Below are 144,179 nucleotides of genomic sequence, written 5' to 3' on the forward strand. Positions count from 1 at the left end.
ACCCACCCCAGCGCCGCAGGAGGGGCCAGAGCTCTCCGCGGCGCCGCGCTCGCCGGTCTCGCCTTCCCCGCCCGAATCCGGGTACCGCGAGCGCATCGGCTCGGCCCCTTCCGGCTCGTTCCGGCGCCCGGCGAGGCATGCGCGGGCCACTGCTGCTGCGGCTCGGGGGGCTGCGGCTCGGGGGCCTCCGCGCCTCCGCAGGCCTGGCCGGCCCGGCCGGGGCCCCAGCCGCCCGCGGCCGGCTCCGCCCCGGCCTCGCCCCCAGCCCGGGGCTGCCGCGCCCGGTGGTAGCCGCCGCCTCCGCCGCCCGCCCGGACGCGCTGCCCGCTAGCGCCGCCGCCATGGAGCGCCCCGGAGCGGGTGAGACCCGGCTGCCGAGCGGGCCGGAGGGGGGCGACGGGAGCCGTGGGGGCTTGGGCCCCGCTCTGCTGCTCGGCCTCGGGAGGGCCGGGCCTCGGGGAGAGCTCGGCCCCGCTCCGAGTCTCCTCTCCCTCCCTCCACAAGCACTCGGGGTAGCGCCGGGCGGCCCGCTTTGCAGCCCCGGCGTGCGCGGAGCTGCGGCGACCGGGCGTCGCACCGCACGCTTTGCGGGCACCGCGGAAGGCGAGGGGTGTGAGCCCGTCCCTAAGTTTCACTTTTGTTTCCCCCTTTCTCATCCTGTGACCCTTAGGGCAGAGTTCATGTCAACACGCCTCCTCTGACGGCGTTGGTGTGGTAAACAAGACCCAGAACAAAAGCGATTTTATCTTATATAACAAATAATAAATATCTGAACCACCGTGCTGTTTCGTTTAGGATTTTACGCTAGGTTGGGAAATGACCGCTTTTAAAAGTGGCGCCAAATCTATACTAGCGCCCGGAATGAATTTCCAGCTTGGGCCAGCATTTGCTGCGTGCTGAACTTTATGGGTAGAGCGAGTTATGGGTTGGACTTTCCATGAAAGGGGCTAAAACCCAATTAGAGAAGAGGTGCTCTGCTGCAAGATTTTGACGGCATAAACATATATGAAGGTCTAAAAAGCATAAAACGTTAAAATGTGTTATATAAATAGCCATTAACTAGTACGGATATGTTTACAATTGTTATGCGAATGGAGTGATTAAAACCTGTGGGCGGATGCCTGTGGCGTGAGTTTTTGAGAGGCGTTTATAAAATGCAAGGGAATGGAGATTGTTTGGGAGAAGAGTCACAGCCCAGTTCCTTGTTTAAGTGTTAGGACCTTGCAGTTCAGGATGCTGTTAGCATCTGTATCTTTTCCTTACTCACATTGACAAAGTTTAATGGAGGTTACAGCTTCCTTTCATTACTTTTCAGATATGGCTCACCTGTTTTGCCTATCTCCCCCTAATAATTTGGATTGTACTTTTGTTCCCTTTTTATGATGAGGAAACCAAAGCTTGAAGGTCCAGTGAGTTGTTGATTATCGCACTGCTCTCAACATTTATCCAGATGTAAGATGCTACTGTTTTTAGCAGCAAAGGCAGGAGGAGAATGGATGGCATTGGCTCTGTCTCTTGGTTCTTGGAGAACAAACTTAACTATTTACCTACTAGAGAGATTAGAGGACAGTCTTGCTTTTTTTGCTGCGTTAATAATTCCTATCTATTAATACAATTTTTTTCAATTATTCTATAACTTAATAGGAGATAGTTTGTATTTCAAGTTCCAGATTCCTGTTGATTTTGACATAACATTGCAGTCAAGTTTAATATGCTTTATGTAACAAGATGGAGAAGGATGTTGAGCAAGTGATATTATGCCTCAGTTTTTATTTTTATGTCAAATCAAAATACCTCAGTACCTTTCCTTCATTCATCTTGTGAAAATGAGAGAATCTATGATGTGCTGAGGTTGCCATTAAATATTGAGAATTATTTTTCGTGGGCACTCAGTTTTTTGTAATGTCACCTGATTGATTGATTGATTGAGATAGGGTCTTGCTTTGTTGCCCAGACTGGAGTGCAGTGGTATAATCACAGCTCACTGTAACCTTCTGCTCCCAGGTTCAAGTGATCCTTCTGCCTCAGCCTCCTGAGTAGCTGGGAGTAGTAGAGGTGTGTGCTGCCACACCCAGCTAATTTTTCTATTTTTTTGTGGAGACGGGATCGTGCTGCATTGCTCAGGCTGGTCTTGAACTCTTGAGCTCAAGTGATCCTCCTGCCTCAGCATCCTAAAGTGCTGGGATTACAAGCATGAGCCACTGTGCCTGGCCCATTTGCTTCTTAATAATTGAATTTCCAGAAAAACATGTTTGCAGCCATGTATTTTTAACTGAATTTCCAATGTTAAATGTAATGTTGGAGAGCAACTACTTAAAAGTCTTTATGGAAGAAAAAAATAAAGTCAGAATTTATGGAAATAATAACACATAAGCGGTACTGTTAAAAATAAACATGAAAAAGACTGACAAAACCTTGTTGGTTTGTTCAGGTAGTACATTTCTTAAGAAAGATTAATTTATATTGAATCAGCTGAGTTGTTTTCATTTAGGGTATGAGTTTAAAAAAATAACAAGTTAAATAGTCCTTTTTTCTTGTGATATATTAAAGGAGAAATTCATTCCAATGCGTGTGAAAATGTGTCAAAGAAAGAGAAAACGTCAGAGGAATTTGAAGCCGATACTATGGATCGTCCGGTAGACCTGCCATTTGCTACTATAGATATTAAAGATGATTGTCGAAGTAAGTACTTTATTAAGTAAAGATGTATTTAGTAGCAATGGATAATAAATTTAGTCATATATATATTTTTCTTAATAAATTATTTCACTTTAAATACTCATCATGTTTTTGAGTTTTCGTTATTAATTAATAGTTGTCTATATCTATCAATATTATCAGAACTATCACAGATGCCATTAAGACATGTCTCACAAAATTTTGAGCCAGATGATTCTATGATATGTAAGCTACTTGCTACTTCGAAAATAATGGGCCAGATCATTCCATGGTTTATAACTTCCTTCAGTTATTCTGGAGCCACTGATAATTTCAGCTGTGTGTATTTATGTAACAAATGTTTACTAGTTGTTTGCTGTGCACCAGGCTATTGGCTAGGCCTTGGAAAGATCCATCAGTGGACAAGATAGGCGTTATCACTGCTTTCATGGAGCTCAGCAGGTAGTGTTTAAAACAGTTAAACTTTTAATTCCTTTTTATTTTTTATTTTTTTAGAGATAGAGTCTTACTCTGTTGCCCAGGCTGGAGTGCAGTGGCACCATCATAGCTCACTGCAGTCTTGAACTCCTGGCCTCAAGTGATCCTCCCACCTGGACCTCCCAAATCCCTGGGATTATAGGCATGAACCATCAGGCTGAGCCTGTTAAACTTTTAATTAAATATACATTTATTGGATTGATTCAGTCCTTGAGAATTCTGTTCACAAACTAGGGAACCAATGCTTACTTGGTTGAAATACTGCTGGAACTACATAGATATCTAAATCTGCATTTCATGTCATTGTAAAAACAATACTGTATTTGATATTTGGGGCTACCTTCACTGAAAATGTTACAGATTTGCCTATTATCCAGGTTGTTTGTGGGTAGGAAAATAAGGAAAAGCATCAGTGTATTCAACAAATATTTATTGACTACATGCTCTTGCCATTCATTGTTCGCAGCTTTCCATGAAGCCTGGCTATGATTTGATGTAGTTTTTTCATGACTGTGGTTCTAAGCTGGGAGGCTTAAAAAGAAATTATCTACTTTAGTCTCTTCATTCTGAGAAGAGAAAAATGAGACTTAGAGAAGTTACGTAAATTAGCTAAATTCACACAGTTGAAAAGATCCAGTTATAGAATCTGATTTCTGGTTTGTTAGTCATTTCTTTGATGAACATTTATAGCCAGGCATTGGGCTAGACATTTGAAATATTGAAACACAAGACAAGCTTTACCCTCAAGAAGCTCACAGCTTCACTGGGGTGCCAGTATGTTAACAATTACAATCTCATGAGATAAATATCATACAGGATGCTCTGGGAGCACATGGGGTGGGGATGTGTGTGGGGAGGCATCTAACCTGGGTGTGGGAGTGGAGGGTGTCCAGGAAGCCTTCCTAGAGGTTTGGCAAAAGTAGAGGCTTGGAGGATGATTATGAACTATATCCAGGACTCTTGAACTTACTTGATCATCAGAATTTTCTGTAGAGCATTGTAAAAGTACAGATTCCTTTCTTCCGCTGTTGCATCAGGCCGGTGAATTTTTTTTATTTTTTAAACATCTCAGATGATGCTGAGGCTCAGCTCAAAAACCGTACTACTCTCTATCACACTTTCTTCTGGATACAGTGAACCTGGTTTATATTTTGGGGAGATTGTAAGGAGAGAGAGAGATACTTAAAATGTATTAAATCCTGGTATTTTATTAATCAGTCTTTCCCATTCCATAAGCCAAGGGGAAAAGAAAGCAGGAAGAGGTGTTTGCTCAGCCAGAGTGTGTGTTTCCCATCTTTTCCTTCACAGCTGGTCTGGAGAGAAGAACAGCACAGCCGTTTAGGGAGACCTTCATTTGAAGAATTTGCATACCTGTTAAGTAGAAGAAGATACCCTTTGGAACAGAGAGGCAAGAATAGCAAGGATTTAATGTTTTCTTCTTAACACATCAACTGCCATGTGCGTTGTATTTAACTCACTCAGGTTTTGAGCCTGGGACCTCATGAAGCATGTGTAACTCACGTCTCTTCACCTTGGGAGCCGAGAGAACTGTTTTTCAGATTGCATATAACTCACAGAAAACAATGAAAAATAACAATTTTTTCAGTAAATTAGAAAGGATTGTTTTGTTTTTGAAGTTTTTATTCTATTTTCCTAATACAACACTGTGGCCCCAAGGAAAATTTTTTTTTCCTAGTGTGGCAGTCAATGTATTAATTCCCTACTTGTTGAGCAAATAAAGTGAGTATGTCTGAAAAATTCTATCACTTCCTTCTGATTTTATTACTCTCTTCAATTTGGATATAAAATGAAGAATTCGCATGAATAATCGTGCCCTGTGTGCCCATGGTAGGTGCCTCCCATCCCCCACTTCTTCCCTCTGAACCCTTTTCTAGTCTCTGAATCTTTCCTGTTGGAGCACTCATAAGTTAGACTGGAGCAAGAAATGACAGTGTTTGCTATTCTGCCTACAGGTACTTCTGACTCATTCATATCTTACACGTACCTAATATATATGAACAAACAGCTTCTACTAGAGATGGACAGCAAGATACATCCAGAATCCCAGAGAACAAATAGTATTTCCGTAGCCACTGTTTTCTTGTATCTCTACTGGTGAGGAGACCAGTGGCCACGAGGGCCAAAAGAGGGAAGGGGATAGATGTGTTTGTGGCCTGCATTCCCTTGCTGCTCTGAAAGGGACGGCTGCTTCTTCAGAGGATAGGCATTGGGAAGGGTAGCCAGTCCTTCATCAAAGAAATAATGTTATCCATGTATATTATGGGCTCAGGCCAGTCCACAAAAGTCTATTTTTAACTATTAATATATAGTATTACACTGCTTTTTGGTAGTTCAGGCTTTATGAGTTAAAATTCTTTGTGGGTGAGTCTAGTCTCCAAACCACCATGTACAATATTACTTTTGCGGGAATTGGATTTCAAATACCAGGCTCCAACTTATACATGGTAGTGTGATATAATGGGAGAAACAGAAAACTTGTAAGTTTTGGTTATTTCGTTTTCTACTTGTGTGACCTTGGACACTTAAAATGTGGATAATAATTATCTCCTGCTTACTTCATAGTGTTGCTATGCAGATAAGAGAGAATAATATAAGTAAGAAAGCAGTTAACATTATATACAAATGTTATTTATAAAACCTTTGAAACATACCCCTTAGTTATTTGGGGACAACTTATTTTTTAAATTTTTTTAATAGCATTTACTAAATCATTAAGGCAAAAATAATAAAATTCTTTACAAACTAGAAACTACTAACTAGTTTTTGTGGTGACATTTTTATAGAAATGTACAAAAACTGGGAGTTTTGTTGCCAGCCCTTAAACTGTAAGATAGGTATAATAATAGAGTTTGTGCCCCAAAGGATAATTAGTTTGTGGCTTGAATGGACTTAATTTGGCTTTCTCTTATTTTTCAGTTGCATGGAAATTTAATCAGTCTACTCGTTCTGTAGTAGATAGCGACCTTAAAATTCCCAGGTTGCTGGTCGTTGCCTGTGGTTCCTTCAGTTTTTTTTTTTTTTTTTTTTTTTTGCATGTGGAAATTGTGAGTTAACTGTCAAGAAATTCTTGCTGATAGAACCCTGGTAGGGCAATGAGGAAAGTAGTGCTGGCAAGAACATCATGGGAAGGGGAGTCCTTTCTAGTAAGAAAACTCCTAAATTGGTTAGTTTAGTGTCTCTCAGTAGTCAACTGTTTGACCTTCATTCAGTGTGGGTGCAGTATCATGATTAGGCAGCATGTGGTGTGGTTGGGTGAAATGGGTCTTTACAATTTTTTGGCTAGTTTTACTTTTAAGGAGACTTTTTACTAGAATTATATGTTAGAATATTAAATGCATTAAAATATTATATTATTAAATCTTAGAATATAACATTAGAATATAAAAATATATTAGAAAAAATTCAAATGTATGTACAAAAGAAAATCTTTTAGAAATGGTGAGGAAACAGTGCAACCTATGCCACATCTTCAGCTCCATAGGTTGGACACGTTCCAGGAGAAAATCCAGCATTGGTCAGTGGTTGACCTTGACCTAGATGGGTCTCTTCTCTTTACAACTGTGGTACCCAACCCCTGGTACCGGTCTGTGGCCTGTTAGGAACTGGGGCACCCACAGCAGTGGGTGAGTAGCATTGCTAGCCATCCCTCCCCACCCCCGCTAAGGTCCGTGGAAAAATTGTCTTCCATGAAACTGGTCCCTGGTGCCAAAAAGGTTGGGGACTGCTGCCTTACAAGGGAAGTGTTGTGAGTGAATGGGTTGGAAACACAGTAACCCATCCCAAAAATGCTTGGGGTTGCTGTTATGATGATCTGAGTCTGAAAGTTGAATGGGTGTCTGCAGTAGAGTCATCCTGCTGCTAATGTGAGTAGCTTAGTATGCTTCCCACAGTGTGAATTTGTGGACAGCTTTAGTTTAATTGATTCTGGTCTCTTAAGAGAATCACAATTCTTAACTGCCAAACCACATTTAAATCAAGATTCAAAAGAAAATATTTGAGAAGTTTTTTTTTTTTTTAATTACATGTCTTTACTAAGTGTGGAATTCAGTTCTCCTTATATTGTTTTTTTTTTTTTTTTTTTTTTTTTGAGATAGAGTCTCATTCTGTTGCCCAGGCTAGAGTGCCGTGGTGTCAGCCTAGCTCACAGCAACCTCAAACTCCTGGGCTCAAGCAATCCTCCTGCCTCAGCCTCCTGAGTAGCTGGGACTACAGGCATGCACCACCATGCCCGGCTAATTTTTTCTATATATATTTTTAGCTGTCCATATGATTTCTTTCTATTTTTAGTAGAGATGGGTCTCGCTCTTGCTCAGGCTGGTCTCGAACTCCTGAGCTCAAAGGATCCACCCACCTCTGCCTCCCAGAGTGCTAGGATTACAGACGTGAGCCACTGCGCCCGGCCCCAGTTCTCCTTATATTGAAATAATTATAATCCTTATTTTACCTCACATCAAATTCTAATCGTGTAATTATTGGAGATTTGAGCAATATGGGAAATTATTTTGTTCCTCATTTATTAACCAATACTATTGTTATATTTTAAAAAATACTTAGACTCTTAAATATTTAAAAATATATTTTTTCATAGAAAAATGCTGTACCTAATTAAGATTAAATCTCAGTACCAGATATGGTGATTATCCTGAGTCAATTAAAAAAAAGATTAATTATGTTCTGTGTCCTGTCTATAATCAATTGGGGAGGCATATATTGAATAGTCCAGATTTTATTATGAAAGGGCTTAAGGCAAATATTTGTCTCAAATAATACAAAAGGTGGATATTTTTTCTTTTTTTGTTAAAAATAAGACCATGACTAAAAATCAGAACAAGTTCAATAGATATATTAAGTCAACACATTTATTGAGTGTGTTACATACCAGGTACTATTACTGGGGCTGAGTAAAAGATGTAGAAAATAAAATTCAACTAGTACACAAATATATGGGAAGTTATTCAGCTACATAGATAGGAATGAATGCAAATTAAAATATGATTTTAACTTATCAGGAAATTTTTTTAAATGGCAATACTCAGTGCTTTTAATGTATCTACATTGCTTCTGACAATACAGTTTATTGTTATAGTTTTTTTTTTAGGATGTAATTGGTTGGGATCACCAGCAATGTTTATATATGGGACGGATCCACTCATGAGACTCCAATATAAGGACATAATCTTACTAGTGAAAAAAAGTTTGATTCACAAATACATGTTATAGTATCTTTTTAATAGTAAAAATATTGGGAAAAGAATGCAAATGTACAAGATTAGGGAATGGTTGAGTATGCTATATTAGTGCCTCTAGGTTACACATTATGCAATTATTTAGTATTAAATAATATTTCTGAAAATGATGTTATAGCATTGAGTACATTCCTATATGTGTGTGTGTTTGTACACACATATATATAATGCAAGGTGAAAAAAGTAGGGCAAAAATTGTATGTGCTGTTTACAATTGTGTAAATACTATATATAATCTGTCACCAAAATTCATAGTTACTGTGTTAAGGAAGTAGGTTTATGAGTATTTTTTTTGTTCTTTTTTCTAGTCCTCAAATTTTATGAATGTTCTTTATTCTATATAAAAATACAATTAAAAATTTCATTTTATTTATTTTCTTTTAGAGGTGGGTTCTCGCTCTGTTGCCCAAGTTGGAGTGCAGTGGTACAGTCATAGCTCACTATGGGCTCAAACTCCTGGCCTCAAGCGATCCTCCCACCTTGGCCTCCCAAAGTCCTGGGATTAGAGGTGTGAGCCACTGCGCCTTGCCCTAAAAGTTTTAAATGTGGTTAAAAAACTTGTACGTTTTCATTAATTTAATTTCACCAACATTTTTCCTAAATATATTTGATAAGTTAAATATTTATAGAAATTTTCCCTTTAAGAGCATAATAATAGTATTGAGTAATAATAGTATTGAGTCCTTCCAACACATTGTTACATGCTTTATATTTTCTTAATTCTCATAAAAACTTGGAGATAAAATTATTTTTTTAGAAAGTTTTAGTAACTTGCCAAAGTTTATTGAGATAGCAAGGGGGAATGATTCTATGAAATATAGAAGGCAATATTCTAAGTCAGATAACTGAGGAGTTTTAGGAATGTTTACTTCAAGTTTATTTTAACTGCTTAAATAAAAAGAAAAAAAGAATATCAAAACAAAATCTAATTCATTATTAGCTGTTTAGCTAAGAGCAAGTGTGAAAACAATCAACCCACAATAAGAGATGGACATATTAATTAAATTAATTTCTCCCATAATTCATTTCTTTGTAATTTTTGAGGGAATGAATAAAACTTGAGGAAAAATTAGATAATTTACATAAAATGACATGTGGTGCTTTAGTTAAAAAAAAATGCATGGATCAGAGAGTTATAGCCTTTGTCAACAAGACCAGATACATTAGAGCACATTAAAATGGCTACTGAAATCATGAAAATTAACAAGTAGAATAAATTAAATTTATAAGACAGATTTACAGCTGATGACTTTTTTGTTAACCAGTCAAGTTACTCTAAATAATCCAGGGAAAGATCCAGGACACATGGCCAGAATTTTCTACATTTTGTTTCTGTGGTCACTAATCTTTAAAACTTTTATCAATAAACTAGATGATTACATGAATATTTTGCTCTTTATATTTTCAAATGAAGCTAAATAAAAGGAATAACAAAATTGTAACACCTACATTATGAGTTCAGTGTTGGAAATAAAATGGAGTTCAGTAAGGAAAAACAGGGATTTTATACTGTGGCCACACTAATAAACTTTACAAATAAAAGACAGAGATGATATGCAAACGGGAGAAGAGATACTGGGCTTGATATGTAATAAATTGACAGAAAATCAGCGGACTCACTGAATTAAAAAAATAAAAAATGCACGTATAAGGGTTAGTAAAACTGTACTATGGCAATAAATACTTCCAGGAACTTTTCCTTTTTTACCCAGCTCTCATCAGATAATTTTAAACTTTGTACTGTCTGTGATACCTAACAAAAGAAAATTTTATATTATCCAATTCAAAGGAAAGTTAAATAGTTATTGATAAGATTATAGAAAGCTAAAGAAATTTAAATAAATCCTGTAGTATATTATTTTTACCTAAATGTATTCTGAGTTGGGTTTTACATGATGTCATTCTCATGATATCAGAATTGTTGGAATCGTTTTGTTTTATAACCACTACCTTGAGAGACTATAGGTTTTTTTTCCTGGATTATGGGATGTTTGAAATGGCAAAAATAAGTTGCTCCAGATAGGCAGACATTTAGTGTTAAATGGATAATGTATAAAACATTAAAATGCTAAAAGTGTCAGTGGTCTTTTAAACGCCATGTTAATTTGGTTCCTGTCATTAGTATTGGAGTATGAGTAAAGTACAACAAAAATGATTATACATCTTACATTCACAGTAAGGAATATATTTTACATTGTCACTCAATACACACGTGTATGCAAAAAACTGAAATAAATGTTTTGTAAAGCAATAACTTATACTTACTGTCTACATGACTGCCATTCCATTCCATTCTATTGCATTCCATTCCAGGTTTTGAAAAGTACTCTTATTATCTTCTAAGCTGATTTCATAACCTACTAGTGGGTTGATGCTTGCAGTTTGAGCAAAAAAACAACCAGACTCTAGGTTCAGGTTTCTCTTGAAACCATTCTTTATTTAACTTCACCATGAAATGTCCTCATTGGTACTGATGTTAACAGTACCTTTACCACAGATTACTAGAAAACTAGAACTGGAAGAGACTCCAGAGAGATTTTCTAGCTGTCCCTCCCTGTCCCTGTTTTTCTTTTCTTTTCTTTTTCTTTTTTAATGGTACATTATAGAAACTTTCCAGTGTATGTGTAGTAGAGAGAATAGGACAATGAGCCTCATGTATTAATGAATTCTTCCTGAGTGGATTATTTGAAGTAAATCCCAGACATGTCACTGTACCTGTAAGTACTTTAGTATGTATCTTTAAAAGACAAGGGATCTTTTTTAAAAAAGCATATTCAAAATATCCATACCATATCAAAAATGTTGGTAATTCCTGATGTCATCAAATATCCAGTCAATCTCTGATTGTGTCATAGTTTTAAAAAAATCTAGATTATTTGAATAAGAAACCAAAGTCTGTGCACTATATTTCATAGATACATCTCTTCAGTCTCTTTTCCTCTATAGATATCCTCCTCTTGTTCTTGTGTGTGTGCGTGTGTGTTTATTGTTGTTGAAGAAATCAGATATTTTGATATTCTTGTCATTTAACATATTTCTCTGTCCCTTATATTCCCAGTAAACTGGTAGTTAGGTCAGAAGGCTTCAGTTTCTCAATGTTGACAAGAATGCTCCAAAGATAGTATTTGAATTTCCTATTGTGTGGCATCAGTAAGCATATTATGTTTGCTTGTCTTGCCTTTCTGTGATGTTAAGATTATCAGTGGCCACAGGTCTTATGACCCTAAATGTATCCATTATTAAAATTCACCATTAGCCACTGTCTAATGGATCATCCATTGATGATCTTTGAGTTGATCCATTACTTTGTTAAACATTTCAAAATGGTGATATCCTAACTCTATCATTTGGCATTTATTAGCTGGAAATTTCTATAAAGAACTTTACCTTAGTTAACTATTTGATTTCCTATATGACTATTTGGTTGTAAGGAAAAGTGGAATATGCTTAATTTTTTTCCCTTTATCATCAGATTTTTTAGGATGTTTCTCTAGACTTGTCCAAAGGTGATCTGTCAGTTTTTGGTTTTAATTTTTCTTTTTAGTATCATTATGAACCAATGGATTTAAACATGTGATTTACTTCACACCACTGAAGTTATTATTCTATTTGTGGCCCAAATCGTCCCATCTTTGGCCAGTGGGAGGACTTTCAAATAGACTCTAGAGACCTTCTGACATGATCCCAGGAGTCATTGAATTTCCAGGCCTACAAGAGTATATTGTATTTCCAGACCTAGAGTCAGCTCTTTCTCCAAGCATTGGTCAGACTTTCAAGTTCTCAGATAAACAAGTTAAATAACTTGATTAAAAGATGCTTGTTGGAAAACCAATCTTTAGGCCAATGCCCTTTTAACCATCTGCTGCCTCTACAGATTGAAACACACAGTGCTAGTTACCTTCCCCATAGTTGTAGCCCCTCCCTCTTCTTGTTGGAGAGTATTTTTTCCACAGCATAGGTTGATAACTGCCGGATTCTCACTATCCCAGCTTCCTGTTGCTTGAGGTTAGTCCTGTGTCCTGATTTGGACATTGAGATGTAAGGGGACAGATGCTGGAAACATTAGAATTGATTTGTAATGTTACCTTAAAAAATGCGTGTCTTGCTTTTGAAATTTATTTTTCAATATTTAATTTTTTAAACACTATTCAAAACAGCTTTTCATGTTCTATACCCATAGAAGGTACAACTGATCTGGGTGATAAAAAACAATGGATAGTTTATAAATCATCTGTTTTTCTTTGGGAGTTGCTTAAATGACCTTTAGCAGATGCAGATTTATCTCCCTAATTATGTTTAGTTTGGGGTAATATGTCATAATAGATAATAATAGTACTTTGCTTTGCACCAGGAAGTGGTTTAAACGCTTTCATGTATTAACAGACTGAATCCTCAAGAAGATCCTATGAAGTAGCTATTATTATTCTAAAATTACAGTGGGGAAACTGAGGTAAGGAGAGTTTATAGGACTTGTCTAAGATCACACAGCCAGTAAGTGGGAGAGCCAGGATTCTAAGCCAGGCACTCTGGTTCCAGACTATATTAAAATTGGTTACTGTTTCCAGAGTACCAGTTATACTAACAGTAGGTGGAGGTGGGCTAGAAAGGTATTTATTAACTGAAATGGATTAAAATATATTTGTTCTTCATTTTGTGGCTTCTGTTAAAAGTTAGTACATTTAGTAATGAACTAAATTACTACAGTCAAATCTAAGACCTTTTCTTAGGTATCTAAAATTGCAGGCAGCCCTATAACATATTGATTTGATTTTTTCGTATTAAAAAAAACTTGCATAAACCAGGCACGGTGGCTCATGCCTGTAATCCCAGCAATTTGGGAGGCTGAGACAGGAGGATTGCTTGAGACCAGGAGTTCAAGACTAGCCTGAGCAACATAGTGAGACCTCATCTCTAAAATAGAAATTAGTAGTCCCAGCTACTGGGAAGGCTAAGGCAGAAGGATTGCTTGAGCCCAGGAGTTCGAGGCTGCAGTGAGCTATGATTACACCACTTCACTACAGCCTGGGCAGTAGAGTGAGCCTCTGTCTCAAATAGCAAAACAAACAAAAATAGGAATAAAAATTTAACAGACAAAATTATTCTGCCCAATTGTTATGAAAGTTTCTAAAGCATTCTCTTAATTTTTTCAACAAATAGTTTGTAGTGTGGCAAGGGTCACAAACCAAAGTTTGCATGTCAGTGCTGCATCTGGTTATGACCTAAAAATCACAAATAAATATACATACACAGGATAGATGGGAAAATGATCTTTCCTAATGTTATGAAAATTGTGGCATTGAGGAGAGAAGAGTTGTTAGCTATGCTGTAGATCAGGGATTAGCACAATACGGCCTGTGGGCCAAATCTGGCTAACCACCTGCTTTGTAAATAAAGTTTTATCAGAACACAGGTATACCCATTCATTTATATTTTGTCTACAGCAGAGTTGAGTGGTTGCACGAGAGAGCATATGATCTGCAAAGTATAAAATATTTACTATGAGGTCCTTTACAGAAGTGTTTGCCAATTTCTGCTTTAGATTTGAAAAGGATAATTATGAATGATTGCTACTTATATATCGCTTGTTTCTTTTTTTTCTCACTATATTACCTTTGTTTAAATGTATTAGACATACTGTTGTTTGACTTTTTTCCTCCAGTCACTGATGAACCTCAAATAAATTTGAAGAGAAGTAAAGAAAATGAACAGAGCAAGAGTGATCAAATAAAGAAGAACAAAAAGCAAAAAGATTATCAACCCAACTATTTCCTTTCCATTCCGATCACCAAGAAAGAGGTGCTATTTTTTAAAAACTATTTTTACTGTGAGGTTTTATTCTAAGTTATATTTAAAGTACACTAAATGCTTATAAATCCACTTGCTCTCAGCTTCTAAGACTCTTCGGTGGCATTTTAGCAAGACCATACAGGGAATATTCCTGTGTAAATAATAGGAATGTATTTAAACAATAATTTTGAAAAATATTATTTAAACAATTATTTCTAAACAATAATTTTGTGAAGGTCACTTGTGTCATCAGATGGCACATCAAGGTCCTTTGCAAGCATTTGTTCACTACATCGGAGAAATCCTTTAGAAGCAGAGAGCAGTGACCCGCTGAGAAAAGAGGATTCCGAAATCCTGGGAAAGTAAACTCAGGTTTCTTGCTGCTTTTTCTTGTTTATGGTAGTGATTATTGCAACATACTTTCTGTAAAAATTACTCCTTGTACTAGCTTAATATTTTACCATGAACTTGGTAGAAATCTATTAAAAATCTGAAAAATTAATGTGGTATGAATAATAGGAAATGGTACCAGCCAATTAGCCCATACTGAGAAACCCTTGAGAGAGAAAACTACTGTATCTAATTACAACTGCTAAAGCAGTGTGGTAGGAATTAAAATGCCTCAGGAAAGAACACCTCACTTGGAAGACTGACTGTTTTTACATCTTGGTCCAATTTAGGAGCCAGATCTGAATTTCTGTTTGATTGTGGATTAGTATCTCTTTGACCAGGCACATTTTCAGGTTGCTTCTCCCCTTATTTAACCAGAATGTCTCTAGGGAATGCTAATGAATTTTAAAAAATCAAACCAAATTGAGATCAAAGAAATAAATATCAAAAGAAAATTCTGTTGGGGGCATTCTAGGAAATATCTAGTCTGTGAGACACAGTTTATCTGGGAAGAAAAGATACATGAAAAGAGAAAAATTGCCTAGCCATAGAAGATTTTAGATTTGATACAGTGAAGAATCATATTCTGATTTTACCTATACATATTTGATTCCTTTGCCTGGTTAACAGTAAAATAGTCCTTAAAAGTGTTTAGGTGGTATACAGTTTAGTGTAATCTGCAATTATATATTATATTAAAATACTTGCAAGTTGTTTGGATAGGTTTTCTTTGAAATTTAGGATCATGTATACATGTGGGGATTAGCAGAGCTCAGGGAGTGAGAGTTGGTGCTGCTTTAATGAGCAGTCAGACAGAAGCCAGGTCCTAAGGAGACTGACTGTCAGACAGTTAAAGTGACTTCCCTAAGGACACATGATTTGTGATTGGAAGAGAATCCAGGTTCTTTGTTTTGGTTTGTTTCTTAGAGATTGTTCCAGCACGGAGTCTCTCAATGTAAATGTTCCAGAAGCACTTCTAGGAGTTGCTCTCATTAGGCCACTCATTTTATACTTCTCCCCTCACACCTCTGTACACCTCTGTTCTTTGCTCCCACGGTGGGCTGAACAACACCTCTGCATCACCCTCACGCCTGCCCCCACTCTCCTCGTGGCCTGGTTCTGGCTTCTTACCTCTTCCAGTGAAGATGGGAAGATTGCCGGGATGTGCTGGTGGGGTAGCGAAGGTAGGGAAGGGGATGGAGAGGAAAGAGAAATTCTTTCGTTCTAGAGTTTAGGCCACAAGGTTGTTGGGAGGAAGAAGATGAGGGAGTCCTGTCTAGAGCGCTTAGTTTTCACCCTACAAACTGCTGTAGCCTTTGTGTCTGCTTCCCCTCCCCTGTGAGGCTGTGCAGACAGTGGCCAGAGTGCGGGCCTTGCAGTTCCACAGACCTTGCTGGAGTAGCCGCTGGGTCACAGACTCTGCTCTGGGTATCAGTCAGGTTATCTAATTTCTTTTCGTTTCAGTTTCTTCAGGTGTGCAATGAGGTAGGTGTTAATACCTACTTCAAACGATTATTTTCTAAACCCAAATCTGGACATATTGCTGACTTGCTTATACAATTCAGGATTTTCCCGTTGTTGGCAGAATAAAGACAAACCCTTTAGCATGCTCTGTCAGGCTTTGTCTGTTCTGCCTTTGCCACTTGAGCCCCTACTCTTTCTGCTTGAGCTCCTCGGGCCTGCCTGGGACTTGCCAGGTTCCCTCTGCCCGAGGGTAAGCCTCCTCTGGCTGGGAGTCTTCTCTTCCCTCCTCTTGGTTGTCTTAATGCCCAAATCTCAGTTCAAACCTCTTCACCCGTGACCACCCTGACTAGGTCAACTGCGCCTGTTTCCTCACCCCATCCCCCCAGCTAACGGCTTTCATAGCTTTCTGTTTGTCCTTTGCCATCCTAGCAACTTGACGCTTCCTTCTTCCCAAGGTTTTTAGAGTATTCCCAGTACATAGACCAGTGCTTGTCCAAGAGTAGGTGCACACACACATACACACACACAGCTGTCATTTCAAGGGGGAAAGTGTGTTTCTGCTATAACAAGTTATAATCAGCACACTTGAAATAATAAATACAGTGTTACAAATGCTGGTTTCATAATATAGGTTCAGTAGCAGTTATTTGTTTTCAAAGAGGTAGGGTGATGTACAATAGTGGGAAATGCAAGTTTCAAGTGACCTTGAAACCATATAATTTGATGTTTCCCTCCAAGAGACTTATTTGTAGTTAATAGTTTAGAAAGCTTACATATAAATATGGGGAGAAGATGTAGGGATTGGGCAAGATTAGGAGATATATTTTATATCTTCTGCATGAGTACCTTTTCTGTTTGTTTTAAAGTATCTAATGTTAATTTTCATTTTAAACTACTTATGAGCTTTTGTGGGAAGGCTTGGGAAAAGAAGCACCATTTATAACATTGTTTCAATGGAAGACTGTATTCCAAGTTCCAATTAAGTGACCTGCAAACAAGCTTTTGGAAGCTAGCACATTCACAATGAGTTGCTCTACTTTTGGCCTCTACTTGTTGGCATCTAGTTTTAAAGAAAAAAGTGTTCGGAATTACACAGGTCTTTGATTTTAAACACATTCTTAGAAATTTGCAATTCATTATTAATGGAAAATCTTGATTTCATATTTTTAAGCAATAGAATTTGAAAAGGAATTAAAATAGTTGCATAAAAATATCCTAATTGGAAGTATATGAAAGTATGTGTTTCTTTGTTAACCTGCAATTACATGTTAATTTGAAAATAAAAGAAGAAAAAATTTTGATGGGATTATAATAAATCCTTAATGTTTCTTAAATGGCTAGAATTGTTTGGTTATTAATTCTAGCTGGATTTACCCACATGTTGGTTTTGTATAATTTCTTAGAGATAATAATGTAAAGTAAATCAACATGGAAAAAATACAAGGCATAGTCAGAAGCTGGTTGAAATTAGGAATATATTAACTTTTTTTGGTATCTTTTAAAAATATGCTAGTGGAAAAAGATGATTTTCTTCGGGGGTTTTAAAAGGCATTTTTTACATTTAATTCTGTATTTCATCATTTTGTAATGTGAAAATTGCTGGTCTTATGAAAATGTGAAAGTAGATTAGTGCATTTAGTTTTTTTCTGGAAAACGTAATAGTAAAAGTATTTGATACCATCATGTATATGTTAAGCACTTGGTAGATATAGAACATTCTTTTATTTGAGGAGGATGTTTTTACTTTTACTCCAGTTATTGCTATATGATCAGTTTTTCAAGTTCTTTTCATGGTTGTAGGCAAACAATACAAATGAGAATATTCAGCTTTAAAGACAAGTTAATTAGCAAATTGATGTGATAATTCCAGTAAATGTGAATAAGGCAAGAAATTTAGGAAAAATGTATGTAACAGCTTGGAGAAATTCCAAAAACGATATCAACTGATAAGGTCAAAGACATTCTCCTACAATGTGCTAGAATGCAACTCTTCTCTTATGCAGAAGCATCCTAACTTTGAGGCATTTTCTTTGAACTGACATATGATTTGAGTCAATTAGAAAGCTTAAAAGATATAGGAACAAATTGCATTATTTTTAGGCATGTGGAATATGGCTTAGTGGTGATATTTAGCAGATGGGTGTCTGCTTTTATTCTTTTAACACAAAGAAATTAATGAATGAAATATTGAAGATTTCAATAAAGTTTTTATTTTTAGAAGTTTCTTTCACTGTCATTTAAATTTGACTTTATAGTATTAGGTTTTAAAAATGTACTTTGTACAGTACTGCCAATGGCTGGGGATTATGGTGACAGATAAGCTTTAATGACTTTATAGAATTTTAAACAGTGGCTGTTAAAATTAGTTTCCTTTGGCCTTTGATGACATTGGTACTTTAAAAAAATGACATATAAAGAAGACTCTGAAGTGTGTTTCTTTTTCTTTTCTTTTTAAAAATGTAATTGGGAACAGAAAGCATTAACAATTTTAAGATGATATCAAGGAACATATAAATTAACTTGGAACATCAAAGCATACTTAGAATATATTGGTTGATTATATTAACTTTGAAATTTTCATACATTTGAGGCTAATCCTGCATTGTGAGTACTGTGTGACTTCAGAGAAATAATAGTCTTAAAAGTGTTTTAGTTTTTAATTTACAATTTTATAAGCTACTGGGTAATTCAAAGATATTAATACTAATGGTCTAAAACTGTGATACCATGTTGGCATTATACTAAAATGGAGAATATACAAATGGATGGAATTGTGAACATTGTCCTGAATTTACATGTATTGTAATTAGTACTTGAGCTTAGAATAAAGACTAAGTTATTATGAAAATGCAAACATTCTACCCACCAGGTACAAATAGCAATTCCTCTTCCTCCCCAGATTGAGACAACCAAAAATGTCTCCAGGTATTGCCAAATGTCCCTGGGAGGCAAAATTGCCCTGGTAGAGAACAACTGATTTAATAATATTGTTAGTGTTGTAACTTTATATTAGGCAATGGTATAGAACTTACAAAGTACTTTCGTGTACTAAAGTGATCTTTAATGTAACCATGTTAGTTTGGCAATGCAGATTTTTATTATTCCTATTTTGCAATTGAAGAAACCAAGGCTTAGTGAGACTAGGTGACTTGTGTGGCATCACACCTCTGGCAGACCTTGGGTTAAAATCCAGGATTTGTGACCTGAGTCTAGCACTCTTAATTTACATCACTCTCTATTATATAACTAAGTTCTTATCTTAAGCTACTTTCTCATCATAAATTAAACCAGAATAACTGTTCTACCAGCTGAGATTTGAAGATGTAATTGCATTGTTTTGAGGTACATTTTGAGTACCTATGATGTACTTGACATTGGGCTAGGCCCTTTCCATATGTACCTGGATTCACTTGAGCTACTCCGTTATTCCTGTAAGCCAATCTCAGCACTGCATTGCATCTGGAAAAAACTCTGAAAATTCCAGTTTAAAACATTTCAGAGTAATGCACACTTAGGCTAAAGGCTTTTTAAAAGAGAGCCAGTGTGTTCCATTGTCTTAGTCCATTTTGTGCTGGTGTCACAGAATACCTGGGACTGGGTAATTTATAAAGAACAGAATTTTATTTCTCACAGTTCTAGAGGCTGGGAAATTCAAGATCGAGGGCCCAGCATCTGGTAAGGGGCTTCTTGGCTGTGTCATCTTATGGCCACAGAGAAAGTGAGATAGAGAGAGCAAGAGGGGCTGAACTTGTCCTTTCATAAGGACCCACACCGGAGATAATGAGCCCACTCCTGTGATAACAACATTAACCCCTTCGTGAGAGCGCTGCCCCGTAACCCAAACACCTCCCATTAGGCCCCACCTCCCAACACCCCCTCATTGGGGATCAAGTTTCCACCACATGATCTTTGGGGGGCACAATCAAACCATAGCACATAGTATCCAAAAAGGCTTGCTGAAAATCCCCTTTAAATGTCTCTTCCCTTGGTATTTCATTTCTTAAGTCAGTTCCCACATTTCTGCCCCTCTTTTTGCCGCCTCTCAAAAACAGACTCCTTGTAACTCTGCTGACATTTTTTCTTACTCCATTGCTTTCTAGCTACTTCTCAACTCTCCCGAATCTTTTCCTCCAGGTGCTCCCCTCATCTTCTCTCATATGCACTTTATTCTTTTCTCAAGCTCCTTTGCTTTGTGTGGTATATGGTCTTTAAGGGATTTTTAAAAATCTGTGTTTCAATTTATTTTAATAGAGATAATACCAATATCTACCTCATAGGATTGTTGAGAAGCTTCATTGAGCTAATATATGTAAATGCTTACTGTGGGACATAGAACCTAGTGAGCACACAACAAAGGTCAGTTGCTTTGCTGCTGCTGTTGTTTAATATTGTTTTTATTATTATCACCTGGCATTGTGGTGGGACAGCAGTGTAGAAGAAAGAGACATTGTCCTCAAGGAATTATAATTTCTTTTTTTTTTTTTTGTTGAGATAGGATCTCACTCTGTCACCTTGGCTACAGTACAGTGATGTGATCATAGCTCACTGTAACCTCAAGTTCTTGGGCTCAAGTGATCCTCCTGCCTTGGCCTCCTGAGTAGCTGGGACTACAGGCATGTGCTACCACACCTGGCTAATGTTTTATAGTTTTTGTAGAGACAGGGTCTCGCTGTGTTACTCAGGCTGGCCTTGAACTCGTGACCCCAGGTGATCCTCCTGCCTCAGCCTCCTTAGGAATACAGGTGTGAGCCACTATGCTTGGCTTTGTAATTTCATTTTATTTACATAAAGTAGAGAAAATGGTGACTCTATAAAATCTTTGCATACTATTATGTTTGGAGCATTTTATTTATCAGGCTATCAATATTCTTTAATTGGGTATCATAGAGGTGACATCTTATATTGGTAAATGTTATGTTAGGTGTCATTGTGTAACTTCCTGCTGGAAAAACCATTTCTTCTGTTAATCTCTTTTACTTACAAGACATAGAGAAAGGCTGAGATTATTTTGGGTGATGTGGATTTATTGTAAAAGTACATGATGTTTAAAGAAAAAATACTCATGACATGTGTTAAAGATGGTAAGGCAGGCTTCATTCAGGAAGGGGCCATGGTGATAGGTACAGACCACCGCACTGCGGTCTTCCAGTGGGGCAGAGAGGTTGAACTCAATTCTGACTCAAGCAAGGCCAAGTGGGGATTCATGCCAAGGAGCAGGGTGGAGGTCAGTGGATGGAAAATTACTTAAAGGAAACATCAAGAATAAGGGGTTTCTGGCTAAATTGACTTGATAGGATTATCAGTGAAGGCAGGCCAGGGTGGTAAGGTCTCTAAGATGGGTGGTCAGATACAAAGGTGGTATCTGACTTAGTAGGATTCTTGCTCCAACTAGCTTCTATAATACAAGGAAGAGAGAGAAAGCCAAGGTCTGGCCTAGTCAAACAGAGGACTCAGAGGAGCCTGAATAAAGTTTTAGTCAAAGGAGAGAGTCTTTGTCAATGAGAAGTCAGATTCCAGGACAGCATCTCATGATTTCCCCAATCACATTCCACAGATAATGGGAACATTGTTCAGGGTAAAACAGCCACTTTAGTATCAGAACAGTCTGCTATGCTGATGATTCAGTGTTTTCTTATCTCTGCTTTTTTATGGGTCCTGCTTCTGCTGCCGCCACCCCCACCCCTTCCCTCTCACTAATTCTGCTGCATAGGGGCCTTCTGTTCCCTTAGGGCTTCTATGTGCTCTCTCCTCTCTCTTTCTCTCTCTTTTCCTCTCTCTCTTTTTCTGGATTTGCCATTTCATGTTCAAACTGCTTTCCATTACTCTCAAATTTAGAAGTTGACTAGAGTTGGATCTAACTGGAAGTGGAGAAGGGAGGATGCATCATTCCTCCTCCTGTTTCAGAGGAGTAGGTACTGAGAGGGAAGGCAGGTGGGTGACAAGGTCAGTGGGGTGTCACCTGGAGGCAGGCTGTGACTGTTTTCCTAAAGTGTGCATTTGAACTTCTTTGCAACTCCATCTTCATGGTAATGACCCTCCTCACATTTCTGGACAAGTGACTGTTGTCTATCCTGTTGAAATTATTGCTGTCCTAAAAAAATCTTAAAGGTTATGAGGAATGGGTTCTCAGACACATTCATTTGGTGACAAGTAAATATTGCTTCTAACAGAAATGGAATGTTCTTTGCTGGTTTGACCTTTCTGTGGCAAGAATAAAGCCTTTTTCTTAGGAAAGATCATAATTATTGAGTCATATTGTGTATTCCAAGGACAAATTTCTGAAAAGATGCATGGTCATTGAGAGTTTTTCCACTCAACCACTGATCTGATCTACAAAATAAGCGTGTGGGGCTCAATGTTCTTAAGATGGACAAGCATTGTGTGATTTTCAAAAAAACGTATACATCCTATTAGGCTGTCCAAGTCTAATAGGATGTATATTAGGCTGTCTCAAATATTAGCCTATTAGGCTGTCTCAAATATCTAGGATATTTGAGAACAAGTAGACAAACATTTGTTTGGTAGAAGAGTCTTGACATTGTTCTAATTTTGGTCGTTGCTTATTTTTCTTCTTGATTTCCATTTACCATTAAGAAATTTTCTTACCTAACCTCCTCTGTGTCTTTTGTGTGTGTGTGTGTGTGTGTGTGTGTGTGTGTGTGTGTGTGTGTGTGTGTGATTAGATTACAGGAGGAATCAAGATCTTGCAAAATGCAATAATACAACAAGATCAGCGACTGGCCAAAGCAATGGTTGGTGATGGTTCCTTTCATATTACCCTGCTAGTGATGCAATTATTTAATGAAGATGAAGTAAACCTGTGAGTAATATAACTTTCTTGAATATTATTTTCCAAATTATTACTTTAATACAAGTAAACATAGCAGAACCCCAAGAGGCACTGAAATTCCAAAGAAGTATTCTTTATTATAATTTATTCCAATTAATAGTTAATGCACATAATTAACTATATAAATATTCTTCTATTTAATCTAGACTTTTGTTAGGGTTGTCAAATGGTAGCCCTTGGTTATGTAATTGTTTTGCCTGCACTTATTATATAAACACTCTGGAGTTTGACCATTTAGGTTAGGATTCTAGGTAAGGAGTCTGAAACTATGGCATAACGACCTCTTACTAGCTTCCCAACTTTGGGCAAATCATTTATTTTGTAAGTAAATGGAGAAAATAATAATACCAATACATGCAAGAGCTGCTTATATAGGGCCTGGCATGTAGTAGGTACTCTATTATTAGATATTAGAGCTCCCATTTTTCTATGCCACTGGACAATTTCAGTTTCACCTTGGTCATTCTTAGAGTCCCTGTACTCCATCCCACCCCACCCCCATGCCAGGATAGTGCCATAAAGGTTGAATATGAGTCATTGGTTACTGCCTTCTAATCTGGAGTGGAGAAACCTTGCTCTTCCCCCAATTCTGTGGGACACTCCATCTGTACTTAATATTCTCCCTTTCCCTGTTATCTCCTATATAGTCCACTGTCTTAAGCTCAAGCTTAAGCTCTTTGGAAAACCAAAGCCAGGGTGAGTTGCAGGTTACTTCTGATTTCCACCTTGACGTATAGGACTCCTGAGGGAATGAAGAACAAAAACTTGAACTTGGAAGGGGATGAAAAAAAGGAAAAATAAATGGGAGAAAATAAAACAATTAATAATTCAAAATGTCAAGCCCCATTATGATTATTTTAGTTATTTCTTTTAAACAGTAGAATCTCATCTCTTTAGAGATTAATCTTTTGATCTGTCCCAAGCTAATATACCACAGAGCAGCCTTGAGCACCCTGCAAGAGGCAGAGAGGAGCAGAGATTTCACTTTACTTGCTTTGGCTGGTGACTTTGCCAAGCAATAGAAAAAATAAATACTCTCATGCTCTTGAAAAAAGAGAAGCCAAAGAAGATGTGGTACAAGAAGACGACAGGCTGAGAGAAAGGAGTAGTACTCTGAGTTAGAATGGTCTATTAGTCAAGGTTCTCCAGAGAACTAGTAGGAAGTATATCTATATAGATATCTATGTCTATCTTTGTAGACATGTGTATCTTTATGTAGAGAGATTTGGCTTAAGGAATTGTCCCACATGGTTGAGGGAGTTGGCAAGCCTGAAATCTGCAGGGCAGTCTAGCAGGGAAGAGTCAATGTTGGAGTCTCAAATCCAAAGGCAGTCTGGAGGCAGAATTCCTTTTTTCTCAGGGGACCTCAGTTATTTCTCTTAAGGCCTTCAACTGATTGGATGAGGCCACCTCACATGCTGGAGGGGCAGAGGTATCAGTTTTCAAATGATGGTGAGATTCTTCTAGGTGTGGCCTCACTTTGGGCAGCTGTATAGTGACAGTGAAATCGAGTTTCTGGGAAGACATTGTTTATATGTAGGATTTTTGAAAAGTCTCCAATTTTTAATTTTTATCTTTTATCCTATACTGTAAAATATGCTAGACACCTAGATTGTTTGTCTTATATTTATTCTTACTTTTCCAAATCTAATATCAAATTTTAGATGTTTAATAAAGTATTGATCAATAGATTGGATATGGAATATGCAGAGACATTTTTTTTTTAAATCATGAATTTCTTCAGGTAGATGTTGCCTAAGGTCCTCTGTGTCCTCACAGTGTAGAAGAAAGGAATAGAAATAAATATATTTGGCTAAACCCAACTACTGATTTGAAAAGATGGCTGTCTTGTCTTAATTTGAAATAGCCTTTGGGTTTGAACTCCAGTTTCAGAATTTTATTTTTTACATAACATATACTTTTTACTTATTTTACCATAAAGAAGTCTTTCCACATACCACTTTTGAAAACATATTCTATTTAGAAGAATTGAAAGTTAGTGATACAACCCAGTTGATACTGTGATTCCTTCTCAGTCTGTGAATCAATGGCTTCTTATTGGGGCAAATTTATTTATTTATACTACTAAGAGAACTGAGTTGGACTGAGTTTACATCATTTATATTTCTTTAAAGAAAAACAGTATATAGAATTCACTATCTCTGAAAAGTCATAACTTTTCTCATGGTCTGCTTTAGCATTTAGTTTCATTTAAAATAAGTATCTTGAATTCTCCCAGTTTATGATGTATGAGCCAGAGGTGGCTGTTTTGTTATCACATGCTTTAATTCACAGCATACAGTGAAGGACAGTGTTGAATTAGACGTGTTCATTGTGTCATTTTGAATTAACATAAATACTTTTAGGTAAGATTGGATTTAGAATGTGGATTTGGAGGTACAGTGAGAAATGTTGACATCTACAAAGCTATTCTAAAGTATTATACATTATGTTATGACAGAGAAGTAAGACTGAGTATGGGAGTCATCAGAAAATCAGTTAAAAACTTTACATGATGACTAACTTAGAAATATGAAATATTTAGAAAAATACCTAATTTTTTTCAGATATTTGACTGGTGAACGAATCACAGATCAAAATAATTTACATCAGTGATACTTCACTAGAAGGGCATTTTAGAGCCCTCTCCATACTGTAAGAACGTGCTTATTTCTTTTGTAAGTAATTGCTGCCCTCTAGTGAAATTTTATTTTTTTCTTAGAGTACCTATACCAAAATTCTCTTCAAGATGAAAGTAATTGATCCTAATTGTCAAAATACTCAAAATCTGATAATGTCTAATTCAATAATATAGTAAACATTTGTTTTTATAAAGAAAAATAAAGCATTTGAAACACAGGGTAGTCCTATAATCACATAGGCTAAACAGCTATAGCAACAAACCCAGTTGCAGTTGGGGAATGTAATTAAACTTATATTTTGTTAATATTTGAATCTGAGTACAGTAAATTATTATAGAGACTATTATATTTTAAAAGATTATATATATTAAGTTTTAGTAGAGTGCCTCATAAATAGTAAGTTCCATATAAGTATTAGTAGTTTTAGCAAGAACCTAGAACTTTTAACATAGTCTAAGATATAAGGTCTTTTGGTACTGTGTTTTTGGGGATATGTTATCAGTAATTTTTTTTTAGTTGCCCATGTAGTATTTCCTTGGTTAAAAATTTTTTGGTGAGCTATAAAATGGTATCACTTTCATTTCTTTATAGCAATTTATTTATAATTAGGTAAAGACTTAATTCACTTCTCTTATAGTTTTTGATAATTTTTTCTTTTTTTGAGACAGTCTTGCCATGGCATCAGCTTAGCTCATAGCAACTTCAAACTACTGGGCTCAAGTGATCTTCCTACCTCAGCCTCCCAAGTGGCTGGGACTACAGGTGTGCGCCGCTACGCCTAGCTAATTTTTGTTCTTCCTATTTTTAGTTGCTTGGTAATTTCTTTCTACTTTTAGTAGAGACGGGGTCTCGCTGTTACTGAGGCTGGTCTTGAACTACTGACCTCAAGTGATCCTCCCGCCTCAGCCTCCCAGAGTGCTAGGATTACAGGTGTGAGCCACCATGCCCAGCCTTTTGTTAAAAATTAATATTAGTTTTATTCATATAGGGTAGATTTAGAAGACATTTTAAGCTTTAAAATAATTAATGCAAATATCAAAATTAATTCATCTTTCTAAAATTGAGTACTTTGTTTCTTATTTGGTTTTGTATATTTTATTACTTAATGTGTTACTGAAAAGTATATTGTCTCTTACCAGGGGTATTGATGCTCTTTTGGAATTAAAACCATTCATAGAAGAAATCCTCCAAGGAAAACATTTGATTTTGCCCTTTCAAGGTATTGGCAATTTTGGAAATCAAGTTGGATTTGTGAAGCTGGCAGAAGGAGATCACATAAACCCACTTTTGGAGATAGCAGGTAAAACAGACAGCAATACACTCATGAAATCTCATCTGTTGAAGAAGCAATTTTTCCCCCCAATTTTTGTAATAGAGGCTTGACATCTTTTAATTTTGGGGAGTCAGTATAACCTCACTTTATAAGTGAGCTGCTTTGGTGTTTGCTTGTGTAAGTAAATGGTAAAATAAAGGGCCTGAAATGTTATCTTGATTCTTGTACTTGAGGAATATGTTGATTCTGGGGCTTTCTGGAAGGTGGTGGACTAGACTTAAGTATTTGTTAGGACTGTCGCAATAATAAGTCTGAAGAATCTCAGTGCTTCTCATGACATTGACATATAGTTGTCACTTAATAAGTTTTGAATGAATTAATAAGGATCGCCAGTTGCTTATTCAAAGGCTTGTGGGAAGAGTTAAGTGTTTGATGTGAGGCTTTATTGGGTGTACACAACAGAAGGTGGTGGAGTCTGGATGGGGTAATGCTTGGAAGAAGAATGGAATAATAGGACTGAAGATTAGGGTTAATACAAGTATGAGTGAGAAAGTTAGTTGTGATCAGAGAGTTATATGTTGGATTTTAAGAATTTAGGAGATTTCTGGTTAATAAAGAGTATGAAGAAACCTTTCTTTTTGACTTCACAAAGAAAAATAAATGGTAGGTAGAAGTTTCAAAACAAGACAAAGCACTAAAACTAATTATAGGATTCAGCAAGGTTGCTAGGTATAAAATCGATACACAAAAAACAGTAAATAGTTAAATTATTTTTCTATGAGATATAATTTATAATAGCAACAAAATAGTAGGAATGTGTAGGAATAAATCTACCAAAGGATATGCAGAACCTCTATGGAGAAAATATTTTGGATATTGCATGTTTACAAGGTTTGTTTATCACAACACTTTTCTACTTTTCTCGTTTCTTTTTCTATTTGTTGTAATAGCATCTATTTCTCTCACTGAGAAATACATTCTTAGACTAAGCCAGTCCATGAAAAAATTGCATATGTACTTAGAAAAAAATCATGTAAATCTCTGTGGAATTGATATTACAAAATTGCTTTTACCATAATTCTTTTGGCATATATTGTTGATTTTTATAAGAAATGGGTTTATAGAAATACTTTCTTGTTAAGTATTTTTTACAAAAATAAATGTTGATTATATTTTATTAAGTAACAGAACTGATTAGAAAAATTTCATTTTTAATCTCAATGTCAGGATTTTATCCCTTGAACAAATTAGTGTTTTTACCTCGTGAATGTTGAATATTTAACTTGTGTTTTTGGGTTAGAATTGGTTGCTTGAAAACTTAGAACCTAAGTTTATGGCTTATTTCAATTTAGAATATAGGATATAATGCCATCATTTCTGAGCACTTACCCCACACCTAGCTTCATCTTATCTTTCCAGTTTTAGTTTTCCTTTGTTTCATTTTCCTTATTTTAAATTAATTTATCCTATTATAGTATATACTTCTTTGGAGTCATCTTAAATCCAATTTTGGGGGCTAGAGTGGAACAAAATATGTGTAAACAAATATGCAAACAAATAAACAATATTTAAAAGTCAAGCAGGACTTCAAATCACTATTTGGCCAAGGAGAAGGCAATTCTAATAGTTTCGATGGCAAATCATTCAGAAACTGATGCTTACAGTTAAACTTCATCTGTCCTTCCTGACTGCTCTGGAGAAAATGCTAGACATATCTTCTTTTGGAATACAAATATGTCTGCACTCAATAAACGTTTCTAATCAGTCATTCATTCATTGTCCTTTTAAATAATTCAATGGGTACTTGCAACATTGAGAATTCCATCCATTCTTTGCAAATATTCTCACAAAGGCGTTTTCCAATATTGATGAAAGATCCATTGTGTGCTGAGGAATGTGGAATCTCACCAGCTTTAATATGAATATGACTGCAAGGATGTTGGTTTGTCATTTTAGCAAAGGCCACTGCCCCTGTAATTCCTTTCTTGAATACAGAGGTATTAGGTACTATCATTTAAAAATATGTATGGTTTTCCAAAAATTTCAACAAAACATTACAAAAATGAAAAATGGAGGGAGAACAGTATTCTTTTCTCCTCATTCCATCACTGTTATACTTTTAATCTTTTATGTGTATATTGCACTGATGCTTTTGATTATAATTTTATGTACTTTTATAAGAAACCTAAGTATTTCAAAATATATGGAAAATGTTTATTTATTTATCCACTCACTGAAGCAACATGTATTTATTAGTTATTGAGGATTTACTATGCCAGGCATTGAAGTTTAGTTGGATCCTCTATTTACATAGTGTGCAGAGAGTGAGATTGTTCAATACATAAAATTTTTGTCAATATTTTACTTCTTTAGATTTATTTTTTAAATAATGCCTCAGGATTAGTGCTACTAAAATAGTGTCAGTAAAATAATGTTTGTTTTTGTGTTATATTTTAGAAACTACTTGTTCAAATGATATATTTTACCTTTCAGAAGAATATATTCCATTGACCAGGGCACTACATTTCTTAAAATTTTGTAATAAACTATGTATATGACTTGACTACACGGGAGTGGCAAAATCTTGTTTGTTCAAAATACTGGAGGCAGAGCTAGTCTGACTTAATGGAAGACAGGAGAATTTGTGAAGAATGTAAGTATAGTTGACCATGAACAACATGGGGGTTGGGGTGTCAACCTCCCTACCCTTAGTCAAATATCAGTTTGTAACTTTTGACTCCCCCAAAACTTAAGTACTAATAGCCTTTCTTGTTGACCTGAAGCCTTACTGATAACATAAACAGTGGATTAACACATATATTTTGTATGTTATATGTATTATATACTGTAGTCTTACAATAAAGTAAACTAGAGAAAAGAAAATGTTCTTAAGAAATTTATAAGGAAGAGAAAACCTTTAATGTTCATTAAGTAGAAGTGGATCATCATAAAGGTCTTCATCCTCATCGTCTTCATGTTGACTTGGCGGGGGAAGAGGAGGGGTTGGTTTTGTTGTCTCAGGGGTGGCCGAGGCGGAAGAGGTGGAGGAGGGGGAAGGGGAGGCAGGAGAGGCAGGCACGGTGGCTGTAACTTTTATTGAAAAAAATCCACGTATAGGTAGACCTGTGCAGCTCAAACCCGTGTTGTTCAAGGGTCATCTGTGGTCTGCTACCTAATTTTCATTGAGAGTTTTTGGATTTACAAGTTAAAAAAATAAATTCATAAAGTATTGCATAATTGTTATGAAAAAAAAGAATGAATTTTAGACACCATTGTTTGTACTCCTTACTGAAAATTTTCAGGATAAAGAGTAATTTAGAATTTTTAATGGGTAAAATTGAAGGAAATTATTGTACATTTTGAACCAGTAGAGTCTGAATTGATGAGTTTTTACCGTTGATGGGAGTCAAGACAGCTACCCCAAAATATTTTAAGCTGAAGGAATTTGAGAAAAAGGAACAGGAAGTTCACTCTCTGACCTCCCACCCTTTTCCCCTGAAGCTGGTCACAAGACCCACATTTGGGAGGTGCCCTCTGTATACTGATAGGCACATCCTTATCTCTAGGACACAGGGAGGAAGAGAAGAATCTGAAAGAACAGGCCTTGCTATATTTCCCCCAGTTTACTACAATTAGGTCATAATTTTTTACTCAGTTGTACTTGCTTCTAGCTATCCACTTCTTCATCAAACCTAGCATTAAAAATATACAGGTTTACATGTTTCTTTGGATCTTCATTTCCTGTTGAAGGCTCCCGTGTCACAAGAAGCTTATATTAAATGTATTTATATTCTTTTCTCTTGTTAATTTGTCTTCTGTTAAAGGGTTCTCAGCCATGAACATAGGATGGGTGAAAAAAAGATATTTCTCTTTTCCTATTCCACCAATACTTGAATTATGCTGCTACCAATGGTTGTTTTTGGTATGTGCTGTGGGCTGAAAAGACCAGCCCATCCTTGCACCCCTGGTACATGTGGATTTGTGGTGGTAGCCACTTGGGGGTGGGTAAGGTGTGTGACATCAGAGACTGTGTCCACTTTGACCTAGAGTGATCTTGTTTTTCCAGAATAAAACAGGACCTTTTCCTTTCCTAGTATTACCCAGTAGTTCATAGAAGTAAAAAAATATTGAAAATTATGCATTTATAGAACATGTCCACACATTTTGCAATGATGAAATTGCACTGAAAAGCTTTTCTCATAGAAATGGTATGTGATTTGATTCATTTTTTTCAGCTAAATGTAATTTTGTTAAGGTTATTTGATTGAGAGATTGCTGAAAATTTAGCCTACTAAAATTATAATAGTTCTTGCAAATCTTTTTTTTTAAATGGGAAGAGTGCCTTTGGTTAGCATGATAAAAAATTTTAAGTACATTTATTTCATAAAAGAAAAAATGAAGTGTTTTTAGGATGTTCATTTGAACATTATGCTTTCTCTTATTTTGACTGTCATTGCCCCCCAAAGGTGGGGAGAATACACCCTGTGTTTTCTGCTCCTTGTGGGGAATCTGTTCAGTTTCTGGTATCTTTGGGCCCTTCTAGGTTGCTCTGTTACTACATGAAGTCTTGGACTTCTAACCATCAAAGGCTGGTGGGTGTCCCAATGACTTGCTGATCTTTCTCCTAATGGCTTGGGCTAGGCTCACTTCAGAAACATCAAAGCAACTTAGCCACATTTCATTTAGAACTAAGGAAAGACTAGCTTGTCTCCCAACCAGGATGTCTGTGTTCACAGTCCTGCACCACTGAGGAACATCAGAGCCTCAGTTTCATCCCCTGCCTCTTCAAGCACACTGCCTCCATTCTTCCTTCCTTTTTCATCTCTCTTAACCCTTTCCTTCATCCCTTTCTTATTTACTTGATTTTCAATCAAACACCTTCTAAGTGGACTTACTTTGTACCATCATCTAATCATCTTACAAATATTCATTTAGTTTTAACAAGTGTATGAGCTAATGGCCTGTCTTAGTCTGTTTTGTGTTGCTATAACAGAATACCTTGAGACTGGATAATTCGTAAAGAAAAGACATTGTTGACCTCATGAATCTGCAGGCTGGGAAGTTCAAGACCATTGCACCATGTCTGGCCCCTCTGGCCAGCTTCTGGTGAGGGCTGGGTTAAAACATGGCAGAGAAGTGGAAAAGTGAGCGGGTTTGTGCAGAGATCTTGTCATGAGAGCAAGCAGGAGAGAGTCTAGGAAGCTGAATTCAGTTTTATAACAACCCACTGTCCAGTAACTTAGCCAGTCCCCTGAGAACAAGAACTCACTCCTAAGAGAAAGCATTAATCTATTTATGAAGGATCCACCCCTGTGACCCAAACACCTCCCACTAGGCCCTACCTCCAGTACCACCACACTGGTGATCAAATTTCAGCATGAGTTTTGGTGGGGACAACCAACATCCAAACCACAGGAGGAGCATTATCATCACCCCCATTTAACAGTGAAACTGAGGCACAAAGAAGTTAAGTGATTTGTTAGTAAGTGGTAGAGCCAGGGCTCAAATCCAGACAGTCTGACCCAAGATTCTGTGCTCTTAATCACTATGCTGGTCTATTACGTTGTAAATTAGTAACTGGACTCCCTAAACATTTTCCTAGAACACCCCTTTTACCTTCTTGCCTTAGCTGAAATTTGGCTTTTATCTGAGCTCACAGCTTCTTCTAGGTGAAGGCTGCTTCTTTCACCCAATCCCTCATCCCATGGAGTCCGGAGGTGTTGTCCTCATTTTCTTAGTTCTCTGTTCCTTTGTCCTTGTTCTACTCCCAGATGAAGCCCTTTCCTTATTGGTGGTTCATGCTGTCTGGTTTTCTTACTCCCTACCCCGCCCTTTTGCTATCATCTGAATTCTTGCTGTCACTTTTTGAGGATGTTGCTTCTTAGCTCGCATTGCGATACTGGCTTGCTTGAGCAGCAAGTGCCCAATCTGCCCATCCTGACTGCAAGTGAGATTTTCAGTCACCCAGAATTGACTGAGCAGCCTGGTACCAGCTGAGTGGCTTTAAGCAGTTTACTTCACCTCTCAATACTGCAGTTTCTTTATTTTTACAATGAGTATCATAGTATTAATAACTATTTTGAAAATAAAGTGAGGTAATGGATATGAAGTACTTAGAGTATTTGGCACATATATAATGTTAAACAGATGATAGCTATTATCATTATTAATAATAAATACCTCATTCCCACTACTACCATCACAGCTATTACTTTTCTTAAAATTCCTCAACTTCTTTAACTTAAGCATACTATACCCATACGCCCCTCCTACAGTTCATAAGCGTAAGTGAAGCCTTTGACTTTTCATATGCCAGAACTAGCCAATTTCTGAGACTTTAAACTTGGATGTAGCTGTCTAGCTCCACAACTTTCAGTTAATAATAAAATTGTTATATCAAATAAGATAATACGTAAACATTAATGTAGATAGCAAAAAGAATAGTAACCAGTGCCCACTATTTTAATTTCTGTAAAGAAAAGTCCTTTTATTATATCCATTGAGTTTTTTGGTAACTCTGAACATTGGGGAGTCTTTCACCTTATTGGACTGAAATCTGTTCCATGAGACTAAAAGCTCCATAACAGCAGGGAGATGTTTGCTGCCCTCAGCAGATACTGTGCTTGGCACGTACGGGAATTGCTTAATAAGTAACCGAATAAACGACTTTGTGCTTCCACACCTTTATGTTATTTGCTTTCTCAGGTGATACAAACATGTTGCTAACATATAACATTTTACGTGATAATTCTTCAAATATTTGAAGACTTAAGAATAATGCCCTCTCATCTCTTCATTCAAATCTTAGGAACTTAGTAAGTTAGTCCACTATGGTATATATTACACCATAAGATGTTGCCAATATTTGATTGTTTTTGAGGCATAAAAATGACTGTATGATTCAGACTAAAATTTCAACATGAGTTTTTTTTTTCTGAAGGACAGCATTTATTTAAATCATTACTCAGAATTCAATATACCCAGTGATGTCAATTTTCTACTGTAAATGTATAGTTGCAGTTGTGCCATCTTTTTGGATCTTGTCTCATGAATGTATTGATGGACTTGAGGTCAAGTCTATGAATATGTGCATTGAATAATGAAGGCTTGTAAGTCTTACAAACAAGAATGAGATTAGTTCATACATACAACTTGTTAAGAATAAGATAATGACTGAATTTTCTACAACTATTTCCATGATCAGTGCATGTTTTAATATAAATTAGTTGCAGATGGCATATTAAAATGTGGACTTAAAAATAATTCCACTGTAAGTTTAGCCATTGTATATTTAAATTTACTCAGTTAATTTTTATTGCCTGATTTGGTCTCAAACTAGAATCACTTCTGTCAGCAGCTATGGAACAATAGATAAAATTTATTGCATGGTGTACTTTTTTGTCTGCTTTGTCAAAGATCAGTTGGTTGTAGGTATATGGTTTTATTTCTGTGTTTTCTCTTCTGTTCCATTGGTCAATGTGTCTATTATTATATTATACCAGCATTATGCTATTTAGATTACTATAGCCTTGTAGTATAATTTGAAGTCCAGTAATGTGGTGTCTCCTGCTTTTTTTTTTTTTTTTTTTTTTGCTTAGGATTGCTTTTGACTATATGGGCTCTTTTTGGTTCCAAATGAATTTTAGGATTGTTTTTTCTAATTCTGTGAAAAATCACATTGGTATTAATATTTTTTTTTTTTTTTTTTGAGACAGAGTCACTTTGTTGCCCGGGCTAGAGTGAGTGCTGTGGCGTCAGCCTAGCTCACAGCAACCTCAAACTCCTGGGCTTAAGCAATCCTACTGCCTCAGCCTCCCGAGTAGCTGGGACTACCGGCATGTGCCACCATGCCCAGCTAATTTCTTTTTCTATATATTTTTTTTTAGTTGGCCAGATAATTTCTTTTCTATTTTTAGTAGAGATGGGATCTCACTCAGGCTGGTCTCGAACTCCTGACCTCGAGTGATCCACCCGCCTCGGCCTCCCAGAGGGCTAGGATTACAGGCGTGAGCCACCACGCCTGGCCAGTATTAATATTTTGATAGGAATTGCATTGAATCTGTAGATGTAGATTGCTTTGGGAAGTATGATCATTTTAACAATATTGATTCCTCTAGTCCATGAGCATGGGATGATTTTCCATTTGCTTGTGTCGTTTCTGATTTCTTTCATCAGTGTTGTATAGTTTTCCATCTTTCACCTCCTTCGTTAAATATATTCCTAGGTATTTTATTTTATTTTTCACAGCTTTGGTAATTGGGATTGAGTTCCTGATTTGGTTCTCAGCTTGGTTGTTATTGGTATATAGAAATTTTTTGTACGTTGTACTGATTTTTGTACATTGATTTGTATCCTAGACTTTACTAGATTCATTTATCAAATCTAAGAGTCTTTTGGAGAGGTCATTAGCATTTTCTAGGTATAAGATCATATCATCAGCAGAGATAATTTGACTTCCTCTTTTCCAATTTGGTTGCTCTTTCTTTCTTTCTCTTGCCTGATTGCTCTGGCTAGGACTTCTAGTACTGTGCTGAATAGAAGTGGTGACAGTGGGCACCTTTGTCTTGTTCTGGTTTTTAAGGGTGAATGCTTTTAATTTTTTCTTGTTCAGTATGATGTTGGCTGTGGGTTTGTTATATGTAGCTTTTACTATTTTGAGGTATGTTCCTTCTGTGCCTAGTTTGTTGAGAGTTTTTACCATGAAGGGGTGCAGAATTTTATCGAATGCTTTTTCTGCACATATTGAGATGATCACATGGTTTTTGTTTTTAACTCTATTTATGTGGTGAATCACATTTGTTGACTTGCATATGTTGAACCATGCTTGCATCCCTGGAATAAAACCTACTTGGTTATGGTGTATTATCTTTTTGGTGTGCTGTTGGATTTGGTTTGCTAGTATTTTGTTGAGGATTTTTGCATCTATGTTCATCAGGGATATTAGTCTGTAGTTTTTGTTGTCGTAGTTGCATCCTTTCCTGGCTTTGGTATTAGGGTGATGCTGCTTCATAGAACAAGTTAGGGAAGATTCCTTCCCCTTCAATCTTTTGGACAGTTTCAGGAGTATTGGTACCAATTCTTTGGACATCTGGTAGAATTCAGCTGTGAATCTGACTGGTCCCAGGCTTTTTTCTTGTTGTTGTTGGGAGATTTTTTATTATTGATTCAATTGCACTAGTCATTATTGATCTATTTAGGATTTCTGTTTCTTCCTGATTCAGTCATGGGAAGTTGTATGTTTCCAGAAATTTATACATTTCCTCTAGGTTTTCTCTTTTGTGGGCATAGAAATGTTCATAGTAGTCTCAGATGATCTTTTGTATTTCTGTGGAATCACTTGTAATGTCTCCATGTCTCCTTTTTCATTTCTGATTGTGCTTATTTGAATCTTCTCTCTTCTTGGTAGCTAGTGATCTATCAATTTTGTTTATCTTTTCAAAGAACCAACTTTTCATTTCGTTGATCCTTTGATATGTTTTTTTTTTGGCCTCAGTTTTGTTCTGCTCTGATCTTTGTTATTTCTTTTCTTCTTCTAGCTTTGGGTTTAGTTTGATCTTGTTTTTCTTCCTCAAGGTGTGATATTAGGTTGTTAATTTGTGATCTATCTATTTAATGTAGGTATTTAATGCTATAAAATTCCCTCAGTATTGCTTTTATTATATCCCAGGGTTTTTGATATGTTTTGTTTCCATTTTCATTCGTTTCCAGAATTTTTAATTTATGTTTTGATTTTGTTGTCCTAAAGAACATTCAGGAGCAAATTGTCTAATTTCCATGTGTTTGTGTAGTTTTGAGAGTTCTTGGAATTGATTTCTTCTTGTATTACATTGTAGTCTGAGAAGATAACTGATATGATTTTTATTTTTAAAAATTTATTGAGGCCAGTTTTGTGGCCTAACATACTTTCTATCTTGGAAAATGTTCCATGCACTGATGAGAAGACTGTATATTGTGCAGTTGTTGGGTAGAGCATTCTGTAAATGTCTGTTAGTTCCATTTGTCCTAGAGTCCAGTTTAAGTCTGCTATTTCTTTCTTGATTTTCTGGCTCAGTGATCTGTCTAGTGCTTTCAGTGGGGTGTTGAAGTCCTCCATTGTTATTGTATACTAGACTTCTTTTCTTAGTTCTAGTAGTATTTGTTTTATGAATCTGGGTGCTTTGGTGTTGGGTGAATATACATTTAGGATTGTTATATCTTCTTGTTGAATTGATCCCTTTATCATATAATGACCTTTGTCTTTTTGTACTGTTGCTGTTTAAAGTCTGTTTTATCTGATATAAGTATAGCTACTCCTGCTTGCTTCTGATTTCCATTTGCATGGAATATCTCTTTCTACCCCTTTGCTTTGAGTCTATAAAAGTCTTTACCAGTTAAGTGAATTTCTTTCAGGCTGCATACATATGGTTGGATTCTATTTTTTAATCCATCCCATCAATCTGTATCTTTTACATGGGTCATTTAGTCCATTTATGTTAAATATTAACGAGGTTCTGTTCCTGTCATAATGTTAATTGTTACCTAGTTGTTTTGTAGTCTCAAGTGTATAATTGCTTTATAAGACCTATGAGTTTTATGGTTTCCTGTGCTTTTATGTGAGTGTTGAGCTTTCATTTTCATGTTTAGAACTCCCTTGAGCATTTCTTGTAGGGCTGGTCTAGTGGTGACAAATTCCCTTTGCATTTGCTTGTCTAAGAAATACTTTATTCCTTCTTTATTTGTGAAGCTTAGTTTAGCAAGATACAAAATTTATGGCTGTCAGTTTTTTTCTTTAAGAATATTGAAAATAGGACTCCAGTCTCTCTTGGCTTGTAAGGTTTCTGCTGAGAAATCCACTTTTAGTCTATGTTTTATTATTTTCATACAGACTTCATATGGACCAGTCATTACAGCAAAACCCTTCATTTTCTTAGAAAGGATAATATGGTATCTTTGTTTATTCATGTATCTGTTTCATTTTAAGTTCCCATGTAGGAAAACAGAAATCTTACACTATGTAAGAAATATTCAGGCAGGATGGAGATATACTGGGTTTTATTTTCATCCAATTATTCTGGTTATAATTATGTACATCATTAGTAACTTCCACACTACAACAGAGTTGGTGGTTAAAACTAAAGCTTACTATGACTCCAGTATTACATTAAAAACATCTTTTATTTTTAAGGGTTTCAGCCCCAGGATTGTACAGTGAAAACATGACCAGCATAGGCCACCTCACCTCTAGTTCCTTCTCTACCATAATGAGTTGTAACCTTAAATATTGACTTCCTGTGTTTCAGTTGTCTTATCTTTAAATTGACTTATTACTAATAGCTCTACCTGTTTTTGGATAAAAAGACCAAATGAAAAAAGTTGTTTACTAATGGTCTTTGAAAGGTATGGATTTTTCACATATATGGCAAATAATTCTATCTTCCTATTTGTGAATTCTAGTATGATGCTTGTGCAATCATAGGCATGTTGTGTTATTAATGTATAGTGTATTTGTTGTGTTTATTTATTTATTTATTTTTTGGGACAGAGTCTCGCTCTGTTGCCTGGGCTAGAGTGCCGTGGCGTCAGCCTAGCTCACAGCAACCTCAAACTCCTGGGCTCAAGCAATCCTCCTGCCTCCGAGTAGCTGGGACTACAGGCATGTGCCACCATGCCTGGCTAATTTTTTCTCTATATTTTTAGTTGTCTGATCAATTTCTTTCTATTTTTAGTAGAGACAGGGTCTCACTCTTGCTCAGGCTGGTCTCAAACTCCTGACCTCGAGCAGTCCTCTCGCCTTGGCCTCCCAGAGTGCTAGGATTACAGGCGTGAGCCACCGTGCCCGGCCTTGTTATGTTTATTTTTAATTCAAAATAATACATGGTCATTGTAACATTCAAATAATATACAGATATATAACAAAAACATTACTAGTCTCCTCTGCCTTTATTGAATCTCAACTGTGATTTTTCCATGTTAGTAAAAACATATAGGGAATTTATTTTCTTTATCTTTCTTTAAAAATATTCCATGGAATCATGTTATAGGTATAATAACTATGCTACTTGCCTTTTTTTTTTTTTTCCCTTAATTGATCATGGAAATCTCAGGTCCATATGTGTAGTTCTATTTAACTCTTTGTATTAGCTGCATGGCAGTCCTTAGTATGGCCATATGACAATTGATCAACCATTTCTTTATCAATGAAGGTTATTTCAAGTTTGTGCTAATTCAGATAATACTTTAATAAATACATTTTTGTAGAATTTTATGTACTGGTACTTTTATGTCTTTGTATTTTCCTAGAATTGGAATTCCTGGTTCAAAATGTTTGTGTAGTTTAAATTTTAATCATTACTGCCCAGATTGATTTACATTGTGGTTGTGGGAACTCATTCCCCAACAGCCATTATTTCTTCAAATATTTTCTCTGACTCCTCTTTCTCACCGCTTTTTCAGGGACTTCAGTTACACGTATATTAGGCAACTTAAAGTTGCCCCACAGCTCACTGATGTTTTCTTTTTTTTTTCCTATTTCCATTTTCTTTCTGTGTTTTATTTTGGTTGGTTTCTATTGCTGTGTCTTCAGATTTACTATTTTTTTGTTATTATTTCCTAAGTTTATTTTTCTCAGACATAGCAGTTTTTATCGGTATAAGTTTGATTTGGTTTTTTAAAAAAAAGTTTTCATGTCTCTCCTTGACTTTTTGAACACAGGAATTACAGTTACAATAAGTATTTTGATGCCCTATCTGCTAATTCTAACATCTATGTCAGCTTTGGGTAACTTTTGATTAATTGATTTATTTCCTCATTATGGGTCATATATCATCCTGTTTGTTTGCATGCCTGGTAATTTTTGATTAGATGCTAGGCATTGTAGAGTTTACCTTGTTGGGTGCTGGATAGTTTTGCATACCTTTAAATGTTCTTAGGGTTTGTTCTGGAACACCATTAAGTTGGTTGGAAGCAGTTTTTTTCTTTTTGGGTCTTGTTTGTAAGAGTTGTTAAGTGGTATAGAGCAGTACCAGTCCAGAGCTTATTATTTCCCACTGCTTAGGTAAGGCTCTTCCGTGTACCCAGTGTCTCATGGATCTTGAGGTTTTCCAGTCTGGCTAATGGAACAGTTTTCCTAACGCTGTGTAAGAACTGGGCACTGGTCCCTCTAACCCTTTTGAATGTGTTTTCCCCAGCCTCCTTGCACACATGCACCAATCAGTATTCAGCTGACCATTCTTGGGAGACCCTGTATAGATCTCTGGAGTTTTCTCTCTGTGTAGGTCTCACTTCTTAAATACTCTGTTCTATAAACTCTAGCTGCCTTGGCCTCTCCTCTCAGCTCTTTTTCCTCAACCCAGGAGATGGCTGGGCTCCATCTGGGTTTCTCTTCCTTGCACAGGGGCCTGGACACTCAAGGATGTAAGCTGGGGCAATTGAAGGGCTCACTTTGTTTCTTATTTCTCAGGGAGGGTTCCTGTTACTTCATCCTGGAAGCAGAAGTTTTAGATATGAAGGATTACAGATAAAGTAGCTCTTTTTTATATTAATACACATGGAAACCACTGGGATGTTCAGTGCAAATCAGCATCATATCAGCCAAACAGTTATTTTTTAGATGTTCCCTTTTCAAATTATTCCTTTTGTGTTCTTTGCTCCATTTGAAATCATTAGAGATTTAACTGTCATAGTATTTATTATACACATGTGGATATTTTCTCTCTTTAAAAAAATTAGTGATATCTCAAACAGATATATAATATAATCATTATACAATAGTTATTTTTGAATTGACATTTTTACAATTAAAGGCAACTATGTGTTATGGTAGCATTTTTATGTTTCTCTTTATTTTCTTCAGAGATTGCAAAAAGGACATTTCAAGAAAAAGGCATCCTGGCAGGAGAAAGCAGAGGTTTTAAACCTCATTTGACCTTCATGAAATTGTCAAAAGCACCATGGCTCCGGAAGAATGTGAGTGGATTTTTATTGTAAGCCTGTTTGCCGAGCCTCCTCAGCCTTAAGCATGGTCGGGGCATGAGTGATATTTGCAGTAGCCTTGGGCGCCCTACCACTGTTGCTCCTGGGATTCCAAGTCAGGTTGGTTCCAACTCCCAAGGGTGCTGAAGATGCTAATAGTCCTCCATGGAGGCTGTTCCAGCTGTGCCTTCCTTTGCCACCATGCCTTTTAGTTGCATACTCTGACCATCATCATTTTCTCCTTCTTCTATTGCCACATCTGCCCTATTCCTTCAAGAGCCTAGAGGCGGTACCAGAGTTCACTTTTGCTGCTTTCTTTGCTTACGGTTATTTGCATCCTCTTGCTCTCAGAGCTCCCTCCGCTGGCCTGCGTACGCTGGTGCTACTCACTGCAGCTGGCTTCTTCAAGGTGGGCGGAGCTTTTTTACCCCTCGTTATGTAGCTCTTTCAAAGTTTCCAAAAGACCACCTTGATCTGTCAGCAGTTGCCTCCCTTGAGGGCTTGAAGCAAGTGTGCTGGGGACTGGGGACTTCTTCCCAGAGGTACTTAAAAGTACTTCTCCCTAAGCATGGTCAGCAGTGACCTACGACAAGGGACTGGGCTTTTGACTTCACCTGTCTCAGGGTGCTTTGCTGTGTTGCCAGACCACCCCCTCCTCCTTCAGAGGTTGGAACAACTTTTGACTTTATTCTGGATTCATGAACATTTCTCCTAAAATCCTAAGGGCACCCTTCATTGGTTTTCCCATTTCAGCCTAAGGGATTCCTCATGCAAATTAAGACATCTGATGGCCTGATCTGATATAGTTTTGGAGAGGGGCATGCAGGTTAATATCCTCTCCCTGCTCTCCATGGCCCTTTGCTGCAGTTAAGACTAATTTGCAGCTCAATAAGTGAAGGTCGTGTTTATTAGTAAGTGGAACTTTTTTCTAAATTTGGCATGTTTTGAATTTAATGTTTGTATCCTTACAAAGTCTTTTTGGTCCTTTAAAACATAGATTTGGGTGATTCACCATCCTGTGGTTATAGGTTTTCTACAAAGTATTATTAAAGATCTCCTCAAAAGGATATCTTGCATGGTTTTTTGGATAACAATGCCACAAATTTAGTAACATCTATGTTAGGTACCATTCCAGAATATGTTAGGTAAAAATAATTGGTATAAATGATAGATTTTTAAAATCTGCAATGGTAACAACTTATAAAACTTGTAGACTGACAGTTTCCTTCTTTACTGGTTATCTTTCTTGTTTTGCTTTCAAATGGATTGTCCTCTTCCAAGTGGTTTCAAACTTAATCAAAGAATGACAAATCAGTGGTGAAGGTAATATCCCCATTTCAAAATGTTTCTTTGTCTTTACACTATTAACTTTGAAATGAGAGTACCCAAGGACATTTATTAAAAGAATGTCTGCACTACACTAGAATCTGTATTTCAGCATTTCAGGCTATATTTAAATCATCTTTCAGCAGTTAATTTTACAGAATCAACTCTATCACCCTATATAGCAAAGGGATATGAGACTTAGAAAGTTTAAGTGGTATCAAAGAGCTCACAGCCTCGTCAGTTACAGAGCCTTGTCTTTGTACCTGGGAGCCATCTCATCTAATTCTCAGTCTTCCCTCCCACTGGCCAGCTCCAGTTCACCCAGAGTCATTTCTGTGTGTGAGGAGCTCTCTGGTCTAAATCGTGTTAATTTAAAAAATATATATCGAGTACCTACTGTGTGCTGGGCATAGAGTGGTGATCAAAATAGAAACAGTCATTGAATGGTGTATAAAATCTAAATCAGATTGTATTTTGTTTAAATTAGAATGCTTAATTGTTAGAAAATAAAATAGATCTTACCATCTTCCAGAAAGCCAAATAAAATTTTCTTCTTTTAATTTATGGAATGACTCTATTCCGGTCACTATTATGATTATCAGTGTTCCTCAAAGCTTAAGGGAATAGATATTACATTTTGGGATTCACAAGTCAGCTGGGGTGCTTGTTGAGGCTGCAGATGTCCACCCCCTACTCTTAGATCTGGAGGTGGCCCCAGGACCTAGGCTTCTGACGTTCACTGAGTGCTGTTTATGACTGTGATGCAGATGGTCTGCAGCGTAGTATCCTTTGAGACTTGTAGGCTTAAATAAATATCCAGCAGTTTCTTTATGTAGCAAATCCACTGTAAAAGTTAAAACAGGTATGAAAAGGTGGCACATATACAAGTGGTTTTCATTTTACTTTATTATAACTTGTGGTTTGGAATGTAGATTGTTTGAAAATATATGACTCCTCAGTCTCTTTCTTCTTAACTTTTTTATATTTCTGGCTACCTATTTTCCTTTCTCAGCACTAATTCCCTTCCTGGTTTTAATTGTGGGTATATTCATTTACAAGAGAGTGGCTGTTAAGACAGTAATGGAATGCATTGCTAACTTTCCATGTTATTTAGATTGATAATGAAATAAAAGGGAGGAGAAGGGGGAGGAGGACAGAAAGGGAGGGGTGAGGGGAAATGAGGGAGGGGGGAGAGGGGAGGGGGAGAGGTGTGAAGTAACAGTTTTTTCCCCTATTCATATATTAGGTGATTTGACTGATTTCAAGTACTTTATTTTTTATTTTAAAAAGTTGATTATAAAAGTATGTTCACTGTAACAATTCAAATATATATAAACTGATAGAGTAAAAGATACAATTTCTCCCTCATCATGACCTTGCCACACTCTCCCTCCCTATATAATTTTTCTCTGTGTAGGGAACCACTAGTAGTAAATATATCCTTCCAGATCTTTTCTTATGCATTGCAAATATAGAGACACACATACACACATATAATTTTTTTGAAACAGAAAGAAAACTGTATATATTATTTTGATTTACCATAATTTAAACATCTCCCCTTGATGAATAATGAGTTTGATTTCTGTTTCTTTGCTATCACAACTATGCTGCAGTGAACATCCTTGTTCATGTTTCTTTGGGTAGATATACTGGTATTTCAAAGAACCAATTCCTTGAAATAGAATTCTAAGGTCAAAAGGTATTATATATTATCAATTTCCAAAAAACACCTCAAATTGCATTTTAAAGCAATGGTGCCAATTTATACTCCCAACCCCAGTGTATGAGAAGAATGTTTGTTAGGGTAAATTTGTGGCAGAAGGATTATAAAAACTTATGAATGGTGACTTATAAAATTGATATGGCCCTTTGAGCTGTGACTTATGCACCTGACATCAAAAAACATTAGAAAATTCACATTCTTTAAGATGCCTTTGCTGCTGATATTATCCTAAAGAAATAATTTTAAAAAGAAATTTATGTGTAAAGATGTTTACTTAAACATTATCAATAATAGGGAAAAATTAGAAATAACTTCCACAACAATAGGAGAATGTTTAGGTCAATTATAATGAATCATATCTATGATTTAAGCAGCTATTAAAGTAGATACTATAAGGACTATGTAACAGCATTAAAAGTAAACAAAATATAGGATGATACTGTAATTAAAGTTGTGTAGAAATAATTTGCTTGGGTTTGCCTTGTATAATATCTTGCCGTGTTTCAATGCATTTCAAAGGTAAAAAGTGTGTTCCCCAATTGCTCTTTTAGCTCATGATTTTTCTGGCAGATCAGTGAATAGAGCTGACCTTAATGTCACCCAGAATACAGTAAACCCCCCTAGACATGATAAGGATTCCCATCTTGGTTGATTGGAGGTTTACTGGGATTCCTAGGAAAGATGGGGCCTTGCTGAGCTGAGCATAGTAAGAGGGGCGATGAACACGTTAGGTGCCCCATGGCACTTCAGGAGTGAGAAGAAGCCACTGGATTTAGAAAACCTGAAGGGTTTCCATTGTCTTCTATTGGGCTGTGTTCCTTTAGTTTCTGGTGTGGAGGGGTGGTACATAGTGAGAGTGTCTGAAAGGAGTTAAATGATGTCTCCTGTTAGTATGTTCTGTTTTGAAGGTTGGTGCCAATTAACATACTCCTCGTTTTGATTTGATCTGGTAGAAGGTAGTCTGGAAATAATTTTGTGTATGATATTGGTACACTCTTAAGATACTAGTGGTACTATTGTTGGAGTAGACATGATGATTTTTGGTAAAAAGGGGTGTGCTGGGTAGATGAGTGCTCTGGATTATTATAGGAAAATTCTGAGATAGTTAAGATAGATGGTCCCTTTATTATTGTCTGTAGGAGGTATAATGAAATATTCTGTAGTAGGACCTCCGTTGAGGTTTTTTCTTCTAGTAATTGTTATTTTTTAATGAACTGAAAGGCTGTTATCCATATCAACTTGAAAAAAAAAGTTTCAAAGTCAGAGCTATAACTGGTCTGTTTATGAAGGTAAAACATCTCACTGACATCAAAGATGTAGAAACGTGGCTGGTGCAGGGGATGAGTGTTCACCCCCTGGGGTGGTGCAGATCTAGTCTGAAGAGTTCCCAGTGGGGTGCAGAAGTCCCTGGACTTGCGGGGTCCTGTCCTCTGGTAGGCACCCGGTTGTAGGTAGTAGCATGCAGTGGAAATAACCAAAATCCCAATGGGATAACCAAAAGTTCTATGTTTTGTGTTTAGAATTTTGAAAATATAACAGCTTTTCCTCAAATTTCCTGATGTGGAACTTCCTCTACCACAGCATGGAATTCTGGTTCCCAAGTTAAAGAGCTGACTTGAGGCTAAGGACTAATTGTAGGAAAAGTAAGGCTTTTCTTGGCAATTATATACATTTTTCTAACATCAGGAGATGTTAGTCAATGTATCAGCTTTGTATATTCTTCATTTCATGAAATTCTTATGGGTGTATTGTATAAGAGAATATCAAGAGGAGTTACTATAAATTTTAGAGCTGTTCTGATTATCACTGTGCTTTGTAATTTTTTCTCCATATGAATGAAGCCTCAGAAAATCTTATTACTATGTCTGAAATAGTAACTAAAATTCAAGTTATTTGTACAATTTCCTTAAAATATAGTTGTTTGACACGGTCAGTCTGCCACTTGTTTAGCTCCATGCTTTTTATAGTATATCCTTTTGGATTTATTTTTCTCATTGAATGACTTTGTGTTTCTGTGATTTAAACATTGCAAAACCTGGTTGGTTAGAAGTATGTGCTAACACTTGGTGGCAGAAGACGACCAGTTTCAAGTCAAACAAGCATCTTAATGCAGATCTAGATTCCTCAAGAAATAAATGTGATCTCCTAATAGATAAGTTGTTTTTAAGTGTAAGTTATTTTTCTGGGCTTCTTAGATACATTCCCTGATTTATGACCATTTCAAATTATTAATGCTACCATAGCACTTGAACTAACAAAGCTATGGTTTATTAATTGGCACCTCTTGCAGCAGCTTTTCAGAGTCAGACAATGAGAGTACTTTAGAATGAAAAAAATGATCTTTGAAAATTGTCTCCTTTCCCTGAGACTGGTTAGTTTTGAGTGCAGAGGTTGATGTGCACATCACAAGGGCCGAGGGGCAGTGTGGGACCACATCATGATGAGGATGTTGAGGGGAAGTGGGAAGAGGGTACAGGGCAGTCATTGGTAGGAGTGGCAATGGGAAGCAAAGAGGAGAGCATGTGGGTGAAAATTCTGTTCTAACAGTACAATTAAGGGGGAACCCAGTTCCTGAATTGTTTAGTGCCTAAATACACAGAACCAAGACTGTAATTAAAAATTTCTCTATTAGGTTGGCTGAATCCTTTCTCTGCACCCTTCTCCAGCTACAACCCCTGATTTCATCTTTCCTTGCCCATTAGTATTATTACTGCTTTCTATCTATCTGTCATCTATCAGGTAGTGTATTTTTTCAGGATTTGGTTAACTGGGCCTGGTATAATTTGGCTGCCACTCACTTTTGGGGGGTCTGCATGACATTGGGCCTTTATAAGCCATTTATTAACTTAAGAACACTAAGACTATTCCTTCTCAGAGGAGTCTCTGTAATAAATTTGAAGGAGCATGAGTTTTCTTGTTTTAGGTTTGTTCTTTATCCCTGGACAAGCCACATAACCTCTCTTGACCTCTGTTTACTCATAGTGAAAGGAGGAGCTTGGACTTAATCGGTGGTACCCAACCTTTTTGGTATCAGGGACCGGATTCATGGAAGACAAGTTTTCCATGGACTGGGTCAGGGGGCATGGTTTCAGGATGATTCAAGTGCATTACATTTATTACACTTGCAGCCACTCCCCAGCTGTAGCATCACCACCTACTCTCCACCTCAGATCATCAGGCATTAGATTCTCATAAGGAGCACAACCTAGATCCCTCCCTTGTGCAGTTTACAGCAGGGCTCGCGCTCCTGTGAGAAGCAGATTCACATTCCTATGAGAATCTAATGCCTCACTGATCTTATCGGAGGTAGAGCTCAGGTGGTGATGTGAGTGATGGGGAGTGGCTGTAAATTCACCTGAAGCTTCAGTTACTCACAGGCCACTCATCTCCTGCTGTGCAGCCTGGTTCCTAACACCGGTACTGGCCTGGGGGTTGGGGACCACAGGTCTTAATGACTCTTGACTCCTGTGCTGTTCTGAAATGTCTATATGATAAGCATTTTGACCAAATAGGCTAATTTGGCTTCACATAGTTTTTTGTTTTTGTTTTTTTTTTTTTATAAACCTCAGATTGGCTTTCTTGTCTTTTTTGAAGTAGAATGACAGAAAGGAGAAAGGTCTTCAAGAGGATGACCTGATAGGAAAATGGTGGCCATTTAGATCTGAATCTTTCCACCTGTCTTCTTGGAAACCACGCAGAGCAAAAAGGATGATGGGAAAACTATCACACGCTGCATCTTTAGTGAAACTAGGAGAGAGAGAAATCCTGTAAATACCAAATTATACAGAAGGGCTGATGGTAGAGGCCTTCCTGACCTGGGAGGCAAAACAGGCGAGCCTTCACAGGGGTGTGTATTTTATTTTATTTATTTCATTTTTATTTTATTTTTATTTCAGCATATTTTGGGTGCACAAAAGTTTAGGTTACATATGTTGCCCATGTCTCCCACCCCTTGCCCCGAGTCAGAGCTTCAAGTGTGTCCATCCCCCAGACAGTGTGCATCGCACTCATTGTGTATGTATATACCCATCCCCTCCTCACCCCTCCCATCTGCCCAACACCCAATTAATGTTATTCCTATATGTGTACTTAGGTGTTGATCAGTGAAACCAATTTGATGGTGAGTACATGTGGTGCTTATTTTTCCATTCTTGGGATACTTCACTTAGTAGAATGGTTTCCAGCTCTATCTAGGAAAATGCAAGAGGTGCTATTTCACCATTGTTTCTTATAGCTGAGTAGTACTCCATGGTATACATATACCACATTTTATTAATCCACTCATGTACTGATGGGCCCTTGGGGTGTTTCCACATCTTTGCAATTGTGAATTGTGCTGCTATAAACATTCGAGTGCAGATGTCTTTTTTATAGAATGCCTTTTGTTCTTTTGGGTAGATGCCCAGTAATGGGATTGCTGGATCAAATGGTAGGTCTACTTGTATCTCTTTAAGGTATCTCCATATTGCTTTCTACAGAGGTTGCACTAGTTTGCAGTCCCACCAGCAGTGTATGAGTGTTCCTATCTCTCTGCATCCACACCAATATTTATTGTTTTGGGACTTTTTGATAAAGGCCATTCTCACTGTAGATAAGTGATATCTCATTGTGGTTTTGATGTGCATTTCCCTGATGATTAGAGATGTTGAGCATTTTTTCATATGTTTGTTGACCATTATTCTATCTTCTTTTGAAAAGTTTCTGTTCATGTCCTTTGCCCATGTTTTGATAGGGTTGTTTGATTTTTTTCTTGCTGATTTTCCCAACTTCTAAATAGATTCTAGTTATCAGCCCTTCATTGGATGTGTAGCATGCAAAAATTTTCTCCCATTCTGTAGGTTGTCTGTTTGCTCTTGTGACAGTTTCCTTGGCTGTACAGAAGCTTTTTAATTTGATCATGTCCCATTTATTTATTTTTGTTGTTGTTGTGATTGCCTTTGGGGTCTTCTTCATAAATTGTTTGCCTAGGCCAATGTCTGTAAGAATTTTTCCAACATTTTCTTCTAGAATTCTAATAGTTTCACACCTCAGGTTTAAGTCTGCTACCCACTGTGAGTTGATTTTTGTGAGAGGTGAAAGGTGTGGGTCCTGTTTCAGTTTTCTACATGTGGCTATCCAGTTTTCCCAGCACCATTTATTGAATAAGGATTCTTTTCCCCAGTGTATGTTTTTGTCTACTTTGTCAAAGATTAGATGGCTGTATGAGGATGGTTTTATATCTGAGTTCTCAGTTTTGTTCCACTGGTCAATATGTCTGTTCTTGTGCCAATACCAAGCTGCTTTAGTTACTATATCCTTGTAGTATAGTTTGAAGTCTGATAAATTAATACCTCCCATTTTGTTTTTATTCCCTACAATTGCTTTTGCTAAACAGGGTCTTCTCTGGTTCCATACGAAGTGTAAAATTATTTTTTCTATATCTGTGAAAAATGATGTTGGTAATTTAATAGGGATTGCATTGAATCTGTAGATCACTTTGGGTAACATAGACATTTTAACAATGTTGATTCCGCCAACCCACGAGCATGGTATGGTTTTCCACCTGTTTACGTCCTCTGCTATTTCCTTCCTCAGTGTTCCATAGTTCTCCCTGTAGAGATCTTTTACATCCTTAGTTAAATATATTCCTAGGTACCTTATTTTCTTTGTTGCTATTGTGAAGGGTATTGAGTCTTTGATTTGGTTCTCAGTTTGACTGTTATTGGCATATATGAATGCCTCTGACTTGTGTGTTTTGATTTTGTATCCTGAGACTTTACTGAATTCATTTATCAATTCCAGGAGTCTCTTGTTTGAATCCTTGGGGTTTTCTAGATATAATATCATATCATCAGCAAAGAGTGAGAGTTTAATCTCTTCTGCCCCCATTTGGATCCCCTTAATTCCGCTCTCTTGCCTAATTGCTCTCGCAAGGACTTCCAGCATTATGTTGAATAGAAGTGGAGATAGTGGGCAACCTTGTCGGGTTCCAGTTCTAAGTGGCAGTGCTTTCAATTTTTCCCCATTCAGTATGATGTTGGCTGTGGGTTTGTCACATATCGCTTGTATCATTTTTAGGTAGGCCCCTTCTATGCGTATTTTGTTAAGCGTTCTTATCATAAAAGGGTGTTGAATTTTGTCGAATGCTTTTTCATCTATTGAGACGATCATATGGTCTTTGTTTTTGCTTCTATTTATGTGGTGAATTACATTTATAGATTTGAGTATGTTGAACCATCCCTCCATCTCTGGGATGAAGCCCACTTGGTCATGATGGATTATTTTTTTGATAAGCACCTAGATTCTGTTTGCTAGGATTTTGTTGAGAATTTTTGCATCTATATTCATAAGGAATATTGGTCTGTAGTTTTCTTTTTTTGTTGCGTCCTTTCCTGGTTTTGGTATCAGGGTTATGTTGGCTTCATAAATTGTGTTGGGGAGGATTCCATCCTTCTCAATGTTGTGAAATAATTTCTGCAGGATAGGCATTAGTTCTTCTTTGTAGGTGTGGTAAAATTCGGGTGTGAAACAATGTGGTCCAGGACGTTTCTTTTTCGGAAGGTTCTTTATTACTCTTTCAATTTCAGTTCTTGATATTGGTCTGTTCAGGAATTCTATTTCTTCCTGGTTGAGCCTAGGGAGGCTGTGTGTTTCTAAAAACACACAGATTCATAGATGATATCTTGTATCTCTGTGGCATCAGTTGTAGCTTCTCCTTTCGTGTTTCTGATGGAGCTTATTAGAGATTTTTCTTTTCTGCTTTTTGTTAGTCTAGCCAAAGGCATGTCAATTTTGTTTATCTTTTCAAAGAACCAACTTTTTGTTTTATTAATCTTCTGTATAGTTTTCTTGTCAGTTTCATTTAGTTCTGATTTGATCTTATTAATTTTACTTCTTCTGGTGGGTTTGGGGTCAGTCTGTCCTTTCTCCAGCTCTTTGAGTTGATTCATGAGGTTGTCTATTTGTGGTCTTTTCTGTCTTTTGGATATAGGCATTTATGGAAAGAAACTTTCCTCTCTGGACTACATTAGCTGTGTCCCACAAATTTTGATAACTTGTGTCTCCTTTGTCATTTAGTTCAAAGAATCTTTTGATTTCCATCTTGATTCCCTCATTTATGAAATAATCGTTCAGGAGAAGGTTGTTTAGCTTCCATGACTTTGTATAGAAATGAGAGTTTCTGTGAGGTTTGATTTCTACTTGTATTCCACTGTGATCTGAGAAGATGCATGGTATAATTTCTATTTTTTTAAATTTTTTAAGACATGCTTTGTGTCCTAGGATATGGTCAATCTTAGAGAATGTCCCATGAGCTGATGAGAAGAACGTATATTCAGTGGATTTTGGGTAGAATGTCCTGTAAGTGTCAGTCAGGCCCATTTTTTCTAGAGTTCTGTTTAAGTCCATTATTTCTTTATTTATTTTCTGTTTGGAGGATCTGTCCTGTGCTGTCAGTGGGGTGAAGTCTCTGGCTATCATGGTGTTGCTGTTTATCACTTTGTTTAGATCAAGTAGGGTTTGCTTTATGAATCTGGATGTACCTAAGTTGGGAGCATACATATTTAGAATTATTATGCCTTCTTGTTGAACTGTACCTTTCACCATTATATAACGACCATCTTTGTCTTTCATTACTTTTGTTGATTTAAAAACTAAGTTATCTGAAATCAAAACTGCCATGCCAGCCTTCTTTTGGTTTCCGTTTGCTTGAAATATTGATTTCCACCCCTTTACCTTCAGTTTAAATGCATTCTTGCAGGTTAGATGTGTTTCCTGAAGACAGCAGATACTTGGCTTGTATTTTTTTATCCATTTGGCCAGCCTATGTCTCTTGAGTGGGGAGTTCAAGCCATTCACAGTTATTGAGAGAACTGATAGGTGCGGCAAATTTCTGTTCATCCTATTGGGTAGAACTTCATTGCTTTGTTTTCTCTCTTGAGCCCTTGTAGTATGTGGCCTTTGATCTTTAGCTTTTGAGTGGTTTTACATTTGTGAGTGTTTATTGTGCTGATCCATGTGCAACTCTGTTTTGAGTACTTCTTGGAGGGGTGGTCTTGTCTTAGTGAATTCCCTCAGTCTTTGCTTATCTGAGAATGTCTTAATTTCTCCTCCATATACAAAACTTAGTTTTTCTGGGTACAAGATACTAGAATGGGCATTATTCTATTTCAGAAGAGTGAGAATGGGGCCCCAGTCTCTTCTTGCTTGTGAGGTTTCAGTTGAGAAGTCTGGTGTTATTCGGATGGGCTTTCCTTTGTATGTTACTTGTTTCTTTCGCCTTACAGCTCATAGAAGGGCTTTTGTAGTAGATATTTGGTCAGTCTGATGACTGCATGACATGGTGTCTTCCTATTTGCAATGAATCTCCCAGAGGTCCTTTGAGCTTCTTGTACTTGTATATCTAGATTTTTAGCAAGGCCTGGGACATTTTTTTCTATTATGTCTTCAAATAGCTTATCCAACCCTTGCGTATTATCTTCTTTGCCCTTAGGAATTCCCAGAATTTTCCTGTTAGGCTTCTTCACATAATCACACATTTCTTGCAGGCTTTGCTCTTTTCTCTTATTTCTCTGCTCTATCTCTGTGACTGACTTATTTATTGGAAGGTGTTATCTTCAATCTCTGAGATTCTTTCTTCTGTTTGATCTACCCTGTTCTTGAGTCTTTCCACTGTTTTGTAGTTCCCTGAATAAATTCTTCATTTCCAGGAGTTTGGTTTGATTTTTCTTTAATATTTCGATTTGTTTAGTGAAGTTTTCTTCCAAATCCTGGATTTCTTTTGCAGTTTCTTTGTGTTGGTTATCCATTTTTTCTTGCATAGCATTGAGTTTTCTTACAATCCATATTTGAAATTCGTCTTCTGTCATTTTAGTGTTCTGAATTTGGTTAACGTACTTTGCTAGAGAGCCGGTGTTCCTCTTTGGGGCTGTGCTTTCCATTTGATTCTTCATACTTCCAGAGTTCTTTAGCTGAGTCCTTCCCATCTGGATCAGCCATTGCTTCCCACCTTTCAGTTTTTGTTTGGAAAGTAACATGCCCTGTGTAGGCTCTGTTCCAGTAGAAGCTGTAGGAGTAAGGCAGATCACAGCTGCTGCCTACCAGCGTGGATGTGTACACTTCTATGCTTGCTTGATCTGCCGCTAGGGGGAGCTGCTGATATGTTGTTCAGGGTTCTGCTGTCACAGTTGGGAGGCTGCTCCTGGTGGGAGGGGTTACTTGGGGAGCCTGTTTTGGCCTCTTGCCAGGGTTTTTATTCCCTGACTGCAGACCCCACTGTTGGCAGCCAACCAAATCCTGCCTCAGAGTTATGATCCTACTCTGATCCGGTTTAGGATGACCTAAACTGGTCTGATGAGCAAAGTCACTGGGCTGTCAACTTTTGATCTGCGCCAAGGCCTCGTGGATTCATTCTGGTTGCAGAGGGAAAGTGGCTTTTCTTGTCTCTCCCTACCTCTAGAGGTGGAGCCTAGCACTTTCGGCACAAAAGATGCTGGCTAGGGGCAAGGAGTGGTGCCACAGTCCGCCCAGCGCCCCAGCACCTGTAAGTCCCATGGGCGTTAGCCTCCCATGCCCTACGTCTGTAGGTCCTGCAGGTATTAGCCTCCCAAGACTAGGGAAGCACTCAGAGTTCACACATCAAAACGGGTCTGGCTAGTTGACCATAGGTCATGTAAGGGCGGAGCTTGTCACGAGTGTCCCCAGTCTGGGGGAAGGGAGCCGCCAGACACCGCATCTCACTGCAGCAGCTGGGTTGTGGACCCCGAAAATGGCGACCACCTGCCCGCAGAGCCACTAGCACTGGGGGCAACTGTTCAGGAGTTGGCAGGTGCCTGTCGGGGGGGGGGGGGCTGAGTCATCAGGATGCCACATTGTCTCTTTTATGTTGTCTTCCCACAATCTCGCATCTTCCTGCAGGAGCTCTCGCTGTTTCTGATCCCACTCTGAGCAGGCCTATTAACCTGTGGTGGTTTCCAGGTTAGAGTCCCCTATTTAGTGTTCACCTCTGTCGATCTGGACCCGCTGAGTGGTAGAGGCAATTTACCTGTTTCCTACCTACCTCCAGCCGTAGCCCAGGCCAGTCCCTCCCCGGCCCAGTGCAGTCCTGGCCCAGAGCTCGGAGAGTTCAAGATGCTTCCCGCTAATGTCTCCTCTCCACAGAGCCCCATGTTTCCCACAGTGGTTTTGCACTGACTTCAGACAGATCCCGGTCTGAGTGGGTGTGGAGGCCAGTGGGGAAGCAAGACATTCTCCTGTGGGTCTGACCCCACCTCACTCGTTGGACAGGCGGGCACAGCCATCCCATGCTCTACTCTCTATTGTTTGTCTTCCACTCTCCAGATTTCATGATCTTATCTCCCATTTACCTTTTCTTTTTCCTGCTTTTTGTGTCCCACGCTGATTCTCCACCGATTCACAATGCTGTTCTTGTGGGAGAGCGATCCACTCATGTGTAGCAGACCGAGATCTATGCCTCCCTCTCTGGGAGCAGGAATCCAGGAGGTTACCTCCACTCCGCCATGTTTTTCCTCCAGGGGTGTGTATTTTAAAGAATACTCATTCACTGTAGCAAAGGCGGAGGGAGCCCTTGAGCAGAGAAGCCTTGGAAGACCACGCTGCCACTTCCATCCCCCTTCCCTGGCACAGGACACTTTGGATGCCCTCAATATCAGTGAGCCTTTATTCTTCCAGACAAAAGCTTAAAAATACCTTTAGTATAAGATAAAGAAAATTGTATTGATAACCTATTCCTGAATCTCCCAATGCCAAATGGCTTACTTAAAGATTTTAGTTATTTGAGTCATTTTTCATATGACCAGTGTACTTAACAACAGATCTTTTTTTTTGTTTTAATGGCTTTTTAAAACTGAAAATTCAGTGAAATCTGATGTGAGTTGGAATTATAAGAGCACTATTTATAACCAGTGACTTCACTTATGTTTCTAATGCCATTTTCAAATTTAGACTGTTGTATTATCTATTTCTATATATTGCAAAAATATAAGTCTACAATAGCTTAACCGTTGGAAATTATATTTTACAAAGGTAAACCTGCTTTAATGTTCATTTGGAACCTTTCAGTACTTTATATGTCCTTAAAAATTAAGCAACATGAGAAACAGTAAACAGGAAGCTAGATTATTTTAACAAGGGATTTTAGTAATTAAGTCAGGATTACAAATCATTCCTGGTTGGCCCTGATTCTACCAGAGAGTTTGAAAACTTTGAAAACCCTAGAAAAAATGGCAGGTAAACCTAGTAATAAATCTTCAAAGTGGAATGCAGAGTGGAAGCAAGTATTTCCATTAGCATTTTCTAAAATGTTTCTCTCAGAACATCTCTCAGGGTTTTATGTGAGACAGGAATCTGTGATCAAATTATTGTTAGCAATGATGGGTTAAATAAAGAATCTGATTCATTGTTTCAGAACTTCTTAGGATCTCTGAAGTACAGATGTTTATTGTGAATCTCAGAAGCTTACAACAAAAAAGATTCATTTTTTTGCTTATGTTCATGGATCATGTGTGTCTCTGTGCCACCTTATTTTTGCTCGGGACCTTGGCTGGGCAGCCTCCATCCAGGACATGGCTGGACTTCTGGCAGAAGGAAAAGAGAGTTGGTGAACCACGTGCTGATTCTTAAAGCTTCTGCTAACAAGTGACACACATCATTCCTGACCACATTTTATTGGCCAAAGAAAGTCACCTGGTCCCTTCTGATTGTAGCAGAGCAGGATATGCAATCTGCTTGCATGCAGGAAGGGATATCACAGGGGTGCAGTGAATATTTTGAACAGTTATGTAGTCTACCTCAGCATTGTTTCCCAGCCAAATGCATTTGGCCAGCAAGTCCTTTTTTCTTGGACCATCTTGCAGCCCTAGCATTTAGTAGAACATGGTTTAGGAAATGCTGATCTTGAAAATTATATTTTTACTTTAAACATTTATATTTTGTGGGCATTTTTACTTATTTTCTGGCATTTGCATCTGTAAACAAAATTCTGATTTAAGGGTAATTTAAGAAATAGAGTTTTAGAATTTATATTAAAAGGTACAATAATGAAGTGTTCAAGTTAATTAAAATTGTATGTGTTTGCCTTAACAACTATATTAAATATAAATTTTATATCTCAGCTATTACCATTAGTGATGGGAAAATTTTTTTCTCAAGTCATTTTTAGATATTTTGAAACTTCCATCAGCTGGTAATTAATTTCATTTTCTTAGTCAAGGACAGAAGGGAACATCATGATCTTGTAGGAAACAGACAAGCCCCCACAGTGGATTGATTATGGGTGGAGACAAAATAGAATATAAGGTCAAGAAAACTTAAATTTTATTTCAAAATTGTGTTGATACAGAACTATTTAGCTTTTTTATTAAGTAGCTAATTTCTGACCCTCTTGAACGGTCACATAAAAACAAACCAGCTAAAATTATTTGGACGTCAATAAGATTTTCTCTGTCACTGGAAAGATTGGCCGCCCTCACTGGCGAACCAGCTCTTATTAATTATAACTAACTGCATAATGAAAGAAGGTAAAGCTATATTTTTCTTGAGAGACTCATTTAGATTTGAGTGGATACTGAGGTTGCAATCCAAAACCATAACTAGTTTATATTGTACTTACACTACTGTTCCTAATATGAGCTGGTTTATTTTGACCATTCATTAGAATCTTATTCTTTTAAGGAAGGTACCTTAAAAATAGAATAGTGCTAATTATTTGAATTACTAAATTGTTCAGTTCTTTTTCAGTTTGTTACTCCAGTAAATTAAAAGGAAAAAAAAAAAAAACAAACAGCATTGGCTTCTTTGCCAGGGCCAAACTTCGCATTGTCTATAGTTGCAGACCTAACAAAACTTGCTCACATCACCTTAGGGGCTAGCCACCCTTGGCTACAGGAATTTCTACTGTAGGTGTTCTGTCTCTAAAACCCACCTGATAGCAGTATTTTTAACTGTTGGCCAAGTTTGTGACACCATTTTGGAGACCCATCTGTAAGGCCTCATACAACTGTATCTTTACACTGCCCTCAAGCTGATGGCCAGAGTATGAAACTATTTAATACTTCTCTTCCTTCCTTGGCTACTGCCTTCCCCACAGCTGAATTTGGTTATAATAATTTGTTACATAACTAACAATAATTTCAGGTTTGGTCCCCAGCACTCCTGTGGATCTGCATCACCCATTACCAGGGAGAATGTTCTATGTGACTCCTTCTGGTGGTCTTGCACCTTTAGCAGCAGCCCGTCCCTAGCTGTCCTCATTCCATTTTTCATTACTTGGTACCCTGGGATTCCACTTTGCTCCTCACCCTCCCTGACCCACTCACCCTGAGTACTTTGTGCTCCTGGACCTCCCACTGAAATATCTCTAGAACTTAGTTCAATGGCATTAAGTTGAGAGAGGGAGTGGTCGCCTGGGGATAAGCTGAATGAATAGGAAACTCATGTCAAATGTACTTCTCAACACCTGGTAACTTTCCACCACACATATCCCTACTGCCAGGATCCTAACGTGTACAAAGTGGGGATGGATGTGGAGGGGATGGTGTTGTTTGGCTTGTCTAGCTTTCCCGGGGTCATTCGCACAATGATAGCACTTACTGGTTATAGCAAAAGGGGAATATGCCAGTGTATATAATTTTTTTGCATTCTGTCATCTTGCTTTTTGTTAGCTTTTTCTTTTCCTACCACATCCACTGCTTATTTTATTAGTCTAGAAGTACTTCTTGAAATTTTGAAAAGATAGTTAATTTTTAAAATCTCTAGAAGAAAAGGCTGTTTGGAAATTACTGACTGTCCTGATGCCTTTTTAACTGTACCTTTAAAAAGCAACATATAATCTAATATTCATAGGTATAGACTGACTCTGAGTGCATTAGAAAAACTATGTAATCCCTATCATTCTATACAGATGTTCCTTAATTTATGATGGGGTTACATTCTGAAAAACTCATCATAAGTTGAAAACATCATATGTGGAAGATGTATTTAATAAACCTAACTTACTAGCCTACCCTAGCCTGCCTTAAATGTGCTCAGAACACTTCCACTAGCCTACAGTTGGGCAAAAACATCTCATATAATGCAAAGCCTATTTTATAACAAAATGTTGAATATCTCATGTAGTTTGTTGAATATTGCACTGAAACTGAAAAATAGAATGGTTGCATTAGTACTCGAAGTACAGTTTCTAGTGAATTCATATCACCTTGACACCATTGTAAAGTCGAACAATTGTAAGCATTTTGCAATTAAATCTTTGATTAAATTTGAAATGTGGACAAAAGAGTTTCCAATTACATGTTATATATAAAATTATTTTACATAGCGATGTGTGTCTTATTTAAAAAGAAATCTTTGAATAAAATTTCTTTCTCTAAAGAGAAACATTCATTTTTAAATTGGCTCAAGGGCCGTACATGATTCCTGCATCATATGTTTAATGACTATTCTATATCTAACTAGTACTTATTTTTCTACCAACCCCCCTGTTATCTATTGTGATATCCAGGGAACATTTCCAGCCAAATATGGTGAAGAGGTTTGTATCATTGATCACCTTTCTTCCTTGTTCCATTTCCTAATCTATAGGACAGTCATTGTAAATGTCAGTGCCATCATTTCTTCCCCATTTCTTCACCCGGTTCTTGTATAACAACATTCAGTTGTTGGAGTCCTTCCTCTGTTGGATAGGGGCTTCTGTCCTAAGTCATGTGCAGGGAATACTCTTAGGTAGTTAGAAGAGTATGAGTTAGCTGAAGTAAGGTGTTCTATCAAGAATAATGTTGGCAGTCCGAGGAAGAGGGAAGGAAGAAGGAAGAATATTGATAGAAGAGGAATCAGGGAAATTGATTAGTTCATAAGAAAGTGGGAAAAGAAGAAAGGACTGGGTGCATAGGAGCAGGATGAGCTGGGAAAATGCTTTATGTCTTGTTTAAAATGATAAGACTACAATTAGTGGCATCTATGGATCCATTTAAAATATTTTGCCAGTGTACAGTCCCTTCTGCACTGTCTAGGTGCAGTATTTAATTCTCATTTGGATTGTATCTGAGGCTACGTTTAGGTCTGAAGTTCTGTCTGTAGATAACATAACCAATTGAGGTCAAGAAGTCCATACCTTTGACCTGTAAGCTATAAAGGCAGAATGCATTCTACCATGATATAAAGTATTAATATGTTGCATATATAGGCCAGTGTTATTGGATGGGTTAAAATTTTTAGAATTTTTCTGTGAACTTATTTCTGAATGATTTGCTATAGAACAGCCTCGCTCTCCTGTTTCCTTGTTGAGGTCCTGAGAATTTTTTATACTCATGGCTTGCTGGCATTAATTACTTGATGTTGGAAAATATTGATTAGAAGGAAAATCTATGTCATTGAAAGAGAAAAACAGATTAAATTGTAAGTGTATAGACCCTACTTGGTGAGAAATTTGGGGTGGGGGATTTTTATGTTTCGTCTTTAGAATATAGAAATAAATGGTTAAGTTGGTAAATTGAGGAGAACATGTACCAAAGAGCAAAACATTGGGAAAACAGATGTGATAGGGAGGAGGCTGTAGCTTGTTTACATTTGAGTGACCGGAGACTGCTGAGCCAAGACCACGGCTGGAGTTTGACGAAGGGGAGCTGAGAGCTCAGCTGAGATGGGGCTGCCTGGGAGCCATGCTTGGATGCCTCACCTTGGAGCCCCTTCTTTGTTTCATTATAAGGAGAAAAGCCACATGCAACTATATAACACAGTTATGTGGCCTCTCATGCTATACTTGAGAAGGAATTGAGAAGGAAGAATTGAGGTTGGCTGAGCAGACAAAGAAGGAGCTTATATGGGAACAGACTGTGTTGTAACAAAGCGTTGCAGTATTCCAGTACCCTGCTCGAGCTGGCAACCTTGAGAACTTACTGGGTGCTGGTGACCTTTTACCTCTGTGGTTAACACAGCCTTAGTCCATATAAATGAACCAAATGTTTGTGGACTGGAGCCATGTTTCTCCTGTTCTTTTCGATGCCAGCACCGCATGGAAAGAAACTCCATGACCGGAAAGCAATACAGCATCTTCTCTTGGTGGCTGGCCTTTGTGAAGTGGCTTCTGCTGTTGGAGTTGTGTAACCTTCCCTCTGTGACCGCTTGCCTTGTCACTTGAGGCCACCACGCAGCATCCAGCGCGCCTCAAAGTATTATGATAGGTAAAAGGAGGTGTCAGCAGTGGACTTAAAACCTATAGCTCCAGCAGCTGTTTCTGCTTATTACTTGCTGAATGATGTAATATTGTAAATGTTACATAAAATGTTAGGGTAAATAGTTTCTGCTTTTTCTTTCCCTAAAACCTCAAGATTAAACCAGGCAAGAATGCTAAAAGCAAGCTTATAATTAGAGGAATTAGGGAGATGCTTGCTTAAAACACCCCCATGGTGAGGTGAATAGATGCTCTAGCGTAAAGTAAAATAGAGAATTAAGAAATATTATACATTCAAATAAATAGCTGGTCTAGAAAGCTCAGACAATCTCTGCCAGTATATTACTTGATTATTTGGATATTAGTTGTATAAGAAAAGTTCTTTTAACAGGCTGGACTATTTAGATAATTTTTGGTGTATATAAAATGTAGAGTCCATGAATTCTTTCTCATCTCCCTCTGTGAAATTAATTTACTATAGACACATACTTATCACTTGGTTTATTAATATTAATGCAGCTTATTAAAGGAAGGTATTTTAGAATGCTAGAGAGTCTCAAAGTAATTTTGACATTGCTTTTAGAAACATGGTAGTATATATGATTACATCTTAAGAATTAATATTCTTAGAATTGTAATGTTTTAAAGTAAATAGTGAAGAGCGTGAATATTATCATTCTGTTCTTCTTTTCAAATTATTGTGTTCTCCACTTATCCTGAATCTAAATCCAAGCTCTACTTCTTACTAGCTGTGCCCTTTGGTAAGTGACCTAATTTCTCTGTGATTTGGTATTCTTATTTAGGGGTAATAATGTTATTGTGATTATTCAATGAATTAATAAAAGTTCTTAGAGTAGTACCTGTTCCTAGGGAATGCTATGTATTTTCTATTATTGTTATACAGATGATAGGAGGCATCATTTTTTTCAGATTGGTCCAAAATAATAAAGTGACATTTTCTTTTCTATTTCTCATCACTCCTCATTTTTCTAAACTTACTGACAGGCACCAGGCAGGATGTCAGGGCCTCATTCAGGCAGGAAACAAGCACATTCGACCAGGGGACCAGAGCAGAGCCCAGCCACGTAGGCCGGCCCAGAGCGCTGGGAGGGAGAAGGTGGGAAAGCCGCGAGGCAGTTCTCTGTGCTGCACACGCTGGATCTAAAGTCACCGCGCTATTCTAGAGCCCCTGGCTGGGGTGGTGAAGCTGCTCATCTCTTTCCATCCTGTCAAGGACAGGCGTGGGTGGAACTGAGGCTGCCTGGGAAGGGCCTCAGTTGTCCCAGCTTAGAGGAATGGAGGGAAGGCTGCAGCTGGCAAGGAGGTCATCAAGTCTTTATCAGGACGATGAAAATGAAATAGTACTAATAACAGCAAAAAATGTAGTTATGCAGAGAGGTAAAGGGGTCATGAAGAATTTTAAAGTCAGATTTGCCTCAAATAAGCCCTATGTCAATACATACTATTTTTATAACTTTGAATCCCCAATATATACATTTTCATTAGGGGTATGGATCACTAAAAATGATTGCCATTTTTTAACCAATAAACCACTAAAGAAATGTAACTTTTTCCACTTATGAAAATAAGATGTGAAACCTTCTTTTTTCACACACACAAAAAAGCATTTAAAATAAAGATTATACTATTCCTCTTTAAGCAGCCCCAAATGAAAAGTCAGTTTGGTTGGCTCTTAATTTACATGCTTAATTTTGGTTTCAAGTCATTATCATAGGAAATGTACATTTCTTTTATAGCTACTTGCATGGTAGGAACAAACTATTGGAAAACATAGCAAAGATCCAGGAATGCCAAGCTTACTATCAGTAGGACAGATAATTTCTTTGTCTGATATGAAGCCTGTTTACGTTTTCATCATGGAAGCTGTGATTATTATAACAACTAACAATAAGAAGTTATCTTCTATTACAAAGAAGGTCTCAACCTTCTTAATGACTATTCCATTGCTCTGACCACAATAACTTTGTCATAGAAATTAAAGATGAATAATATGTGTTTTATCTTTCAGAACCTTAAATGAGTGATTTTTACTTTGGTTGTTAACTAATGTGAATTTTCATGTTTTGTGGCTCTGTCTACTTCCTGCATTGGAAATAGAGTTGGAGGCATAGTAATAAAAGTCTGAGCCCTCTTTGGTACATATTAAATTATGCACATCATTTAGCTAAATGTAAGTGTTATGGTGAGTACTTCCTGAGTAAATAATTTCTGTTACTTATCCGATTCAGCCATCTGATGGTTCTAAAAATACTTATGCTTTCAGTGGCATTTGTTCTGGAGTTGGCTGTTTGGGTGCCAAGATATAATCGAGAATGAAATGCCTCAGTTTCATGGTACATTGTATCAAAGGTTATCAAGTGGCTTTTGAACATCACTGATAATTTCCCCTATATTACTACTTAAGCTAGGCGAAAGGGAAGTAAAACTTCAGTCATTTCTCATCATTAATTATGACAGTCTTGAAAATGTTTTTTCTGTTTGATGTTTCTTGCTACTAATTTATTGTTTCAAAGTCTGATGCCCTGTATTTAACTTTCTATTTTCTCTTTCAGTGTTGTGTTGCATAATTGATATGTTGCTCATACTGGATACAATTATAAATGTGAAGCTCTTAAAAAATATGCCTTATCCTTATAAGGTCCAAGGCAAAAATAACCTTCACAAAAAGTACTAGACCATCACCAAGCATATTCAAAATTCCAGGGTTGCAACACCATTAGCATGGTTTTGTTGGCAATGTCCCACATATTGTTTCTCTACATTTGAAATAATCCCAACTCTCTTAACCTTTCTAGGTCAGATTTTCCTGGCTTTAATCATTTTTGTGATATTCTTTGAGCTCTGCTAACATGTTATACCTCCATGATATTTAAATGGTAGGGTGCCTTGGGAAGGATCTGGCCTATGAGGAAGGGAAGCAGAGAATAATTTGGGGGTCCAAAACCTAAAAATAATGCCATCTCCCAGCCTTTTTAGCTTTAAAATATAATCTTGAAGAATGATGTCTCTGAGACTGTTTTGACAACCCAATGGATTCATTCAGAAAATAGGAGCCTTCTTAGCCTTATTCTAAGTAATATCCACTTTTGATATACTCATTTATTTTCTCAGAACGATAGTCTTTCCTTTTGTTATGAAAGAAAACCACCACCTGCTGCAGCTGGATGGCGAGATTAATTCATATATTGCTAGAAAAGAAATACATTGCCAAGCAAAAAATTCTGCAGAGAACACAGATCATGCTAATGTTGTAATATAAATCAGACAAAACATATTCCTGTCTATTTCTAGACTGTTTATTATTGAAGATTTTTCTGATGAGGGAATATACTTTCAGTGCCTTCTAAAGGTCTCATGCCTTTTTGAACCACAGCTCTTTCTATAACTCATGAGTTAAAGAATTCCATTTCACTTGCTAGTAAAAATTAACTCCTTAAGACTCATGTTGGAAGTCATCTGTGCAGAATTCTTGCAAAATAGTTGGTGCTTACCTTTTGCTAAAATTAAGTTAATTAGCCTTGCAGATTAGAGTAATTCTCATGTTTTCTTTATTTTTTGCTTAAAAAAGTGACATTTTACAAAATGGAAGTAGAGACTATACTATCAGCGGCTAGTCAATGCTGGCATTGGTATCTTTAAAATTGAAGATTCTATGTTATCACTAGTTTTCTGTCTGGTCTAAAGGAATGACTCCCAACCCCCAAACAAACACATATATACACACACAAATGAAAACGCATTTAAAAGAAAAGTAAGAATGATCAGTTTCCATTTACTCAGAACTTTTTTTATTCCTGAAATCTTACTCTGACTGAAATTATTCCCTAAATGTCACTAATAATAATAATGACTATATATGTGTGTTTATAAATTATATATAATACCATTTACTACATTTCATCATTTTAAGGACTTTTATAAATTAACTTACTTAGTTCCCATAACACTTTGAGGTAGATGAATGAAGCAAAACCACATAGCGCACAGTGACAGAGGCAGGATTTGAACTCACGCATCTGGCTAAACCTCAGCATCACACCCCACTGCCTCGCTCAAGGCATCCTATTCTCCAAACCAAAAGAAATCCAGCTGGTTTCATTCTTGTTGAACTCTGAATGAACAGCGTTTGGTGTTGTCAACTATCCTCTTCTTGAGACTTTATCTTCCTTTGGGTCTGTGACAGTTGTTTATTAAGTGATGCTCCATGTCAAGCACTGTTCTAGGCACTGGGAGTATTTCACTGAATAAAATTCAGTCAAAAATCCCTCCTCTTGTGGAGCTTACATCCTAATGGGGAGAGACAGATAATGACAATGAAAAATAAACATAATACATAATTTACACAATATTTTAGAAGATGGTAAGTGCTATGGAAAAATATGCATAAATATATATAAAGAGAAGGGTAGAGTGGATTTGGGGGTGCTTCTTGGGGTGAAATGCAAAAAATGGAGTGGTCAGGGGAGTCCCTACTAAGTGATATTTGAACAAGGAATTAAAGAAGATGAAGGATGAACCGTGAGGATATTTGGGGGAACATTCCAGGAAGGGGGAACAGGCAAAGGCAGTACAAAGACTTTGAGGTGGGCTTGTGCTTGTTCATGGGGTACCAAGGAGGTCAAGGAGGTGGAGGGGGTGAAGGTGCTGGGAGACAAGGTCCAGGAACTGCAGGAGTGGGCAGAATAGGACCTCGTATGGGGACCCTGGCATTTCCTTTGAGAGAAATGGGGACCTTGTAGAAGCTTTTGAACAGAGGCGTGAACAGATCTGATGTATGTTTCTATGGGATCACTCTGGCTGTAGAGGAGGCAAGGGTAGGAAAACAGTCAAGAGGTCAATGTGATAATCCAGGTGAAAAACAGAAATGGGGGTGGCTCAGACAAAGACAGCAATGGAGTGGTGAGAATTGGATATATTTTGAAGCTAGAACCAACACAATTTGATTGGATGTGCAGTTGAGAAAAATAGGGGAATCAAGGATGACCCCCCCATGGCTTTTAGCCCGAGGAACTAGAATAGAGTTACTGCCGACTGAGACAGGAAAGGCTGTGCGTGGAGCAGTGGCTAGGGAAGACCAGGAGCCCAGTTTGGGATGTAGAACAAAAACACATAACAAAAACATGTTTAATATAACATTGAAAATTAACAGCAACCTAAATGTCCACCAATAAAGAATTGAATAAATAGATTATGATACTTCCATACCATGGAGTATTACAGAGACAAAAACATTTTGCACATCTATATGTTACTTTTTTGAAATGTCATATTTACTGAAAAAATAGTTAACTAGTACTCAGGATACAACCACATTCCTATAAAATGGGAAAAATGTATTTGCATAGGAAAAATAAAACATATAACAAAATCGGAGTAGTAGCATAGCAGTTTGGGGTGATTTAATTTTTTTGTTTTTATACCACCATTAAAAAGTTTCCTGTAATATGTTTTTGTCAATAAAAACAGAAAATATGTATTCTATTTACCTTCATCTTATGGACTGTGTTTTGGGACTATAAGGCCGAGTTGCATGGTCATTGTAGAGCATAGGGGAGGCAGAGATATTCTTCCCCATGTTTTGGGAAACTACAGAGGTACCAAGGGCATCCCACTGTAATTTTCCGACAACCAACTGTTCCTGCTAAGAAATTACACTGCAAATAAGGAGGGACAGATAGAGAAGAACTTGGAAGACTCACTGACTTCTGACTCCAACTCAAATAACCTTTGTCTTTTCAGATGATTGTCACATAAGGAGTTTAAAAATTGAATCCATCTTATTAGAACATTTTTCCCACTACAAAATGTTAAGATCAACATTACTTAAAAAAAAAATTCATCCATTTCTCCATTGTTGTTGGGGATGATTACTCTTTCCTTGCTATCTCAAATTTCAACTCAAAATGTTTTATTATTTTTGAGTCTTAAAGTATATGAAGTCCTGAATGCTGTCAAATTTAAACTCAACACTCTTTATTGATGGTTTTTTAAATACAACTCATCCTAGGCAGGGAGACTTTAAAAATAAACTTTACAACATTTTTGTAGTATCCATTTTCAAGTGCCAGTAGGCAGTACTTTATACCAAAATGTAATATTAGTTTCTAAGAAAGTGATATAAATATGAACTGGCTGCCTGGGTGAAATGATTGATTGATGTGATTTTTTGTTTTGTCATCTCAAGGGAGTGAAAAAAATAGACCCTGAATTATATGAAAAATTTATCAGTCACAGATTTGGAGAAGAAACGTTGTATCGCATAGATCTTTGCTCCATGCTGAAGAAAAAACAAAGTAATGGTTATTATCACTGTGAGTCTTCAATTGTGATTGGTGAGTGTCATTTAAAAAATTATTATCTTTATTTTTGATTTCTTTAGCATCACTTTATTTTGGCAAATATTTAGGCTTAGTTGTATATGTTTTTCTCAATGACATTTTCCTAAATATTAAGTTTTGACAATACTACGTTGAAAATTTTATAGAGCATTTTTAGTATTTATATTTATCAGTCAAGATTTTACTACCTATAGTTTTTATACTTCTGTGCTTTAATTATAATTATGTTGAAGTCTTGAAATGTTGATTCAAAATGAGTTTTGGTTATTTTATTTCATGAACATGAAGAAAGCATTTTTTCCAGTGAAGTCCTAAATGACCTTCCACACACTAGGCATTTTCATGTTTGCTGCTTTAAATTAGGAATAGAATGACCCAGGCCAGAAAGTTTTACTCTGAGAAGAGAAAATGTAGTTGGCCTGCAAAAATCAAAAACTTTAGTTTCTTCCCTAAGGAAAATTTGTTTTGAGGGGAAGCAAAGATTCATGCCTAAATTCTTCTGTCAGATGTCATGAGATGAGACACAAGTATGTTTCCAGCTGGAAAGTGTGTATGCTAAAGGAAGATCTTTTAACCAGAACAGGGCAAGTTCCCGCTTTTTGCAATGTGAATGTGTTTCAAAGGAGCCTGATCAGTTGTGATTCAAATTTACGATTTTAAACCAGACACTATTATAACATTGTGAACTTCAAGACACCCTGATTTATAAACGATTAAAGTAACATGAAAATACTCAAAGAAGATATATACAGGCATACCTTGTTTTATTGTGCTTTGTTTTATTACGTTCTCCAGATATTGTGTTTTTTTATAAAGTGAAGATTTATAGCAACCCCGTGTCAAAGTAATAAGTCTATTGGTGCCATTTTTCCAACAGCTCATACTCACTTTGTGTCAATTACATTTTGATAATTTTCATGTATTTCAAACTTCTTCATTATTATTATGCCTGTTATGGTGATCTGTGACCAGTGATCTTTGATGTTACTGTTGTAACTGTTATGGGGTGTCATGAACCGCACTCGTGTAAGACAGTGAACTTAATTGATAAATGTGTATTCTGACTGTTCCACCAACCAGCCCTAAGTGTTCAAGTGAAAGAAGGAATTGTCTGTCTCTTACCTTAAATCAAAAGCTAAAAATGATTAAGCTTAGTGAGGAAGGCATGTCAAAAGCGGAGATAGGCCAAAAGTTAGGCCTCTTGAGCCAAATTGTTAGCCAAGTTGTAAATGCCAAAGAAAAGTTCTTGAGAGAAGTTACAAGTGTTACTCCAGTGAATACATGAGTAAGTGGAGCAGACTTATCATTGATATGAAGAGACTTTTAGTGGTCTAGATAGAAGATTAAATCCGCCACAACATTCCCTTAAACCAAAGCCTACTCCAGAGCAAGGTCCTAACTTTCTTCAATTCTGTGAAGTCTGAGAGAGGTGAGGAAGCTACCGAAGAAATGTTGGACATTAACAGAGGTTGGTTCATGAGGTTTTAGGAAGGAAGCTGTCTCCGTAACATAAAGGTGCAAGATAAAGCAGCAAATGCTGATGTATTAATAGAAGCTACGGCAAGTTATCCAGAAGATCTAGCTAAGATAATTGATGAAGGTGACAACATTAAGCAATAGATTTTCAAAGTAGATGAAACAGCCTTCTATTGGAAGAAAATGCCATTCATAGGTAGAGAGAAGTCATTGTCTGGCTTCAAAGCTTCAAAGGACAGGCTGACTCTCTTGTTAGGGGCTAATGCATCTGGTGACTTTAAAGTGAAGCCAGTGCTCATTTACCAATATGGATATCCTAAGGCCCGTAATAATTATGCTAAATATACTCTGCCCGTCTCTATAAATGGAACAAAGCCTGGATGACAGCACATCTATTGACAGCATGGTTTACTGAATAGTTTAATCCCACTGTTGAGTCCTCCTGCTCAGAAAAAGATTGCTCTCAAAATATTACTGTTCACTGACGATGTACCTGGTCACCAAAGAGCTCTGATGGAGATGTACAAGGAAATGTTTTCATGCTTGCTAACACATCCATTCTGCACCCCATGGATTGAGGAGTAAGTTCAACTTTCAAGCCTTATTATTTAAGAAATACATTTTGTAAGGCTATAGCTGCCATAAATAGCGATTCCTCTGATGGATCTGGGCAACGTGAATGGAAAATCTTCTGGAAAAGATTCACTATTCTAGATACCATTAAGAACACTTGTGATTCATGGGAGGAGGTCAAAATAGCAACATTAACAGGAGTTTGAAAGAAGTTGATTCCAGTCCTTGTGGATAATTTTAAAGGGTTTAAGACTCCAGCAGAGGAAGTAACTGCAGATGGGGTAGAAATAGCAAGAGAACTGGAATTGGAAATGGAGCCTGAAGATGTGACTGAATTGCTATAATCTCATGGTAAAACTTTAAGAAAGTGGTTTCTTAAGATAGAATCTGCTCCTAGTGAAGATGCTGTGAACATTGTTGAAATGACAATAGATTTAGATATTACATAAACCTAGTTGGTAAAGCGGTGGCTTTGAAAGAGTTTGAGAGGATTGACTCCAGTTTTGAAAGAAGTTATTCTGCGGGTAAAATGCTGATTATCCAACAGCATCCCATACTACAGTGAAATCATTTGTGAAAGGAAGAGTCAGTTGAAAGGAAGAGTCAATAAAGTAGCAAACTTTATTGTTGTTTTATTTTTAAGAAATTGCTGCAGCCACCTCAACCTTCTCCAGGCACTACCCTCATTAGTCAGAAGTTATCAACATTGAGACAAGACCCTTCCCCAGCAGAAAGATTATGACTCACTGAATAGTTAGATGATTGTTAGCATTTTTTAGCAGTAAAGTGTTTTTTAATGAAAGCATGTACATTGTTTTCTTAGACATAGTTATTGCACACTTAATAGACTACAGTATAGTGAAACATAACTTTTATATGCACTGGGAAACCAGAAAATTTGTGTGACTTGCTTTATATTGCGATGTTTGCTTCCTTGTGGTAGTTTGGAACTAAACTCGCAATATCTCTGAGGTGTGCTGGTATATGTATTTAATATCTAACTATTTCAAGGTCTTTAACCAATGTAATTTCTCTGGATATATACATCCTGAAAGAATCTAATACTGAAGTTTATTAAGGCATTTAAAAAATGTTCACGAGTCACAACTTTATTTCCAAATCTTCATGTATCTTTAGAGAAGTCATCATTTTACCTTCCAAAGATCTTAGCTATCTTAAACAGAAGATATTCAGTATGTCATTTGAATTTTATATTCTGAGACATTTCAAGTCTATTTTAAGGAGGATTTTCATGTTGTCAGAATCTCTGTGAGAGACCTGTCTTCCATCCAAGTTTTGAGGAGGACCAAACATTTCTGTTTAGGTTTATTGTAAAGGAAAAATTTAGATACTTCTTGTGTGATACAGATTTTGGCCAGATTTCTCTATCTTCTCTGTGATTACTTTAGGGCCAGCCTCCAAAGAGAATGAATCACCTTATTGCCTCTCCTACTCCCATTAAAAAACAATGAAGAATATGTAGATTTTACTGAAGATATTGTGGGACTGACATTTTACAGCTTATAGCTCCATTAGACAGTTCTGTTCAGCTCACCCCACGTCACTATGTTCTAGCCACTGAGATTTCCTCTTTCATTGCTCTTTTTCAGCTTAGTCTTTAAATTTCCCGTTAGTTGAGGTAATTTCTCTAGATCTTTCCTTCAGGCCTCTTTTTCTCTCTCTTCTCTAATTAAAATTTTGCTTTTTTCATACTTTGCCAGTCTTATATCCCCAGGCCAATCATTTAACATTATTTTAAAAAATGGGTTTTGCCTATTATGAATATTTTTTGTTGTAATTGGCAATACCAATATGAACTTTAAAGTCATATCTGCATCTAAAATAATTTATTATAACTTACCAAGTTTAGTATACTCCAGAGTTTTTATTTATTTATAGATAATTATCAATTTTCTCACTCTTACCTGAGTTTTATAATAGAATATTTGTCAGGATTTGGGATACTTTCTTTGTTTCATTTATTAATCAGATTTAATTGGCATCCATTGGTTTGGTTTCTCTTTGATTTGATCGTAAGTCAAATTTAATGTCTGTTTCTCGAGCCTTAAACCAGTATTTTATATCTTACGCATTAATAGGACAGAATTCAGATCTTAAGATATTTTATATTCAGAATTCTGAAGTAAAAGTTGGGCTTCAGGGACTTCGGGAACTTCCTGAAATTGTTTACAAAATTCTGTAGGAACATATATGAATTTTTCTGGGAAGAGAATTTAGCTTTCAACAAATTTGCATATTTCCTGTCTCCTAGTTGGGTAATGATGCATTCTTGGAGAGTGCTGGATTCCAAGTCACTGGTATCTTTTCAGCCATCTCTATTATACCATTTATGGCATTTTTTTTTTAATACCAATGACTATGTGCTGCATTTTCAAGATTTCCAATTGATTCTTTTTTAAAAAATATTTCTTGTTCTACTCTTTACTTCATTGATACTCTTTCTTCTTTTATGTCTTTGAAGATTTCAATATAGTTAATTTTTAAAGTTCTTTTCACATTTTTAAAAATCTGTGGCTCCTTGGGTATGAATTCTTGTATTTGTTTGGCCTTTTGTAGCACTCAATTGACATTCCTTTTGTGCATTCAAGTTCCTTTTGTGTTTTTTAAGTTTTTTTCAGAGCTCATCTTATTGTGCATGTTTCCCCTTCAGAACCCCACCGTGGGCTTTGCAGTTGTCTCAGCCCTGGTCGCGCAGGGTACATTGCTTTGAACTGCATTAGGAACTGGCAACTGCAAATCATCCTCCTCCGTAAGGAGTTGGAGCTAATTCTTGATTCTCTTACCGATTTGTGAGTTGGTAGTAAAGATACTAGCCTTTTGTTTGCCATATTGGCTTCAGATATTTTCCAGATTTTATTTTGGCTTTAATTTTGGACAAGGAACTTTTTATATTAAGTGTTAAGTTTTATTAAATTATAGATAAAAATTTCTCCTGTGATCTCTTTAATTACTATTATGATTAGAATTCTCTCCAAAGATTGGATATTCATTTATATTCTTTTTTGTTGTTGTTTTTGCATTTAGACTCTTAATCTACTTGATATGATCATTAATGTAGGTACTCAGACACAGAGGATAAACACAGAAATCCAGTTCCATTTTTAGTAGGTGTGACATAGGGATTTAGTTTTAGAATTTTTTAAGGATATTTTTTATACCCCACCAATCTCTTATTGTGTATATCAGAGACAACAAATTAGTAGCCCTGCATGTACTTGATGGACACAGGGATTTTTTGTTTGCGTTTTTTTTATAATTTGAATTACTTGCCAATACTGGAGTGATTTTATATTAAAAATCTGGATTTTTGCCTTCTTCTGAATAATCAGAAAAATGTGGCCACACTGATCCCACATTCTTGCATGGCACTATGATTTTGTGGATGGAGTAATAGGCATGGTGACCTCTAGCATTGTTGCCTTTTTCATCCTCCTTACTCTGTTTTTCTTCTTGTACAAATCTGCCTGGCTCATTCACATTACCTACTTGGCTCCTGAGAGCCTCTGAGTTTGAACCTTCTGCCAGCTGTTGCTATTCCTTGTGCCTGCTTTACATTTCCATGGTGAACATTTTCCTCTTCATCTTCTGCCGTTGTATACCTTTGTGGGGAGTGTTAGGGGAATTCGGTAGGATATGGAGGCAACGTTCGTATTTTCAGATATAAGAAAAGGTACAACATTTTAGTGGTCTCAAAGTTTTGGGTGATACTATGCCTACTTATCATTCGGCTACAACTCCTTGCAAACCTAACTGCACTAATCAGCTAAAATTCAAATCCAAAAAAAAAAAAAAAGAAAGAAAAATTAAAAACTGCATTTCTTTCTGGGGAAAACCAGGAATAAAATATGGTTCAGATATCCTAGGATTATGAAGGCTGTTCTCTGTGAGCTACTTACTGGAGTTGGGTGAATTAATTTTTCTCAGGCAGCTATGTTCCATTTATATTTCCCTTGGGAAGGTAATTGACTAAATGACACCCTGTGTAAGATTGATGAGCAATTTAGTGCTTGCAAAGACTAGTTTACTTTCAGCTGTCAGACATATCTTATATGAGGCAGTGGGGAATTTGGAAAGATCTAGAAGTTTTTTTTTTTTTTTTCATTTTTTTGTAGGCCAGTGTATTTGTTTATAACTTCTGCAAGCAGAAGTGGAAATAGAATGCTTTTTTTTTGGGAATGCCAACTGCTTTTTTTTTGTTTTGCTTAATAATAATTATTCAACATTAATTTGATGAATGGTATTGAACATGTACAATGGGCCTACTCCTCTCTTGGGTTTCATGAGATAGAGAAGTATAAGACATAGCCCTTAAGAGTGATATAGAGTCGCTGGACAGCTAGGAGTACATCTTAGAAATGGAGAGAGGGGAGGAACAGTTGAATAGGGCTCATCCATAGCAATAATGGGCTTTGATAGGACACAGTGGGAGCAGCTTATAATGTCACCTTCTAGGAGAGTTGTGGGGATAGGGAGGAGCAGAATTCAACTGAATGGGAATGAGATTGAGGGTCAGAGAGACGGATAGTAGAGGAGACTTTCTAGAGCAATAAATATGATTTACAGTGGGAGAGAAGCAATGAATTGGAAGGCAGGGTGGAGGCACTAACAGTGATAGGCGATACCTTGGTTGAACCTACAGTTTAGTTAGGTAAGGCAGCTACAGAGTGGGAAGTTGCGAGGTTTGTGTGTATGAGGAGTTGGTGAGGGGATGGACATAGTTACACATACTGAGGCAGTGAACATATAATAAGGGAGACTGAGTAGATAGATATGGGGGAAAAAAGGTGAAGTTTAATACTCAACGTGACACAGGACTGGATCCTAAAGATAAGACCTTCAGTTAATTCCAAACTGTAGCACAGAGGCAATGAGGAGGTTAGGGTTGGGCCAACCATAGGCTCAAGTAGAAGCAAATAGGTCTGCACAGACATGGTGATAGAATAGGAAAGGGTCACAGTCGGGTCAGTCAGAGTCACCATTGCTATAGTTTATTCGGTCTGTGTCCCAAGCCAAATAGGTCAGACCAACAGGATGCCAGACTCAGACTTTATGGGCTGAAATATTTAGGAGAATTCTGAGTGAGTTGGGTGAACGAATTTATTCCCTTCAGCTGTCCTTGCTTTTTGAGAATCACCCTTAAGACACCCAGACAACTTAGATTAATCCTGTTAGTCTTAAAGGCTTGTCATGGCCCACCCGGGGATTCCTGGTAGTCGCCTCCAGGAGGCGGTTCAGCCAGAAGAAAAGGACGTTTGGTGCTGTATCTGAGGTTGGAGTCCTTTCGACTGAGGAGACCCTCAGCTCTGACTTTGATGTCCTAATCTTTAGTGCTCCTTCACCCTTAGGGGCCAGGGCAGAGCTCCAAAAGCATGGAGTTGCTCACTCTGGATCTGCCCAGTGGTAGTGTGCGGGCATGGGGTCTTCCTGTGGGAGCTAGTAGTGCCAGTGTAGTTGTCCCATTGTTTGATGTGGCAGGAAGGGGTGGAAGAAGGAAATCAACAATTTTTTTCTTTTCTTTTTTTTTTTTTTTTTTTGAGACAGAGTCTCACTTTGTTGCCCGGGCTAGAGTGAGTGCCGTGGCATCAGCCTAGCTCACAGCAACCTCAGACTCCTGGGCTTAAGCGATCCTACTGCCTCAGCCTCCCGAGTAGCTGGGACTACAGGCATGAGCCACCATGCCCGGCTAATTTTTTTTGTATATATATTTTTAGTTGGCCAGATAATTTCTTTCTATTTTTAGTAGAGACAGGGTCTCACTCTTGCTCAGGCTGGTCTCGAACTCCTGACCTCGAGCGATCCACCCGCCTCGGCCTCCCAGAGCTAGGATTACAGGCGTGAGCCACCGCGCCCGGCCAACAATTTTTTTCATTGGTTGAAAGGCATAGGTAGGACAAGAATCTCTGAACTTTCTGGAATTCTTACAGACCTTTGTCTCACAAGTGATAAATAATTTTACAATGTTTAATTTGTGATGACAGGTACACCAAAAACCCTGATTTAAGCAGTATGCAAATTATCTTTGTAAAAAAACCCACTTGTACCCCCTTAATATTTTGAAATAAAAAGTTTAATTTGAAAACATTTATATTGCTTAAATGCTTTATGCCCACTTGAATGTCCACTTAGTAGAGAGGGATGCTGGTGAAAGATGTGTGACTGAGTGTCTTTTATAAAAAAATTTACTTTTTGCAGTAGAAAAATGTACCTCACTGTGATTATCTTATAAATGATTTAATATTCTAATAATTTTTACAAGAGTACACTTTTGTTGGGTTTTAAATTCTTTTAAAATATACTGTAGGTTTACCAGTTCTTAAAATTTGCTCCATGGATCTCTAGCAGTCCCTTAGATACTGTTAGGGGGTCAGTGAGGGCAAAACTATTTTTATAATAATATTAAAACATCAGTTGCTTTTTCCACTGGGTTAAAATTTACACTGATGATGCAAGAGCAGTGGTGGGTAAATCTGTGTGTGGCCAGTATCAATCAAAACAGTTGCAATTAACAAAAAAAATTTTTAAAGGCAGTTTGACATAAGAATGTTCTTGCTGAATTATAACAATTATTAATTGTATTTAATCTCATTTTTGAGACTATGTCTTTTTCATATTCTGTGTAATGGGAAGGAGACATAAAGCACTTCTGCTACACATTGAAATAGGAGGTTGAACTGAAGTAAGATGCTCATGTAATTGTTTAACCTGTGAACTGAGGTAGCCACTTTGTTTCAGGAACACCATTTTTTCCTGAAGGATTGACAAACTATAGTTTTCAGACTTGGTTATTGAAGGACATTTTCATACAAATGAACAAGTGAACCTGCCACATTAAGTACAACAACAGACATTATTTACTGCTAATGACCAAATTCAAGCTTTCAAGCAAAAATAAGAATTTTGGAAAACTCATATCTATTACCATCAGCTTGACAGCTTCCTAAAACTTAAAGACATTTTCCTGCTTTTTGTTGTAGACATTTTTGTGCACAAAAGTAGAGAGCACAGTGTAGAATAATGAACTCCATTTTTTGTTTATATCCATTACCCTGTCTTATGATAAGTAAAATTTAAAAAATCTCATTTTATTGAGCTATAACTTATATGCAAAAATCTTCACGTACTTTAGGTATACAACTTTACATATGTATACACTATCAGTATACTGAACTTTCCATCACCCCCAAAGTTACTTGTGTTCCTTGCCAATCTGTACTTACAGACCTTTCTAATGAGGTGTGGGTGACATTAATGAATGTGGTTTTTGATGTTGTATAATGAAATTGGTTCAGAATTTGGAAGATCTTCATTGCTCAGTGAATCAGTGTTTTTTAAATGACCAATGCATGTTGTTACAAAGCCATACAGGGAGAAAAGATCCATTAAAATCTCAAGATAGATCAAAAGATTTGAATGCAAAGAATATAAAAAGTTTATTATTATGTTTTAAGATTCTACATTGCAACTAAACTTGAAGAAACTATAACTTGTAAAGTTTTGGCATAATGTCAAAAACTGTCAGCAATTATCTGAAATTAGCAAATATTTATGACTATAACCCACATCAACAAAAGCTTAGGCAGGTGGGCCGGGGGTGGGGGGGGGTCATCAGTAATTTTGAAGAGGGTAAAGGTGTCCAGAGGCCAAAATATTTTAAAACTTCTACTTTTAGTTCATGGGTCCAGGGAAACCATGAAAGAATGTAATCCTCAGACAACTCTTCTAAACTTAATTTTGATCAATATTTCCAATATTTTCTTCCAATAAATTAATTTTGATGCCTACTTGGCTATCTCCATGTAAAATATAAACTGGTTTGATTTCTGTCTCAATTTTTTCCTGCCTCCCTCTTTAATTTGTATTCGAACATTATGTGGCAAAAATGTAACAAGTGCAAAAATACCCTAGACTGACATATCTATATGAAATGACTCATTTAAAAATCATTATTATGAGAAATTAATGTTATATAATGTAGGAATGTCTCTTTTGTGGTGGGTGGGACCAAAACATTTGTCTTGTTTTCTTTTGCACAGGCTGACAGGGAGATGATTAAGAAAATTTCATCTCTACTTAGACCGATTAAGATGAATTTATTTCAAGTATGTTAGAAGAGAGAACAGTGAAAAGAGTTTATCATCTGGGGGAACTGTGTGTGTGTATATATATATATATATATACACACACATATATACATATATTTTTTCCACTTGAAAACTTTAGCATTTGGAAATTTTCTCTATTCAAAATTATGAAGTAATTTAATGAGAGTTGAGTACAGGGTATTTCCTTATTTTCTTCATGAGACAGAAATTGGGTGATCATATAATTTATCATCTAATGGTACCCTTATAAGTATGAAAGGGGGTCTGTTTATGACTATGCTGAGATGAAAGGGGAAAACGAAGACTATCCTAGTTCAACTGGGACATATGTCACCCTACCTAGAAAGTATGATGTTCTTGGAAAAAATGGAACATTTGACTTATTAGATACTATATTTAAATGTCAGCCCTGTTCCTGTAATCTAAGTGTCCTTTTATATATTTCTTTGATGAAACATGTCTTCTAAAAAGAAAATGTTTGAATTCATTGTTATATGCCCCTAATAAAAATGAAAAGCAACTAAAAATTGGAACTCTAATCTTATTTTTTTTTATATCTGCCTGAGTTAGAGGAGGCTTCGGGATAAGTAACTGAGAAAATTAATCTTAGTGATGGGCTCACTGTATTTTAACTGGTGTATCAGCTAATAATCTGGATGCGAACATCAAGTGGCAGCTGTGACTCAGCCTATTTTGAAAATCTAATCATCTGTTGGCCTGGTTTCAAACCTTGTGATTTATATTAGACATCTTAGGAACCCTATGTATTAAAGGGGCAGTGCTAAGTGGTAAATTTAACAATCTAACAAATTAGGCATTACTACTAGAATAATGTAGGAAGTTATTCCATGAGTTATTTTTGGAGCTTTCAATTTTGAGTGTTTTAGAAAATATGAAGGTAAATATTGAGTTCCAAATGAAAAGAAAAAATAAAACTACATAAATGAAATTTTTGGAGTGTGGAGTCTATGGGCAAACAAAGCCATTAAGATATAGGAATTAGTATTAGGAGACACGTCTGGTTGTCAAAAGTTATGACTAACTGGCCCATCACATTGCCTAATTGCCTCTGAATGAATACATTTTTCACCACACTAATTAGTGTTTATTAACCTTTTAAAAGTGTTTAGCACAGTGCCTGATTATAGTATTATAAAAATGTTACTTATTAATAGCAATGCTAGTCATACAGAATATTTATTGCAATAATTTTCTTACTTTCCTAACATCAGAACACCCATTTTATGGTTACTAAAAGATTTGCATTATTCCTAATGGTTTCCTTAAATTGGCAGGTGAACAGTGTGTTTCAAATATAAAAATACATATATATCTCAAGTGATTTTACTTATGTACTTATATAACATTTTCTATTGTATATATATGTATATAAATACATAGGTGAAGATAAAAACTTGGTTTAATTTTTTTTTGACTATGGGAAAAGCAATAAAATTGTTATGGCAGATCTATATAATGTAGTATTATTTAACGCTGTATAGATTTCAGGGAAGCATAGAGAAATCAGAGGATGCAGAGTGATTGAGAGAGAAAGAGAGAGAAAGTACACACAAACTACAGAGAGAAAAGCATAGTAATTCATAAGTACCTAGAATCAGACAGATCTTGTTTTAATTCTAATTGTCACTACCACTTCCCTGCTGGGCAACTTTGTGCACGCTATTTAACAACTCTAAACCCAGGGACCTTATCTATAAAATGCGGATCATGATAGTTATTTCCTCATGAGGACTGAATGAGGTGATGCACGAAAAGCTCTTAGCATCACACCTGGCACATACTCAGTGCTCACCAGTGCCCATTGTTATTGCTGTAGAATGGCTACAAGTTGTATATAGAATTCTTATGACCAGGACAGATGAAGCTGAAGAGTGATTTAAGGAAGGGATAGTCTAAAAAACAGAAAATGTCAGTTTATTCTCAATAGACTCTAAAGGATTATTAAGACTGGAACAAGATGTTAAGGGATTTGTAAAATGTCTTTCTTTTTTTTTTTTTTTTTTTGAGACAGAGTCTCACTTTGTTGCCCGGGCTAGAGTGAGTGCCGTGGCATCAGCCTAGCTCACAGCAACCTCAGACTCCTGGGCTTAAGCGATCCTACTGCCTCAGCCTCCCGAGTAGCTGGGACTACAGGCATGAGCCACCATGCCCGGCTAATTTTTTTGTATATATATTTTTAGTTGGCCAGATAATTTCTTTCTATTTTTGGTAGAGACGGGGTCTCACTCTTGCTCAGGCTGGTCTCGAACTCCTGACCTCGAGCGATCCACCCGCCTCGGCCTCCCAGAGCTAGGATTACAGGCGTGAGCCACCACGCCCGGCCAAATGTCTTTCAAGATGGCAGAGAGAGTACCATTCATGAGGTTATCTAATGTGGAGGTCTGAATAACCTCATGAGGTATCTTCTATTATTAGAATTCACAAATTCTCTATTGTGTGTTAAATTGTTATATTTTAATTTTTTGCCAAAGCTAGACTTTGATTATTATTGCATCTGTGATGAATTGGGAAAGAGGTAGTAAAATTCTCATTCTCTAGCTCTGTTTGAAAATCCAATTCCACTGTATCCTTCTTTTGTTATATAGTTATTCTTAAAATAGGAATGGGGGGAGTGAAGTATAGTTGTAGTGAGTAAATGGCTCTGGTTGTCACGCTGGCAGAGTGGATTTAGGATTCATCAGTATTGCCTGAGTTACCAGTTCATTCATAGCCCCCTCCAGGCATTTGAAGTGTTGCTGACTACTCTGCACGTAAAGGCTCCTCCTTTACTTTGAAACTTCTTCAGTCCAGTTTTCATTGTTGTCATTTATTTGTGCAATTGACTCACAGATATTTATGGAATCTACTAAATGCCAAGTGCTATACTGTGTGAAGATCAAAGATGGGCAAACCCGAACCATACTCTTAAAGACTTTTCTTTCTAGTGGGAAGTCATGCAAACAAACAATTACAATTTAAGGTGATAATGACTGTCATGAAGTTACTGGGAACCAAGTGAAGGTGCTTCCAACTCTGCCTGGGATTTTCAGGAAAGGCTGCATGGAAGAGGAAAAGTTTGAACTGAAAATGAGAGTGGTGGGAGGGTGGCAAATTCAAGGAGGATATTTTCCAGGCTGAGGAAGCAGCATGAGAGTGACCCAGAGTACTCTGTGCAGGGATATGTAAGTAATTCACTCTGCACATGAATTACCCTTAAGGAGTTCAGATCTTATTTTGCAGGGAATGACAGCCATCAAAAATTTTGGAGCTGGAAATGACATGATCAGATTTGTGCTTAAGAAAAGTCACTCTACCGGCAGGGTAAAAGCTCAATGGTTGAGGGGAATAGGAGGCTGAATCAGCAAGACCAGTAAAGAGGCTGTAGTGTTCGTCTAGGCAGGTCACGATAATAGCCCGCACTTGGAATTTGTCGTGGAGATGGAGAAGGAAGGGTTCACTGCAGATCTCAGTAGCAGGAAAATCAGTATTTCCAGGTTTTGGGTGGATTATGAATGACAGAGGAGAAACCTAGGATGGCTTCCAGATTTGGGGTTTAGACAACTAGGTAGACAGTAGTGCCCTGCACCAACATAGAGGATAAAAGAGAAAACAGATTTTGGTGACGTGAAGATGATGAATTCAGTTTGAGGCATATGAAAGCACCTGTGGCCCAATCAAGGGGCATGTGGAGGAGAGAGGCCTAGGACATAGATGATGGGTGTAGCTGAGAGATACAGGATTCAGTGACATTAGGGTAGTAGTTCAAGCTGTGGGTATGAATGAAGTAGCTGAGGGGTACCTGGGAAGCCTGGGACTCCAGACTTGCTTTGCAGCTCATTACCTAAATACTGTAGAGAAAGGGTGGAGACTGTAAACAAGAGGCTAAGATAGAGATAAAAGGTTGTGGAAATTAAGTAAATATGACAAATCTGTTTATTGCTTCTTGTTGGTCTATGGGACAGCAACAGCATAAAAATGTCCCTCTACTATGTCAGTTTGCTTCTTTTACAGAGAAATTTGCTCTGGTAGAAACAGGGATAATGAGTTAAAGAAACACAGAGTATATTTTATTTCCCTTTATGAAGTACAAATTCTCTTTTTTCATTAACCCCATGAAGATCTTATGATATTTTATCTGACTTTAATGTGTTTGATATAAAATGCCTAAAGGACTAAGTGTAGCTAACTGAGAGAACAACAGTTTGTCAGATTATGAATTGTGGTTATATTTGATCCTCTATTGACTAATGATTCAGGTGAGTATTTTGTCTTGTTTCTGGCTATGGGTAAAGGAAGCTGTATTTTGACCATCACAGTTTTATATTTCATACCAGGGCACCATAGCTGCCTGGTATATTTTCATTACTAATATCTCTGATCAAAGTAAGAGCTTTTACTTAAGCGTATCAGTCTTAGCTTTATAAGGTTTAGAGAAAGGGCAGTTCGTAGTTTTGCTACTTGTTCTCCAGACATGTATGTCAGCAAGAATTTAGTTTATAAATATCAGTATATGACAGAATTTTTTATTAGCATAACACTTTTTTCAGTGGTTTACTTTTTAGTAAAAAAATTTTTTTCTATATAAAATTACTTATAGACCCTTTCAATTGCTTTCTTGATTTTAATTAACCAAAAAGTAGATACCACATTTTTATTAAAAGGTAAATATAAAAGTCTAGCAGACGCTGGTGGTTTGCGTAGTCTGGGTCCATCCTCTTTCCCCCCTTCTCCCGTCCCACCGGGATGCAGTGGGCTTGGCTTTGGCACTGCAGGTGATTAGCTCCATTATTCTTGCTAGTGATTAGTTCAGGGAGGGGCATGTGGTCCGATTCTGATATGTGAGGGAAGTCTACTTGGGGCCTCAGAGCATAGTTTTCTTGCTGATAAAAAGGGATTTGGAGGGAAGAGAATAATACCATTTTTAGCTGGAAATTCTTGGGTATCCATGTGATGCCTGGACTTTGCCGCCTTCTTTACCGCAGGGGACACTAGAGGTGAATGCAGGCACCTATGCTGAGTGTGGGGCACTAGAAAGGTGAGTCTTGCCTATCTTGTTAAGCCACTGAATTAACCAGCTCGAGAGTGACACTACCACGGATAATAGGAGATAATGACATTTCTTTTTAACCATTTGAATCAAGAGTTTTTTCATATTTGCAGCGGATGCATCTTACCAGATATACATTTCAGTTTGAATTAAGAAATGTATTAACGGAAGATAGACTCTATTTTAGTTTTATGGATATTTAAACAACAGTTCTGACAGTTACCGCATGTTGTTATTATAGAGGCATCCATAAACAGACTAATAGAATGAATACTGACATAGTGTATCAGATGAATGTCAGCCTGGGCCATGTGGACCATGACAGAGTCTGAGACCTGCCAAAGACAGTCTTGACTTAATGGCGTTTCATTAGTATAAAGGAGTTTTCATTATCTTGGGGATTCACTTTCATTTTCATTCACTTTCATCATTTTAAGGAGGATATTAGAGAAAAAAAAAACCTTTAGTAATCATGTGTTGACTTATTAAGCACTTTTTATTTGAAGCTTGACATATAGGAAATATAACTGTTATCTTGCCCAAGGTCAAACAGTGGACCACCTTTATAGCTAAATGTAGATTGAGAGCATTCCACATAAAGAACAGTTAGAACCTGTGAACGAAATTATAGAACCAAATTTTGTGTTGTTTACATTGTGAAACTACAAATAAAATCTACACGCTGAGTCCTATTAGCATTTCTGAAATATATTTCTTTTCTTCCTGTGAAGGGTGTTGCTTTCTCCTCCTAAAGGCCTTACAGGATTAAAGGCATTTGAATAAGCAAGCAGCCATGTCTTATAATACAAATACTAGCCAGAAGATTAAGTATATTTTTTGCCTTTCCTCTTTTTTTCCTCAAATAAGGTTTTAACGTCCAAACATTTAACTTGCCCTTGACTAAGTAACTCATGTCAGTTTTTGTGATTCCATTAATGCCTGAAAAGGTCAGTGTAAAAAGCAGGGCTGAACAGTATCTATGTAGAATAAGTGGCCGTCACTGGGATTTACCAGGATGAGAGTGCTGAGCTACCTCCCCCAGGGCCGTGACTGCATAGGGAGGCGCCTGTCCTGTGGCCCTGGCTCCCTCACCTGCTCTGGCTGCACTACTCTACACAAGAGTTAACATCATCCCAAGAGCTTAAGTGGTTACCCTGTTAGCACATAGTATGTGTTCAATAAATAGTGGCCAGAATTAATTGGACAACATGGTGTGCTGTAAATGGGAAGAATCCAAATAATATACTGTAACTTGTAAGCCGTTCTTCCAGCCTCCTACCTCTGTTGCTCTACTGCGGCCTGTCCTCTGAGCAGGGAAATAAATTCTCCTAATTTATTTCTCAATTAAGGAAAAGGCTTTGACTACATACATTGTTTAAAGTTGGGCCACACACATAGAAAAGAACCGTGACTGAATAGTAACGATGGAAGAGACAATTTGAAAATTGGCACTAAGCAGAAATGCGCCAGCAGACATTTCAGAAAGACTGCTGTGATTGGTAAAGAATAAAGACTTCTTTTGTGGCTCTAGTTATCTACTTGTTTCTTCCCCTTTCCTAAATGCATATATGCTGTATATGGTACGTTATGTTTTTCTCCCTTGTGTTTTATAGAAAAAAACACATTCTCTTTCCACTTACTATACATACTAAAATTGTATAGCATATGGCAATTTCAAATACAAATACCTATAACTTTTAAAGAACAACAAAAGCACTGCAAAGAGAAGTAAAAAGTCTGTTGAAAATATGGCTAAACTAGGAGTAACAGTTTTAAAAAAAGATTTTTGGCTCTCAAATTTTAGTTAAACTGAAATTCTTTCCCTGGATAAATAAAAATAGGACTTAACAGTGAGATTTATAGATAGTCCCTAAAGTTTTCAGTTATGCTTTTCAGCCTCTTCCCCTTACAGACAACCCCTCATAGAAATACCAGTATTTAGTGATGTAGGTTCAGAACCTTTCTCTTTGGTTACAAAATGACCACCAAGATGTAGCAGTGGCTGAACCATGGAGGAGCATCTTCTGGGCCTAGGGGTAGATTTGTGCTCATTATGGGTCAATAATTGAGAGTCAAATTTTTTTATAAGAACATAGATAAACAGAGCACAATATTGGGTGTATCCATCCAGTCTCCTTCAGGCCCAGACTAATTGTCTTTTGGCACCTGCCATCAACATAAAAATTGGTATATATTCCAAAACATTCCAGTTTCCATGAGTTACATTTCCGTAAGTTGTCAAGCACTTCTTGAACTTACATACATTCTCATTGAAACTGACATTTCTTGGAATAGCAGTTTCCATACATGTGCTACCTGCTGTATAATGAAATCTTCCCTGCTTAAAGGCATGTCTTCCAAGGCTTGGTTCCCGAATTTGGAGGGATAAAGCAGTTTTTCCCTCTCTTTACACTTCATAATGTAATGTCCTCCTTTTTCTCTACTCTTTTGAATAAAGGGACATTTACTTTTTCTTTTCTCTCTCATGTGTTTCCACAAGGTGTCAAACTCAAATTTCGTTTAATTAATGAACTGGAGGTCTCATAAGAATTGGTAATTTGTATAGGTAATTATTCCTAAGTAAATTTTTTTAAATTTTTGAAAATTCATACAGTTTTATAGAGTCAGAATCTTACAGTGAAGTATGCTCTTTATTTTGAGTCAGTCTTTTCTGAGAGGTTGCTCAGAAATCTAAAAATATATATATGTGTTCAGTTATAGTTAGAAAAAGATGCCAACCAATGGCACAGGAATAGAATTTTTGGTCATAGTTAAGAATTATCTTTTTCCACTAGAGACAATAATCAGAACTGATATTTCAAACTAGCAGCTTCCTCCCTCCCCCCATACTTTTTAGTTTTATTCCTGCCATTTTTAAACATTAAAATAAAAATCCAAAAGACTATAACCGATACAGGCAACTGACCTCACTATGATTTGTCTGCAGCCAGGCTTGTGAGAAAAGAAAGCACAGAACAGTTGTGGTTCTAAATTTATGGACGTGATATCAGATATTTTTCCTCATGAAGGTTGACCTTCCTCTTTTATAAATCTTCTAGTTACAGTAGACCTCCCCTGTATATTACTGAAAAGAGTATGTTAATCCCCTAATAAAAGTCCATTAACATCCGTGGGGATTATGAATGGTACCAGTTGCTGTTTTTCCTGGAAGATGTTTGCATTCAGGGGCTGTTCTGGTGTCTCTGTGCTGCAGATTGGGGTGTCTTTCCATTGTGAGGCAGGCAACAGTGCTAGGCTCTGGCTCCCAAAGGGCTCTGTCTTTAGGTCCTTTGTTTAAAACCAGGATTATATTATTCTAGCAACATTAATAAAGGAATTTGGTGGCAAAACAGGAGAAACCAAGGCAAGATTTTAAACATACTGCCATAGAGCTTGTTTAAATTCTTCTGTACATTATTCTGAAATTGTAATAGGCTATTTCATCAAGTATATGCCTGATCCCATCCACAAATTGTGATTAATAATCCAGGACTCTGGATCAGATGTTTAGGCCTTGTAGAGCCAGACAAATTGAGTTCAGATCCCATTATTGTCACATTCTCTCTGAGAGATTTTGCCCAAGTTACTTTTCCAAGCTTAAGTTTTTTCATCTCTAAAATGGGGATAGTAATAGCACCCTCCTCATAGAGCTCTTGTAGGGATTGAGTGAGGAAGTAAAATATAAGACACTTACCAAGTGTCTGGCATATAGTAAATGTCCAGTAAATGCTAGGTTTTTAAATTCCTATCTTGAATTTCTCCGTTGTTTCCTAATCTTTATTATTCACTTTTAATGCTTATGAAAAAAGTCTCTAACATTGTATAGTTATGTAGTTCCCTCTTAATTGCTGAATATCCTGATAAATGCTGTTACTTAGCTAATGACATATTTTATATATTTTATTCATTTATTTTTGAGACAGAGTCCCATTCTGTCACCCAGGCTAGAGTGCAGTGGAATGATCGTAGGTCACTCCAATCTCCAACTCCTGGGCTCAAGCAATCCTCCTGCCTCAGCCTCCTGAGTAGCTGGGACTACAGGCCCATACCGCCACACCTGGCTAATTTTTCTATTTTTTGTAGAGGCAGGGTCACTGTTGCTCAAGCTAGTCTCAAACTCCTGACCTCAAGCGATCCTCCCGCCTCGGCCTCCCAAAGTGCTGGGATTATAGTGGGGAGCCACTGTGCCCAGCCTGTATTTTATTCTTAATTACACATTTTCAGAAGAAGTGCCAACAGGGAATAATTAATAGTAAAGTTAAGTTAGTAGGGTTCATCACAAGAATGTTATCATCCTCCTTGGGTCTGCATTCAAGTGGGAGGCCTTTCTGTTTATAGGCAGATGCATAAGTATTAACTTAAGATGGCAGCTAGCAGGGCACAGACTTGGAAGAGAAGGAGGCAAGATTACTACTTGGTGCTAAAAAAACTGGGGTGTATATAGATGGCGTCATGGCAACTATTCTCTTCTTCTCCTCCTCCCAAATACTATCTACTTTGCAATAACAAATTATACACTTCATAATGACTTACCTGATTTACAGGTGAAGATATGAAAACTCTGACAAAGAGGTCCAGGTTTCATAACTGTTAATACCTGAGATATCTGGGATTCAAACCCTTGGTTTTCTGATTGTAAAGGTTTTATCAGTGTACCAATGCTGGTGATTGGGAAATGCCAGGAGTTACTCATTTTCCTCAATGAAGAATGTTCACTGAAAATATTTTTCTTTTAACACAAAAAGTAATGCTTAGGAGAATTGTTCACTGGTTGTTAGACTATTTCCTTTGTTCTTTTGATCAAAAAATCATAATTTTAGCCCTGTAGAAGATCTTAATATTTCAGCTGCCTTATTTTTCGATGAAAAAACTGAGGCCCAGGGAGGACCAAGGTCTTGTGTAGTGTTTCCCAGCTGGTTAGTGGCAATATTAAAGCCAGGAAGGACCCCAGGCTGTGTCATGTCTCCAGTGTTCAAAGTATGCTCTTGGTTCTGATTTTACCTTTTGTAGGGCTATAGGCCATTTGTTTGCTTTCTAATATTAATAGGTTCATATTATTGCTTTTAGGACTATTTTACTTTTACATACAAATCGTATTTTATATTCACTCATGTTGGTGAATTTGAGAGGGAATGGAACAGCTTAATGTTGCTGTTAATTTACAGGCTGATAAGCTGTGAAGAAACAAAACTAGTTGTAAAAATGGAATTTCACTTAAAATTACGTGTTCATTATATGATAGAATGGATTGTGCCCTTTAAATCAATGCTAAATATGTGTTATATTTATATTTTAAATAGTCTGAAAAACTGAAAGCAATTTTAAGTTATGTAACATTTCAAATGTTAATTTTAGTTATGTGGATAGACCTGCCAGTTTCATTTAATCAATCAAATCTTTGCTTTTTATTACATAGATCTTCACAACATTTCTAATCTTGGGAAATCAAAATGCATATTAATGTACCCGTGATCCACAGAAACAATTTACATTGCCTGATAACTCTAAAATACTCCTTGACATTTGTATCAAATTGTAATTATCAAAATTCTTTCTGATTAAAAAGCATTGAAAGTATATTCTAGTGTTTTTCAACTTCTTAACTGAGATTAAAAAATGCAACATATAGAATTTGTAAAATTGACAATTTTCATTCTTCCAAACCGCACATTCTTTTTGTTAGGATGAGTGTGAAAGTAGACGTACTATGTTCAGCACCACTCGAGGTTCTCAGCATCATCCTTTTTCCTTCCAACTCCTGGTAAATAGGTGTGTGTGCTTAGCTAGGAAGTAGAGGAGTACAGTAAGAATTTGGATGGAATTTCTGGCACTAAGAATTTTTCATTCCTATAGTGTCACAAAGTAAGTCTGTTCCCTCTGCAAGATAACAGATTTTGAACAATTACATGAAATCCATTATATCATGCCATAAAGTGCAAGATATATCGCGTCTTAAAATTAGTTGTTTGCAGCCCCTGAATTTGTTCAATCACCTTGTGGCTTCATACAAAAAGATACTCTAATCCTTGATCTTTTTCTCAGTGATGCATCTGTGTGTGGGTAATATTCTAGGCCATTGACATAATAGATGCAACAATTTCAAAATTCATAGTATTGATTACTGTGTTAGAGGCATAAGGGAATTTCAGAAAGCAGGTATTTAACTTTAAAAGATATGGTATAACGTGCAGTTAACACTTGATAGTTACTCCCCCCCACACACACACTTTCCCTGTCATTTCTATTGTGCATGCAGTTTGTTAGGTAGTTAATTATACTTCATACAAGTTGTGTTTTCAGTGTTCTGCTATGTTGGGTTCCCTATTCATATAACAAACAAACACCACAATGATCTCCCAGGGATAAAAGAAGCCTCTTCCTCTTTAAATAGCAGACAGAAAATAAGGGGTTTTTCTGGTGCGAATTTCCATGTGTAATTACTGCATTTGTCTGCAGGAGAAAGGTCTCATGGTTTTTCTCGGTTATCTTTCTTAAAGACACACACAGATAGCCATAAAGCGCACATGGCACTGATCTGAGGCCAGGGGCTGGCGGTTTTGTGAGAATTAGGCCAGTGTGCGGCCACTTCTGTCACTGAATGCCAGTCCCAGAGCAGTCGCGTCAGGCTGGAGGACGGAGGTGGAGCCTTTTTTGCTCACCGCAGCGAGTGGCTTCTCTCTCCCCCCGGAGGCGTGTGCATTGGCTCTTCGCGCTTGTGTGCTGCTCGGTGGAGGGCAGTAGGCAGGGTGTGCTCGCAGACCGTGCTATAAGCTGCAGTTTCTATTTGGGGTGCCCTCGGAGAGGAACACCAGGAAAGACAGACAGTACCAGTGCCATGGGCCAGCTTTGCTGCTTCCCTTTCTCAAGAGATGAGGAAAAAATCAGTAAGTGAGATTTGTACTGTGCAGAATCCTAAGTGCTGGACTATTTTGTGTGGTTGTCTTCCTAGGGATAGTTTTATTTTTTCTTACGGAAAAGAGCAGACTAATCAGCTGTGATTTTTAATGTGCATTTCTTACAGGGACTGGTAGATGTGTAGCTATAAATTAACTGTGGAAGTACAGTAACTTAATAGATAGGCTATGTTAAAAATACAAAATACTGGAAAATTTCTGATTTTCTTCTGGTGGTAGTTTGATAGCTCATTTTTATCAGATTAGCTAGAGTCAGAGTTTAGTTTTGAGTTTCTTTAAATCACTGCATTCAATTTGCTGTATTGTACAAGCCAGACTTTATATTTCTTTTCTGAAACTGGCCTATTTTCAGAGAAAATATGCTCAGTAATAACAGAGAGAGGTAAAGCTGGTTCTAAAATGATGTGTATTATACACTTGCAAATATTTTCATGTGTCTTCTGCTTTGTTCTTTCCGGAAGGGAAGTGTAACTATAAGACCACTCCAAACAAGAGAGGCTGCTTTGCTTCCAGCAGAAACCTCATTGAATATTTTTAAACAAATACCAGGCAAATTTCACATCTGCTTATGGCCCAGAAAGCAGAACTTAAAGTGGTGAAATTTGCTTTGAGATTTTTTCCTCACCAGCTTGTATGCATCCACTTACATTTTAGCTTTGCTAAATAGGATACTGGCATTTTAATTAGTGTGCTGGATAGAGTTTGTCTTACACTCATTACCCTGAGATCTGGAATTTTTACTTACTTTTCAATAAAATGTTCCCAGTCATATTTAGTAAATTGCAGCCACATTTCTTTCACATCAGCACTTGATTATAATTTAAATAGGTCCACAGAATTTCATATCTGGTTCAGATACTCTAAGATCCACATCTGGTTTATATTTCCTTCTGCTAGTTTCCTCAGGAAACTATCCAGGGACAGTTTAAAAAAATTAATACATATATCCTATACCTATTCCCTCAGTAAATAAGTCAGGTTTTACAAGCAGTCTTTTGGGAATGCTTTGGAATAAATGCTGGAGTCTCCAAGCATTGGAGACTTGGGAGCATTTGATTGTTAACAAGAACCAACAAACTATGCTCTAAATTTTACTTGTGAAATGATACTGTACAGTATGTAACAATCCTGGTCTTACAACCTGAGATGACCTTACAACAAAATCATTCACTTTCTAACAAAGAGCATTGACATTCATTTGGCAGCCCGAGACTTGGCAGATTATTTGTCAGAATGATTCATTTGTAGTTCCTGAAGATTTTTTGTTGATGGATTCATTTCTTGGGGAACATCCCTATCTGAAAAACCTTGGCACGAGCAGATGCAGGGATAGTGAATTCTTTCCTTATGCTTCTCCACTTCCTATTGCACTGCTCATAGTTTTCCCTTGGAGCACCTGCTCTCCTGTTCCGTTTCTCTTCCTGCCCGTGTGTAAGCAGTCTTGTGGCTTTATCTGAAGAATTCAAGATTCAACTCAGTGAGGAATTTGCTCTTTTCTGTCTTTCGTATCTAGGACTATTGGATCACAAAGTCTTGTGTTTTATATACAATGCTTCCTAATATTAATTTATGGGGTGTGATGTATACTCCTTTTTGGGTTCACTTTCTAAAATTCCAAGCTTTCAAAAAGAAAATGAAGATAGGACACTGTGTCCAAAGCCAAGTTCTAGTCTGGAAATGCAAATTGTGTTTAGAATAAGTGCATTCACGCCCCCTCCTCTCATTCACTCCTGCTGGCCCCCTGGTCTTCCCCATTTTCTTCCCATCATTCTTTCTTCTTTCATTTGTTGTTATTTCACTGTTTTTCTCCTCCTAATCTGCTTCACATCCATCCACGCACCCTATGGGCACATATATGCACATTATAGAGCTGTTTCCTGCTGCTGTGTTTAATGTCTCTGCTACAAGAATGGTCTAAAGAGACGCTTCTGTGCCAGGCACTGCTATCCTGCTAGTGATACATGCCTAACAGTACTTATAAAGGGAGCATAAAAAAGTGGCAGAGAATTCATTGCCCAGCCACATAGATATCACCCCTAGCTGTAGGTATCCAGTCCATAAGTTGTGTTGATAACATGTGAAAGAATCCATAGTAGACATTTCGGAAGACCCAACATTTTTCTGATCTTGCTGCTGGATTGTATAATAACCTGCTGGGTCTTAGTCATCTGTGTCGCCACCTAGTCGTCTTGTTAGCTTGTTCTGAGCTATATACTTTATGAGCACCTACTAAGTCCAGAGCGCAAAAATGTGAATACCCACACCCTTCTAATTGTACTGTAAAGGGTGGTGGCCCTAAATGTTCCTCCTGAGGGCAGCTCAAATTATGGAAAACTTTATAAGTTTTTGGTGAAAGTTTAAATTTGTGGGTGTTATTCTCAAAACACAGGTGAGTTGGAAAGCTCGTCCTCTGCAGTGCTACAGAGATACAGCAAAGATGTACCCAGTTGGCCAAGTGGTAAGAGTCAAGTGACCCTCCTTCTCCCCCCGCTGCCATTTTATCCTGCTTTTGCCCTTGGTGGTGGTGGTAGATAGAAAGAATTCAATTTAATTGATTTATTAGTGCTACTCTTTTAATCTATTGATAACAAACAAAATGACTTTTTAATCAACTAGTTGCACGGGGGCCTAAGTTTGTGTGGAAGTTTAACTACATGTGTAGCCAGAAATTTATGCATTTTTATTGATACACAATAGTTGTACATATTTATGGTATACATGTGATATTTTGACACATGCATATAATGTGTAATGATCAAATCAGAGTATTTAGGATATCTATCACCTCAAATATTTATCATGTTCTTTGGGGAACATTTCAACTCTACTCTTCTAGCTATTTTGAAATATGCAATAAATTATTAACTGTAGTAAGTAACCCTACTATGCTATTGAACACTAGAACTTGTTTCTTCCATCTAACTGTATATTTTTACCCATTAACCAACCTTTCTTTACCCTCCTTACCCCACACTTTCCAGCTTCTGGTAACCACCACTCTACTCTCTATGTCCATGAGATCCACTCTTTTAGCTCCCACATATGAGTGAGAACGTGCAAGGTATGTCTCTCTGTGCCTGGCTCATTTCACTTAACATAATAACCTCTGGTTCCATCCATGTTGTCACAAATGACAGGATTTCATTCCTTTTTGTGGCTAATATTCCATTGTGCATATGTACCACATTTTCTTTATCCATTTGTCTACTGATGGGCACTTAGGTTGATTCCATACCTTGGCTATTGTAAATAGTGCTTACAGTAAATGTGGGGATGCAGGTATCCCTTTGATGCAGGTACCCCTCATTTCCTTCCCTGTGGATAAATACCCAGTAGTGGGTGGGATTGCTGGAAATCTCGATAATGGAGTGAATAGTCAAATACAGCAGAGCTGGTCATGGTTTATCAGTTAATGTGTCACAAAGCAGCTAGGCCCTTTTTGTTTGAATCCCAGCATAGTTGAACATTTTTCCAAAATGTATACTTCTTTTTGACCACAGTAAATGGGATATACTGATATTAAATGAATGTTTCTTAGAGTATTAAGCTCTTTCTATTGCTACACAGGAACATTCTTAACATTGAAATTACTGTAGATATTATAGGGTTAACAAATATGTAGATATTATCTAATGTCATTTTTGCTGAATACTCACATAGGACTTGTTTTCTCTGAATGACTTAATTTCTCACAGGGAGCTGCCTGCAAGGAATGTTCATGAACAGAAGTGTCATTGTACAGGCATACTGACCACTACAGTTTATCTCATTAAGTAAACCTCAAAAGAAAACTTAGTAACTAAATGGACACATCTCTAATTAGAAAACGTTGTACTTGCCCTTTTCCTCTTGCAATTTTTCCCATTTTGAAGTATATTGCTTTTATGTAGAATGAAATAGGTGAATGTCCAAAGATGAACTGAACTGCCTCACAAGGTAGTCAGTCTCCTGTCACTGGAAGTATTCAAGCCTAGGATGGGGAAACCACGCCTAGGGATGTCGTAAGGGAGAATGGACCTGCTCATGAATGGATGCACTGACAACTCGGTTACTTTCTAGCCTTGATATTCTGTGATGCTGAAAATGAAATATTAGAATATGTATTTTAACACGACACCCATTTTAATTTTATACTGAAATGTTTTAATATAGTCTTTTTGTGTGGGATGAATTACCAGGACCATTTATAGTACTCATTTCATGAGTCAAATCTCAAGATAATTTCTGATGATTTGGAGTCTGATGGTATTACATTAATATATAAATTGAGGTGTGCAATGTGGACTTCATGTCTAGTGAACGCTTACATTTTTGAACCTTAATTACAATGGTGGTGATTAAGTTATACTCAGGGAAGTCTGTATTTTGATCCTCTAATTCTGCAGAAGGCTTTCTAGAAATACTATAAGCCCTATACTTTGCCCTTCTCATTTGCACCGAAGACACACTGACTTCATGGCTATCTTTCGTACGTCTTCTCTATCTTACCGCATGGATTCAAGCTCCCCATATTCAGAATATGTGTTGTACGTCTCTCTTAGTAGCATCAGACCCTCACATAATATTCTAAGCCAGAGGAGGCATGTTCTAAATGCTTGTCAATGAATAGAATGATACACATTTCCTGATATGAGAGAGAATTTCATTATAAATAAGCCTATCAGAGGGCAGAACATGGAATGACTGGAACCCATGAAGAGCTTTGGTTACTGAATGTACCAGAGAAACATTTTGACAGATTCTTAGACTCTAAAGCCTGGCCCCCAAGGACTGCGGATAGGCAACCTCCCATCAGTGGACAGTGACATTTATTGTCCTTCCTTGCCAGTAGAAATGCGTTTGCACAGAGGACACAGCATAACACCAGTTCTGCTGCTGCCTATTGGAAACATACTGCCAATCGCTTGGCATGCAGTTCCTACCGTAGACAGCACAGGACTGGGTGAGAACTGGGTGTGAAACCCAGATCTGCTACTATATCCTATCTGACTCTGCGCAGGCTGCTGCTATCTCAGGGCCTCACTCAGATTTAAGAAGTGGGGGCTGAACTACCATGATTTTGAAAGTGTATTCATTTTTTCCCCCATTTGTCCCTTAGAGCTAAAAATCTAGGGAATAAAAGAATGAGAGATAGAGATATGATGTAATTCTTTTTCTTCCTCCTGCAACTCTTCTTCTCCCTCCTCCTCTTCCTCCTGTTCTTAGTTTATTCAGTGCTATGTGCCAGGTACTATGCCAGGATTACTTTTCAAACCACTTATGAAATGCAACTGTTAGAAAATAGATGCTCCCCAACTGTTCCATTTAAGAGAGGAAGTTGCTGAAAGGCAGAAGCGTGGGGAATTTCTCAGTTACAATCCTGCAGGGGTGTTACGGGGCTGAGAGCTGGTAGGAGGCTGGGATGCCAGGCAGCTCAGTACCTGCTGCCCGCTTTCTGAAGCAGTGAAGCCAGAGGTGCTGTGTGTAACCTGAGACTACATTTTGCACAAGATCTTCGTGGGTCATATTGGGGTGGCAGCAGAAATGTTGTACAACGTAAAACATTTAGCCATGGTCACTAATGATTAGATTTTTCCCTTGTTAAATAATGTATACTCAGGCGGTTTATGTGTCTAAAATCAAGTATAGGAACATTAGAGCAAGTCCTAACAGTTACTATTCTTATCTTGGTACCCTGATACCTTTTGTTTATTCACAGGCTACATGGTGGTAACTGTATTTCCTTTTCTTGTTTTTCCCAGACCTTTTTAGAGTTTGCCTGGATTCTACCCTCAAATGTAGAGTGATTTTCATTAGGTCCACCAAGGCTGTAGAATTGTCCCCGGCCCCTAGTGTGGCCATTGGATGCTGTGAGCTCTGCTTAGATGACCTGGCCCTCAGCAATGGGACATTACCTGAGCTTGTGTCTTCTTTCCTGGGGCCATGAAAAAAGGAGCGGGGAATCTGATATCCACAAAGGTTTTGGCTAATAAAAGAAAGTTCATATTTGTTATTCCTTTCTGGGGTATTTGCATTTTAATAAGGCCAAATTATCCCAAGTGCTCATGAGAAATATTTATAATAAAATAATAAATTAAGCAACAGTGATGACTAAGCCCAAAATAATCTCTAATGGCAGAATTTCAGACATTAAGCTAAGGCTAGTATTAATAAAACTGTTTCAGGACATCTAATAGATCGATTGCTATAGATAATTGCCTTCTGTTTACTTCTGGCCATACTTGATATGTAGGTCCTTGAGCTTTCATCTACAAACTTCTGATATCCACAATAAATAAAGAAACTCAAAAGAGCTTCAAAACTCTCAGTGTCATATGGCAGAAAAATAAGGGTTTTAGAGACAGACTGGTTCAGTTTGCATTTTTGATTCTGACATTTACTATTTAACTTCTGTATGCTTATCTTAAATAATATCTACCTATTGTGAAAATTACATAAGCTAATGTCTATAAAATGCCTGACACTGTGCTTGGTGTATAATAGACTCAGTAAATATAATTTCTCTGCAACAGATAGTGTGTTATAATAATTGCAGAACTGTGGTCACCTTGGAAGTCAGCTTGGCAGAACTGTTTTTATTTCTACCTTGCCCAGAAGGGAAAAAAGGAGGAACTTAGAATTTCAGACCTAGAATTGTTGAGTAGACTTGCAGCATGGATCTGCCCAGCATCCTTTCCTATGGGGGACTCCCTCCCCCTCTCCTTGGGGTCCTGTCCATCCTGACACCTTCCTTCCTGCACTAGGAGAAATGTGTGGGGCCAGCAGAGTCATCCTTAGGATTTGATGGAGAGACTGTCCTTCCTTTTGGGTGGTGAATAGAAAGGATGTAAACATAATATTACAGTACGTGCTTGTACTGTACAACAAGTACAGTGAGGATGAGTCTTTCTGAGAATGAAGCCAGCACAGAAGAGAGTAGAGCCTATGCAGGGAGAGAGAAAGACAGTTTTGGTGATAGCGTTTGAGCCTGAGTTCAGCCATGCCAAAGACCTTCTCACTACATGAAGCAACAAATCCTCCCCCCTTCTCTTTGCTTAAACTTGAGTTAAAATTTTATAACCTGCAACCAGTGGCTTTAGATGCTGTTCTAGGGGCCCCTCAGTGTATGTAAGTAGAAATAAAACCATGGTTCTGCCAAGCTGACTTCTGAGATCACCGTGGTCATGCAATTCAAATACTCTGGTCTGTTGCAGATAAATTCTATTTACTGAATTTATTATATGCCAAGCCCCAGTGTATGCCCTGAAACAAATATTACCAAACGTACCAGAGAAGTGAAAGCTGTCTGATTTTATCTGAATCTTCATGTTCCATTTTAGTTGCAATGAAATTTAGCCTTAAGTGAGAGCTGCTGTGAAGAGCAATCAGTTCACTTCAATTAGTATTGCTGAGCCATCACATTTGGAAAACTCTGAACCAGGTGTTCTGGAAGATACAATGATGAGTAACACATGGTATCGTTGGAGGTTTTTTTTTTTTTTAATTTTAAAAAAGAAATCTCTTGGATCCCAAGGTTTATTACTCCCTGAAAAGAAAAAGCCAAGATAAAGAATTTTTTTTTTTTTTTTTTTTTGAGACAGAGTCTCACTCTGTTGCCCGGGTTGGAGTGAGTGCCGTGGTGTCAGCCTAGCTCACAGCAACCTCAGACTCCTGGGCTTAAGTGATCCTCCTGCCTCAGCCTCCCGAGTAGCTGGGACTACAGGCATGTGCCACCATGCCCGGCTAATTTTTTTCTATTTTAGTTGGCCAGATAATTTCTTTCTATTTTTAGTAGAGACGGGGTCTCACTCTTGCTCAGGCTGGTCTCGAACTCCTGACCTCGAGCGATCCACCCGCCTCGGCCTCCCAGAGTGCTAGGATTACAGGCGTGAGCCACCGCGCCCAGCCAAGATAAAGAATCTTTATGCTTTCAGTCTAACAATCAAATTCATGCCTCTTATGTGCCAGGGAACTTGCATAGGGAAGTTGCATAGCTAAGTAAGCAAAGTCCAGCGACAGTGAGTTAATTACCACCAAGATTGGAAGTTACCTTATCTCCTACGACAGGCAGGGTTTACAACTTGACATGAGCAAACACATTTCCTATAGCAAACATTTTAGTAAATAAAGTGTCCTATAATAAACATTCATAATGTCAGCGTTACAAGTTAACAGACCTTGGAACTATTAAAATACATTTTTCAGTTTCATTGTAAAGTTCTTTGGCTTTAGCAAATAGTTACAGACAGAAACTGAACTGTATGATAAAAATTTTATAAAGAATAAATGTAGCTTTAACTTAAATTTTACACTAACCAGGACATAAATGTTGTAAGTTTTATTAAAGGCTGAATCAAAGATATTTTAGGCTTATAATTGTCTGTGTTTACACACTCCCCTAAAACTTATAAATTTAGTCAAAGACACTAACAAGCATAAAATATATATACAGAAAAATGTATACTACCAGGGAGAAAGTGATGTACAAACAAGATGCTTGGAGTGGATGGAGGGAGAGTTTCACATTCCCAAGGGTGACAGAACTTACTTCGCTGATAATGCCAATGGGAGAGGAAAGAAGGAATCTGGTGGAATAGGGTGATCCACTTTTAATGACCTCCCTCAGAGCCCCCCCTCCTGCCTCTTTTCCGACTTTGTGATCAGATGACTGTTGTTGGCATTTGCCATTGAATTACATCAAGCTTCAGTTTGATGGCTCACATTTGACTGTGAGAGCAAAAATAAAATTCACACTTTTCTAAGCATTTTAAATGTTCAGCTAAAGCTAACTGTAAAGTTTATCCTTTTCAGGGTTTTGGTGGATGTTTATGATAGCTAATAAACTGGCAGGCAGATGATTTGTTAATCTAAGACTTTCTATCCAGGGCTATTGTAGTCAGACCTTATTTAGAGTTCTGACAAGCTGCAATGTGTCCTGAGGGCGGCCAGGAGGGAGAGGAGCCTGGAACCACATTCCAGGAGGAAGGCTGCTTAGCTGGGGCAATGGAAGGCAGGAGAATTAGTTATGTTCAGACATTTAGGGAGTACTTTAATGTGGAGAAGAAAGAAGAGTTATTTTGTATGGCTCCAGAGGGGCAAAATTAGGGCAATGGTTGTGATAGTTTTTAACGGATTTTCTTTTGGTGGTCTTAGAAGTCGAGTGGTAAGGATACATTAAACCCAGTAGTATTCTAATTATGTTTGCAGTAAATCTTGTTTTAAACAATGAAAATACTGAAATGGAATCCTAAAATAGAGACATTATCATAGTCAAATTTTGCATTACTAATTCATAATACATTGCCTGAAAGAGGATTTTTAAGGCAGAATTTTCAAACTATTTTAGGCCAACAAATTCTTTACATGGAAAACCAAAATTTTAATGAAAAATGTGTTTTTATTATTTCTTAATTTTTAATAACTATTAAATGACTTTTAAATTAGTATCTTGAGAATCAAACTTGTTCTAAAATAGAACTGTAATATACAAATTTGGATTTTTGTTTGGTAAGTTGTTGTATCACCTATACACCACATAAATGTTGATTATTGAACTCATAGTACTAATTACTATAGAACTCATGGCAGTTGGTATCAATGAGTCCTTGAAATAACAAGCTAAGGCATATTGCCTATTGTATGATTGTCTTTGGAAATGAAATTTTTATGAAACTATTTTGTCTAAATTTAGATTTTAAATTTTCCGAGTATGGTAAATTTCAGGTAAAAAATTGATATCCTATGTGTACACACTATTATATGTACTTAACCTCCAATATAAAGTTAGATTTGCAGATTTTATATAACCTAAAATGTATACGTAAAATGAGATGAAGTATGAATATTAAATTAAAAGGCACAATAAATATTGTTTTATGGAGAAGTGCATGAAATAGGCAGTTTTTCTGAAAAACTTCAAGCTCATAGCTGCTCCTGACTTGGTACTCTTTGCTTCTGTTGTTCATGTCTTAGTCCTCTGTAAATACAACATTGTGGGGGAAAAACACAGAAGTAGTTTGTACCATTTAGGGTCCAAGAAAATAGGAACTACACCAGTTATTTCAACAGAGAGAATTTAATATAGGGAATTAGTTCAGTAGGTTTTGGAGGAATAAGATGGAAAGGCAATACTGAGGAGAAACAAAGACAGTAACTTTCAGGCTGGGTTAACTTGTGGGAAGGGCCCTCATGGGGCTGAGGCTCAGACCTTTGAGGAGGGGTGGCTGTCCTCAGGGAAGCGCCCCAGGAGCACAGGAAACAGACCCTCAAAGCTGGGTTTCTGGCCTCTGAGGAGAGGGCACTGGGCACCTTTGCTGTCACCTCTGAGGGAATCTGATGATGCCGATTTCAGCAGAGAGGGAAAAAATGAAAACCGGAACCAGCTGCTACCAGAACCGGTTGCCACAGCCAGAGGAAATAGCCATAGCTGGGGCAACACTGACAGCAAAGGGCAAGATCCTTTTCCCTTTGTGCAGCTGTCCAGTTTCCCTCTAGCGCCCCCTCTTGGCAGAACCTGACACCCAGTGGCAAAGGTTTGCTGAGTCCCAGCTCCAGTACCATAAACCTGACCAAGGAAGGGTGGGTTTGGAGCCGAGAGGCAATAGTTTAATAACTGGTACATAGTTGTTGGCTATGTTTTAACAATGTCTATTTTTTTTCATTGTTCTAAGGTAAGCATTTAGTTTAGGCCAATTTGTGGTTCTTATTTCTTTTGAGACAAAAGTAATAACCATATTAGATAATAGTGTATTTTCACCATAAAATTTCACAAAATTTTACAAAGTATGTGAAAATGTGACTATTTTAAAAGAAATGCAGTTAAAAAATAAGTATGTTACAGTAATTCAAATTAGTTAATAAGATGTTTCCAAGGAAAACCCTCACCCAGATCAATTTAACAAACTTAAATTATTTTTAAACTAATTCATCAACAGTTTATGAACATTCTTTACAAATAATTTACTCTTTTTAAGTTTGTTAAGCATATGTTCTGCAATCTTATAATGGCTTTTTTCTTTTTGGTATTTTTTTAAAACCAATTCTCTCATTTCATATTGATGATGTTCACTGTCAATCTATGATATAGGGAGAGGTTAGTGAATTAGGTGGGAGTTAAACCTGCAGCCAGGTGGAGGTTAGCATTTGAGAATGGTAAACTGTGCTCTCATGGCTTCCGGGTTACAGGATACCAAAGGCTCAGATGCCAGGAGGCCAAGGCACTGGCTGGAAGTTTTTGAGAAGTCTGAGGAATTCTTAGAAGGATCTGGGAACCAGTCAGAGCAGAAATAGAAAAGTGCAGTAGGAAGAGTCAAGGCAGTGAGAGGATAGATTCCAGGAGGCCACACAGGTCAAGGCAAATTTACTTATTTTTTTACTCCAAAGGGAGCATTTATTGGCTCACATGTGCAATCAAGACAGGGATAGAAGTTGACCTTGAGATTAACAGACGTTATCAGCCCTCCACCTCTCCATCTTTTCTTCCTGCTTCCGTGTTCTCACCTTCCCTGGCTTCCCTGGCTAGTTGGGGCTGTGGCTTCCAGCAGCTTCTGTGTTCTCTTCCTCCCTGGCTAGTTGGGGTGTTGGCTTCCAGCAGCTTCTGTGTCCTCTTCCTCCCTGGCTTCTCTCAGTGATGGAGATATGACTTCCAGCAGCTCTGGGAAACATTCTTGCTGCTCAACATTCAAGTAGAATGAGTTTCTCTCTCCTAATTCCCATGTATAAAATCTGGAGAAAGGTACAGGTTGTAAACTGTACAACCTGTGAGGGCACTTATATATTAAAGACACTGTAATTTGTGTATTATGGTATAAAGTGTCTTTATATATTAACAAGAACAGTATTTTTTTTTTTTTTTTGAGACAGAGTGTTGCTTTGTTGTCCTGGCTAGAGTGAGTGCCGTGGCGTCAGCCTAGCTCACAGCAACCTCAAACTCCTGGGCTTAAGTGATCCTCCTGCCTCAGCCTCCCGCGTAGCTGGGACTACAGGCATGCACCACCATGCCCGGCTAATTTTTTCTATATAGATTTTTAGTTGGCCAGATAATTTATTTCTATTTTTAGTAGAGACGGGGTCTCGCTCAGGCTGGTCTCGAACTCCTGACCTCAAGCCATCCACCCGCCTTGGCCTCCCAGAGTGCTAGGATTACAGGCGTGAGCCACCGCGCCCGGCCAAGAACAGTATTCTTGTATTATGAAAATTCCCCAAAAGGTAGAAATGAAGTGTCTTGAATAAGGGGCACCATATGGCCTAGTGGTAGCTTTGAATCAGTAGCCCTGCTGGAGCCTTGTAGAGGCTTGTGAGAGGAGCAGTTTACCGAAGGGGAGACGTGGAGTGGGTGCTCTTACAAGGAAAAGGGTGGAGGGTCGCTGAGGAAGGGATTTGGGGCCGCCATTGGAAAGTGGGTGTGGCCTGGAGCCCCGTGGGATGGTGCAGCCATGAAGCACTCACTCTGACCCTGAAGGACCATGGTGTGCGCTTTGGTCTCTTGGCAGCGAGAACCACCATGCACTGTGCACTCCCTTTCGCTCTCAATATCAGGAAGCCCAGAACTCAAAACATGGCTCGTAGGATCTGTACCTCTGCAATCTGTATTTCCCCCTTTTCTTTACTTGGTATTATAGTGTATGTTTTCTCTTGGTGCTGATTTTTATTTACAGTGTAGCTTTTGCTGAATTTTCTATGACATTAATTATATCACATCTTTTGGGGATTTGACAAAAAAAAAAAAAATGAATGAATGGTTGGACAGAAGCCCCGTGACTGAAAGTTTGTATTGACTGTACCAGGAAGGTGAGGGCAAAGCTCAGACTAGGGACAATCGTGACGCTTACTACGTATGCCTAACACATGTTCTGAGGTAGATAAATTCTTGGAAATTTGCATATAAACTGAACTTGATTTAGTTTGGTGTATTTAGAAACCCAAATCCATTGGTATTACTACACCCTTTCAGCTGTCGTCTATTCATATGTCTGCTGGAAGCCTTTTGCAAGATTAATTAGCAGTAGCTCTTCCCTTTACCCATGTTGGAATATCACTTAGTTGTAAAAGAATATAAATGTAAGCTATATAGAACAATGCATTCAGATTCTTGTTTGCAGTTATTCCAACATTGTTTCAATATATTGTCTATAGTGGGCAGGTTTCCCATGTTATATTTGCTTACAGAGATGTTTATCAGGGAGATCATAACCAAATAGCCTATAACCATATACAATAAATTGTATCACTTTCATTTAAATCAAAACAGCAATCATAGTAGCTAATTTTGTTGAATGCTTACTATAAGCCAAGCACTGTGCTAAGTGCTTTGTATTATCATACTTAATTTTCACAGCAGCGCTGTGGTGTAGAACTACTGTTATCCCTGGTTTACAAATAAAAAGAGCAGGCCATAGAGGGGTTGAGCAACTTCATAGGGATGCAGAGTAGTGAGTGAGGGAACTAGGATTCTAGCCCAGGTGTTCTGACGCTGTGGATCAAGAGGAAGCACTATAAATATTTTCTAATTAGCACTCTCATCTTAGACCAAGAAATATTATATAAGGTATCATAGACATATTTCCAATTGTCAGAAATAGAGCAGCATCATGGGATAATGGCAAGAGTGTGATGTTTTGGAGCCACACATAGATCTACATTTGAATCCTAATTTTGGCAGTTTTTAGTTGTATAGAGTTGGGCGAGTCTTGTGTAGCTTTTCTTACTCTTGGTTTTCTCATATGTAAAATAGTGATAATAATAGTAAGCTTTTGACTTCAATGTGTGGGGGAAAAAAGCCAGGCACATAATAGGTGCTTAATATGAAGTAGGTTTGTTATTATCAAAAGGATCCATAAATATAATCATTACAACCGAGTAAAATGATGTTCTGTGTTGGAAAATATAAATGTGTGGAGATTTGGGGCTCCATGTGCAGGACACAAGGTCTTAGAAGCAGCTAGTGATGAAGGAACATGGCTCCGCAGCCCCCAAAGCTCCTGGGCAGAGACCTAAGCAGCTGCACTGGGGCAGACTCTGGTTTATTCTTCAGGGAGAACAGTGGGACGTTGTAGAGGACAAGACCGGGATCATCCCTGATCTCCTCTTCCTAACCATCTTTTCAGTTCCTTGCTTTCCCCACAGAAATCAAGTTTGCCTTGTAGGAAACTTGATTCTGTAAGGAAGCCCAGCATGATAGTGACTGTTCTTTGTCCACCCTGGTACTACCTACATGTGCTTGTTTCTTGTTGACACTTGAAATTCCTTTGGGAGCAGTTCTTGCATACTTAGAGATCAAGAGCTTAAAAAGCAAATGTCAACTGATGGACCAAATGAATTAACATTTACATATCATCAGCGTGTTATCACTCTACGAGTTTAAATGCTAGTTTAATTTCCTGCAGTAAGAATTCACACATTCAAAAACCTTTAATGAACAGCAGATATCACCAAAAAGAACTTTAAAACTATTTGGTTTTTGTCTGAATGCTTTCTGGAAGCCTCTAGCAAAAGAATAGTCTTAGGTCATCGAGAAAAGAAATATCCTAAATTACTTTCTTCATTTCTCCTGAAGCTAAAGCAATAAATTTATGAGGTTGCCAAGCTTCAGTTTTTTAAAAAAGTGTGCTGTTTGTTCATTTTTATTACATTTCCAGAAAGGATGGCCAAGGATGACCTTTTCTCTTGATTTTTTAAAATTTGAGAATATTATGGGGGTACAAATGTTTTGGTTAGATGGATTGCTTTTGTACTGCTTGAGACAAAGATACAAGTGTGCCCAGCACCCAGATAGTGTACACTGTACCCATTAGGTATGATTTCACCCTGGATTTTTTTAATGATTAATCATCTTATCTTCAAGTTCTCTTTAGCATCACACATTCTCTATTTGATCCATTATTATTGCTTTTATAATGCCTAATAGACTTGGTCCACAGATTTATTAGTATTCACAAGCAAAATATACTGACCAAGTTTTCTATGTACCTAGATTTTGGTATTCAGACTTTAAAACTGTTTTGGTAAACCATCAAAGAAAAACAGTATCAGTTCAACCTATTTTATGTGTTAGCTAGCTGAATAGATTGAAAAATTTGCAGTGTAAGACACATTCTACACACTCATCCAAAAAAGCATTTGGTTTAGTCAGCTGAGTTAATTTTGAATAATTTATTTAAAACAATTTTAATATAATTTTTTTCAGCCTGTGATATTTAAAATATTTATGATGGTCTTTGGTTACTTTGTAGTTTATATTTTAGTCCCTCCTCGCTAAGCTTAGTGACTAGTTATTGGTGTCAGACCTAAAATGAAGTAAAATCACTGGTCAGTGGCACATCTGATGTTTTCGTATAAAATAACAGGAATGTTCTGAGACCCAAGTTTACATTTTAAAACAGTACCAGTTTTCTGAAAGTTGACTTTTCTTTAACATTATACCTCACAGTTGAAATAAGCAATACCTTGAAGACAAGCCTTAATAATTTGTGTATATCTCAGAATCTGGAAGTGTATGTTGATCATAGTAAGCACTCAAGAAATAAATGATGTGCAAACTCTTCATTATGTCCTCCTGGAGCCTTCACAGTCTCTCCCTGGCATGTGTTTCCAGCCTCATCATTCTCCTCCCTCCCACCTCATCAGTCACTGCATATTAGAGCAAGTTCTACCCCGTTACTAAACTAGCCAAGCTGATCTCAACTCCCTGTCAGGCCATTTCTACCCTGACCCACCTGAGAAATACTTACTCATTTTACAAGCTCCAGCTTAAGCAACACCTCCTATATGACACTTTTGGGGGATATTTTCCCTTAAGTAGAATTGAGTACTGTTTGCTTTGTGCACCCGTTCTACATTGTACATCTTTCCTTCAGAGCATTCATGATCTCTTATTTGTTAATGTGTTTCTGCCTCTGCTGAATTTCAGGGTTCCTGAAGGCAGGGCCCATGTTGGATGCATTTCTGTATTCATAGCACAATGCTTATCACAAATTGAGGGTGCTAAGTGACTACTTGTGTTAGGAAAGCTGGAAGGAAGGAACTGTATTGCATTAATCAGTATCCATTATTTAGTATTGAAAATTTTAATCTGAAAAAGAAATCTGACTTTTTCTGTTCTCCAATCAACCGCTAATTATGTGGTGTTTCTCACATATATACCTTCATTTTCCCAATGAGAGCACTGTGGAGTATCTGCCTAGGGGTGAGTGTCCTGGATGAACTAAGCTTCCTGATTTCCAGATATCCCTACTGCTATGTGATTACAGGCAGTTTATGTAATCTCTCGAGTCTCATTGTTTTTACCCATAACATGGGAAGAATACCACTTGTTTTCCCCAATAAGGTTTCTGTAAGAACCAAATGAGATGTTTCTGAAAGTACTTGGAGAAGTACGAAGGGTTGTCTAAATGAATGGAGGGAAGTATTCCTGTTGCTGCTGTTAGTCACCTGGCACCATGGGACGTTTCTCAGCCCGTGGAGGCTGCTGATCTGGGTGTGTCCTTATTGCTTATAAAAGAGGTAAAGTGATATCTACAATTTATGATTTATTTTACCAGATTAGATTGAAGGCAACATTTATTCTGCTGACCTGTCTTGGTGAGCACTGCCTTTAGCACAGGAAAATGACCTTTATTTCTGCTTGAATCAACTCCTAGCCTAGAATATCAGGCTATAAAGACAAGTGTATATTATCATGAGCAGCTGTGTTGGCTAAATAGGTGAAATTGGTCCTAGTTAGTTGTGCTTTAAAGTTTTATGTAAAACTCTTTTAAGTAACAAGTCACATGAATATAATAATATTTAGATTCTAGCAATGCTCTATTTTCTGGCTTCCTTGTTTTTCTGCCAGTCAAAAGCATAATTTTTTGAAAATGTATTCTGGTGACATGTTTAAAACTATATTTATTTCTTCTTTGTCATAAAAATAATTTTTCAGTGATAGCCATACTTCTGTTCATATTCCTGTGGACCAGAACTTGTGTTTGGAACGTATACTTCTTTTATCACTACTGAGAATTGCACCTGGGAGTCAGTTTTGCCCCAGATGACTTAAAGTGGTCTTGAGCAACCAGTCAGGGATCTTGAGAAGTCCCTATGTTCCAACCTGAACAAATATAGGACCAAAATTCAGGGAGGAAACCACCATGATTTCTATATAATAGAGAATAATTTATGATATGGAACAGCAGATGGGAGCCTACAAACAAGACAAAGCCAAACAAATGAGCAAGACAAACCACCATGAGCAGAGTGCCGCCCTGAAATAGATTGCAGCAGCAGAGTGATGGTGATCACTTGTCAGAGTACTGGGTACTAATTTAATTTGTACTCTCTGAGCAGATTGGAGCAGATGATACATGTCTGATACACTGAAGAGGAGAATTAAAGCAATTTATTTGGGTCTCATTTATGCTCAGAAACCATCTCGGTCTGTTTCAGTGGAAATTATTTTTCATATTTTAATATTGAGCACAGCAGAAAAATACGATTCAGAAGGAAAGCAGCTGAAAATCTGAGGCCTGCAGCTATGAGAGATTACAGATATTACAGTTGAGATGTGTCTTAGAGCAGCGAGGGGAGCTAAGAAGTCATCCTCATTACCATACACGTGCTAATTACGATGAGTGACTTGGCACTAGTCTGTTCACTGAGTTCACATGTTGACCCCAATAGAGGCTGAGTTGGTCCCTCATCATGGGGAGGAAATTGTTCTCATTACTATTTTCTTCTAAATGGAGGCATAATTTACATGCAGTAAAATTCACTTTTGTATAGAGTTCTGTGAGTTTTGATCAACACATGGAGTCATGTCACTGTAATCAGGATTGTGGACAGTCCCATCACCCTCCAGCATCCTCTCATGCCACCTCATAGTCAACCCTTCCTGTCACCGCCACCCCTGGAAACCGCTGGTCTGTATGTAGTCTAGTTTTGCCTTTTCCAGAATGTCATAAATAATACATTATGTAGCCTTTTTGATCTGGCTTCTCTCACGTAGCATAATGTATTTTAGATTCATCTGTGGTGTTCCATATACCAGTATTTCATTACCTCGTACCGAGGACTGTTCCATTGCATGCACTTATCATAGCTTGCTGCTTCAGTCACAGTTGAAGGGTATTTGGGTTATGTCTGATTTAACCCTTTGTCATTATGACACTTTGGCTGAGGCTGCCTGGATCACCGCCCTCAGCCTACTCAGACTGTCATGTGCCTGTTGGGAGCTCATGTCCCTTTGTTTCCCTCAAGGCCACTCTTGATACTCAGTTTAGCTGCATTCTACCCCTACCCGCCCCAATTAATAAATGGTGAGGGTGGGGGTGGATGGAGGAACGTACAGTGTAGTGGTCTCAAAAACCCCTGGATATTGTCCTTTTGTACATTACAGCAGCATCATTTTTCTATTTATTCTGTGCTCCTGAATCTGGAATAAAACACTGGCCAGGTGTGGTAGCTCATACCTGTAATCTCAGTATTTTGGGAAGCCAAGGTGGGAAGATCACATAAGCCCAGGAGTTTGAGAACAGCTGAGAAACATAGCAAGATCCTGTCTCTACAAAAAATAGAAAACTTAGCTGGGAGTGGTGGTGCACACCTGGCTCCCTGACTGCTGGGGATGCTGAGGCGGGAGGATCACTTGAGCCTGGGGATCTAAGGCTGCAGTGAGTGAGGATCCTGCCACTTCACACTAGCCCGGGCAGCAGAGCGAGACTCTGTCTCAAACACAAAACCAAAAACCCAACTTGAAAAGGCATGGTTCCTTCTCTTTTGACATTTATATTCTAGAAAATATTTTGAAATATGGTTTTAGTTATTTAATTCTAAAATTTTCTAGTGTGTGTGTATTTGGGGTGAGTTTTTGTATTTGGCAAGAGGAGGGGAGCTTTCTTTACAAGAGCTCTGTTTCCTGGGGCATTTGTAGCTAATGCTGTTGGCAGACAGGGGTTCAAGGACAGTGTCAGTTTAAATGTGCACTTGAGGGCGATTCCTGACCTGCCCTTCCTCACAGATTAGTTGCAGAGAGTGTGCAAGGCAGCTGAGTGTGCCAGACTAACTTTTTGAACAGCCTACAGATCCTTTGTTAGTGTTTCTTTTTAGCTAGGTGAATGAAAGAAAAGGTAAGCTCAGTTAAAAAAATTATTTCTAAGAAGGACACAATTATGCTGCGGGAACAAGAAGTGCAGAGTGGTACAAGTGATGGGAAGATGCTTAGGAAGCCTTTGTTCAGATATCAAATGAGGTTTTTGATAGTTCGTATCTTAGCAAGGGAGAACATTTTTAAAAATTGCAATTAAAGGGGTCCAAATGTTTTTTTTTTTTTTACATGGATACCTTGTATAATGCTTACGTCAGGGCTTTTAGTGTGCCCATCACCTGAATAGTGTTCTTGATACCTAATAGGCAGGTTTTTACCTCTCCCCTCCTCCCTTCTTGATTTCCAATGACCTTTATGTCTCCTTGTGCCCATGTGTGCCCATCAGTTAGCTCCCAAGTATTAGTGAGTACAAGTGGTGTTTGTTTTTCCATTGCTGAGATATTTCACTTAGGATAATGGTCTCTAGTTACATCCAAGTTGCTGCAAAAGGCATTATTTCTTTCCTTTTTATGGCTGAGTAGTACTCCATGGTGTATACACACCACATTTTGTTAATCCACTCATGAACTGATGGGCACTTAGGTTGATTCCACATCTTTGTGATTGTGAATTGTGCTGCAATAAACATTTGAGTACAGGTGTCTTTTTGATAAAATGACTTCTTTTCCTATTGGTAGATACCCAGTAGTCGGATTGCTGGGTCAAATGGTAAGTCTATATTTGTTTCTTTGAGGAATCTCCATACTGTTTTCCTGTGTTTCTTTATTGATTCTCTGCTTCATTGGTCTGTCCAGGTCTGTCAGTGGGGTCTTGAAGTCCTCAGCAATTACAATGCTGCTGTTTATTTCTTTGCTTAAATCTAGTAGAATTTGCTTTATGAATCTGGTGGCCCCTGTTAGGTTCATATATCTTTAGGATTGTTATGTCTTCTCATTGAATTGTTCCCTTTATCATTATATAATGACCATCTGTCTTTTTTACCATTGTTGATTTAAAGTATATTTTATCTGATAGGAGAAAGGCTATACCTGCTCTCTTTTGACTTCTGTTTGCATGGAATATTGTTTTCATCCCTTCATTTGAGTCTATGTTAGTTTTTGGGTGTTAGATCTGGTTCTTGGGGACAAGATACTTGGGTTGTGTTTTTTCATCCATTTAGACGGTCTTTGTCTAGTGGGGCATTCAGACTGTTCATGTCAAGTGTTAGTGTTGATATTTGGGATGCTGTTCTGTTCATCATGTTGGGTTTAACCTATTGTTTTGTTTTCCCTCTTGTGCTATTGTTTTATTAGGGCTGTGAGCTTTAACTTTCAGGTGTTTTTACGCTGCAGTACTGAGTGTTTCCTGTAGGGCCGGTCTAGTAGTGACAAATTCCCTTAGCGTTTGCTTGTCTAAAAAAGTCTTTATTTCTCCATCATTTATGAAACTTAGTTTTTCAGGTTACAAAATTCTTGGCTGGCAGTTGTTCTGTTTAAGGTGACTCAAAATGGAGCCCCAATTCCTTCTGGCTTGTAAGCTGTCTGCTGAGTAGTCTGCTGTTAGCCCAATGGTTTGTCCTTTGTAGGTTAGTTGTTGCTTTTGTCTTGCTGCTTGTAGAATTTTCTCCTGCATTTTGACTGTGGTCTGCTCTGCTCTCCCTGCTTCCTCCCACTCTGGCCAGGGCCACACGGAGGAGGCTGTCACAAAGCTGAGCCCTGTGTAGACCAGGTGCTCTGGACCTGAAAACTCAGAATGGTGTCAGCTGCAGTGACCCAGCAATGGAAGCCACCAGGTCCCTGCTGTGCCCACTCTCTAGTGCAGTGTCGCTGCATAGATTCCAAGCAGCTCCCTGATCAGTCTGGAGGGCTGCAGTGGTGCCCCCCTGCCCCCCACAAAGTTCAGGTTGCAGTGTCCGTGTGGAGAGCATGGAACCCCAGGGATCTCTCTTCTTGTCCTTCTCTGTGTGTACCTTCCAGTCTTATAGAATGAATCACCCCGTCACCTTCTCCTTCACTCTGAGTGTCCCCCCATCCTTCTATGATGATTCACAATGCTCTTTTCAAGAAGGCCCATCCATAGGTGGGCATCCGCCTGCAACTTTCATCCTCTCCTTGAGAGCGGTGCTTGCGGGCTGCTTCTAGTCTGCCATCTTGCCCCTCCCTCAGAACTTTCAATGCTCTCGTGTTTAATGTTTGAATTTTTTTTATTTTAATATGGTTTCACTGTCTCCCTTCATCTTACCTTGTATTGAAGATTTTCTTCGTTTTCCTCTTCAGAAAATTAGTGGGATTTATTCTTGTCAGAACAGGTTCCCAGATATTGGCAGATGTGGGGTGTTGATGATTTTCGGAGCCCTTCATGTGACATCAGTTAAGTTATTGTCATCTCACTAAGACCAGCTGAGCCACATTAACACTGACCTTCAATTATCCTAACAGGCGTAAAACATTCTTGCTACCACACAGGAGTTCATTTGTTTTCTTTTTTGTGATTACAAAAATAAATTCTGTCCCTGTGCTGGGTTGGTATCAGAAATCTCAGGTACTGTAAACAAAAACAGAATCACAGGTACAAATCCTGGGTTCATGATGCTACAACTTCTACGGGAGGTAGAATTGCTTATTTGAAGTTTGTTGAGAAGTTTAAGTCTTCTTTTAGGGGCAGTGCTGTATTTGGTCGGGTTAAAAGGTTTTTCATTACCTTTCTTTTATATTTTTACTGTTCTCCTAAGAAGTTGATCAAGAATATTCTGGGGGGATTTCTAAAATAACGGTGTCCAAGACAAGGGTTAATCTGTCATTTTATGCAGGTATGATATTAAGTAACCCAAGCTGACCAAGAAAGAATATTTCTATCATGAGTTTGTTGTTTACATTGGGAATAATTTTTGTATGTACTTTTGTTGAAATATCAAAAACTGGTTTGTGTATGTTATAGTGGCATTTTGAACTGTCATTGTTAACCAGGCTACAGTTAAAATGAATGTAGTCATTTATCTGAGACATCCTTGTGAGAGACAGATAACCTATTCCAGTAGTGGGCAAAACAAAAATACACCATAACTTTAATCTCAAATGCCTCTTTTTAATTAAGTTGAATTAAGTCCACTAAAAGTTGAGACACAAGTAAGATCTCACTGGAATGAAGATACGCATTTTTTTAATTGCTATATTTTTGCAGGGCTCTGTGATAAGCCTTTATATGGGCTTGTTCCTGGATTAATGTTGCTATCTGGAGGATGCTTTGCAGAAATCGTAAGGGAAGCTGGAGTCCAGGATAGATCTAGATGATTCATTAGTTGTATTTATTTTTCTGATTGGTTAATTATTGTAGGTAGTTAATATAGTTAATATTTTGTCTTATTGACCAGGTTCATCAAGCAAAGTAGATGTGTACTTTTCACATGGATATTTAAATTATTTTGGAATTCTCTACACTTGTTTTAATATTAATATCAAATATTAACGTTTACATTTAATATAAATTTAAATTGCTGGCCATGGTGTGCTATCCTTATAGGAAGACAATAACATCTAAAAATGTTGTTACTGCCTTCAAGGACTTCAATCAACTATTCTCTCGACTAACAAATATTTATTGAACCAATAAACTGTGCCATATGTTAGCAGAGGGGGAGATAACCGAGAAGCCCAAGATTTAGTTTCTGTGCTCACGACTATGTTTTTATTAATAGCAGAGCAGATAATTAATCAGTAGTGTTGAATAAATACATTAATACACAATGCTCATGATTTGTAAAGGAATTAAGAATAGAGAACCAGGCCGGGCACAGTGGCTCACGGCCTGTAATCCTAGCCCTCTGGGAGGCCGAGGCGGGTGGATCGCTTGAGGTCAGCCTGAGCGAGACCCCCTCTCTATTAAAAATAGAAATAAAAATTATCTGGCCAACTAAAAATATATATAGAAAAAATTAGCCGGGCATGGTGGCGCATGCCTGTAGTCCCAGCTACTCGGGAGGCTGAGGCAGTAGGATTGCTTAAGCCCAGGAGTTTGAGGTTGCTGTGAGCTAGGCTGACGCCATGGCACTCACTCCAGCCCGGGCAACAAAATGAGACTCTGTCTCAAAAAAAGAATAGAGAACCAGTGGGATGTTGCTTTGCTCACTGCTGTGTCGTTGTGGGCTGGAGGAGTTCCAGGTGTATAGTAGATCCTCAGTGCACACTTGTTGAATGAATGGCCAAATGGCCATGCAGTTAGAGTTATCAGAATCCAGTGAAGGCCCATACTTCTAAGCTGGGCTAGTCAGGGAAGGCCTCATGGAGTAGGTGGGATTTTAATTTGGAGAGAGAGAGAGGGCTGTCTATAGCTAGGGAGTGGTGTGCAGGCCCCTGAGGAGATGTCAGAGGCTGACAGTCACGTGGCAGTAGTGGGAGATCAGGCTGGAAGGCAAATTTTAGAAAGCGTTGGAAGATAGGCTTAAGTTTCCCTGCAGAGTGGAGAGTGAAAGGGATGTTTCAGAAATATTAATCTAGAGGTGTCAGACCAGATACACTGAAGGGGGAGGAAACCGTGAAGCACTCGTTGACAAGGCTTGGTAATTAAGTGGGTTGATGAGGGAAAGGAAAGCGTCAAACATGGTGACAATCTTGTTTTGAGCCTGACTGACTTGGATAATAGTAAATGTATAAACAAAAATGGGACAGCCAGAAGGAGGAATTAGCTTTCTGTGGGAAGATTTTTGTGTTTTAGATCTCTTAATGTTTAAAGTAATAGGGACACTTGATGTGGACTGATAGAAATCACAGAAGCATGGAATACCAGACCTAAGAGGGGTCTTGGAGACTGAGTTATTAATTAGACTGAAATACAAGCCTGTTATTTTACCAGTGAGAAAGCTGACTAGGGTCAGGAACAGCCCCCAGAAATGCAGTCTCTGGCCTGGTGGCAGAGCACGAGTAGGGTGGCAGATGCAGAGAGTCATTTACAGTGTCTTGAAGGATGCTTAAAAAGTATTCCTTCATTTGAAGTTTGAGTTCCTCTTTTAAATTTGAAGAGCCATTGTACAAATAGTTCCAGGTAATGCATGTGGAGATGTCACTTATACAGTGTAAACACTGTGTTGTAACATTGAGATAAAAATCCTTTAAGTATTAGGCAGTATATACATTCATTCTTAGTAATATATTCACTGTTAACTTGCCCCCAAAAGTGATATCAGTAATGAATCTCTTTTAATACTATCCTAACATATTTATGTCTAGTAAGTTCTGTATACTTACCACTGAGTTGAAGTGTACTCAATTCTAAACATATTTTGTACTGCAAATGTTCTATCGTGGACTTTTGGTCTGGGGTGCCATGTTGCCTGGTCTGAGGGGAAGGTAGCTGCTAAAGCTTCCTACTGTTATACTCTCTAGATGGGGCTCACCCCATCCTCTCTACTCTTCAGATGTCAGTAGGAATGATGGGGGTGGTCATAAGTGGAATTGGTCCTGGACGTGTGTTACCTATGAGCAGTGGGCTCCAAAGGGGTGGGGGCCACCCTTGGCATAGCTGCTTCTGTTCTTCAATCCGTTACCTACGAGGATAGAAAATAACGTCCATCCTCCAGCTCACACCCTTTGTATCTGCCTGTCCCAGACCCAAAGATGCAAGCGCAACAGCAGCTTTGCCTTCTGGAGCCCTTGGGTGATCTTCCAGAACTGAGCTTATCTTAATGTGTGGGCATTCCGGTGACTTCTTTGCCTCCAACCGTCTGCCTTCTGGGTCCACAGCTCAATGGAAGGAGAGTGCTGAATGGACATGGGAAAAGAGCTCCTTAGTTCCTGGGAGACAAGGAAGGGAGTGACTGGGAAATACGTAGCATGAGAATAGATGGGAACCAGCTCTTTTACAGTAGAATGAAAGGTGGAGTGATTAGACCGGGATCATCACTCATAAGGAAGCAAAATGACCATAAAATATTAACATCTAGTAATTTACCATCACAACCCAAGCTGTTCTTTGGAGAATTTCCTCTTTCTTAAATTGCAGCAATAGCACTGAGATTAAAAAGAATATTAGTCTTCCAAGCTTATTTTAAACCAGTTCCTAGCAGTAGTAACTGCTTTTGTCATCATGGGGATGCTGAGAGTTTATTAACAACCAATCTATAGGCCAAGCATTTTAAAATTAGTGATCTGAAGGAATGAGATGGTAGGAAATCCTGACCAACTGATATTTGGCACTGGAGAAGGAGAAGCAGAGGTAGATCTACTTGGTGAATTCACACGTCTGAGGCTCCAGGTAGTGGGCACATGGACGTTATAGTAGCAATTAGCCTTGGATAAGAGAACAAAACTTCCAAGTATAAATGGGAAACTTGCAGCATTGCTAGGTAGAGCATTTCTAGATTGGGACTCATGAACTACTTTTCAACCTGAAGGCTTCAGGAATAGGCAGGCTCCCGATTCTGCAAATACCAAACGAAAAGCCAACCCACTATTCTTGGATTTATAGATCCAGTTTACTAAATTGAAGGACACTTGCTCCTTTTTATCTAACGGAACTAGCCGGCCCCTGCATGCTGAGTTTCTGTGGCAATGTGATCTCAGTGACCTCTCTTCTCTATTGTGGAATGTAGGTGAAAAGAACGGAGGGGAGCCCGATGATGCGGAGCTGGTAAGGCTCAGTAAGAGGCTGGTGGAGAACGCAGTGCTCAAGGCTGTCCAGCAGTATCTGGATGAGACACAGAATAAAAACAAGCCAGGGGAGGGGAGCTCTGTGAAAACGGAAGAGGCCGATCGGAATGGCAATGACAGTGAGAACAACAGGAAATGAGTCCCCAGCCAGGTTCCTGCTGCTCCCTGAAAAGCATCCCTGCTCCCCTCTGCCGAGTCTAGAGACTGACTTGCCATGTGCCGTTTAAGTTTCTCTTGTCCAGTCCGTGGGGATTGCCTAATATTTTTGTGATCGATGTGTTTGCATTTCTGAAACACAACAGAAGAGGAATAGAGTGCTGGGACTGGCAGAGGAAATTACTTTATGAAAGAAGAATGTCCCAAATTTCACTTCCCCTCCACCAGGCACGAGGGAGAGGGGACTTGGGTTATGCCTCCTGGACACAAAGGCCATGGAAGAGGCCTTGGCATCAGCAGAATACTGCCATTTATATTGACTAGCAGGGCATTTGACTACTTTATCTGAGGCCAAAACTCTCACAACACAGCTATCAAGTGCTAAGTCTGAAATAACCACTGTTGAAATGATCATCTGTACTAGTCCGTGTTTCATGTTTGTCCTAAATGTGCTATTGCTATGCAGTGATCTTTATTTATAGTCAATTATGTCTCATGTAAATGATATATTTTTGGTGAAATGCAACCTTTTCTATAAAATGTGGGCAACATTTTAAAGGTTTTTTTAACCTTAATTTTGATAAGTCAGTGTGCCATATGTGATGTTTTTCATTGGCATTTGTACTTTAAATGTATTATATAATTTTTTTTTTCTTAGGCAAGAAACCTATTGGAATTCAAGACTTAATTAATGAAGCATTGCATCAAGAAAGGATGGGTCTGAAGTCCAAAGTGAAACAGATAAAGGAACTTTTATTAAAGCCTGAGACTCAGGACAAAATTAGGAAGGAGCTTTTTGAAGGAAGATTCATTAGCAACAGTAATCAGGCAAATGATGTTGATTTTGGCATGACTTTGACATAAGCTCTACATTGCTATTATGGCAACATAGTTTGTGAAATCTTTTCAGCTTATTAAATAACTCTTTGGTAAATACCAAAGAAGTGTTCTGACAGTGTCTGCACAACAGCAAACCAACATTTGGTAAGGAATTAAGTTCTTGCCAAAGAAAACCGATTCAGCCCTATTACTTTTTGAGCTAAACTTGTGTTTTAGAATGTCTGTTATATTGATAGTTGTTTTATAGAAATGGCTTCTTAACTAGCTGTTGTGAGATGTTTCTCGAGTCCTTGCAGATAAGAAATACAGACTGTGAAAAAAATCATTTACAGACAAAAAAACAAAGCCAACAACAGTATTTTAAGGGTCACTTGCCTCCTGTTAACATGATTGTTGTTAAATCAAAAGAAGTATTGTTCAGGCCCGTCTACATCTAGTGTTACTTTTAATGAGAATTTGAATGTTTATTGAGCATTAGTACTTGAATGAACATTTATAAATGTAATTATTGCAATCACTGGTTAGGAATGTTTTATAATATCCATATATTATTTTTCACAGATCAAAATGTAGTTTGCTTTTTCATTTCTTAATGAATAAATGTTTGGGATTTTTATTTTCTACTTTTTTGAAGATAATCTCCAGGTTTTATCATATCCCTTGTAATCTGAATTTGTTTGCACTGGTTTATTTTTAAAGAGCACTCTTGAAAAATTTCCCCAAATGTGATGATTATTGTTAACAGCTTTTTCTATAGTCATTGTAAAATTGCTGCTACCAATAGATCATGATGGAGGGGGAAGTTATTGGAGATCAAATATGTAATCATTTCAAATATAAAATCCAGTTTACTCATGGATTTTAGCTATTTTTTCACTGGGTAAATTATACTACATTTATTTATAAATGAGTTTATGCATTTTCATGCCTCTTAATAAATGTATTGTTTTCCCTTGTTGCCTTTCCTCATTTTTTCTTCTCACTCTTGGAAGTTTTTGGACCTGTGTTGGTGTAATGAAGTCACAGACAGGAGCTCTGATGGTTTCAGTGTTTCTTCACCTGTCCTTCATGCTAGGATAGCACAGTTGTCAAAGCACCTTCAACTTTAGACTTTTACATCATTTCAAATCAGTCACCTTCACAGAGAATTCACAACAGAACTTTACATTCAAAAAAAGTCTAAATAACAAACAACTAAGAATATGTCTGTCACTGAAGTGGTATCAATAGCAAAGATGAAAGTAGATCCACTCAGGTGCAGAAACCTGGGAGCTGCTTGCCACAAAACCCCTTTCAACGGTAGAAGGGTTTTACTGTTTGTAGATGCCTTCCTTAAGTATTAATGAATCCTTAAGGTAGGAAACAAAGGTATTTTTGGCCTTGCCCTGTTTTTCAAGTGAGCAAACAGACTCCCAAAGGTGGAGTGCCTTATCCAAGGCCACAGCTATTAGGGAACTGGACCTAACTATAACCCAGGGCTCTATGTCAGTGTGCCACATCCCGTAATCTAAGTTAACAATATTTCTAGAGAGAGAGAGCACTTTTCATCATATATCTATAAATATCTTATCCTCAAGGAGCTATTCCCAATCCATCTGAATAATTTGAAAGGCTAAAATAATATACTTTTTTCAATTTGGGGTTACAGGTCTTATTGTTACTTTATTTGCAAATCATAATTTCCATTGTTAAATACCTGCTAGGTCCCAGGCTGAGTGCCAGGTGATTTTAGCACATGATTAAATTTCTTCCCTTCAGTGACCCTGTTAGGAAGTAATTAGTGTTTTTGCAGATTAGGAAACTGGGGCCATATTTGGTTAAATGGCCCAAGGTCATAAAGCTAATAAAAGTTTGGGCTAAATTTAAACTTGGATCTGTTCTACTTCAAAGCTGAAACTCTTTCCACAATGTAACACTTCCTCTCTCTGCCAAGTACAATATATTTCACAAATTAAGGATGTGTAACAAAGGGAAAGTCACTTTTTTTTTGACGAAATCAGCTCCTTTGCAGCCCTAATTTCTATGAACATATATAGGAGTGGTCAGCTGATGTGATGGAACTGGAAAAAAAACCCCAGGTATTTAATTGAGGGATTAAGGATTCTAATCCTTATCAATGAAATATCCATTTAAGCAGGTTTACGAAGACAATGGAAAGTATAAAATAGTCTTTATTTTCTATTTTTTAAAGTTAGTACGACATTGATTTGGGATCTGAAATGTTCAAAATGACTTTATTCTCGTTAATCAGAGTCACAGAATAATTGATTGATTTTTGGGACACATAGCCAGAATAAGTTGTCCTAAATTGGTTCTGTATGTTATATACTCTTGTCTTCTGACAGGGAGACTGCATGGTTGTGACAGAGTGCTGGCTTAGGCCAGAAGACGGACTATGTCTTTTAGACTTGAACTTGCTACTAACACGTGATCTGGAGCAAACCCATTCATTTTTCTGAGTCTCACTTCCCAATCTGTAATTTGAGAGTTTGGCTAGGTGATTTCCAATGACCCTATAGCAGTGCTCTTTGTGACTATACTGCCATGCTACTCATGCTAATGCCACCGTCTCAGCTACGGCTGTGTGCTGCCTGCTTGTTGGGGCCCCACTCTCCCATCTGTTGGCAACGAGAGGCCTAGAGTTCTAGAGGACTTTATGTTCCGTTTTGCTTGTGCTGGTTGTCAGTTTCATGTAAGGAAGACCCAGTGGCACATACGCACATTTCTAACCACATTCCAACAATTTGGGGGATGAGTGACTGGAAAAATAGATCCTATATCAATATTTTAAGAGATGTCAAAAAGTAATATTTTCAACAGCAGGACAAGATTCTGTCAGCTTTGAACTTGGTCTCATTTAAGAATCTTAGATTATTAATATTACTGTATCAATCTACATCTTAGTGCTAACTATAGACCTTTAATATACTAGATTTATATCTGATAAATTTTAATTAAAATTTAAATTAAAAATAAAAATCTTAATTTTTATTTAAGATTAATTTTAAAATTCAAATTATTCATTCCAAAGTCCCAAATGTGTCACCTCCCAGTCCTTCTAGAAACCAGATGTTCCCATAAGGAGGTAATTAAAGCAGTTTAACTTCATATGCTAGCTGTCATTTCAGGCATATGACCAAAAAGATGTGTTTGCACCCCTGTATTCAATCACAGACCACCAGCTACCACATTATGTAACAAAGATTTTATTATACAATCAAAGACAACTTATAGTATCTCCAAACAAATTGATGAATGGATAACCTATCATTATTTTCAACACTTTCAACTCTCACCTATAATAATTTTATCTTTAAGTAAGTTGCAGATGCATTCCTGAATTCCAATTTTTCCAGGTATATAGAATTTATACAAAAATAAATAAACTCAGTGTACTTCTAAAAAGTAGTTTCCGGGTCCCTATATGAATCTGATGGCAGCATACATGCTAATAAAGACACACCCTGGGATTATTTTATGCACAGTAAAAATGAATATTAAAGTACTTTACTTGGAGTCAGTGAATTTAAAATTGTGATACTAGCTACAACACTTCATGCCTGGATCATGGTTTTGGGGATAATAAGGCTTGTTTATAAGGTAATTTGAGAGCTTTTGAAGGAAGGTGCTATTATCTCCAGTGTAATATGCTCAAAACTACTTATTTGAATCCATTAAATGTAAGTGATAAATTCAGGCAATTGGGGATTTTAAAATAGTAAACTACAGTATTTATTCCTCTACATATCCCATTAGTCACTTATCAGAAGGCCATAAAGTTCTGTTATAGCATCAAAGGAACAATGAAACTGAGAAATTAATTCATTGTTTCCAGTAAACCTATGTTGCTTTCCCTTTAGTGGTCCAAATTATTTCTGGAAAGCTCCTATCATATAACACTGCCCTATGTATTTGTGTGGTATGTTCTTTGACCCATCTTTGAAAAGTGACACAGTCCTGCCTGCAGTGCTGCCAACTTAAGCGGCTGTACAGTATATGCAGTGCTGCTTCTTAGGTAACCAGATAGCAAATTAGTACAACACTTCAAGTTATTCCCTACTAATTCCTGCCAAAGACCACTTGGGCACAATGTCACCATAGTAATGTCTTTGAATCAAAGTATACTGTAGTAGTTTCTTCACTGATTTTTTAAAGGCACATATATATGTTATCTTCCCACAATTTCAAAACATTGTTTTTTGAAGACACTCATGGGATATATAAAGTTGTATGAGGTGAGAGGGCAAAGAAGTAGGAGTTTACAGCTGGAAAGGAATTACATTGCTGAGGAAAGAAGCGAAAATAATATGTATTCACCAATCCAAAAAGTATCTGATATGCTAATTGAGGTAGAGAAAATGACATGAATATGCAACAGTGGGGAGAAACTAAGGATATCTTTGTAAGATTCTGGAAGACAAATTTAGAGATATTTTTACCAGCTCTATGCTTGGTAAAGTGCCTTTAGGGAGAGGCATGTGACAAGGGCTTTTGGCGATTTGATGGACATTTGTCATCCTTAAGTGACTGCCTAGCACCTTTTGAACACCTTTCCTATGTTTGCACAGCTCCTGACCTTGTGAGTCCTGCTTCCCCAGGATAGAGGCCAGGAACTCACCGTCTCAGTTTTCTATGTCACTGGGGTTCAGACGTGTGACCTGGGCTCCACCAAGCAAGAGAGAAACCCTGCATGGAATCAATTCATTCTGGTGAGGATGGTGGAGAGAGATCCAGCCCTCAGAAGCAGTAGTGGCAAAGGTCCTGTCTGGGGTATCACACACTGTGTAGGTAGTGCAAGCTGGCAGGGGGAGTGGCAACAGGGCTCCCCCAAAGCAGCTGGTAGTGTAATGGGTCATCGTTCCTGCTTAGCCATTTGGCCTGCTTTTCTGGACCATCTGGGGATTCTGTGAGCTACCAAGTATTCTTTAATAAGTTCCTTTCCCACTTAAACTAGCTAAAGTTGGTTCTGTTGTTTGCAACTAAAAATCTTGACACATATAGGCTATACTCCACTAAATCAGTATTTCAACACAGGGCACAGTTGGCATTTTGCTCTGGATACTTCTTTGTAGTGTGGAAAGATTTCTGTACATAAGAAGTTACCATTTCTGACCCCCAGGATTAAAATGCCAGCAGCAGACTCCAGTTATTGTGACAACGAAATGTAATCCCCTCACTTCCCAAATCCACTCCAGGTTGGGGTCACATAGCCCCCAGTTGAGGAGCACACTATTAAATAGCACTCTCCCTGCAGCACAAATGAGTTAATGCTCTACTTCATCAAGAAGTAATTTAGTCTTGAAGAGCACATGCTCGCTGGGACTCTGTACACACACTATCCAGGATAGAAGCAGGAAAATGAAACCACCTGCATATTTCATGTGACATAAATCCAAACACCTGGTTACTGCACTTGGAAAATGGCTGAAAGGATCAATTGTGGTGGTAGTTATGATGTCATTGTTGCAAGAACTTTTTTGGTTTACATGATTGTTTGGGCAGACTTAGAGGGAAAAAAGATGACGACCTCTAAATTCTAAAACAATATGACACGATTAACCTATTAGGTAATATAACAGAGCTATTTTCTTATTCACTTTATAAAAACATAAGTTAAAGATATTTTATATTACTGGGACATAGGCTATTAATTTGTTAATGTAAACATGTTATATATAAAAGAATATGTTATAATATAAAAGAAAATTTTAATTTTATATTATATGCTTAAGAGAAAAAGTCTATAATGAAATGTAGCGATACAGTAGTTCCTTTTATAGGTAGGGTTTGGGGATATGTTCCAAGACTCGCAACAGATGCCTGAAACCATGGACAGTACTGAACCCTACATAGACAATATTTTTTCACCATATATGTATGTATATATATATATCTCTATGATAAAGTTCAGTTTATAAGTTAGGCACAGTAAGAAATTAATGATTATGAAATAGAATAATTGTAACAATATGCTGTAATAAAAGATGTGAATGTGCTCTCTCTCTCTCATATTGTTGTACTGTATTCATCTATTTTCAGACCTTGGTTGACCCCATGGGTAACTGAAACTAAAGAAAGTGAAACCATGGATAAGGGGGGGACCATTGTATTTTAAGAAATATTAGATATGTATTAGGAATATAGGGGAATTTTAATATGAGAGAGAAACACATTAATTTTCCCTAAGAGTCATGATAGAAAGATTTCAGATATATATAATAGAAATGGGAAAGAGCTATTCCTTTTGGGCTGTACTAATACTTGGAAAAAGGTGGCTCCTAAATTAAGTGACACACATGGAAACACAGAAAAAAGTTCAATGGAGCATTCAAAACAAAGGAATGAAATAAGTACACAAATGACAATGAACACATCACATTAAGTAGATTCTGAAAGATTTGTAACTTTATTTTCTTAAGAGAAATTAGTCTTTAGTGTAATCAGAAGGTCTTTCAAGCCCATGCTAAATAAGTATTATAGTTTGTTGTTTACAATAATGAAGTATTTCAACAAATCAATGAATACTCTAGACCTAACTATTAATACAATGGGATACAGTTGTTCTTTGGTGTCTTTGGGGAATTGGTTTCAGGACCTCCCAAAGATACCAGAATCTGGGAAGTTCAAGTCCCTGGTGATATAAAATGGCACAGTTTTAACATAACCTATGCATATCCTCCTGTACACTTTAAATCATCTCTAGATTACTTATAATACCTATTACAATGTTAATGTTATACAAATAATTGCTATACTGTATTATTTTGTTTTTTTTTCTTCCAAATATTTTTGATTCAAGGTTGGTTGAATCCACTCATGCAGAACCCTCAGATTTGGAGAGCCAACTGTAAATCAGAGTGTTTAGGCCTGGGGTAGATTATTGTTACCAGTTCTTTCCCCTCCCTGTATCCTTTTCCATGTGACTGCCTTTTCCACGTAATTACAGTTAATCTCACCAAAAGCAGAGTACAGTTGACCCTTGAACAACACAGGTTTGAACTTGGAAGGTCCACTTAGATGCAAATTTTTTTCAACCAAACGCACAAATCAAAGATATAGTATTCTTGGCATGCACAATTTGAATATATGGAGCACCAACTTTTCCTATATGCAGGTTTCTAACTCTAGGACGTGAGTATGCATAAATTTGGGTATACACAGGCAGTCCCAGAACCTATCCCCCGAGTATACTAAGGGATGACAGTTTATGCTTGTCTGTGTGGGTGGTTTGGGCCAATGAGATATTAGTGGACATGAAGCAAGTAAAGGCTTGAGATATAGAGAATGGGACACATCTGAACTGAATCTGCAGCAAGGAGTCAGGCCCCCATGTGCAGTTGTGACTAGTAGACCAGCCCCTATAGACATGTGAGTGAGAAATAAATGATGGTTGGCTGTTATACAGCAGTATTGTGGCAAAAGTCAACTAGTCCTGTTGGACCTAGAAATTGAACTGCAACACAACAGCAAACAAGCAAATTTATACTTAAGAAAGATCATAGCATCCATGGAGGACATCTACCATTTTTTGGCTATGTAAATTCAGTATTATATAGTTTACCTTAGAATTTTTGATTTTAAGTAATATATATTTATATATGCATATGAAGTGTTAGCAATTTCTGAGTGGTGGGATTCCAGGTGAATTTACTTCCTAATTTACACACTTAAGAATTTTCAAAATGTCACATAATAATAAACATAAAATCAAATTATAACTGCTATTTTAAAATAAACCAATATATTCAGATATTAGACGATTTGTTGCATTTCAGCATAAAATAAAGAAGAACTATATTACTCATAAACAGGGTCCACTTATTCATTCATTTATTGAGCATTTCCTGTGGGTCAGATACTGGGCTGGGTGCTTGGTATGCAAAAGGCCCATCTGTTGGAATGACACAGCATATTGATTTGGGTGTTTTTATTACTTTCTCTGAGATATCTTTGTTTTGCCTCATCACCCATCTTATTTCACATAAGACCTTGTCTTCGGTGAGAGAATACCCTACAACCAAAATAGAGAAATGAAAGAGGCTGATATTCATGTTTTTTGGCTTTACTCACTCCCAATGGCCCAATTCTTGGAGTGAGCCATCGGTTTGCCGGTGTAACAGGACGTTGGAATTGGGCTCTACGTGCTGTTTCCACTGAGGCATCAGCAAGCTAAATACAGAATCCCACTGTGTGTGTGAGACACACCCCTCCCCATACTCACATGAACAGAGGGAGTGACATGCAGACCCTTCCGTGAGGTCAAGAACGTAAGAAAGGGCTGAAAGAATTTTGCGAGGAGGATGTACGTAGAGCAAGCTGTGCTTTGTACTACATCCTCTCCGTGGCAGGGAGTGTGTCTGCTAAGAACTGTGAAAACTGTCTGCTGGAAGGAATCATCTAAACCCCTACACTGAGAGATCTGACCAAACTCTGCCATGGCTTTTAGCAGCCCAAGGCTGTGTCCCTGGGATGTCCTCCCACACCCTTGCGTTTCCATGTGGAAAAGGTCAAGGCTGTGAAGAGAATTTCCTATTTGTTCCAGCCAACACCTAACCATGGGCTCCTGACCTCCCTTTCTTAGCACATTTACTAAAAAAAAAAAAAAAGAAGAAGCTTACAAAAGCTTCCTTTGTCCCTTTGGGAAGTATTGTATGTCCTAGGAGTGTTTTTCTCAAAAACCTGAAAGCCACTTCTTTGAAATGTCATCCTCAGGAAGGAGAAGGCCTTTGTTTCCCAGTCTCTTTGCGGGGCAGAAGCCCGACTCCCATAAATGAGGTTGGCAGACACCATAGCCTAGCCGCTTTTGCTTTGAAAAAAACCCTCTTACCGGCTTTTTGTATTTTTCACTCCCTAGTCTCTGCTCAAGCTCTGGCTCACTCGCCCTCCCTTCTCCCTCATTCCCCCCTTTAAAATGCCCAGGCACCTCTGTGCACACCTAAAGGGAGCTCTGCTCTTTCCTGAATAAAACCTATGTAGGGGAAAGAAATTATCTTTTCTTCCCATCAATAGGTTCTGGTCTGAGGCACCTATAACAAAAGACGAATTAACAAGAGAAAAGCACACATTTATCTGCAAACATGTAAGTTTTACAAGAGAGGAGAGCTTTCAGAAATGAACACCCAAAGAAACAGGGATACCTGTGTATTTCTTATGCTAGATTTGATGCAGAAGCGGATGGTTGAGAAGTATGATAGGACAAAAGGTATCATCCAACAGTAATAAACTGGGGGGAACTAAGCAAGGCCGTTTGTTCAGCTACTTCTCTGTGTCCCTGTGTCTTCAGAGATAAGTTGGCCCTTTCCTTTGGGTATAGGGTGGGCACCTCACTTGAGGGTCTTATGACCTACTTCAAGGGAAGGTCAGAAAATTCTAGGTTTTGGGGCTTCAGGGAAGAAGGGCAGAAGAAAGTAACAGAGTCCTTCCTTTTTCTGCAGTTTTCCCAATAGCTAAGGTGCCATATTTTGGGGTAGGGTGTCCTGAAGCGTATCACGTTTCTTCCATCTTTTTTGAGACAGGGTCTCACTTTGTCACGGCCGTGGGAGTGCAGTGATCAGATCACAGCTCACTGCAGCCTCGAACTCCTGGGCTCAACCGATCCTCAGCCTCCCAAGTAGCTGGGACTACAAGGCACTGGCTGTTTTCTCCCCGTTAACCAGTGTCCAGCTGGTCTTTAGAGGACCCCGTGGAGAACCTGGGACTGCATTTGCAGCAGTTGGAACAGCAGAGGTCTGAAGCCCCAACGCTGGGGGACAGCCACAGCGACGGTGGCAGTCACACTTCTGCTGGGGAATTGAGAGGGAACGAGAGCGTGGACTCGGGCCTGCCCGGGTGCTGCTGCGTGGGGACCTGCCGCAGCCCACAGCGGGTGACTTCCCCATGGGGAGAGGCCAGGGCTGCAGAGGGCTGAAGGCCTCAGCCAAAGAGGTGGGAGGCTTGGGGGAAGGAGTGCAGGGCCCACTCAGAGCAGAGCTACACCCTTTGGGGTCGAGGGAGCTGGCTCAGGCGACCTGCAGGACAGCCCACAGAGACAGGACACTTCAGTTGCTTGGTTTCTCACTCCCGATGCCAGCTGGAAAGAAATGTCAGTTCGGAGAGCCTGAAGCTACCTGGCCTAGGTGCCCCTTACGTCTCCTCCCTGCCTGGCAGGGAGTGGGGCTACAGGCAGGGAGTTTGGAGGGGGGAAGGGCCGAGGAGGAGAGGAAAGGGACAAGGGGACCGGGAGGAGGAGGACAGGACGGAAGGACCACACCCGCCTCCAGACTTTGGCTGAAGCAGCCGGGCATGGGCAGGGCAGGAGACTCAGCGCTGGGTCGGGGGGGCTTTGACCATCACCAGGACTGGACACTGATGATCGAAAGGAGATGGTGAGATGGTGTTTGTGACTTAAAATGGCTGCAGGAATATATATAATACAAAAGAGAAACCCCTAAATCCAAGGGACTGCTAGAGTTTTTATCCTGGGTGAAGATGATCCTCACGGACTAGTCTAAAGGGATGGGGAAACAAAAACAAAGCTGTATTTGGATTTCATGACTCCTGTTTATTCAACAAACTGGTCCCAGCAAGAGGATTGAATTAGACTCCTGTCGCCTCTGCCCAGGCCGGATAAGAGCCTCACACCCAGGGGGAGCGGAGGAGAGGGAGCTCAGGGAGAGGAAAGAGTTACGTTGGGGGGGGGGGCTGTGCCCCCGATGCCTCCTCTCACTTGCTCTGGCTGATGCTAGGACTTGCCCTTCCCTTTAAGTTTGGGGAATCTGAGAGTGGAGAAGTCCTTTGCGCCTTGTTTCTGGTGGAAGTGCCAGAGAGGTGGCCGGCTCAGGCTAGAAGTGGCCCTGCTGCTGCCCTGAACAGGTCAGTTGTAAGCAGAAATGGGGACAGTGTTGTTTGGGTTTGAGGAGACAGAAGAGAGCCTACACCTCCCTGGCTTGTGAGTCTTCTGTGGACTCAGAGAGCCCGAGAGAAGATCTCAACTGATCATGAAATAGGCCAAGAACATAGTTCCCAGAAAAAGATATGAATTGGCCAAAATCATATATAAACATATGGACCTCACTAATAAGTAAATAAAGCAAGTTAAAACAATGACATAACTTTTTAAAATCTATCAGAAGTAAAGATGTAAAAGTTTGATAATACATGCGCTTGGAACAGGTGTGTGAATCAGGAACTCTCGCATCCTTTTGGTAGAAATATAAATTGATACCAAATTTTGAGAGGACAATTTGGCGAAATTGCTGACACTGCAAGTGTTGACCCAGCAATTAATTTCGCTTCAACTTTTTTTCCTACAATTATATTTGCATGCGTTTGCAAAAATATAACAAGGATGTTCACTGTACCATAGTTTATGATGGCCACAACAAAAAAATGAAAACTTAAACAATAAAGATTTAATTAATAAGCTATGGTGTATTCCAATTATGCTATTAAAAAGAATGAAGTAGATATAGTTATTTTGAAATATGAAGACAAGTATATGAAGCAAAATGCAAATCACAGGACAATATGAATAATATGTTTCTATTCATAAGTGTATTTTCCAAAGGTTTATGTGTAGAGCATGTAAATACAGGGAAGGTTCTGGAAGAATACCCAAGAAATCATTGAAGATCCTTCCTTTAGAGAGTATAACTAAGGATCTGGAAGAAAATAAGATTGACATTCTGTTGGTGCATGCTGGGAAATGTAACCAAGGTCTCCAGGAGGAAGTCTCAGATCAGGACCCAGCCAATGCCAGGGACTGGGGAACTGGGAACAGAGGCCAGGACAGGGAATCCCTCAAGAAAAGTTCAGTCTGTGATAAAGAGAATACACAGAGTCACCATGATGGACAAAGACAAGATAGCAAGGGATGGAGGAAGACTGGGAAGAGGTAGGAATATACGTTCTCAGGACAGAGATGCAAACAGTAAGCACTCAGAGCAGGCTGTGGCAAATGTGGAGATCCTTAGGGAGAGATCCTAAGACATGACATGAGAACATAGTTTTTCCCCTTGAGGTTTTCATTAGGGATTTGCTGTCAGTACAGGATTTAGAGGAGTTAGGGAAGAGATGGTGTATATACTCCTGTTCCCAGAAACACAGCAAAAGAGAAACGCTCACCCCAGGAAAGATGTTCAGGTGAAGGCATTAGAAAGAGTCGGGAATGTCAGGATCCACAATAAACTGAAGTGAGAAGTCTTTGCTCTCTGATGCCGACTCTGGGTTTGAAGACAGTACTAAATATGGCAATAATGTGTATTCAAAAATAAAATATCATACTTGATGTTTTATTAACAACTTGAAAGTGGCAAAAGGGAAGGATGCCAGAGACAATGAGGGAAGGAGCAGTGTATGCAAGTCTTTAGACTATGTCTGGGCGCCATGGATACCAAGTGGTTTGATAAAAGAAAAACCATGTCTCAAAAATGTGCAAATGATATAATTTTCTCATAGTTTCTGGTTATTCTCTTAAAGAAGAGGAGTGAAGAAAATTAAGAGAATTTGTGAGACATAGCATTTCGGAATAAGAGAACAAAAATATCTTGTTATTTATGTATCTTGCTAGTTATATATTTAAAAATTGTTACCCAAAAGCTAGAGAAAAGAAGTAAAAGTCAAGAAAATGTGAAAAGTGGGTGCTTCAATGCCAACCATTAATTAGAGTTATACTACTTAGTTAAGAGGCTTAGGTGATACAGAAATAACAATGCTACAGTCATGCTTTAATGATGCTGATTAACACTCTAGGTGAGATGCTGAATATCAGCATCATTATGGTGAGGAGAATCTTATTGTTGTGTGGGTACAAAATAGGCACTCAATTTTCAAATATTTAAATTTTCTATATTAAAATTCAATTTGGGGGAGTGTACTATTCTATAAGTTTTTATGCATGCATAGATTCTTGTAATCACTACGGTGGACAAGATATAGAACAATTTTAACATCCTGAAGAATCCCTTCACACTTTCCCTGTGCATTCAGGTTCCTTCTCCCCTGTCCCCCAACACCTGGCCACCACTTATCTGTCTTCTGTTCCTACATTTTTGTCTTTTCCAAAATGTCACATGAATGGAATCATACAGTAGGTAAACACTGGAGGCTGGGTTCTTTCATTTACCATAAAGCATAAATATTCTTTTAAAAATAAAAAATTATCTTTCCTGAACACAAGGTAAAGGGAGAAGGCAGGAAAGATTCAGTTAACTGCAGAACTTACATGGGTAGCATCTTGACATCCTAAAAGAAATGGAGAAGTAAACGAAGCTCTGCTGAAACACTGTTTTCCTTCATATGTAACAAGAACTTCATCTATTTAAAGCATATGTATTCCGGTTTGCCTTTTCTATTTTGGGCATATTCAAATACATGTCCTCTAGAGGGAAGAAAATTCACCTCCCTACAGACTTTCCTGAGTCTCTGCATATGGAAACATAATTATTCAGTTTTAATTAAATTTTTTCGTTAGTTGGGCACTGAGTTTATTCTCATGCTGATGAGATAATCCTTAGCAGCACATTTCCTCCTTCCCCAGAAAACTGCTGACCTTCCAAGGCAGGCATGGGTTTATTTAGCACGGGCTGTGCTGCTCAGCACAACTGCACACACCACAAAATTGAGTTGGATCTATAGGAAGTGAGAAGGGGCATGGCTTGTATCTTACTGCCCGAGGGGCACTGCCAGGCAGTGCAACACATTCTCTTTGCTGCTGAGTTCTGCTCTTTCACATGCTATAAAACCATTATTTAGGGATGGAATTAATATTGTGCTTTGGAGTTCCCATTGAGGTGAGCATATTTAGCAGGGAGGTCAATACCTGCTGAGTAAATAAAAGCAGCAACTTTGATTTCCAGCTATCCTCCTCCCTCTCTCTCACACACACATACTCATGTGTCGTGCAGGGGTAGGGGAGAGGTGGCTTGCAATATTAGATAGGATGGCCAGGGAATAGTCGACATTGCTGATTGGTTTGCTGTTGTGTTTTTAATGGTATGGGCTGCTTCCATAAAGCAGCAGATGTGTTGTGGGATGTGTAAGATATGCCACTGAGTCTAGATAATAGCTGGGAGAAAACTTGCTTGACTTGTTCAAATGGTTAATATCAGGCCATTTGAACTGATCTAGTTTGCCACTGGGCTCAATTCTGTACTTCCTGGGGTTTTCTTTAAGATGTGTTACACTTACAAATGGATTTTGTTTTCAGTTTTAATTTTCTATTGCATTTCCTTGGAGGTTTATTTACCATGTTCTGTTTGCTCATTTAAAGCTTCATGTTTGAAATTATAGAAAGTTTGATCAAGAAGGGGAGTAGTTTAATAACCAGAGCATTGAAATGTGTTTATAACATCATTGTTGTGCTGAACATACTAGAAAACTCTTCATTGGTTGGTCTTTCACACTGGAGATAAAGTACTGTACTAGAGACTAAAAAGTGAGTAGACCATTGCCCATACCTCATTGGGTAAAGTCAAATTGACTATATTTTTTCTGGCCTGGTAACCCTCTTCTGCAGTCAGGATGTTATAATGAAAGATCTGCTTTGAGTTACAGGTGTTTGGCTGCCACCCAAACTGCCGTAAATGCTTCCTCTCCATGCTCTCCTTCCACCTCAAACATAGTCTTGTCATCATTGGTTTAATGCAGCTGTCTTTCCCTCTGGCATCTTGGAGGACTTCAATGACAAGCAGTTTTTTCATTGTACAAAAAGGAGCTCAATAAATGTTTTTGTATTGAGGATTATATAGCATTGCCAGTGTTTCTAGACCTAAAAGACAATATATTATGGCTTTGAAAATGATGTTTTGGAGATCTAGTCTGCTGTAAAAATAAGCCAGTCATTCCTAGGTCACCCCTCCCCACTCCACAAGGCAAGAATTTCTGAAGCGCCTCATCCAGTATCTTGTGCCTTAGCTGTTGCATATTGCCATTCTTCTGCAGGAACCCGGCCAAGCATCAGCTGCTGAGGTCTAGTACTCAACTCTCTATGCTCATCCCCACATGACCCTGTTACCCTTTTGGAAGAAAAGGGTGGTATTACTTGCTCCATCCTCAAATTTGAAAACATTGAGGTGACAAAATGGTATTGTCTTCCCTTCAGTCCTCACTGAGTAGAGCCGTGATTGTTCCTCACAGAAATAGCATTCTCCTTACCTCAGTAATATGGCATATTTTATCATCTGGACCTCTAAACACACTGCCTAGTCCCACAATGTCATTCACAGAAAACTACTCCAAACAACTACTTTTGGCTGTGATGAAAAAGTGTGACCAGATATCACCTTCCCCCATAAACAACTAGAAAACTGGACATAATATATAGTACAACTGTTTTCAGACATTGGAGAACGGACAGCATAAAGTTGTCATCCTTGAGAGAAGAGAAACAAACCCTAAAGACCTCATCTTTCAGCCCAAAAGCAAATTTCAGACTAGTGGGAGAGCCCAAAAACCTCTGGTGGCCTCACTGAATTGAAGATGGAGATCAAAGTTCAGGGAAGCTAAGAGGGCTGGAATTTTTGTGACAGAGTTCTGGAAAAGGGGAAGATAAAGACAAAAAGTTCTAGGAATCTGTATAGGGGTCCACTTGAGTCTTTGCTAAGTGCTAAGGCCAAACATGTATATATTGAAACTACACAACATGAAAAAAGTCTGGGGTGTTATAAGCAGAACAATTCCCACAGTTCACACAGGACAAGATGATGTTAGAACTCTGGCCAAAGTGAAGATTCCCGAGTGGTTATCTGAGGCATCCAGTAGAGATTGCAGAGTGGCAGTGCCTTGGTAGTAGATCTGAACTATCTCTTGGATGAAGACTATATACCATTAATGGAATCATTAAAGCTTAAAAACAGAACTCAAACTGATCTTTCAAAACAAAGGCCAATGCTCTTCAAAGAAAGGCAAAAAGCTTCAGATACTCAACTTGATGAGGTTCAGCATCTAATACAAGATTACTAAGCTTACCAAGAAACAGGAAATGTGACCCATGGCCAGGAAATTGCCAAGCAAAATTAACCCCAAAATGAGAAAGATGATGAAATTAGTAGAAAAAATAATTAGAACAGGAATTATAACTATGTAAAGTACTTAAAGGCAAAATAAACATAATGAGAAAAAATATATAACTTCTAGAAATGAAAAATCTAATATATGAAATGAGATTTTCACTGGATAAAAGAAAATTAGACACTGCAGAAGGAAAAGATTAGTGAGGCTGAAGGCATAGCAATAGAATTTATCCATCATGAAATACAGAGAGAAAAACAATCGGAAAACAAATGAACAGAGCCCTAGTGACATATGGAATAATACCAAGGAGTCTGACATACTTGTAATTAGACTTCAAGAAGAATAATGGGAGGGACAGAAAATATAACTGAAGAAATAATGCTTGAAATTTTTTCAAATTTGATGAAAACCATAAACCAAAAAAGAAAAATCCAAGAACTTCAACCAAACTCACAGTTAAACATCCACATATCTATATCTTCACACCACATCAAGGCCTAATCAAGTTTCTGAAAGCCAGTTATTTAATACAACGTAAGAATGACGGCAGACTTCTGGTCAGAAACTATACAAGCATCTTTAAAGGGCTGAAAGAAAAAGATTTCAATATAGAATTCTATAACTAGCAAAAATATTCTTCAAAAATTAAGGCAAAAGAAAAAAAGCCTTTTCAGAAACAAATGCTGAGAAAAGTAGTTGCCTGCAGGCCTGCATTATGAGAAATGTTAAAGAAAATTCTTCAGATGGAAGGAAAATGATACAAACTCAGACCTACAACAGGGAATAAAGAACACATGAAATGGTAAATGCCTGGGTAAAGATAAAAGTTATTTTTTTTCTAGTTAAAAGGTAAATATAAAATTGGATGAAAAAAGGAAGGCTCAATTACATGTTATCTTTGAGGCACCCACTTTAATTATAAAGACATACATTAAAAGGATAGGAAAATATATACCATGTAGACACAACATATAAGAAAGATAGCATGGCTGCACTAATATCAGATAAAGTAGACTTCAAAAGGGAGATTGTTAGGGATAAAATGGGTTGTTTCATAATAATAAAGGGGAAAATTCATCCAGATAAATACTAAATATGTATAAACCCAATAACATAGCTTCAAAATACGTAAATTAAGAACTGACAGAACTGAAATAACGCTGTTAACCAACTTCACTTAATTGATATTTACAGAACATTCCACCCAAGAACAGAATGAACATTCTCTTCAAATGCACATAAAATATTCACCAAAATAAGTCACATTCTGGGCCATAAAATGTCTCAAATTTAAAAGGATTGACATACTGCAGAGTACGTTTTCTAAACAGACAAATTAAGTTAGAAAGAAATAAGAGAAAGATATCTGGAATATGCCTAAATATTTGGAAATTAAACACAAACTTACAAATAATGCATGTGTCAAAGAAGAATTATAAAGGCAATTATAAATTATTTGTAAGTGAATGAAAATAAAAATAGAGCATATTGAAATTATTAAATACAGCTCAAGTAGTGATTAGAGGCAAACTTTTAGTTTTAAGTATTATAGTAGAAAAAAGAAAGCTCTTAAGTCAATGATCTAAGCTTCTACCTTAAGCTAGAAAGAGGAAAAAATAAAACCTTAAATAGAGGGAAATATTTAATAAAGAGCAGAAGTCAATGAAATAGAAGATAGGCACACAATTGAGAAATTAAAAAATACTTATTCTATGAAAAAAATTAAGTTGATAAGGCTCTTTTCAGACTAATCAAAATAGAAAGATGCAAAATTACTAATGCCAGAGATCTTTACACATTTCACAGATATTAAAAGGACTATAAAGGAAAATTGAAAAAGAGATGAAATGGACAAATTCCTAGAAAGATACACATTACCAGCAGAGACTTTAAAAAAAATAGAAAATTGACTAGTACTATGTCTATTAATAAAATTAAATTCATAATTAAAAACCTCCTAAGAAAACTGCTGACTCAGATTGCTTTCCTATTGAATTCAAACAAATATTTAAGGAAGAATTTATACCAATCTTACACAAACTCTTCTAGATAATAGAAGAGAGGGTCCATTTTTAAATCTATTTTATGAAGCCAGCATAACTCTAATAGCCAAAACAAAGACAATGCAAGGGGCAAAAAACTACAGGTCAATATTTCCCATGAATAGACATAAGTAACAAAAACATAGCAAATAAAATAAAAAGCTATCTCTGTGTGTGTTTGTACCAAGTGTAAGTATGGTTTACATTAAAATTGAAAGGTTGCTTTAATATCTGATGATCAATGTAATTTACTACATATGACCATTTCAAGAGATTAAGAACAAGCACTTGACAAAATTCAACACCATTTCATTGTATAAAAAAATCTCAGTAAACTAGGAAAAAGGGAACTTTCTCATAAAGAACATTTATTAAAAACCTATCACTAACATCATGCTCAATGGTAAAAGACTGAATGCTTTCCCAGAGGATCAGAAGTAAATTAAGAATGGCCACTTCTCATGCTTTCTATTCAACATTGGTCTGGGGGTTGTAACTAGCACAATAAGGCAAGAAAAAGAAATTAAAGGAATACTGGTGTAAAAGGAATAATTAAAAAAAGGTTTCATTCACAGATGACATACTTATATACATAGAAATGCCTATCGACTATCAAAAAGTTGGTAGAACTAATAAATAAGTGTAGCATGTTCGTAGGATACAAAGTCAAAATACAAAATTCAGTTTTATCTTGGATGTATTAGCAATAACAATTGGATATTAAAATTTAAAAAATCATTTATCATAGTATCCAAAAACATGAAAAACTTAGAAAAAACTTAAAACATTGCTGAGAGAAATTAAAGAAAACCTAGATAAATGGATAAGCCATGCTTATGAATTAGAAGACTCAATATTGTTCAGGTATCAGTTCTCCCTAAGTTGATCTATGGCTTCAATGCATCCTTTTAGGTAGATGGTGCTCTCACTTAGGCAGGAGGAGATTTCCCTTTGAGGTGGTTCATCCTTGTGTTCTGCTGAGCTGGAATGCCTGGTTGAGCTCACAGTCCCTAGAGTTTATGCTGCATGGAGAAAATGATTGTTTTTTTTATGTGTTCTTCCGTTAAATTTGATGTCCTGGAAACATGCTTGTCTGGATGGAATGTTTTCTTTGGTAGCAAAGGTGATGACATTTCAAAATTAAATCTTGTAATATTTTCTGGTTTCAAATTACTTCTCCATAGAAACCATTCAAGAAATTAAAAGGGTGAGTGAAGTAGTAATAAGTATTTGAGCTCAGCTATTTCAAGTTCTTTTGGGGTTGCTATTACACTAATTGCCAAAACATGCCTTTATTTTTCCTTTTCAAAAAACCAGTCCAATAACCACTGCCAATTAAACCTCCAGTTAAGTTCATAGTGATCTAGGACTTGAAACATTACCCATAATTCAGTATTGGAAATGAATTTGACAGCAATTATAGTACCTTTGCTTATTCTTTATTGCCTTACTGCTCAAAAAGGGTAAAAAGTGGACTAGGAAAATGGACTACAACAGGACACCTGTTAGAAATGCAGAACCTCAGAACATCCAACTGATTCAATCAGAACCTGTATTTTAACATGATTCACAGGTGATTCCCATGAACATTAAAATTTTTAAAGTATTGCGTATTTATTCTCTCCAAAACACCCCTAACATCCCTGCACCCCACCAGTTAATCTTGGCTACCAGATTTTGTTCTGCAAGAAGAGTGAAATGGCAGGTGTATCACCAATAAGTATTATAATCTCATGGAGACAACTTTTCTTCTTAAACTTAGCACATGAAGTCTCCAATAACTTTGATTCATTAGTTTCTTCTGACAACATATGGAATTAGTCTCAATTAGTATATTATTGAGGTTTCATAAGCCTTACGTTTGGGATTTGACTATATACAGATACTTTAAAATTTTATGTGCTTTAATGAAGTCTGCATATGTAATTGTAATACAGATAAAAATAATTTTATGCTACGTCTTCTAGTTCAGAAAGGAATCATTTAAAATTTTTTGTGTGCATCTTATATAGCAGTTCAGTTATTCATTCATTCATCCATTTGCTCATTCATTCTTTGATTATCTATTAAGTGTCTACAGTGTATCAGGCACTAATACTAAATGCCAGGAACACAAAGTGGGGATAAAACATGGCCCCTGCTTTTGAAAAGATAGGAAGGAAGAAAATGCCATAAAGTATTAGATACTGTGATAGAGGCATCTACAGGGTCTAGGGACTAAGGAGAAATTTGCCTTGGGAGGCAGTGTTTAGAAGAAGTTTCATAGAGGAGATACAGCCTGAATTGACTATTGAAAGATGCGCTGGGGAGGGGTCAAATATGAAGGGAAGGTGCTCATGTTTTAGAAGGGCCATATTATTAAAGTCCATTCGTGCAAAATAATATATGTGTGTATGGAGGGATGTGTGAGGGGCTTTATAGGCATACAGAGATTCATGAAAGGATGGCCATCAAAATGTTAGTGGTACTGTCTCATGGTGTTGGGATTCTGGGGACAAAATGAGTAAATCCAGAAGCAAGACATTTCTCTTGTAAAAGCAGGAAAATTTAAAAATCTCTTTACATTTCTTAATCAAGAACAATTATATACCCTTTTAAATCATTCCAAATATATTACTTTTCTTGGTTCTCATGCCAACCCAATAAGGATGAAAGCATAAGTATTCTTACTCTTACTTTAAAGATGAAACAGAGGCTCATAGACTAGTGCCTTGTCCAAGGCCTCTTAGATAGTAACTAAAAAACCAATACATATTTTTCTAAAACTCAACTTACTTATCCATATCATGCTACTACAAGCAATCACCGAATGGTAGTTAACAGAAGCTGGCTCTAACAACACCCTATGGGAAAGTAGAGTATGGTGTGCAATAATGCATGTATGTGCTTGTTGGAATTTGAAGACTGCTTCATATACATATGTTACAGCAAGAAGCCTGTAGTTTATTATTAACCATGTTTTACAGAAGAAACTGGGGCTTAAGTCATTTAAGAAGTTAATGACTGATGTAAAGGATACAAAATCAGTGTGCAGCAGTCCTGAGACTCAATTATTAGTCATTTCATCCTCCTCCTATTACAACACAGTCAAAGGATGATTCTTAGGTCATGTTACCAACATGACCCAATCCTTGGGAGTAACCACTCATCCAGGATAAATGAATTTCAGCGAGTAGTTTTTTCTATTTTTTAGGATTAGCTTTCTTCTGTGCCTCATTCTTAACCTGTAGATCTTTGTATTACAAGCTCATTTACTTTCTGAAGTACCTAAATTGCTTTTTCCTCTCATTTGTTTTGCAATTTTGTTAAGGACTGGACAACGTCTCACACATCAGTGCATCTTCCGTAGCACCCAACACAATGTCTTGGTAATACAAAGTGCTCGAAAGAGGGCTGTTAAATGCATAAATGAGTGAAAGAATGAATGGATGAATGCAAACTGTGGTAACATGCCCGAAACCACACAGAGAGACCAGAATGAAGCAAAAACAGAATTAAAGTTCTTGGCTGCAGACTTGGAGACTAATCAATGCTGCTCGGCTTAATAGAAAAATCTCAATCAAAATTTCTAACAAACAGTACCGAAGAACCAAATTTAGACCTCTTGTCTGGCTCTCATTTTGGGGATGGCACCTGGCTGATTCCGTATTTGGAATTTCACTTTCATGCAGAATTGGAGTTGGATCAAGTTTTAAATCAAAGCAGCCAAGGGGAAACATGCAGTGACTGCAAATGTAACGTCTGTGCCACTGTCCAGACTCAATGGTTCATTACCCACATATCATCATTAGGTATGTGCATGTTGGAACCAGCCCTGGGTGGGCAACTGGGTTCTAGTTTTAACTTGGCCACCTAATTTCTATTAGACTGTCCATAATCTAGTTAACATTTCCAGATTTCAGTATTTTCCACAGCTGACCAATGATGTTTGTATGGGATGTGAGTTGTATTAGATGGCTTCTAGGGATTTCTTAGCTCCAGGTTTTTTTCTTTTTTTTATACTATTCTACCACGTGGAGCCACCGTTTTCTTCTCAATTGCTCAAAGACCTTTTTTTTCTGTCAGATTTTATGTCCAATTATGGTGGTGGGTTTGCAGAGACCAAAAAGTTGTGAGCAAAGAAGGTGCTCAAAGAAATTACTGCTAGAATAATGACTGCTGCTAAAAGTGCTATAACTCAAATATTTGTTCAACCAATATATGTTGATTGAATGCCTTGGGGGTGCTAAGCCCTGGGAGTACAGGACAAACAAAAAACTTTTGCTTGAAAAATTATCATAAGTTAGTGATAAGCCCCCTTAGTAGTAGGCTTAGTTCAAGGAAGATTTTGTGCAGCAAGTACGAAATCTAGACCTGGGGAAATGGAAAGAAGCCAGCGTGACTGGGGTACAGAGAGTGACAGGGAAGGTCATGGAGGTTGTGGCCCTCAGACTTGATCACAGGCAAAAGGACAAGTAAGATGCACTCTTAATCCCAACTTCTGTGGCGTGAGCAACGTTGCTGAGCTTCAGGGAGGTCCCTTTAAAGGAGTGGTGGGGGCCACAGCAGAGTGGGTGGAAGATCGTCCAGGAGATGAGGCCACAGATGTGAGAACAAGCACCATCTTGAGAAATTTGATTAGGAAAAGGCAAAGAGGAAAATAGACGGGGAGTCTTATGGACTGAATGTTTGAGTTTTTCCAAACTTTATATGTTGAAATCCTAACCCGCAATGTGATGGTATTAGGAGGTGGGGCCTTTGGGAGGTGATGAGGTCATGAGGATGAAGCCCTCATAAATGGGATTAGTGCCCTTATAAAAAGAAACCCTAGAGAGCTCTCTCATTCTCTATTCTGCAAGCAGACACACCAGTTAGACAGCTGCCTATAAACCAGGAAGAAGGTCCTTACCAAGAAACCCAACCCTACTGGCACCCTGATCTTAGAATTTCAATTTTCAGAACTGTGAGAAATCAGTGTTTTGATGTTTAAGCCACCTACCTAGTTTATGGTATTCTGTTATAGCAGCCAGAGCTAAGACAGAAATGAAATTGTTTGGTTTTCTTTTTTTTTTTTAATGGGAAAGGATAGAATGGAGAGGTTAAAGACATAGGTGAGAGAAGGGATGGAATTCCTGACAGTTGAGGTATGGGATACAGAGCACAAATGGAATTGATCCCATGTGAAGGTGCACACTGTATTGTAAACCTGGCCAGACTGTGTGGGGCAGGAGGGCAGAGGGATTCTGGGGTTTTCCTAGTGTATCTCTAAAGAAACGAGTTCCCTAGATGCCAAAGTGATGGAACTGCATGAGCAGTTTGCATGATTCACAAACCAACCAAGAGCTGTGATATTATGCCAGAGACCCTTTGTGTCTGCAGAGCTACAAGGAATGCTGGGAAATATCCACGTGATGCTCTGAGAAACTGGAATATTTGTTAACATAGTTTGTCTGCTACAAATATTAAATAAGTTTGATGTCCATTCATCTTATTCTCGGATCTAGCCTAGTTTGTGTGAAGGTATAAAAGACCATTCAGTAAACTGAATAATCTTATTTGCTGTTACCATTAGTTGTAAAATGTTAGGGAAGTAGGATTTTTTTTTGTCAACAGGGAACTTTCCAAAAGATGTCACGAAGATTTGGGAACATCTACATATGTTATGGAGTATATGTTTTCTGTAATGATTCAGTTACCAAGACTGAATTGGCAGCAAGACTTGCTCAGTGGCTGGGTGATGCTGAACATCTCTGCCCAGTCCTCAGAAGCCTTCAAAGGTCTTTCGTATGTTTTCTTAATGCTCCTCTCTGGCTCCCTAAATCATGATTGAGGCCTGGATTCTATTAGATTGGGCAGGGACTGGATATGAAATTCTGCACCAGGCACATGGTTAATCTAATTTCTTTTATTTAGAATTCTGTTATCTGTACAATCTGGTTATCAATTCTTTTCCATGGTTTGGCATTAACAATGGAAAGAACAAGTTCAGATGTCCTTCCTCTGAGTGATTCCAGTGTATTTTCTATTTTCTTTGACAACCTTCTGGATATTTTGACAGTTAGTTCCTCAATAGTTCACTAAAATTATGTGAATGAATGAATAGAATTTACAATCACTAAATACATACCATGTGCCATATACTTTAACATACCTTAGCATAAACTCAAAGGGATTAGCACTGGGACTTGGCACCAAATTTAGGATTTCTTCTATGCTCTAGTAATTATCAAGTGACAGTGGAAGTCTTTCCCTATGTTTCCCAGTCACCATGCTGCTTTTCATTATCATAGCACAAGACAGCAGCAGCCTTTCCTAGCAAACATTATTATAACTACTTTAAACAGTCTTCCGAGTCATCGTTCTTATAATCAGAAGATAAGTGAAATATCTGTAAACATTAGACTACACTTAAATGTAAAGTCTTAAAATATTTTTAAGTATTAGAAAATCCAAAAGAATTTTGATTTTTCCTTCTATGCTTTCCCCCACACCCATTCACTTTTTAAATTGAAGTATGATTTATATACTATGAAATTCACCCATTTTAAGGTCATGTTTTAAGTCTTTACTTTTTTTTTTTTTTTTTTTTTTGAGACAGTCTCACTCTCTTGCCCAGGCTAGAGTGCCGTGGCATCAGCCTAGCTCACAGCAACCTCAAACTCCTGGGCTCAAGCAATCCTCCCGCCTCAGCCTCCCGAGTAGCTGGGACTACAGGCATGTGCCACCATGCCCAGCTATTTTTTTATATATATATATTTTTAGTTGTCTATATCTTTTTTTTTTTTTTTTAGTAGAGATGGGGTCTCGCTCTTGCTCAGGCTGGTCTCGAACTCCTGAGCTCAAAGGATCCACCCACCTCGGCCTCCCAGAGCCCTAGGATTACAGGCGTGAGCCACCGCACCCAGCCTAAGTCTTTACATTTTAACAAAAACTAAGTTGGAAAGTAAAACCACTTCTTAGGATTTTTTAAAAAAAAATTTCACGAACACAAATATGGAATGAATTGAGTAAGCTATTGATATTCCTTCAAAGACATTAAACTTGGGTCAATTTATGGGTGTATTACTTCCTTCTTTCAAGGATCAGCTAATTCCATGCTATAGAAAGGAGTTTGGGATAGAGAAAAAGATTAATATGTTACTCATTTCATTTTATGAAATAAACATAAACCCAATATCAAATAGATACAGACAAGTTATTGATACATTTATGTGAACAATTATAAACAGAGAGTTGAATAGGATTTAGAAATATGTAAAATAATTTACTTTGCAATGGGATTTATTCTAGAAATAATAATTATAATCACCTAATATTACTGTAATATTAGGAAACTCACTAATATAACACTAATGAATAAATTAAGAATGGGATATATTCTTCGCAAAGTAGATCACATAAGTATTTGAGAGAATCTCATTTTTTATTTAAAATAAAATTTAAAACTCTTTGTAAAGGAAAAGTAGAAGAAACATTCCTTAATGTGATGAAGCATATCTATTATATTTGAGATCAACAACATGGAGTTTAATGGTGGGACTCAAGAACATTTAGGTTATCATTTATCAATATTTTAATAACACTCTAGAGTTTCTAGTCAATACTTTAAGATATGAAATTGAATAGAAATACATGTTAGAAAGGAAGTCTCAACGTTGTTACTAATAATTTTGGGTGACATTATCACATACTTATCATACATTATCACACATCGACAACTCAGAAGACTCCACAGAATAATTATAGGAATTAATTTTAAAATTCAGCAAAATGGCAGGGTATATAATAATCACATAAAAAAAAAAAATCAACCTATATGCCAGAAATGAGTTTAAATATAATGAAAAAAGCAGCACTCACAATTGCAATGATTTAAAATACCCACCCAAAAATCCTAAGTAAAAAATGATCAATCATGAGATTCATAGTATTCATAAGATACACCCAAAGCAGTTTAGAAGTGCAGATTGTTCCAGTAATGAGTCCTTGGAGGTGTGGGATGGTATGGTGTAGATAACATCCTAAACATACATTTATGAAAGGTACAAAAGCAATTTTTTCTAGGGGGTCACTTCAAGTATTTATCAAGGCATTCCAAACTTATAATCATGCCTAAGTATGATTTGGTGAAAGCTGTCTAGGGGGCTAATAATATATTTCAGATGTATGGTTATCTGATGGCTTAGCTTGATTTAAGGACCGGTTTAAGATAGAAACAGCGTAGAATTGGTGTGGCACCATTGGCTGTGGGGGTTGGGCGATATGCACATGGAGGTTCATTATACTATTTTGTCTACTCTTTTGTATGTTTGAAATTCTCTATAATAAGAGATTAAACAAGACCAAAACAGCAGTTCTTAATATAGGCCCAACCGACCCATAGAGGGGTTTCAGGGGCCCAATAACCCTCCTGAAATTATATGCAAAACATTGCATGTGTGAGCATATGTGCATTTCCTTCTAGGGAGGAGGTCCAAAACACTAGTCAGATTCTTAGTCTATTTTGCTAGAATGTTAAGAACAATTGGAGCAAATAGCCTACCTAACCTTTAGCCAACCCTCCATGAGGATTATTTCTTGCAACTAATATTTATAATGGAAATTGGGAAATAGAGATTGTAAAGCTAAAATCCCTTGAGCAAAGACTATGAAGTACAAATGAGACTTCTGAGTCTTTGCAAGTCTCATTTGTACTTGCCAAACAATGAGGGTTCTTGAAAAATCATTACAATAAAAGAACTAGTGACTGAGGAACCTAAGACTTAGTGAGAAAACAGAGTTGGGAGGATTGAAGATGCAAGTGAAATTGTGAAGGCTGTTATAATATGCTGTTAACTTATTAAAACAAAATTGGGGCAATGTATTAAAGCAAGTGAAAATAACATCTTATAAATCTTAAGAGTAATTGTGGACCTTATAAAATTAATTTCCATTTAGTTTTTCTAACTCTGGAGAAACTTATTCATCATACTCCATTGAGCTCCTTTCAAATTCATTTTGCTTTGCTGCCTGCCCATAATTGCACTCTGCAAATCTCTCCCCCCCTCCCTACCTCCTGCTGCCTAGTTTGACTCATTCTTGGCTCAAATGTTCAAGACCTTTTAAGTTTTGTCACTAGAAGTTGTCGATTCCCACACCTCCCAATCCCACAATGTTCTAGAAACAAATAGAGTGACACAGCACTTCTTAAGAATGTTTCCATACCCTCTCTTAGAAAAGACTCAGGCCTGTGACGACTTTTTTCTCAGCTTCCAATATCTCACATATGGTTTCATTAGAAAACTTTAAATTCTACTTTGTCATCCCCATCCAACCTTTCCTTCTATAAGTAAATGATTTGTAATTAATAAACAGCTATGTGGTGATGATGACAGTTAATAATTACTTTGTGTCAGATACTTTTATACATACTTTGTGTGTATTAATATATGCCATTCTCATATCAATCTCAGTAGGTGGTGTCAGAAAAAGTGATCTGAAACTTAGAAATAGGTTAAAAAACAAAAAAAACCACAACTGCATTTTTTCCCAGGGCATTTCTGTGGTTGCAACTTTGATTTTCAATTGCCTGGACTATTTTATAACTCTGTAGATGCAGAGGTTAACTTGTAGATTGGTGTCAAGATGCAGATAATTCTGTTGGGTCAGTGGGCCAGGGGGATGTGTGTTGGAGGGATGTGGTGATAATATCCAAGGTTTTAGTTCAAGAAATAAAACCTTTGACACGTGTTCATTTATTCTAAACCTTTGAAAAGCATACTCTAACAGTAGGTATATTATATTATTTTTTAATGGTTATAGCTTACTCTATTTTGTGAATACAAGCAATTTATTAAACTTATTCCCTCATAATAGGATATTGAGATTGCTTCTAATATTTTTCCTTTTAAGAAAAAATGGTATATATTTTGTGGCTGAAAACTTGCATTTGTTTAATTATAATAGTTGGAATTTCTGGGTAAAAAGTATTCACATTTAATTTAGGCAGACCTTGCTCAGTTGCCTTCTGGAAAGTTTGTACCAGTTTACAGTTCAGCAGAATATGAGAATGCCCACTGTCATATCTCAGATCCTTTTTCCCATTAGAGGTGACTCATACATGTAATAAAAAGGAGGAATTGATGAAAAGGGATAACTACAATTTGGAGAAAGAAGAACTTAGAGTTGGAGATAACTTGCTGTATTACACATTAAGGGCAGATTGTATGATTTGAGAAATAACTGAGTAGGACTGACCATATTTAAGCTGTTAGGAAATCTAATGTGCCTGGATGACTGCTCAATTCTGCTTTGTGCCAAGATAGGGCAATGGATTATTTCAGACACAACAGAATTCTCTCCCTTCCCCTTTCCCTTCGGTTCCTTCCTTCATTTCTGGAAAAGTTACCTGGAGCTCTCCAAAACATAAATGAGTATAATTAGCACTGCAGATTTTTGTGTCATAAAGCATGACAACACTAATTTCAGAGTGGAAAATATTCACAATATTTATTATGAATACCTAACTATGGCCTTGCACGAATAACCCAGGGAACATCTAACTTTAAGCAATATGCTTTCTTTATGTAACTATGTTGTCTGAAGTTAAAGAAAAAAGCCAAGTGAATTTAAAAAGATTTTAGCAAATATGTTTAGCAAAACATAACATGGTGGTTCCCATATTATCTATATAGAACTTAATTCTATTTTCAAGGCATCAGAAATGTAAATTCCTTAGACTTGTGATTTCTTAAAGCGAACAGAAAAAAATACCCATAATATTCCTGTTACTACTAGTTTTACAAACTTTCAGTACCTTCTGAACATTTATTTTAATATTTGATGAAGAATGTCAGTAAATGCAGACACAGAGTGGGTTACTGGAAATCTATTTAGGGCTCAAAGAATAAAGAGGAGGGAAGACTCAGGGAGGAAGACCCACTGCTTCCAGAAATAAGTTAAATGTATTTTCTTCTTGTCATGGAAGAATTTCCAATACAGTGAAAACATTGTAAACTTGTCTTGAAT

At 37.7% G+C, this 144,179-nt stretch overlaps 1 protein-coding gene across 4 annotated transcripts; it reads left to right on the forward strand.

Annotated features, from left to right (window-relative positions):
• Positions 1–240: 240 nt before the first annotated feature.
• On the forward strand, positions 241–116,116 carry AKAP7 (A-kinase anchoring protein 7). 4 transcript variants are annotated; one of them, XM_045544361.1, is made up of 9 exons: positions 261–360; positions 2,551–2,682; positions 14,083–14,219; positions 22,748–22,884; positions 26,696–26,856; positions 40,661–40,773; positions 66,202–66,349; positions 90,878–90,946; positions 114,108–116,116. In XM_045544361.1, the coding sequence occupies exons 1-9, from the start codon at positions 342–344 to the stop codon at positions 114,302–114,304; spliced, it is 1,113 nt and encodes a 370-aa protein (XP_045400317.1). In that variant the 5' UTR covers positions 261–341; the 3' UTR covers positions 114,305–116,116. The 4 variants fall into 4 exon arrangements, with proteins under 4 accessions (XP_045400319.1, XP_045400318.1, XP_045400317.1 ...); XM_045544364.1 differs by lacking the exon at positions 261–360 and adding an exon at positions 439–714; XM_045544363.1 differs by lacking the exon at positions 90,878–90,946 and having other exon boundaries at positions 241–360.
• The last annotated feature ends 28,063 nt before the right edge of the window (positions 116,117–144,179 follow it).

Source organism: Lemur catta, chromosome 2 (genome assembly GCF_020740605.2).
Source record: "Lemur catta isolate mLemCat1 chromosome 2, mLemCat1.pri, whole genome shotgun sequence".
Classification (NCBI taxonomy): Eukaryota; Metazoa; Chordata; class Mammalia; order Primates; family Lemuridae; genus Lemur; species Lemur catta.

What these genes read in the sequence shown, in the direction of transcription:
- AKAP7 (XM_045544361.1), top strand. An exon ending in CACCATGGCTCCGGAAGAAT is followed by an intron (nt 40,774 to 66,201) that starts GTGAGTGGATTT and finishes TGTCATCTCAAG; the next exon opens with GGAGTGAAAAAAATAGACCC. An exon ending in TGTACCCAGTTGGCCAAGTG is followed by an intron (nt 90,947 to 114,107) that starts GTAAGAGTCAAG and finishes TGTGGAATGTAG; the next exon opens with GTGAAAAGAACGGAGGGGAG.